Genomic DNA, 115,493 nt, shown 5'->3' with positions numbered 1-115,493 from the left:
GTAAGAAGGATTCTCACACCTTGGCACGATCTGGGAGAAGATCTGTGACCCTGCAGTCACCTGGTTTCACTGCTCCCTTCAGTCCCATGGGCTGAGGGCCCTGCTGTACCCCAGGATATTCCCTGGAGCCACGCAATGCCAGGGCTTACATGACCAGAACTCCCGAATTCCTAAAGTTCAGAGAGGTACGGAGGCAAAAAGATCCATTAATTAGGCATGAAAAGGCTGGAGAGCCAGCAATGGATCCTGGGTGGTTTAAAACTCCTGGCAAATAAACACCAGCAAGGCTAAAGCAACAGTTTAAAAAATACTTAATTATTTTAAAAAGAAAGCACATAAGAGATTTCCATTTCCCACCAGAGCAACAAGTCCAGAACTTTCCAGTGCTGAGCCAGTTTTATTTCCACAACTGCCTGGAGCAACAATGATTCCCAGGCACACTCCTTCCAATTAGGACAAGCAGGGGTAGATTTCGATGGTGTTGATCCTGAGGACGGTCTGGGGGTTTGCAATGACTGAAAAAGAAGGAAAAATGGGGGAAAATGATTAGGTAACAGCATAAACCTGGTGCCTACCTCATGCCAGGGCTCCTGGAGGGCTGTGCTGGCAGGCAGCAGGATTCCATGGGGATGCCATGGACAGCAGGTCCCAGGGAGGCACTGGGGCAGCCTGGTCAAGGCTTTACCATCCATCCCATATAAAACCAGCCACAATTCTTCCCTCTCTCAGGCAAGGAAGAGCCATGTGGCAACCAAAACCTGCGCAGGACCCTGTTCGGGCTTGCTAGGAGCTGTGATGACACATCCAATGTTTAAGGCTTTGGGAAGAGACTGGGATTGCTTTCCTGCTCAGGAAGTTTGGGGAACACTGAGGGAATATTAAATCCTGGTGCTCTGTGGGCACACCTGGAAGAGGGGCTGGCCCCTGAGGGGTTTTGGGGACACAGAGAACGAGCCCCTTCCTCAGGTCCTTATGCTGAGACACCTCCCCTCCCACATCCAGCAGGTAGGAAATGTGTCCTTTGCCTCTTACTTTTCTTCCTCTGGAAGTTGTGCCTCCTCCAGAAGCGCATGTTGACTTTGGGCCACGACTCCGTCTTCTCAATCACTGTGGCCTCCACACGGACCAGGTCCTTCCTTAAAAACGAGCGTTAGAAGCAGCAGGTTTTAGTTATTTACTTCCTACTCTCGGGCAGCAGGGTCTGGGAGGAGAGACAAAGGGTAACACAAGCTGCCTGACAGAGCCAGATGCTGGGAATTACAGATCCTCCGTGGGAGGAGGGCCACCTGCCCAGGCACAGCCAGGAGCCTCCAGGTGCTGTACCTGGATCGGGAGATGTGACAGGTCACAACTTCCCTGTCATGTGAGGGATGAGATCATTCCACCAGAGCAGGCAGGAGAGACAGGGACCTGCAGAAACTTGTAGGACTGCGGCAAGATAAATTCCCCTGGCACCTCCAGGTGATCTCACGTGCCCTGTTTTGGTTTTGGCACAGGATAAGCCCATCCCTGCTCCTGGTCACCAAGAAATCCTTCCTCCTCCCATCCTGCTGCCCACACAAGTCCTTCCTCCTCTAAAGTATCACACGCAGCTGAAAGAAAATCTCACCTTGTTGGAAATGCTGTAACTTTCCCAATAACTTTCCAATTAATTGTTTTAATGAACCATAAGCAATGTTAAGTGCTGCAGCCAGCATTTAGCAAGGCTTGCCAGAAGCTGCTGCTGTGGGAACACGATTTTTGGGGAGATTACAGAAACTAAGTTTTGCTAAAACAACTGTAATCAACCTTGATATGCTTCAAGGATCTCAGAAGGTGAGAACCCCCAGGCAGGACCCAGACTGGAGCTCTGGATAGGGGGGTTTCAGTCAGCAGCCACAGGGGAGGAGGAGGAGCTGCTCTTCCATGCACAGCACTGCAGAATTCCATTAAAAGCTCGTTAAGTTTGCCACAGGAAGACATTTAAAGACCATTTTGCTGACAAACGGCTCTGTCTGCACTTGAGGGGGGCAGAGGGGGAAGCCCATCCAGCTGAAATTGTTCCAGCAAGGTCACTGGGAGGCCAAAGGCTTCAGACAGCCACCATCTCTTAAAATCCACCCTGGGGGTGTGATTGAATCAGAGACTGGATCCTGGAGGAAACTGATTTATCTGCAGTTGGTGACCAGCCCAGAAGAAAAGAGGTATAAAATAATATAGATTTTAAGAGACCACTGTGTGACCCCGACATCCCAGCTCCAGGATTTGCTCCAGATCCAGCACCACTGAACCACACACAAACCCTGCATCCCCGAGGGAGAAACCAGAGAGCAGACTGCACTCCAGCCATGGTTTACCACTAATTTGGGACTAAACTTCCTAGATTCAAGGCCCTGATGAGCTCTCTGTGGGACTCAGCTCTAGGAACTGCTGGCGGGAGGCTGAAGCACACCAGAAACCAACTTTGCTGGAGAAGAGCTCGTGGGCAGGACAAGTTCTCAGCAAAACAGAGCCCAAGGAAAAAATAAAAATCTCTATCAAACGTTTTAGGTATGACTGGAATGTCCATAAAAATAAGAAGAGGGTCACACATTTCCCAGAGCCCGACACAGCTGGGCCTGCTGCCTCCAGCAGCAAAATGTTCCGTGGATTGGATTCTTGCAGGAGGTGAGAAAAACTCAGGCTGCAATCTCATGGATCTGAGCTGGGCTGAAAGGTGCTGTCAAGAGGCAGAGAAAAAGATCCAGGCAAGCTACGATGTCATATGTCATCATAACTCTTGGAGGTCATAACTCCAGCTGCCAAGCTCGCTCCCCACAGGGCTGAATCCCAGCCCAGCTGTCTGGGACAAGAACAGGTCCAAAGACTTTGGCACTTCCACTGCGAAAATGGGCAGGTAGCAGGAGAAACAGCGAAGTTTCCTAGAGGGAAAATTCCCATCAGCTCTATTTTGCCTAGAAATAAGACAAACTTTCCCTGCACTCACCCCTAACGTGGGCTCCAGCCCTTGTGCCAGCCGGGGCTGGCGGTGACTTGGACAAACACGGAGCCCAACAGATTCCAGAGCAGGAGCCAGCCAGAAGCTCCCAGAATAGCCTCCACCATGCAGATGTGGTGTTTTAGGATTTAGAGAAGTGTTGTCCTGGGAGGCATCAGAGGAACAAACCCTGCCCAGCCGTCCCAAACAGGACACATTTGGGAACCGACAGGAAGCGGCTCCAGTGAAGTGTCCCGGGCTGCGAGCGCTCACTGGGTGTTTATTTATACAACAACAGGAATACAGAACTGCCTCTGTTCTCATCCAGCCTCTCCTCTCCTCCCCAAAGTGTCTGTGGGTTAGGGGACTGTGTGAGAGAACTGCAGTGCACTTTGCTGGTGACACCCTTTTCCCTTCTCCTTTTCCTCATCCCATACCAGAGAGCTGGGATTTGGGCGGTTTCCCTGCAGCTCAGAGCGTGATGGCATCTCCCCCTCAGCCTGCACTCTTCCTGGCCAGCCTCTTCCTCCTCCCACTGATTCCTTTCAGCCAAAGATGTGCAGCCTGGTCTGCCTCAAGCAGCTGCCAGCACTTCCCACAGCCTCAAAGCACCTGCAGGAGCCAACAGCTGGTTTTCTTCCTGCCCTGGAGCTCCTGGCTACCCCTGTGCCAAATCCAGTACAAAGAGCTGCAAAGAACCACCCCAGGATCAGCTGGCGAAGAAAATTGCTCCTCACATACCTGACATGGCACATCCCAAAACTAAAAGCCCCTTTCTAGTCCTAAAAATGAAAACCTAAAACCTTCCCCAAGGGCAGTAGCTGGCAGTGACTCACAGAATCCTGATGATCTGCTATTCCAGATCCACCTCCAGTGCTGTTACAAGGACTGGCAGCTCCCAAAATCCTGTCCAACACAGGGACCTGAGGCAGGTGCCACCCAAGCCACGTTATCACTGCACAAATAACTCCTAAATATCACCAGCAGTAACACCTGGTTCACACCCCCTTCCTTTTAGGAAGGAAAAGGCTGAGGAACCAGGAGTTCTGTACAGCAAGTCCTACAGCGTTGGGATAGAGGCAGTGCCAAGGGATAAACTTCTCCCAAGTTCTGTGACTGCTGGATTACGTGATTAAGAGGAAAGGAAAAATTAAGAACACAGAAATTAGGCTTAAGGCCTGCTGGGGTGAGACAATGGCAAAAGGAAATAGGGTTAAAAAACCCAACTCAAGGGATTACAGGAAAAGATTTCTGGCTTCAAGATGACCACCACCAAAATCAGAGTAAGAGGGTAGAGATGTTGAAGAGCAACATGTCCTGCTAGTTCGTGCAAGGAGGAAAAGATCCAGCTGAGGTGAAAACCCAAGAGCTACCTCAGAACTGAGACCTGCTGCTCTCCCAGCACTGGGGTGGGGAAGAGCCACCAGAGGCTGATGAACTGTTTTTTTGGTGATACTTCCAAAAGCTACAGGGCTGGGATCAAAGTTAGTGCTGACAAATCCCAGTTTCAGGGACTGCAGAGCCCTGAAGCCACAATTAAGCACAAAAAAGTCATCTAATTCCTTTATGAAGCAACTTACCCCAGCAACGGCCTTCCAATGAGCGTGAAGTCGTCAGCACCAACCAGCAAAACCTGGGGGAAATAAATCAGGCACAAATCACTGCTCATTGTCCTGGCAGAAATGCAAACAAGACCTTTCACATTCTACAGCCATAAAGGAGTCAAACTGCTTCAAACCAGGCCTTCCCACATTTCAAACCTGACACTAACTGGACGGGTAGTGAGGAAAGCTGCTAACAGGCAGAGACAGAGCCATTGCTCTCCCACAGAGCTCATCCCACTAAAACTGCAGAAGTATCTTCCTCCATGATCAGAACACACTGAAACTCTCTGTCCTGGCTTACCAGCAGCCATAAAAAACATGGAAAGTAATCAGGGAACAAGAATAACCTGCCTCATGTGGGATCTGGACAAATGGCAGCTCCTAAACCGCTGGATTTTTACAGAAATTGCTACAAATCCCAGTGGAGAAACAATTCCCTCATTCTCCTCTGTAGGGGCTCAAGATGGGAAATAAAGAAATGAACATCTGGGGGTTTGCCAGCCCCTGCTGTTTTGGGGCATTTCAGCCACATCTGAAGGAACAGACAGGATAAGAGAGGATACAGTAGGAAGAGGCTGCATTTCACTGAAATCATCGAGTTGGGAAGAGACCTTCAAGGTCATGGAGTCCAACCATCAAACCCTGCACTACCATAATCTTCCCTAAACCATGTCCCCCAGGTGCCACATCTGGAGCCACTTCTCCCAGGGCTGCCTCACAAATACCCTGGCAGTACTTAAAAACCACACAGAAATGGTCATGAGAAGTCCTGGCTTTTGTTTTAGACAGAAAAAAAAAAAAAAAAAAAAAAACAAAAAAAAAAAAAAAAAAAAAAAAAAAAAAACAAAAAAACAAAAAAAAAACCCACACCTAACAGGCTCTGGTGTTCAGGTAAATTTTCTCCTTCACTCCCCTCTAGACCTTTGCACTCCGAGCTGGCTACACCACAGAAATCCCTCCTCTCTGCTGGACACAGGGATGTGGGACACAGCTCAGGACATCTCTAAAAAGCTGCTTCAAAACTGGGCTTCAAAGCAATGGACAAGCACAAAAACTCCACAGCTCTCCTTAATTACTTGCTTAGCTCTACCAACCAACACGAAGGTGAAGCCAACAGAATCCCACTCCATAATACTTCCCTTCAGTCCGGATTAATGAGCCTTTGCAACTCCCTGCTGGTTGTCCAAGGCTGAGGATAAAGATATTAATTGGGTCTTGGCAATTCTCCCCTCCACATCCCTCTGCCTCCACCCGGCCCAGCACGATAAGGATCTTGCAGAGCCCTGAGGAGTTTACAGTCCCTCTGGGAGACCTGCAAGGAATTAAGAGGTTGGACTCGATGATCTTAGAGGTCTTTTCCAGCCTAAATGATTCTGTGATCTGGGGAGCTGGAGTCTCAAGGCAAACACAGGCTTTCGCTGCCGGCTCTGGAAACAACAACTGTCATTTTCTTTTTTTGGAAGGAGTCAGGACAACAAAAATCTGTCTCCCCACAGAGTCTGGCAAGACTCACTCCAGCCCTGTTGAACAGAAATCACAATAATATCTGAAACTGAATCAAAACGAAGGGCACTGGAACAAAGGGAAGGGCTGGAATGAAGGTGGGGGACCCCCAGGAGCTCTCTGGGACGTGGTGTTAACACTGGTGATGGGTTTTGCCTCCAGGAAGGTTTGCAGGGAATCTGCTCTGGTTTTTTCACCTTTTCCATGCGGATTCGGTCTCCACACTCAGCCTCCAGCACATTGTCCATCATGATGAGGTCTTCACTGGTGATTTTCCACTGCTTGCTGGCGAAGTGGACGACGGCGAAGAGGCGCCCGTAGCGCCCCGCGGAGATCAGCCCGTTCACCTTCTGCACCACTTCTGCTGGCAAACAGCGGGCAGGGGTCAGGGCAGCACACCCAGAGGGCTGGGAAGGGCTGGGAAAACTCCCCCAGCCACCCTGCTCTCCCTCCAGCACTCTTATCTCCTGGGAATCTTTAAGCAAGGATCAACAGCAGTGTTGCTTCCCGGACGTGTGAGCTTCCCTTTCTTAAAATTAATGATTTATTTGTATTTTAGGTGCTGGCAAAGCCACACATAAGTAAACATCTTGTATACACTGTGCAGCTTCTCTACACTGCTGACTCTCAGCCCATTCCTCAGGCATCCCAAAATACACTGTACTTGGATATAAAGCATTCCAGAAAAGAGCTCTTGTCCATGCATCCAGTGTTTGGAGGAAATTCCCTCAATTTCCAAGTCATATGCAGACAGCCCAGGACTCTGAGTGGTGCCTAAGGCATGCAGGAACATCGGGAAGAGCTTGGCAAAGTACCAGGGAAGAGGCTTCCAGCACATGGCAAAGCCTGGCCCAAGAACTTGTACCTGCAGCAAGGACAAGAGAGACCCATCTCCCACTCTTTGCCAGAAAAACCTCTTCCCACGTGCATGCAGCGTGGTGCCAGGAGCAGGACAGATCCCAGAGACCAGGTCTTGCACATGGACAAACGCCATTCCCTGTGATCACCTTCCTGGGCAGTGAATCCAGCCCCAGTTTTTATGGGAACACCAAAAGGTGTTGCTCCCTGACACCATCCCACTGCCAAACAGCAGCTTCCCACCCTCCTGAGCTGCTCAGAAAAACACATTTTCCTCGTTGTCCTAAAAAGTGGCTGAATCATTTTTTGTTTTTTTCCTGGAATGCAAACAGAACATCCCTTTGGGACAGACAGGAATCCAGCAGCCAGGCAAACCCAACCCAGTCCTTACAGAAACGTTCGGAAAAGGTCCAAGCTTCAAGCCCCAGGATACAAACTTAAAGGTAGACGTAAGAACACAAAGTATTTGCAGGGCAGGAGCTGTTGGAGTTCCCACCAGGATAAAGAGTTGTTGATAACTCTTCCAACACTTCCAGTGCCAGGAAACATCAAGTGATTGCTGGCTTGGATCTCAGCACCATGTGGAGAGACCCATCCCAAAATATCCGGGGTTGTTTCCACGGCCAGCAGGAGACAGGAGGCAGAACTGAAATGCTCCCACTGCTGTTCCCTTTGGATAGGCACAGCCAGGAGATAAGGATGCACTGCTCAGCAGCAGCAGGAGGCAACAGGATGGGAGCAATCCCTGAGGATGGGACCCTGCTCCCCACAGGGCTCGCACAGAGCAGTTTGTGGTTCAGCGCTGGGTTACTGCACACGCAGGGACAGGCCCCCAGCTGTCACTTGAGCGATCCCAGGAGCAGGGAGAAGATAAAAAGCAGGATCTAAACAGCCCAGGAGGAGACGTGGAGCAGGAGGCTCTCTCCAAAGCACATCCCTCAGCCAGGGACATGCTCCAGCCACGTGATGGGGGAACTCTGCAGGAAGGTGAGCTCAGCTCTTCTTGTCAACCTCGTCACCCAGCCCAGAGCCCTGAGTGCCCCAGGGCTGGGAACTCCAACACCTCCCTGGGCAGCCCCTTCCAGCCCTTTCCAGGAAGAAATCCCTCCTGATGTCCAACTTGACTCTTCCCTGGCACAGCTTAAGGCCGTTTCCTCTCACCCAGCAGTCCTGACAAGCTGAGGGGACAGGGGGACACGACCACCAATGTTCTGTCACGCTGTGTCCCACCTCTGCAGGTCTGTCCTGTGCCCACCATCCAACTGCTCCTGCTGGCTGGCTGTTCTGTTTCGTGCACCAAAATACACCAGCTCTCCATGTGCCCACCATCCAACTGCTCCTGCTGGCTTTGATTTAGCCAGCAAATGGAAAATAACTCGTTCCTCCTGGCCAAAATGCTCCTCTCATGTTTTAATTTTTTTAATATATTGTTTCATGCCACACATCACATTCATATCAGGTAAGGTTCCTCTGGGAGTGTGACGAGCTGCCATAAACTAAGGAGAAATCATATTGTACCCAAATCTCTCAAACCTGGAAAGCAGGTGGAGCACAGTTCCAGTGGTGCCAAAACACGTGAGAAATTAAAAAAAAAAATAAGTGAAGAACAAAAACTTCCCACTGAAGACATTTATGCTCAATCAGGCCTCGAGGCAATGCTAGAAGACCAGATTTGAGAGTTTTACCTGCATGATACTTGGCTTCTTCCACTGGATCTGGAAGTTTCACTTCAGGCCATGGGGGCGAAGTCAGGGAAGTTTTGGCAACAAGTCTGTGAAGGACAAGGTAAAAATTCACTGTAGCAAAAAGATACTGCCATGAGATGGAAAACAGGGAGGGGAAAGAAGGGGAAAAGAAGGGGGAAAGAAGGGGGAAAGAAGGGGGAAAGAAGGGGGAAAGAAGGGGGAAAGAAGGGGGAAAGAAGGGGGAAAGAAGGGGGAAAGAAGGGGGAAAGAAGGGGGAAAGAAGGGGGAAAGAAGGGGGAAAGAAGGGGGAAAGAAGGGGGAAAGAAGGGGGAAAGAAGGGGGAAAGAAGGGGGAAAGAAGGGGGAAAGAAGGGGGAAAGAAGGGGGAAAGAAGGGGGAAAGAAGGGGGAAAGAAGGGGGAAAGAAGGGGGAAAGAAGGGGGAAAGAAGGGGGAAAGAAGGGGGAAAGAAGGGGGAAAGAAGGGGGAAAGAAGGGGGAAAGAAGGGGGAAAGAAGGGGGAAAGAAGGGGGAAAGAAGGGGGAAAGAAGGGGGAAAGAAGGAGATGGAGTAGAAATGGATATTACTCACAAACACCCAACCAAAAGGCATCAGATTACAGTTAAAAATTAGGCAAGAATCTACAATAGCACAAAACCAATCTTAGATGTAAAGAGGAAGATTTGCCTTGGAAAACTCCATGAGATGAACACAGGTCATGGTTTCTGAAATCTGAAAATTTAAATTTTGTAAATACCACCCCAAAATAAAAAGCAAATACCATCCCCCTCGGGAGTGGGCAGCTCAGGTTCTCCTGCATGCAGAAATCCACATTTTTCCTAAGCAATGCAGGATGCACAAAATGCATAAAATATTCAGGAATAAACATGAGCTGTAGTGGAAAAAAGCAAAACTGACTCAGAATCCTTTGCAATGATTGATTTACTCTGTAACCCCAAGCCAAACATCCCAAAGGGCTTTAATTTAACAGGAACTGCAAGTACCTGTGAGTACAAGACCACAGGCTCCAAGGCCTCACGGGGTTTAGTGAGGATTTTGGGTGCTGCATCACCCAGGCAGAGATCCAAGGATCTCTGATCCCTGAGGATGAGCAGGAAGAGGGAACAGTACATCCTGCCATTCTCCCAAGCAGGAATTCTCTGCTCCTGCAGTGTCCCCTCCTGGTCACAGCCAGCAGCAGCTCAGTCCTGCAGGAGATCCCAGCACAGGGAATGCAGTAAAGGCACAAAGGGGTCCCAAAGTGCTGGGAAAAGTGAGGCCTGAAGGTCCCATTGGAAGAGATATCACAGGATTCTGGAATGGTTTGTCTTGGAAGGGATGTTCAAGCTCATCCAGTCACAGCCCAAGGCAGGGACACCTTCCACAGACCAGGTAGCTCCAAGCCCCATTCAACCAGGCCTTGAACATTTCCAGGGATGGGACATAAAAGACAAAAAAAAAAGGGAAGCATCCTTCTGGGAAAGGTGACTGAAGGCAGGCAGAGTCCAAAACATTGGGCAGCGACAGAGTGACCAAGGGGCAGGCAAGAGTTCTTCCCAGAGGGAAAGCAGCTGCCCTCTCCAGCCTATTGAAGCAGGCCAGCATTCCAGGGGGAAGAGGCAAAGTGATGTGATGCGTGACATTACCCTGGCTGTGGGGATGAGCTCTGGGAACTCTGGTGCCGGACCGCAGCCGAAAGCAGGGAGGCTGAAAGGGAGGAAAAAGAGAATTAAATACAGGCAGCAGCTGCTGGGCTTTTGAAGAATTCCAGAATCATTCAGGCTGGAAAAGTCCTTCCAGACCATCGAGTCCAACCTGTGACTGGACATTGTCACCCAGCCCAGAGCACTGAGTGCCATGTCCAGGCATTCCAGGGCCACCTCCAGGAATGGGAACTCCACCACCTCCATGGGCAGCCCCTTCCCAGCCCCGGAAGGAGGAGATTGATCAAGTCCCTACTCCCTCAATCCCATGGATTTTGCTGAAGGGTGCACACCAAGGTGAAAAGAACCGTGTAAAGCTGATTCTCCTTTTTGATAACATTCCCTGGCTTTCAGGCTGCTCCAAAGCTAATGCTGTGGGAAAGACCCGAATCCCTCCTGCCTCTGCCCAGGGAAGACCTCCAGGGCTAAAGGATACAGAGGGGCCAGGACGCAGCAGCGGAGAGCCTGAGCCACTGCCAGCCTCCCTGCTTCCCTCCTTCCATCCCAGCAGCTGCCAGAGCTCCCTGCTTCATTCCTTCCCTCCCTGCTTTTGTCCCAGCAGCAGGCAGAGCACAGCCCTCCCATCCTTCCTTTCTTCCCAGCAGCAGGCAGGGCATCTTTCTTCTCTCCTTCCCAGCAGCGGGGGCAGACATTATTCCTCCCTGTCCCTGTTCCCAGTGCCGGTCCCTGTTCCCGGTCCCTAGTCTCCGTTCCCAGTCCCTGTTCCCATTCCCGGTCCCCAGTCCCTGTTCCCATTCCCGGTCCCCAGTCCCTGTTCCCATTCCCGGTCCCCAGTCCCTGTTCCCATTCCCGGTCCCCAGTCCCTGTTCCCATTCCCGGTCCCCCCTCACCTCCCGCCCGCCGCGCTCGCGCCGCCGCCATCGCGGTGACCTCGCGCCGGACGCGGAACCGCGGGGGCGGGGCCTGGGGTGGGGGCGGGGCCTGAGCGCCCGAGGGGCGGGGCCAGCGCGGGCCATGGCGGCCGAGGCGGCGGAGCGGCAGCTGGAGCTGCTGAGGGACGAGCGGGAGGCCGAGGTGGCACAGAGCAGGTGCGGCACTCACGGGACAGGCACCGGCCGCCGCCGGGGGGTTACGGGGCGGCGACAGCCGGGGACACGTGCAGCCGGGGGGACACGGGAGCGCTGTCACGCGTGGGGAACACAGAGGGACCCTCCGCTGGAAACCCGGAGAGATCCTCCCCTGGGACCCCCTGTCACCTCCAGGAAACCCTCCTGTCGCCTGTGGGAATGCTGCTGGAATCCCACCTTCCTAACCAGCCCACCCCAATAGGAACCCCTCCCCACGGGGCTCTGAATCCTCCTGGACTTGCCCCCGTAGGACCAGCTCACCCTCTCAGATGCGCTTGGTGGAGGGACAGATGCTTACCCAGCCATGAGGACAGAGGTTCCTGGAGGTTCCAGGAGCCAGGATAAAGTCATTCCGCCCTGTCCCCCGGAGCTGTGACCCTCAGGCTCACCCCGTGGTGTCCCCACCTGTGTGTGGTTCCCAGGGCATGGCAGGAGAGCGTCTCCCTGAAGGAATTGCAGCGGAGAGGCGTCTGCTTGCTCAAGCTCCAGGTCACCAGCCAGAGAACCGGCCTCTACGGGCGTCTCCTCGTGACATTCCAGCCCAGGAAGTGGGATTCGGACACCGAGCTGCCCTCCAACAGCTTTGGGCCTGGTCAGTGACACTCCTGTCTTTGCAAGGAAAGGTCATACAGTTCTAGAATGGATTGGGTTGGAAGGGACCTTAAAGCTTATCCAGTCCCACCCCCTGCCATGGGCAGGGATACCTTCCACTAGCCCAGGCCTGGCCTTGGACTCTTCCAGGGATGAGGCAGCCGCAGCTTCTCTGGGCAGCGACACATTTACCCCCCTCACTCTGTCCCTTCAAACCTTTGCAGGGGACATCGTGGGGCTCTACGAGACAGCTGGGCAGGGGGACCCGCTGTGCACGGGCGTGGTGACACGTGTCACCCCCAAGGCAGTGACGGTGGCCCTGGAGGAGCCCCGGGATGGGGAGCTGGCCCTGGACCACGAGCGCTCCTTCCGCCTGCTCAAGCTGGCCAACGACGTCACCTACAACAGGCTCAAAAGGTGAGGGCTCGCTCTGCCCAGCGGGATGAGCAGTGCCAAGTTTTGTCTGGAAAAGCTCTTCCCAGACCCTTCCCAGTTTGGATTTGTCGTTCTAGAGCCTCACAACAGCCTCAGTGTACCCACCTGCTGGCTGGTCCTGCTTTTCCCTTTCCCTCTCCCGGCTGTGTTTTGTTCCTTCTGCGCGACCCCTGGGTTCTGTGTAGGGCCTTTTCCATCCTGACAGGAGGAGTGAACAGCTCCTTGCTGGATAAAAATCATGAAAAAGCACGTTTGGCTGTACCAAGCAGGGACAATGGGAAGCAGGAGCCTGACCAGTACAGGGATTGGGAGATGCAAGGAATTGTGTGTGACTAGTCTTGTGAGATAACATTTGGAAGAGTCCAGTCCTTACTCACACTTGGGAGTCTCCAAAGAATTCCTGCTGTGCCTGTAACCTGGGTATTCCCTTCTTTGGCAGAGCTTTAACTGCACTCAAGCAGTACCGTGGTGGCCCAGCCTCCGACCTGATCGACGTCCTCTTCTTTGCCTCTGCTCCCAGGGCGTTCCCTGAAACAAGTAAGGATCCTTTTTTATCAGGCTTGATGGGCATCCTTGGGCATTGTCCACAAGGACACAAATAGCTCTCTGATCCCTGTTTTTCATCCACACTTTGCTCAAGAAAAGACCCCAGTGTTCAATGCGAGTCATCAGTGGTGCTGCAACTGGTAGCATTGTGTTCATACTGGTTTGTACTGGGCACACTTTCCTCATGGAAGAACCTTGACAAAAACTTGGATATAAGTAGTATCCACTCAGTTGGACTTCTTTGGAGAAAACAAAGGTGGAGTGACACAGAAGCCACAGGGAGAGCAAAGCCTCTGATCAGCAGCTCTGCCAGATATCAACAACTGCTAATGGATATTATTCCCTCGACAGAAGGGAAGGATGCAAAAATCATGGATTGAGAGCTGAGGGTGGGCTGGGCTGCCCAGCAGGGTGGGCTGTATCTAAACCACATACAGAGCTTAGGTCTGCTCTCCCCACTTGTGCCATCCATCTCTGTCAGGGTTCTGCCCCTTTTCCTCCCTTCCACAGCTCCCTGCACTGTTTGTCTTCCTTGGATTCCTGGATTTGGCTGCCCCACCATGGTTTGCCTCTCTCCCATCCCCTCCAGCCAGGCTTGACTTCAGATAGGATGTGCCAGGGACAAGAAATGGGTGTCAATGAGTCCTATCCCCTTTTCTCTAAGCTCTGATCCCACTCTGAGTCAAACCTGTTAGCCCTTTGGCTGCCCGGGGACCTTGGTGCATTCAAGGTTTTAATATTAAATAGAAGATCTAAATTTTGATCAACCAACTATCCTCAACAGTGCTTTTACCCCTGAGGGAGCAGAACTGCCTCTAATGAAGGAAAACTCCTTTTCACCACATCACTCAGCTGAGCCAGGCTGAGCAGAGATGAATTTTCCATCTCCTCAGCATTGGGAATACTGATGGATAGACTGAGCCACGTTAGGCAGACAGAGGAGGTGCAAGAAGAACACAGAGGCCTTGCAGTTACCTCCTCCCTTCAGACCTGCTTTCTCCCCAGCTAGAGAGGTGTTGTACCAGCCAGGAATTAAGGGATAATAACTTGGAATAAGCCTGCCCTGAGCTGAAGGGCTCTGCCAGACAAACCTCACAGCACTCAGGCAGCTCTTCCATGTCACAGCCTCTCCTTCCATGACAAAGCACCCATTAGCCTGATTTCTTTGAGGATCTGTCTCACCCCATCCATTACCTGGTTTCAAACAAACCCATCAGCAGCAGCCTGAGTCAATAAGCCCAGGACAGCTCATGAAATTGGCTGTCTAGACACACATCTGTGTCAACACCGTTCTGGGATCAGAAACCAGGGAGCCACGGCGGGAGAGAGGCCAAAATCCACTCCAGCAGGTGAAATGTGCAGCAGCAGAAGCCTGAACCTGATTGTTTTTAAGTGTGGGGGACAAGATGAGAATCCTAATTTTTCCATCAGGGAATCTTGTAGGTGGGTTGTGACACCACTGTGCATCTCAGTAATTAATTACCAGACAGCAGCAGCCCAACATGGCACATCAAAGCCCAGGTCCATTCAAAACACTTAAATATGCAACAATAAATAACCTTGGCATAACACGAAAACATGGGGCAGGCTGTGGGAAGAATAACCTAAGGAATAGGCAAAAGGAGAGGAAGGGATCTCCAGTGGGTAGCTGGGGTCTGCAGCAAAGATTGGGACTGGCACAAAGCACTTCCACACCTCACCTTGTAACCTCCAGGAGGGCTCCAAGTGGGAGAACACCTTTTCCAAAAAGGGCAGAGTCTGAACTGAGCAGGACTTCTGCCCATATCAGACTCCCTAGGAAGCAGAATCCAGGTGCTCACCCATCAAAAATGCCCTCCTTGTCTCCCTTCCACTTTGACCTGCACCCGTGGCCCTGCTGGAGCTTCCACACCTGGAATCTCCTCCAAACAATCCTCCCCTGCTCCCAGCATCCGTGTGGGATCCCTGCACCCCTACACTTCAGGAATGGGGGAGGAGTGGAGAGGCTTTGCTTGCCAGCAGAGGCCAGCATTGCTCTGCTTGCTGTGGTCCTCCTGGCCCTCCACATGTCCCTTTTCCCTTTGGAAAGCAGGTTCTGCTTTAGGTGTGCAGGTCACTGATAGCTGCCAGCTCTCTCCTGTGCTCCTGGGCTGGAGAAAGTCAGGAATTATCATTTTTGTCCCTGGCTTCGGAAGGCCTGGCTTGTGTCCAACTCTGCCAATGGCTGTCAAAACATTTGAAAAGGGAAAGAAACAATTAAAATCCTGGTGAAAAGGCAGGAATGTCCTCAGAAAAAGCCAACCTGGCTGCAGAGCGCTGGGGAAGCACCAGGGATTTCCAGCAAGACTTGCTTGGCTTTTTGGCACAAATCATTTGCAAAAAAACCTGAGATGCTCCTCATCCCTCTGCCCTGTGACACCTCTTGTCATCACAGGGGCCATGGAGAGACCCCTGAGATTCTTGGGAAAGTCTAAGCTGAGATTCTTGGGAAAGTAAGCAGTCCAGACAACTCAGCTACCAGATATTTCCTCTGGAGAACAGGGAAACTTCTGATCCAGGCTGAATACCCACCTGGATTTTGTCCAGCAGCGTTGGCTGCAGTGAGGTTGTACCAGGGAGGAGCTGTTGTGGGGGTGGGTCTGGATTGCTCTAGGTCAGAAATATACCTTGGAAAGGGCTTCCAGCTCTGCAAAACCTGGGCTCTTCCTCCCAGGAAGGGCTGTTCCCATCCATTTTTGGAGCAAAGACCCCTTTCCCAGGCTTGGATATCACCTCCCTAACCCACTGCCTAATCAGAGCTGCTGGAACTGTGCAGAAAAGCATCTCATTCCTGGGAATGTTGGGGCACCAATGTGGCCAAGGTGATTTGGTTTTTAACACTAATAAATGGAGTTGTGCATCAGGGCACAATTACCTGGCCACAAGCAAGACACATTCCAGGGATTTCTTCACGTGAGGATACCTGGAGCCCAGCTGCTGCAGGGAGAAGAGTTTGGAGGAGCCACAGCATCCCGTAAGAGGCTCTTCCCTCCTCCCCACCACTGTGGCCAGCCCAGGAGAGGCACATTCCCAGCCCTCCCACACAGCAGCTCCTGGCAGCGTGTGGTTAGGAGGGATGAGGGTGGGCACAGGCCTGGAGAAGTTCCTGAGCTCATCCTTGAGCAAGGAAGCATCAATGACTCCCACATCCCAGCTGTTCCTCGCTGTGGGAAAAGCCTCTCAGGTTGGAAGCTATTCTTGCTTTTTCCCCAGCCCATGGGATGCTTCCTGGTCTTGTCTTAGTCATTAACACACTCACCCAAAATTTTCAGATAAACCAAGAGGCAGAGTGACAGCAAAGAGCAGCTTTAGCCCAATTTCTCTCTCCATCATCACCTTCTCAGCGAGTATCTTTTGTTTAAGCTCATTTAGGGGTGCTGCCTCAAAAGCCACAGGCCACACACAGGTTCACCTGTCTAAAACCAGGGGAAACTTCCATGTTTTTAATCCAGCCTTTAATGCAAAGAGAGGGATGAACCACATGATGCCCAGCAGGGAAGGATGCCCAGAGACATGTCTTATGTAAGCTTTTGTGGGAACGTTATTTTCAGGAAACCTCGGTGTAATGAGTCATCATCCCTGCTGTAATTAACTCCCATAATGAACAAGGAGATTAGCATTAGGATTAGGGGGGGATGAGAATAAATTTGGGCCTAAATGAGATAAGTCTGGGAGGTTAAAAGGCAGCTTTTGAGAATTCAGTCTCTGCAGTGAAACCAATTCTCTTCTAATGCCATTTGCATATTCTTTTCTCTTTTTTTTCCTTCCTTGTTAAAGCAGAAACTAATTTTAGTTTTATCATTTAAATTGCTCTTTGTACCTTTTCCTGCCTTCATTCCCAGTCTTGGCTGACCACCACAGGGCTGCTCTGTTCTGCTCACAGACTCTGTAGCTTTTTCTGCTTTTCCACTGGTGCCGCATTGGGTTTTTCACTGGCAGGGATTTGTTTGCCAGATCTGCTGCTTCCTCCCCAATTTTCATTGAAGATTTCACTGAAGATGCTGATTCTCCTGCAAAACAAATCCAGAGCTCCATCCACAGCCAGGAAAACCTACCTGGTTGATGCTGGAGCAGCTAAATGCCTCTTAAATTCTGGGAATTCCACCACTGACTGGCTGAAGGCCAAGTATCAGGGCTGGGGAGGGGATAGGGAAGCATGGATACAGGATGGGGAGGGAGCCTGTTTGTTTTGGAAACATAAAAAGCTTAGTTTTACCTTCTGGGGTCTTCCAGCCCCCTCAGTGCTTTCCTCCCAAGGTTCTCCTCATTATCAAATGGATTTGGGCCGGCTGCACAGAGGCAGCAGGATGGATACAAAGGCATGGATACAAATCCATGCATTTCTGGATTTGTGCTTCTCAGCCTCTTCCCATTTGGGACTGAGGTCCCAGTGACTCTCCTGCTGTCTCCCCAGAGCCTCTGGAGTTCTTCAATGCCTCTCTGGACGAGTCTCAGAGGGAAGCTGTGTCCTTCTCCCTGGCTCAGAGGGAGCTGGCCATCATCCACGGGCCTCCCGGCACAGGGAAAACCACGACCCTGGTGGAGATCATCCTGCAGGCCGTGCAGCAGGGCCTGAAGGTGAGGTGACAGGGACAGGGGCCACCTCAGGTGGCCACCAGTGACCACCTGGCCTTGTGTGGAGACCTCAGTGCAGCCTTCCAGTCATGGGAGAAGCCCAGAGGGAAGCTTTGCAGGGACCCTTGATCAGGAACTGGGGTGATACCACAAGGGGAAATGGCTTCAATGGGAAGAGGGGAAATTTAGGTTGGATATTGGGGAGAAATCCTTCCCTGTGAGGGTGGTGGGGCCTTGGCACAGTTTGCCCAGAGAAGCTGTGACTGCCCCATCCGTGGAAGTGTCCAAGGCCAGGCTGGATGAGGCTTGGAGCAACCTGGGAGAGTGGAAGGTGTCCCTGCCCATGGCAGGGGGGTGCTGGATGGGCTTTAAGGTCCCACACAGAGTATTCCAGGTTTCTGTGATTATTTCCTGGAGCAGCTCCCACTGGATCTGTGCTAATCCAGAGCCTGGCTTGGCTTGCAGGGACCAGGCACTTCCCCAGCAGCTCCAAGGAGGTGCTGACAGAGCTCAGGTGTGATGTTCACTGGGGAGGTGAACACCAAACTTCACAGAAGTGCTACAAAGCAAGGAGGGAATTACCTGCAGTCACGCCAGTGGTTTATTCCCAACAGAAGCAGCAGCTGGTCTCCCTCTCCCTGCTTCTTCTGCTTGCACACCCCTGCTCGGCCTTTGTGCGCCCTGAGAGGTGCCAAGGCCGTGTTTCTGTGTGTCCCCCGGCAGGTGCTGTGCTGCGCCCCGTCCAACGTGGCTGTGGATAACCTGGTGGAGCGGCTGGCGGGCGGGCGGGCGCGGCTGCTGCGCCTGGGACACCCGGCGCGCCTGCTGCAGCCCATCCAGCAGCACTGCCTGGACGCCGTGCTGGCCCGCGGGGACGGCGCCCGCCTCGTGGCCGACATCCGCAGGGACATGGACCAGGCCTGGGTGCGTGGGCAGGGAGGGGTTCTTCTTAGAGGGCCCTGGAAGGGATGCCCCATCCCTGGAAGTGTCCCAGGCTGGGTTGGATGGGGTTTGGAGCAGCCTGGGCTGGTGGAAGGTGTCCCTGCCCACGGCAGGGGATGGAGTGAGATGATCTGTAAGGTCCCTTCTAACCCAAACTGTTCTGGGATTCTCTGATCTTCGTGTGCTGGAGGGCAGAACTCCTCCTGCCTGAATCCCTCATGGAAGTGGGAAAATTCCGGTCCCTGCTGCTGGCCCCCAGACATCACCTGTCTGGCCTGATCCGTGCCCTCCTCTTTACCAGAGAAACGTTCCCATCATTAATTCACTTCCTAACAAGCTGTCTGCCTGTCCTGATACTCCCTCCCACTCTCAGCCACCTCAAGTAGAAAGCAGAGCACATTTAAAAACACATCCTTAATTTCTTCTTTCTCACCCTAATTTTCCTAACATTCTCTTACTACATAGCTTTGGTACTTGGGGTGAGGATTTGACGCAATTAGGTTCTTTTCCTTCCCTTTTCTGGTGGCAGCACTGTCCAAAAGCCTTTTTTTTTAACTTCTTAATTTATTTTCCATCTTTCTCACTGGTGATTAATTTTCCCTTTCATCTCCCTGGGAGGAGTGTGTCACAGAAGCTGCCCTTGTCTGCACAGACCTCATCTCCAAGGTCCTGAGCCATCCTTTCTTCCTCCTGCCTCTGTTTCTCCACTGCCACGTTCCCTACTGTTCCCTGGAACAATTTCTCCCTTTTCAGCTCCACGTTTTGACTCTTCTCTCTCCTTCCTTTCACCCCAGCCCCCAGAAGGAGCAGGAACAGAAATGAAAACCTGTGTCCTCCTGAGGCATTTCCTACCCTTTTGTGCGCCCTTCCCTCACCTGGCTTTGAGATTCCCAGGATCTCAGCTTCTGGATCCTCCTTGCCCCAGCAAGGTTTCAGCCCCACAGTACCTGAGAAAGAAATGCAGCACAGGTCCAGGGCCAGCCCAGCTCCAGGGATGCTGAGCAGGATCAGGGAACAGTCCAAGAGGATGAGGCAGGGAATCCAGGAGAGAAACCAGGCCCGCTCCATGAGCTGTCCTTAAATAGACTCCCAGACCAGTGAGTGGATGAGAGAGCCCATAGGAGGCAGGTGGGGATGATTAGATCTGATATTCCTAATTCCTAATTAGAAATGGGTGACATCCAGACTGACCACATCACATCAGGGCCTGTGATTCCACTCCTGGAGTTCCTGAGCCCATTCTGACCGTGGCTGACAGACACAGGAAGGGGTCACAGTTTTAAATACCTATGAGTTCAGCCAAAACAAGGGCTGAGCTGGTCCATCTTAGACCCTGGAAAATCCATCATCCATCCATCCATCCATCCATCCATCCATCCATCCATCCATCCCATGCATGACTCTAGGAACTGGCAGGTCTTAGTGTTTTGGCTGCATATAAGAGCTTCTGTCTGCAGCCTTTTCATCCTTCTCAAGTAATCAGCCTTACCTCCAGGGAAATAATCCAAATTTCCATCTGGGATCGCTCAGTGAGCTGTAGCTGAGCTGTGGTCCCATGGCTGCTGCTCTGGCAGTGCTGGTGTCCAGTGCTGGTGGGTTGGGTTGGTAGATACATTTAATACCTGCTAAAAAAAGCCCTGGACCTGTCTGGATGCTGCTCTGGATCCTTTCCAGCAGCTCAGAGAGGCCAGTTTGAGGTGGCAGAGCTGCTGCTGGGGCTTGGGGAGCCCTCCTGCTTCCAGAAAGGGTCTGCTTCCTCAGAACAAGCTAGGAAATCCCAGTCCCTCACCCAGCAGAGGAACAAGACCCCTCCTCCCAAACATTCCTCCCTGCTCCATGCCCACATGTTTTGGCTGGTCATAGACAAAGCCAGAACTGAGTAGCAGCAGTTGGCTCTATCCCAATTTTTCTGTTTTCTAGGCAAAAACCAAAAAGGCCCAAGACAAGGGAGAGCGAAGCCATTTTCTGGGCGAGATTAAGACTCTGAGGAAGGAGCTGAAGGAGCGAGAAGAAGCTGCCATGGCTGCAGCCCTCAGCCAGGCCAGCGTTGTCCTTGCCACCAACACAGGTGTGAGATCCTCCTGCTCGGTGTTTTCCCTCCCTTTGCCAGGCAAACCACGTGCTCTGCGAGGCAGCATCCTGCTGGGATGGCTGGGACACTTGCTCCAAGCTCCTGGGAGCTCAGCAAAGTCTTCCCAAACCCCTGCCCAGAGGGATTCTCCCAGCTTCCACTGTGGCACAGGATGCTGTTGAGCACAGAATATGGATCAGGAAGGGCCCCTATTAGCTCTGAGCAGGAGCTGGGAGTGCAGTGAGTAAACAAGTGCTGCTGGAGGTGTGCAGTCTGCTCCTGATTGCATAAATCACATGGCATTGCTTCCCTGCCTGGACCCTTTCCAGGAGTGATGGAATCCAGCACGTGTTTCCAGAGCCTGCTCCCAGGCTGCCTGTGGCTGGTTCTGCACTCATCCAGATGATGTGACACGGGATTTTAGGGAGCATTCCAGGTGTCCATCAGGCAGCTGCAGCTGGGAAGGTTTGGCACGTGTGGAAGGGCTTTACTGGCTCGGGTTTTCCATACTCCAAGGCCCACTTAAAATCTTCAGATCTGGTAGCTCAAGGGTCATTTGCTGAAAGGAAACATCAATAATTTTAGGTCATAAAAAAGCGAGTTACTGGAATGAACGTTAGCAGAAAGATAAATCCTTCTGTGCCTTAGTCCCTGGGAGCTGGCCTCTCACTTCTTCCTACTTACCTGAAAGAAAGGGGGAGATTTCCTTCTCCCAGTAAAACTGGTGTTTTTGTTGATCAGCTGTGATTGTCTGTGGAACTGGAGCTTCCCAGCCAGCTGGGGGTCTGTGCCAGTGGCAGAAGTCGAGTTATAACTGTACAACTCACCAGAGCAGATTCATACAGGCTGGCAAACAGTTTTGGAAGGAAAACAGTGTCTTTGATGGCAAAGTGGAATGTCTGAAGTGATGCAGAGCTGTGGAGGCAGCAGGATTTACAGTGGCAAAGCCAAATCTCTGCTCTCAGAGCTGCAGTAGCACAGGAGCTTTGGAAAAGAAAAAAACATTTCTGTTAATAAAAATCCCCTGGGCTAGGAGACTGGCTTCTTCACCATGCCTTCCTCCTTTTGTATCCTTCTTTGTGAACTGCAGGGACATTTGGATGCCCCTGGAATTCAGATTTCTGATGGATGTTTAGATCAGTATCAGCAGGTCTGGGTTGGAGCAGGATGTCTGTAAGGAGACAAATGTTACAAATGGACTTCTGATATTAAAAGTCAGCCCTTGCTGTGGCTGTCTGGTTCCAGTCTCCTCTCCCTCTCCCCAGTGCCACGAGGAGGAGCAGAGGGTGGGGTCCCAGCCCATCTCCCCCTCTCAGGGTGTCCCTCAGTTACCAGACAGGCGGATGCCCAGTCAGTCCCTCACCCTCTCAGCTGGAGATGAGGAGTTTTGTTGGCACTGGGGGGCAGCAGGAAGGTGGGTGTTCCTTGCTCTGCTCCAGATGAAGCACTGGACCATATTGTTCTCTTTGGCATCTGGGCTTCACTGCTGTTCCCAAAGATACTTGGAAGCTTCTGGGCCCAGATGCCAGGGAAAGGAAAAGGACAAAAAGGAACTGGCAAAAACAATCCCGACTTGCACATATCAATGGATACATGTTTGGCAGGGCTACATTCCTAAATCTCTGCAAAGAAACATTATTTCACTTGCCTCAATCACTATTACAGTTTGTGAGGTTTGTTTCCAGAGCAGGTTCCTCGCTCTTCCTTGCTTCCCTGCTCACTTGGGAACCTTCTCCTCCCACCAGGTGCTTCGTGGGACGGCCCCCTGAAGCTGCTGCCTGAAAGCCACTTTGACCTGGTGGTGATTGATGAGTGTGCCCAGGCTCTGGAAGCCAGCTGCTGGATCCCTCTGCTGAGGGCTCCCAAATGCATCCTGGCTGGGGATCACAAGCAGCTGCCCCCCACCATCATCTCCCAGAGGTAAAAACCCTGGATCCTCCTGTTCTTTGTGCAGCTTCCGAATCCTTGGGATTGGAGGCGTTTCATGGTTGAGATCCGTGCTGCCTGCAGGCTCTGTGCAATGCATTTGGGCTCATCCTCAGGCTAATCCAAGTCTTTCCTTTAATTCTGCTTCTGTGGTTCCCACATTTATTTATTTAATGTATTAATATGTGAATTGGCCCAGGGAGATCCTGCATTATCACACACCTCAGGGATTGTAAAACCTCCCAATCCCTACAATGTAGATAATAAGAACAGTTAGTTTGTGGAAAAGATCAGTGGATAGTGCAAATTGCCTGTGCTTCCAGGGGGATGTTGCAAAGAGTACTGAGGAATCTGAGTAATTTAAAACATAAATGTGCTCATGTTTATCTGGTTTAGGCAGCTCCAGATCTGGAATTACTGAACCAACAGAAGCAGAGAAATAGGGCTGACTTCATAAATATCTTCTCCTCCTTCCAGAAAATAATGAACAAGACACATATCTGCCATCTCACTTGAATTCTGAACACAGGAAATGAAAAATCCAAGGCAGGCAGCAGCTCCCAGCACGTGGCTGAGAGATAGTGAGAACACCATTCAGGGGCTGCAGCATCCTCTCATTTTACCTCTCTCAGATGCCCAAAAGCTTGCTGTTCTGCAGATCTTGGCAGGTGATAAACACATGCTCAACTGCCTGGAAGTGTCTAGGCTGGTGAGCTCCAAAAGCCTCTCCAGAGCCCTCTACTCTTGGTGTCTTGCTCTTTATTCCCTGTGAATTTGCAGGCTGGCTCTCCATGCCTGGATTTTCCAAGCAAGGCACTTTCTGGAGTAGTATCTTGTTGGTACCAAGAAGAAATTTCCCATTTGGTCCTTCTAATTTCAGGATTATCATTATTTTCTGTAAAGTGGTGCATCAAGTTCCTCTTCTCCCCCAGAAAAACTGCATGATAGCTCCATAAGGCTCCATAGCTCTGTAATGCCCATCCAGCTGGATCCACACCTCAGTAGCCTCAGCCTGTTTTTTTCCCTAGACTGTCAGATTAAGGGCAAAACACAGTAAAAATCCCAGCTCTGTTACTCTGGGATGGGGCTGACGTTCAGCTGGTGTCACTTTTGGCTCCCTCTTTGGAGCCAAAAGCAGCTTTTCACTCCAGAAACATTATAGCAGCTGCTTTTTTCTGCTCTGTCACGGTGGCTGCTGCCAGGAGCCTTGGCTGGAGCTGGCAGCAGAAAGCTCCTCATGTCCTGCAGAGCTTCTGGATCTCCTCCTGCTCCTGCTTGAGGAGTTGTGCTTTTCTCTCCATCAGCTTTTGACTCGGTGGCCTTGGCAGTGCTGGGGGCACGTCAGACTCTGTGATCCTAAAGATCTTTTCCAGCCTGAACAGCTGTGATGCAAATAAATGGGATGCTGGAGAGGCCCATTTGGGGCTTTCCACCTTCCCTGCAGGCCCGGGAGGCAGCGCAGAGGCAGATCCCTTCCCCCTCCCTCCATGGGTATTTCCAGAGCTCCCACGAAGGCCCTGAACCACCTGCCACCTCCCCTGTGCTTCAGGGGAAGCAGGGAGCTATTTCCAGGGATGATTCATGCGGAGGACTCCAACCCTTCCACCCACCTTCCCCTTCTCCATTGATGACAGCGAGCCTGGAGTGGGTGGGCTCCTATTTTTGGGGCCACGGAGAAGGGTCCAAAGTTATCGGGATGAATCCAGGCTGGCAGGAGGCTCGGCTGTTACTACAGCAGGGGAAGTCAGCCCTGCTGAGGCAGGAAGCCTCTGTCCAAGCAGGAATGCTGTGGGTCTCTATCCACCTTCCTGTTACCTGCTTTTTCCTCCATGGAATCAGCATTTACCTCTTCCTATCAGCAGTGACCCCGTGAGGCCTCGGGAGTGTTGGACGGAGGGTCTGAAGGCTGCTCCTCTTCCCTGCTTTCTGACACACCTGGAGTGGGCCCAGGGTACAGAGGGCATCCCCACACACACCTTCCAGTCCATTCTAGCAAATTCCAGCCCCCTCTGATTCCCCCTTGGCAGTTCCAGCTGAGGCCCACAGGCAGCAGCTTCTGTCTTGGAGGTCCTCCTGCTCCATTTTGTCCTTGTCCCTGTGGGCATCTCCATGGCAGGGCACTTCCTGCACTCTAACAGGAACATTTGTTTGCCTTGTTGGAGCCCTCATTGCATCCTTTTCCCGATGAATTTGTCCCCACATCAGGGCTCTGATGTATTAATTTGGTTTTACTCCTCTCAGATACCGGCAGATGCCGTTTCCTGGACAACCACAGGGATATTTTGGCATCTTGTTTGTCAGTGGTCACTCTGGATGACTGCACCATCCCAGATCCATGTGCTGGTTCCCATGGCAGGTCTGAATGGGGCTCCTTTCACTTTGTCACTGAAGTGCCAGGCCTCGAGTTTCTCTGGAAGCCTGCACAGCTGGAATGTCCTGGTGCACATCCATGAATTGACTCCATTAATGTGGAGTTCCTGAGGCGGGAAAACACAGTGACCTCCTTCTCCAGGCTTTTCCAGCCAAATCCAGTGTGGACAGCAGGGATCAGTCACACCAGCATCTCCTGTCTCAGGGATGAATAAGAAAAAATATTCCAGGACTGAGGACACAGCTTCAGCCTTCCATGGAAAACAGTTCCTGTTTTTCTCCTAGTACTGATCATTCTGGACACGTACAGAGCAGGCTGGCCAAGCACAGCATTTCCTGCAGGCAAAACAAGGTGAAACCATGTTAGTAACAAATCCTGCTTGCTGTGGGCTGGGTTTGGGAATTCTGCTTTTCCCAGCTGTACTTTAGGTACTTCAAAGTAGGTATTCCCAAGCATCCCATGCGTGGTTCTGTCTGTCCAACCTCTTATCCCAATTTTATTTCTCTAAAGTAATTGATAGGTAAAAAACATCTGCTCAGGGCACTCAGAATTTTGTTGGCAGAGAAATCAACCACCGTAGGAATTAATTGAGTGGTGAAATAACAGAAAATTATTAACAGCTGAAATATTCCCGAGCAGATGAATTCCTCATTATTAATTCAGCATCTAACCTCCTGCGGATCCCTGCAGTGGGAATGGTGCTGGAAGGGTAGGGAAGAGCATCCTTCCTGAGGCTTGCTGTGGGGTTTAATGGCTGTTTCAGGCATGTGCTCGCACCTGAGTGCCGACAGCTCTCCCTGCTGAATTTCCTTCCTGTGCAGGAGATCCAGGCTCCATGGGCAGAGCAGAGCTGGGAGAATGAAGTTAACTCCTGGTGACTGGAATGCATCCCCGACCCCCACATCTTGCTATGTCCCCTCATCCCATCTACCCCAGCCCACCTCTGTAAACTGCTGCCTCCCACGTCCTGCAGCCCTGTCCATCCAGAGGTTATTCCCCTTTTTTTTGGCCTGTGTGCTGCATCCTGTGATTCAGCGAGAAGGAGAGCTAATGAAGCCTGGCTTCTTGGAAAGATTTGTCCTTAATTGTCCCTTCTGCAGGTTTAATGAGTCGGCAGTCTCTTGTCACATTTCCCAAGTGCCTGTGGTGAGCGTGGCAGGGCTGGCTGGTGCCACAACAATCCGCTCGCTGTGGGGCCGTGTAGCGCTGGAATTCCCCCGGCAGGGATCTGGATGCGTGCTGTGCCCCGGAGCTTGATGGAAAACATTTTCCTGAGCTGTTCCCTGTCATCATTCCCTTGTCTTCATGCTGCTTCATTGTGTCTGGCAGGCGCCAGCACCCCTCAGTGTCAGCCTCAGGGTGAAAAATGTCCGTGCGCTCACAAAATCCGAGCGCAACGACTTCCATCCTTCTTCCTCGGGTGATGCCTCCCAACAAACCCTCTGTGAGGCCAGGAGAAATAGGCTCCTGAAAGGCTGAATTTAGTAGGAATTTGATGGATTTGTGCCACGTATATGAGCAAGGGGTGCTGCTGGATGTGATGGGGATTTAATGGGTGGAAAAGCAACGCATGCAGTGCATCCGTGCCTTAGTCCAGGGTGAGTGGCCAGGGAAAGATGGAAATGCTGGAGCAGCAGGGGTCTTGATGAGACCAGCAAGGGCTGGCTGTGTGAGCACTAGGCATGCCAAAATTTGGGGTGGAGCTCTGATCCTAATGCGGTGAGGGATGCCGATGCTGTGGCTGAGCTTGCAGTAACACCAGCGCAGGCTTACACTGATGGATCACAGAATCACTGAGGTTGGGAAAGGCCTCCAAGACCCCTGAGTCCACTCAGTGACCGATCCCCACCTTGTCAACCAGACCAGAGCACTGAGTTCCACATCCAGTTTTTCCTTGAGCACTTCCAGGGGTGGTGACTCCACAGGCTGTACCGTTGGCATTGCTTGAATTACAAGGGCAGGCTTGTCTGATCTCATGGCACAAGTCTGTCCCTGAAGGTCTGACAGACAGCACTGTTGGCACCCAGGTGGAACAGAGGTGACAGTGCCACCCCCGGGGCGCTGAGCAGGGCTGGAGCACCGTTGCTCCCAGAGCATTCCCACTGACACAACGGACACCGCGTGTGTCGGGAAGGGCCGGCCGGGTCCCACCCCGCCCTGGGTCGCTGTCACTGGGGGACGGACACTGCCACTGTGAGGTGCCTCTCCTGCAGGGCAGCGGCCGAGGGGCTGTCCCTGAGCCTGATGGAGCGGCTGGCGGGGCACTACGGGGAGCGGGCGGTGCGGATGCTGACGGTGCAGTACCGCATGCACCGGGACATCATGGAGTGGGCGTCCTCGGAGCTCTACGGCGGCCGGCTCAGTGCACACCCCTCCGTGGCACAGCACCTGCTCAGGTGGGTCACTTGCTCTCCGCTGGTGCAGGGGCTGAGGTGGCCTCTTCATCCCGGATTGTCCCTTCCCTGCGGAGTTTTCCGCTCCTGCTGCGGCTGGGGCCGTGTTTTTGTTTCAGCTATTGTTTCATCAAGGAGACATTTACTGGGCAGGGGGGGTGTTGTCCTTTTTGCTCTGTAACCAGAAGAGGTGCAGAGTTGTCTTCTGTGTCCTCCTTTGCTGTGATAATTGTAGAATCCCGGAATGGTTTGGGTTGGAAGGCTGGAAGCCCACCCAGTGCCGTGGACACCTCCCACTAGAGCAGATTGCTCCATGTCCCATCCAGCCTGGCTCTCCCAGGGATGGGGCAGCCACAGCTCGTGTGGATATTGCTGTAACATCAGCGTTGGTGACTGGCCCTTTCCCAAATACCTTGTGCAGGGACCTGCCAGGCGTCTCCTCCACGGAAGAGACCAGCATTCCCCTGTTGCTCATAGACACCGCTGGCTGTGGCCTGTTTGAGCTGGAAGTGGAGGATGAACAGTCCAAGGGGAATCCAGGTACCACTGGCCAGAATGGATGGACTGAGGTGCTCAGCCCACCACAGGCTTGGCCACATCCCAGAGATGTCTCCCTGGGGAAGGTGGGGTCCCAGAGAGCCCTCCTTAGCTGAGAGATCATTCCCTCCATAAATTCTCAACCTCCAGGGGCTCTGAGCTATGTTGGAGCTCTGGTGACAGTGTCCAGCCTGTATGCGGCCTCTCTGGCTGCCATGTCCCCTTGCAGGGACATTTCTCCATGCTGAGGACTGGGACAGGCTGGGGAATTCCTGTGGCAGGTGCTTTACACAGGCAGAGCACAGGCCTGTTATGGGAAGTCTGTGGATAAAGCTCAGAATTACCTCCCAGTCCTCTGCTCCTTCCATGAAATCTGGCTCTTCTCCATGGATTTTCCTTGGACACTGAGTTCAGCCACTTTTCACCTGAAAAAATAGGTTTCATTACAGAGCTTGAGTGCAAAGTCAGGCCAAAAAACTGGCTAATTTTACCAGTTTAAATATCTTTCACCTTCTGTTTGACCCCCACCATCATTTGAGTGCCTCATTTTTCCATGCACCATTCCCAAGGCCCTGCTGAACACAACAGTCTCTTGTTCCCTCACAGAGAGCCAAAAAGCCTGGTCTGAGAGAACTCAGGGATTTGGAGCAGGGGATTAGAAGCACATCTCCCCAAATTTGGGAGGCAGCCTTTTGGCACAGCTTACTGCAGAGTCTTGGTGTTTATCACTGTGTTTTGCTGCAAAGCAGAAGCCCAGCCAATAAACCATGAAGTAATTCATACAGGATTTAACTTTCCCCCTTAGATCCCTCTGAACCAGGCACCACCTTGGATAACCAGTTCATGGCAGCCTTTCCTGCCGTTTTGGGGGAGGTGGGCACATGTCTCCAGCCTCTATCCCCTGTCACACTCTGTTCCTGTCCCAGGGGAGGTCCAGCTAGTGGGGATGCACGTCCAGGCCTTGGTGGATGCTGGTGTGAAGGCCAAGGACATCGCTGTGGTGGCCCCCTACAACCTCCAGGTGAGCTGTCCTTCTCCTGGCATCCCTGGAGCATCACAAGATCCCAGAGACCTGCAGAGCCAAATTTAACCAGCATTTGAGACCAGCTCCTGCACCTTTGAGCAGCTTGAAGCCAAGGAGGGAAGAGCTGTTAGTAAGGTGTTCCACTCACAGCCTCAGGAGATGCCAGTGCTCATCCTTGTGGGCTTGGGAGGGAGGGATTTTCCCCAAAACTGTGCCATTTTAATCCTTCTCACCCATGTATTTCCTTTAAAAGCTGCCCTTGTTTCTCAGGTGGACATGCTCCGACAGCACCTTGGCCACAGCCACCCCGAGCTAGAAATTAAATCAGTGGATGGTTTCCAGGGAAGGGAGAAGGAGGCAGTGATCCTGTCCTTTGTCAGATCCAACAGGAAAGGTAAGATGGCACTGCTGGGGAACGGGGAGGAAGTCGTGTAGCCAAGGCTGTGGTTTGATTGCAGTGCTCTGACACTTGGCTCTGGGTGGATTTTATGGCAAACCCTCCCTTTTCAGCTGTTTTTTGTTTAATTAATGAATATATCTGCTGGCAGGGGTGCAGAGGAGGCTCCCATGGTACAGCAGGTCCAGGACTGCTCGGTTTGAAGGTTTCCTGGCCCTTGAGGCCTTAGAAATGATTTCAACCAGGGCCCTAAGAATGTCACATCCCATTAGCCCCACGTGTAGGGGAGTTGCAGGGTAACTTCTTGGGTTTTGAGCCCATTTTGGGTCAATTCCCTGCAGAAAGTGAGCAGGAGCTGGCATCCCAAGCCATGCACAGAAAATGCTGCTTTTGGGAGCAAAATCTAGAGCAGAAAATCAAGTTGCTATCAGCAGCTGCAGTGAAAAGTTAATAGCTGGGGAAAAGCTGCTGCCCTGGGGGCACAAGGCTCCTGTGCAGGCAGCTGAAGGGTTTTGTGGAACTGGCTGAGCAGGATGGCTCTGTGATCACCTCTGTTCCATGCTGGGATCAATTCCCTTTCCAAACCCACAGCCCTGCGGCCCTACCTGCACTGCTGGAAGTGAAATGCTGAGTGCTGAGGGCTGGAAGGGGAAAAAATGCGTGGAAGGAGGAGGTGCCACGTTTTCCAAGCCTAGAGGAGAAAAAGCAGCCTTGTGGGGAGAATGGAGGTGGGGACAGCACTAAGAATAGTCCTGATCCAGGAGTGACTCACCCCTGTGCTGGTGGGAGCTGGTGGCCCTGGGAGGGTGAGTGTCCCACAGCCCCTTCTCCCACACAGGGAGAGGCCAAAGCTCAGGTGTGGGGCAGGATTTGTTTTCCTGGGGGCACACAAGGCTTCTCCTTAACCTGTCCCTATGCAGCCATTCCTGATCCAGCAGGAAACCTTCTTCTTTTAAGAGGAAGTTCTTCCCTGTGGGGGTGGTGGGGCCCTGGCACAGGTTGCCCAGAGAAGCTGTGGCTGCCCCATCCCTAGAAGTGTCCAAGACCAAGCTGGAGCAACCTGGGATAATGGAAGGTATCCCTGGAAGGGGGTGGAACTGGATGGGCCTTAAGGTCCTTCCCAACCCAAACCATTCCAGGATTCAAAGGAGTTGGATTTGCCCCTGCAGCTGGGTTAAACCTCATCAGAGAAACTGGGAATTGTTCTCTGAGCTGCAGAGCAGAGAGAGGGGCCCCCCTCACCCTGCCCCTCCCAGGCAGCACCAGTGAGGCTGCTGAGGCAGAGCCAGGCTGGGCACTGCTCCGGCAGAGGCATTAATCTCTTCCCGCCTGGCCTGCTCGCCGTTCCCTGGAGCCGAGAGCTCGGCAGCCACCCACGCCCCGCTCTGGCTGCCTGAGCCTGCCTGAGTCATCCCGCACTGCCGGCTCTTGCTGCTGCCTGTGAGCAGAGCAGAACCTCCCTGAGCTCCCACCAGCTGTTCCTACAGACCCTCAGAGGATTTGGGTGCAGGGGGCAGCTCTGTAGGACAGGGGGGAGTTCTTTACCTGCAGTCCCTCCTCGGTCACAACGTGAGCCTTTTCCACTCTGCTCCATCTTGTGTTTGCTCCCAGCTCCAAGCTGAACTTGTGTCGTGGGCCAGGCAGGGAGGTATCTCCCCTTTCCATGTGCCTTCCGTCCTCTTCCCAACCTCAGGAGCTCAGTGTGGACCCTGTGGAACACAGGCAGGAAGAGGAACAGGTGTGAGCAGGGACCAGAGCCCCATAAATTCCAACTCCCACACTCCAGCCAAGAAATCCTTGGATTGCTTGGACCTACTTGGAGGCAGCCCTGTCCCCTCTGGCACCCCTTCCCTCCTCTCTTCCCAGGTGAGGTGGGCTTCCTGGCCGAGGAGCGGCGGATCAACGTGGCGGTGACGCGGGCGCGGCGCCAGGTGGCCGTGGTGTGCGACAGCCACACCGTGGGCAGCCGCCCCTTCCTGCGCCGCCTCCTGGACCACCTGTCCCAGCACGGCCTTGTGCGCTCCGCCTTCGAGTACCTGGACGACCTCGTGCCCCAAAACTACCCCGGGGAAGGGGGGACCCAGCGTCAGCAGGGCCCCAAACCGCCGGGCCCCAAAGCGCGGCTGGCCCCGGCGGGGAAGCTCAAGGCGGCGGCGGCGGCCGGAGCAGGGAGCCAGAAACCGGGAGCACGGAGCTCCCCGGGCGCTGCCGGAGCTGGGAGAGACGGCTCAGGGTGCAAGGAGGGTGGGGACAGGTTCAGGGCCATGCTGGTGGCCTTCCTGGGCAGCAGCGAGGCGCAGCTGGATTTCCCGGCGTCCCTGAATTCCCACGAGCGGATGCTGGTTCACGTGCTGGCAGAGGAGTTTGGGCTGCAGCACCTGAGCTCCGGGGAGGGCCGGGACAGGTACATCAGTGTCCGCAAGAGACTGCCCAGGCAGCCCCCACGGCCCTCCGAGCCCCTTCCCCAGCCCCTTCCCGAGCCCCTTCCCGAGCCCCAGCATCCCAGCAGGAGCACCCCTGACGCTGCAGAGCTGGGGGAAAGCAGCGAGGGCTCAGGGACGGTGGACCTGAAATCCCTGCACCTGGAGAGAGTCCAGAGAGAGAAAGCCAGGCAGGAGGAGGCGGCGAGGAAGGTTCAGGAGCCCAGCCATGGCAGCAGGAAAAAGGACAAGAGCAAAGCCAAAGGTGGGTTAAGTTGTTTTCTAACCAGCACAATTAATGCTTTTCCTTGATTGGATCTTAATCCCAGTGGGATTTGGGCATGGAGCATGTGGCTCTTGGAAAGCTGCAGGGAGATGGCATCCAGGTAGAAGGGTTTGGGTTTGGATACCTACAGGTACATTGCTTAAGTCAGACGAAAAACACTGGGGACCCTTTCCCAGTAATCACCTGAGCAGGAAGAGGAGATGAGGGGAGTACCTGGCCCACACTGAAGGATGTAGAGGCAGAGGCTGCCCTGTGGCTGCAGGAGGGTGGGTTTGTTCCCAGGCCCCAGCACAGGTGTGTGCTCACCCTTCCTAGGAAAACCAGCGATCGGGAGTGTGGCTGGAGAGGATTTCGATGCTCTGATCTCTGCTGCCATTGAAGCTGACAGGACCTGTGGCTTCCCCCGCTGCAAGGCCTCTGTCACCACCCTGGGCCAGCTCTGCCACCACTGCCGGCAGCTCTTCTGCCTCAGCCACCACATCCCTGAGGTAAGGAGGAGCAGGGCGGGCTTACCCAGGAATTTTTCCCTGTGGAGCTCCCCAGGCAGGGTTTCCTTGCAGGGAGTTTGAGCAGAGCTGTCCTTGTCAGAGCCTGTGCTGAGCTCAGGTACACAGGGCTGGCCGGTGCTGACCCTTGGGCTCTGATCACCTCTTCCTGAGGGCTTTCCTGTTTTCCTCTCATTTTTGTGCCTTTCTTTACCATTGTCTGGCACTTACACTCTGAGGCCATGTGGATAAGGTGAGACAGGTAGCAGGAATGGAGAAGCACAGGTTTCAGCCTCAAGCGAGCCTGGACTCAGTTCCTGGTTCTTTGCACATTCCCTCTGCATTCTGAGGATGATCCAAGACCTTTGCAGATTCTCTCTGCATCCTGGGAACAGGTTGGGCACAGTGCAGTGCTGCCTGGCCAGCAGTTCAGAATTCCCTGTGTCCTTGTTCCTCATCCCACTGCTTCCACGCCCCGTGGAGCCTCCTGGAGCTCAGCAGCCCCATAAATCCTTGGCAAGCTTTTCCCTCTGTCAAGAGCTATCTGTTTCCATGGCAAGGAATCGTATTTATGGTCACTCACCATCCAGGGGGATGGAGATTTATTCCCTTCAGAATGGCCTCTCCCTGCTGAATTGTAACAAGGCTCCAACAGTTGCAGGGATTCAAATCCCTGTCAGCCCCAGGAAGGGCTGTCACAGCTCTGAGGGAACAGAGGACTCTGAGGGGCTGGGACCCCACTCCATGGAAACATAAGTTACTTTGGGATGGGCCAAGAAAAGGGATCAGATTTTAGGATCTCACCTGTGAGAGGTAATTCCAGTGTTGGACTTGCCTCATTAAAGCAGCAGATTCATGGCTTAAAAAAAGTCTCCTATTCCCCAAAACACCTTTCCCAGTTCCCTGGAAAGGAGGTGGAAGGAGCAACTTAACCCATCCCAAAGGATGATTTACCTGCTGTTCAGAGCCTGGGACCTGAATCTTTACATTTCATTCTCCGTGAGAGGAGCTATAAATGATGGTTTAATAAAATACAGAATAATAAATATTAATTCTTAATTTTAAACAGCAAGTATAAGACTAAATCTACAAAAATACAGAATCTAAATACAAAATGAAACTAAATACAAATAAAATGAAAATAAATAGAATGAATCGTAAACAACGATAAATAATAAAATAATGGATTGAAATTATAAAAATATGTAATTATAAAAATATGTCATAAATAAAATGAAAATAAATAGAATAAATAGTAAACAAGAGTAAATAATAAAATAATGGATTGAAATTATAAAAATATGTAAGCATATAACGCAATATAAGAGCACAATAATATGATAATAGATAACATAATGATAATGATAATAATGGCTGTAAGCGACGGGAGATGACTTTAGGGGGATGCAAAGCAGGCAAAAAGGGAATTCCGGGCCCGAGGAGGGAAAGCCCCTGTTCCCCCAGGGGTGATCCCTGCCCCACTTCCCGGTGTCCGCTCTCTCCCGCCAGGCCCACGGCTGTGGGGAGAAGGCCAAGGCGCAGGCACGGCAGCGCATCAGCCGGGAAGGGCTCCTGTATCCTGGGAGCGGCTCCAAGGACAAAGCCCTGGATCCCGCCAAGCGAGCCCACCTCCAGCGGCGCCTGGACAAGAAGCTCAGTGAGCTGACGAGCCAGAGGAAGGGCAAAAAGAAAGACAAGGAGAAATGAGGGACCCAAATCCTGCTTTTTTAACCTCAAAGCTGCAGCTCGTCCCTGCCCCCCAGGGCAAAGCTGCTGTGCTGGGCCTGGGTGGAATATGGGGCTCCATTGTGGGGGAAAACCTGGAGCTGGGAGCCTGCAGGGCGGAGGCAGGGGAGGGAGAGCTACTGTATTGTCCTGGTTGTCCGTATGGACACGGTGATGGATGCACTCGGGGGCCAGAGCACGCTGGCAAAGTGGGCATTAAACACCCAAAGCTGTCACTGTCACATCGAAATGATGGATGCCCAGGAGCAGGAACGTGGGAGGCACTGAGAACCCTGGGTGACCCTGTGCTCCAGGGAAGATGACTGAGGAAATGGATGTGTCCCAGCCCAGCAATCCTCAGCACTGCTCAGAGCTGGAGGGACCCAGCTGTCCACACTGCAGCCATTCCCTCCCCACCTGGGCCAGGGGCTCAGGAGGGGGCCCAGCCCTGCTCCAGGTGTGCCTGGGGATGGGAATAGGGATGGGGAAGGGGAGGCCTTGAGCCCAAACCATGCTGGCACCATGAGGAGCCGCTCCAGCACATGGAATCATTTCCCTGGGAGAGCCATCCTGTGCCAGTGCGAGGTCTCTCCCTCCTCCCTGCTGCCTGTCCCTTCCCTGACGCTTCCTAGACCTGTCCTGCCCTTCCCACAGAGCTCCTTGGAGGCTGATTCCCACTGGAAAATTCCATGACAGTAGGTACAACCATGTGAGCTTTTCAGGTGGCAGGGAACCTCGTGTCCATCCTGGACCTCTTCCTAATCCTTCACGCAGGGTCCCCCAAAATAGCTCCAGCAGCACTTCTGTCCCCAGAATAAGGGAGAAAGTGCAAAGGTGCCTCCAAATAGGAATGGCTGAAAAGGAGCACTATAAAACTGCCTAACACATTCCCATTATTTTAGGGCTAAACATCAGATTGCAGCACCTGTGGAAGTCACTCACCTCATCCCAAGTAAAGCTCAGCAGCTGGCAGGAGCGCTGGACCACCAATGATTTCTGTGTCCGTCTCTTCCCAAATACTTGGCTGGGATGGCTCATAAGCAAATTTTCCCCCAAACCTCATGGTCTGTGAGTACTGGCTGTGAACAGCTTCCCACAAAAACTCCCTTATCCTTCAGAAAACCTCATTCTTCAATCCCCTCCATCCTTGGCTCGTGCCTTGGTGCTGTGCATGGAGGGGATGGCACTGGCTCCCCTGCCAGCAGGGGGGCTCCTAGAGGGAGAGGTGGGGAGGAGGAGGTGTGGGAGAAGGGAATTTGGGCATCAATGAGTGGAGACAGAGAAGCCAGAGCAGAGGGGGATGATGAATAGGGACATCACAGCCATGTCCCCAAGGGAAGGTCAGGGAGGACACATGGCAAAAGCGCCACCAGCTCAGGGGATAACTCGCCTTGGAGTTAGTTTTTAGTCAGGGAAAACCAAATAAATGGCTCATTCACCTTTTTCCCTGCTCAGATCATCCAAGCAGCCCCATCCCAGCCCATGCTCATCCCGTGGTGCCAGTTTGATGGCACAGGGCCCCAGACACCCCCAGATTTCCCAGCCTGGCTTCCCTCCCAGCAGCATCCCTGCTGGCAGGGAAAGGCCAAGGCTCCAGGCAAGGATGGATGTGGCCCCAGTGCACCCTCTGCTCTCCAGCCTGTGCCGTGAGGGGCTCCATCACCCTCCACAAAACAGAGTGGGAATTAGCTCCCCAAAAATCCAATACCCAGCTTGGGCCAGAGCCCAGCAGCAGACAGGATCCACACAGACTTTTCCTCTCCCTTCTTCCTGAAACAGGAGTTGGGCCTAAAAATTATGAAATTAGGGACCTTTCCCACCTGCCTTGGGTCACAAGGCCAAGATGTTCCTCTTTGTGCCCAGATCTTGGATAAAATGAGTTACAGGGTAAGTCACAGCCCAAGTCCGGGATTAAGGGCTGGAAAAGCTGGAATTTGCAGTGCTGTCCTGAGCACTCTGAGGGGGAGTTTGGGTTGGAAAAGTGCCTGCAGTGGGAAAAGCTGCCCCTGATCCTACTGGATCATTAGGGGGTGATTCCCAGCGTGGATCTGACCTCAAACCAAAGAGGTTGTAAACCAATCCCTGCCTGTGCAGCCAGCGGAGATGGGCAGGGATTTACTGTGTGGGGAGGAACAGACGGGAGGAGAAGCCGTATGTAACAATCGATTTTCTGCTGTTATTGCTCCCTTTTTCCATTCTCACTGGAAACCTTCCAACCCTGGCACAGCACACCAAAGTCGGTACAAAAGATCCCCTGAGGATCACCACCCACGCCAGGCTGGCTTTTACCACCCCCCTCACGATTCCCCCCAAAAACCACCTTCCAAAGGAATCCCCCCTCTCCCTTGCTCAGAGTCCACGTTTGAGGATTCCATGGATTTCGAGGCCGCTGGGAGCACATGTAGTGCTCAGGAGCCGCGCTTTGGGGAGGTTCCTGCTGGTTTTGGTCCGCTGGGGCTCCTTTCCCGCAGGTCTGGCCCAACGCATGCGGGGCTGACCCGGAATGTGCCCACGGAGCCGCTCTGTCCGTGCTCCGGCCATTTCGGGCCCCTCAGTGCCAGCAGCTCGGCCCTGTGGGCGCCACCAAGTCCCTTCTCCGGGCCCGCTGTCCCCGGGTCCCAGCCTAATTCCTGCGGAGCGGGTGCCACATGGAGACGGGCTTGCGCAGCGTGGCCAGCATCTGGTTCCAGTGCGTGGTGCCCATCCCGCTGGCCGCCGGCCCGATGAGCACGTGGCCCGTGTTGTCACCGCGCCCGTCCTCGCCGCTCTCGGCCACTGTCACACGCAGGGACAGCTCCTGGGGGACAGCACGGGGTTGTCGCCACACGCAGACACACGTCCCTGTGCCCTCTCCATGGGGACATGCACCAACACATCCGTGCATCACCACCCAACCTGCCATTTCCCACATAGCACGGCCCTCTGTGCTCCCGCCCTGTTCAAACCCCCTCAAATCCCTCTATACCCAGCCTCATGTACCCCCCACATTCACACATCCCCCTCTTTCCCCCACATCCCCTAAATCCATTCTTGCCCCAGTCCACATACCAAACCATCCCTGGGCACCTGCTATATCCCAAGCCACACATCCATATCCTCCCCAGGAGTCCTCCACACGCATCCCCCCTCCAGCAGCCATTTCCACACATCCACACCTCTCCAAACAGCCCCCACACACCCACAACCCCCACAGCTCCCAGGATCACCCCCCACAGCTCCCAGGATCACCCCCCACAGCTCCCAGGATCAACCCCCACAGCTCCCAGGATCAACCCCCACAGCTCCCAGGATCACCCCCCACAGCTCCCAGGATCAACCCCCACAGCTCCCAGGATCAACCCCCCAGCTCCCCACTGGTGGGTTTGGGGAGCTTGAGGAGCACTGGGATGTGTTCCCCCTCCCCAGCCCCGGGCTGGGCCAGACCTGGAGCACGATGGCCGGCACGGAGAAGATCATGGCCTCGTTGAACACGGGGTTGGTGTCTCCCCTCTTCACTGCTGTCTTCTTCTTGCTGATTTTCCTCCCGTCCTGCAGCAGGTACACCTTGACGAAGGGATCTGCTTGGAGGGCGGGAGAGGGATCAGCTACACGTGTCACCAGCGATGTGGAGAAAGCTGGGGGGCCCTTTTGGTGGCCCTTCCCAGCAGGTCTGTCCTCACAGGGAGCCACCCCTGTGCAGCAAATGGGATAAATCAGGACAAACCCCACCAGGGAGCCCCCCTCACCTGCAGTCACCTTCCCACCGCTCCACATGAGGTTCTTGGCTTTGACCACCACCACCGTGAGCCGCTCGGCCGTGGGCAGGTAACTCAGGGAGAGCAGGATCTCCCCTACCGTGTCCACCGCCTGTGGGACACAACCACGTCCAGGACAAAACAACATCCAGGACAAAACAACATCCAGGACACAACCACGTCCAGGATACAACAACATCCAGGACACGACATCCAGGACACAACCCTGTCCCCAAACCCAGCAGCGAGACTGGGCGCTCCTGGCTCACCTTGTTGGTGTCCTGCAGGTAGAGCCAGGCGTTGAAGGGGCGCGCAGCCAGGTCCAGGTCGGAGAGCTTGATCTCGGCCACGCCAGTGCTGACGCTGCGCTCGTCCTCGTCGACGCCGAAGACGGAGAAGCGCAGGCTGTTCTCCTCCAGCGCCGCCGGGTCCAGCGGCACCGAGAAGCGCTCGTCGAAGGCCACGGAGTAGGCGCTCCTCTGGATCTGCCATGGGAAGGAGGGATCGCCCTGGCATCCACGGGGCTTGGGGCTGCATCCCCGCTCCACCCCATGTCATGGGAATTGCGAGGACTGCCGGGAGGGCAGCCCAAGGGCACGCCCCTTGCAATTGGGATGATTTGTTCCCGACCTGACCACAGCAACTGCTCGGTTGTTGAGGTCAAAATCAGGGCTGTGACCTGCCCCAGTGCCTGTTAATTCTCTTAGTTAGAGAATCAGTGTTGGCCCAGTGCTCTCAGATACATCCCAACCCCCTGGGAGTGGGGATACAAATCCAGATTGGCCATATCAGGTAACAAGATTTATGGCTATGAGGTGCAACCCCCAGCCCTTCTCCAAGCAGAACCAACTCCTGAATGCCCAGAGGGAATGGTGCTGTTTGGCTGATGTTGTCCCTGTGTCAGGTCATTCCCTGGGAGCAGAGGTGGCAGCAGCACCTCCCACAGCTCAGCCTGTGGGTGCTGATCCCAAAGAACTGGCCAAGGGGAAATGCTCTGAAATCAAGGATTTAGGGATGCTTTCTCTCCTGCTCCACCCTTGTTTCAGCGTCCAAGATGTCACAGGCAAATCAGGGGTTTGTCCTATGGGATGGAAACTGCAGCCTTGGATAGCACGGAGCAAAGTGGAACCATCAGCTCCCCAAAGTCCCCCAAAACCTGGCTGGAGAAGAGACCTCTCTGTGGGGCTGTGTGGCCCCCAAAGCCCCCCAGGAGAGGGTTCATCTCTCCCAAGGACTCTATCCTGTCTCACTCTGCTCCTAACTCTGCTCCATCCTCGGGATGAAGGACACAAAGACAGCACCCTGCCACTCCTGCCTTCTTAGTCCATGCTCTCCCACTGGATACCACCAGCCTCCAGAGTCTCTGGGGGATTGAAGTTCCTCTGTGTGAAGAGCAGATTTTAAAGCCCTACAGATTTTACAGACTGTCTGTCTGCATCCCACGCTGTATTTTGGGAGCTCTGGATCAAGCACAACCAAACAGGAGCTGCTATTTAAAATCCCTCCATAAGCACTGGGGAAAAAAGCGGCTGGGCCTTTATCCATGGCCTTGGGGCAGCCGAGGAGGTAAATTGTGCTGGTGAATTATAAATAATGACACTAAATAATAAATATCTCCAGAGCATAAATAAAGAGCCAGACATTTAGATGGAAAAATGGTCTAAAAGGGCACTGTGGAAATATTTTGGAGGCGGCAGTCAGTTTGTGTGGATGGAGCAGCACCTCCACCCCAGTGGAGAGGTGCCTTAATGGGATGCAAATTCCCACTCCTTGCTCGAATATCCTGATTAAATCAAACTGACTCTGCAATAAAGGAGCTGCTGGGAGGAAATGGAGGCTCCTGCTTTCCAAAAGCAGTTTCTGAGGCTCTTAAAAAGGGAGTTTTTGCCCCAGATCCAACCCTGGTTGTGGCTGCCAGTGCTGCCACATGGATTTTCCACTGCCCTGTCCTTTGTGGGGAGGGAAAAGCATTGGAGCTGCTGTGGGAAGGAGAGGGACTGTGGGGCCATGGCAAGACACCAATCCAAAGTGCCACTGCCACCCAAATCCCACCCCAGGCTGCTTTCTCCATGTGCCAGTGTCTTTTCCAGAGCAGGGACAGTGAAGCAGGAAAACCTGCCACCAGCCATGCTCAGAGATGACAAAGTCAGCCCAAATCCCAGCCAAGGGGGAAACATTCCTGCCTCTGCTGGGTTCCTGATGTGGAAACCCCTCAAAATCCTGTGCCAATTCAGAGCTCTCTGCTCCCAAATCCCATCACTGTTTGTGGGGAGCTGACATCCCCCAAATCCTGTGCCAACCATTGCTTGATCGTGGCATGCCTGGAGCTCCCTGCTCCCGAACCCCACCACTGCCTTGGGGAACGTGGCCAAGGGGACGCTGCCCCCCAAAACCCCGGGGCGAGCCACGCGTGCACAGGGCTCTGTGCGAGGAGCTCCGGGTGGGAAGGAGGGGCTCACCCGGGAGATGCCGACGATCTGCTCGGCGGGGAGGAGGCTGACCCGCATGAAGCAGGACTCGAAGCGTGCGTCCTCCTTCTCCAGCAGGTCCTTGCCCTGCAGCAGCGTCACGTGCAGGGCGGCCGCCCTCCCGTCGTACTCCATGGACACCTCCACCTGCCCCACCGTGAAATCCTGCCCGAAGTTGTTCCCGATGGACGAGATGGAGTTGAGGGAGTCGGCCGAGATGGATTTCCGCAGGGGGCCGTAGTGGGCCAGGCCCAGGTCTCTGCCCATCAGCTCCAGGCTGCCCAGCTCCTGGATGCTCTCCAAGGTGTCCTCTGCCCTCAGGCTGCTCTTGCGGGACGAAGAGCTCCGACCCGGCGCCCGCTGCGAGCCCGGGGCCAGCCCTCGCTGCCAGGGAAAGGAAAGCAGGCGCTGCCATCCATCCTATCCCATCCCCTCCGAGCCGATCCGGACAGCTGGGCTTCCCCGGTGCCTCCTTGGATGCATCCCGGCCCCTGCCTGGCCTCAAGCTGCCGCGGCAGCGAGCCCGGAGCTTCCCGCAGCTCCCAGCTCCAGCGATCCCCCCAAAAGCTCCAGCAGCACCAGGTTGCCGCTTGTGGCTGTTCCCCAAGCGAGGGGATCCAGGAGATATTCCCATCCCTCCAGCACCCCGCGTACCGCAAAGGGAAGAGACAAACGCAGTTTCTCCCCTTACCTTGCTCCTGATGTCCGGGCACGCCGCTCCGTACTTCTGCTCCAGGTAGCGGTAGTCATAGTTGGGGAAGGGGGAAGGGGCCGGGTAGCTCCCGGAGCGCCAGAGCTTCCACAGGTTGATGGCTGCGATTCCCAGCAGCGCCAAGGCGCCGGCGGCGTAGAGCCCGATCTCCCACCGCGGCGGGCTGGAGGCCACTGCAGGGGACAGGGGGCTCCGTGAGTCCCGGGAAGGAGCCCTCAGCCCCGGCTGCTGCCGCGCCGGGAGCTCGGCTCCGAGCTCCGAGAAGGGGATGAGCCTCAGCTCCCACCGGGGCGGCTGCAAACGGGTCAGGCAGAGGCTCTGCTCGCCAAAAAATGACAGCCCCGGCTTGTCTTTCCCGGGAGATGAAGTTGTGTGTCCCAGCCCCGCTTCCCAGCGGGTGCTTGTGTCACTCCCGGGGGTCCCTTCGCTAGCTGCGGCTCTGTCCCGCTGGCAGATGTGCCCGGCGCACATCTGCACCGCCCTTGGCCCCGCTGCTGCCTGGGGATGCCAGGAAAAGCTGGGAGACGGGAAAAACCAAAGGAAAAGCTGCTGGAAACAGGCAGAGCCCCGCAGGTGCCGCCGGAGCGAGCGGGGAGGGAGCGCCGGGCTCGGCTGCGAGCGGTTCCTGCTGCATTGCACCAGCCTCCATCACTCCGGCACCGAGCGCCCCGTGCGACACAGGAAAGGGGCAAAGAGAGGATTCCTCATCCCGGAGCGCTGCCGGGGACTCCTTCGGCAGCATCACGCCGCAGCGCTCCCTCCTTCGGAGCCGGAAAAAGCCCAAAGCCAGGCTGAACTCCCACATCGCATCCGAGCGCAGGGACAACCTGCTGCTGCCCGCAGCCCTCCTCCAGCGGGAACAGCAGAAGGAACTGAGTATTCGCATCCAAAGCACCTGCTTTGGATCCCGGGAGCAGCCCACAGGGATCTCCGAGGTTAAACATTGGGACGGGACCCGGGTCCTGCCTCATCCACGCCGACCCAAACCCCTGAAGGGCTCTGCTTTATCCCTGCATCCTGGATAAGGATGCTGTGGGAAGCAGTGGGAGGTTTCCTGTGCCAGAGCTCCCAGGCTCCTGCTGTGGTGGAGGGGCGAAACTGGGAATGAAATCGGGAATAAAAATAAAAATAGCAGAATAGTCTTTTACTGGCTCCTACCTCTGAGGAACTCCAAGTGCAATTCCCAGCTGAACTGGAACCCAGCTTCCCCCTCATTCCTGTCTGTTTCCAAGGGCTAAGCACTCACGTTGGAAAACTTAGGTGTTTTAAGGGGTTTATCCTTGTTTTAGGAAACAAAACACAGCGGGCACATGGAGCAGAGGGTTCTCTCCATGGAAAGCAGCGAGGACCAGCCAAACCTTCCCCAAAAAACCCTCAGTGTGAGCACCAGCAGCTCTGCCCCAAACCCTTCCCGGGCTCCCTGAGGAGGACTCACCGCTGAAGCGGGATCTGCTCACGTGCCCAGTGTCCATGGCAAACGCTCCCTGCCAGCGGGACAGCCTGGAATGCGCAAGACACAGTGTTAGCATGAAGGGGAAGAACTCAAAAATTGAATGCCTTGTGATTTTCCAGCAGGGATGCTCCATTACTGCTCCCCCTCCATCGCTCCCGGCCTTGGCTCCTCTTCCAGGCGCTGAGCAAACGCGCTGAAGCCTCTCAGCCACCGGCAGGCGCTGAAGGAGGGACAGGAACTCTCGGGAAGGGGCAGAGCCACTGGATTTACCTCGGGAGCCTTTAAACAGGCGACATTCCCGACCCCTCTGTGTGTGGACATCCCCCCTCCAGGAGCTCTCAAGGCCCTTTGCTGCTTTTCCAGCTGAAATCTTCCTCTGTCTCCTGCAGTTTCCCAGCCTCTCACGAGGTTTCCCTTGGCCCCAGCCGAGGGGGGGGGCAGCCTCATTCCCCCATTTTGGGGTCACTGCAGGGTTTAAGGGATGTTGTTCCCCAGGAATCAGCTCCTGCAGCAGGAAAGCTCCATTGCCTTCCCCCCAAAGAAAGGTTTTTCCCAGTCAAGTCAGAAGGAAGCTGCTCTCCCAGGCAGATCCTAGCACAGGCACCATGGATGCTGAGGGGGATTTATCCAGGCCAGCTATTCCTGAAAAGGGGGGGCTGGGATCCCTAAAAACAGCAAACAAGCAAATCCCATGGGAACTGAGCAGCAGCCCCTGTTCCTAGCATCTGTGCCGGGGTACCACAGACCATGGAGAGCTGCTGGGATCCCCCAGAAACCCAGGGGACACAACCTCAGCACTGCACCTAACACCTCCCTCAGAGCCCTCCAGCCCTTCTCCAGAATTCCCAAAGCCCACTCATGGAGCTGGACTGGCCTCAGACAGTTGGTTCTGCAATATTTGGACCCCACCTTCCAGGTCCTCTTGGGTATTCACAGCCTCAGGCACTGGGTGATCAGCTCCCCCCAAAACCATCAAGACATGGATTTTAACATGCAAAAGTGGGAATTTCATGGCATGGAATATCAGCTCTGCTGGCCTAGCTCCCTCTGCAGGGGCACACGGCCCACCCTTGGGATAACAGGAGGAAGGGAAGCCCTGAATGTAACCCAAAGTGGCAGCAATGCTGGGATGCGGCTGGGAGATGCACAATCCCCCCCAGCCTCCTCCCTCTGGCACAAATCCCCCTGTGCAATGGATAAAACAGCCCTAGCCTGGCTGAGAATGCTGAGCTCAGGTTATGGGCTGAGCTCAGCTCAGGTCCCACTTTGCTGTTCAGTGCTGGAAACTGACGTCTTAACAGAGCAATGTGATGGAGATTTACCCTAAAATGCCTCTTTTTATGCCCTGAAAAGCCCCCGTGCTTTTCAAGCAAGGCGCTGTGTTCCTCTCCCTGCTTCCCAATTATTTTTAATATGAAAACAGCAAAGTTTTCAGGACTGACTTTCCCTGCAGGAGGACAAACATCCCCTTTAAACCCCCTCCTTCTCTTCTGGAAACTAGAAGGAATTTCTGATTTTCCTTTCAGAGTTTCTCTCCCCAAAACCTCCCTCTCTAATGAGCTGTAAGCAGCAAGTTAAGTAGATTTCTAAGGCATCACCTGGAAAGAGACTGCAGTGCTCAGCACTGGGATGAAACCCAGAGGTGTTTTCCTATTAGGAAAACAGCATCAATCTCTCCTGAGCGAGGAAATGGGGGCGGAGGTGCTCAGGGAAGGATTTATGGCTTCTTTTTGTTAACTAAGCTCTTCCCTGGAGCATTGCACCGAGCTGCTCTGACATCCCCCTGACCTGCCCCTCAAATCCCTGGGAAATCAAGCCTGGGGCATTGGGAAGGGAAGAGGCACCACTCTCCCACTGCTGGCAGCCCAGGGATTGATGGATTTTTCACCCACAGACCTCAAGATCAGGCTGCAGAGCCCTGGTTTGGGATGCAGAGACCCAAAAAGGTGTGCAGAGTCCCAGGTTTGGGGTGCAGAGCCCTCTCCACTCATCCCAACACACCAATGCCAGGGCCAGGGTCAGCTTCATTTTCCTTGGGAGCTGCTGCAGAGCTTAGGTCCCTTTTCCTGCTTGGAGGGACAATAAAAGAGCTCAAAGATGGAGAGAAAAACAGCATCAAAGCCACCTGTCCCCCCTGGAAAATGGGGTCCCCCTAACCTTCATAGGGTTATCACCTCACTGCTGCCAAGGCCACAGGCACAGCAACCCCAACTGCTGGTCCCAAAGCAGCCTGGCTCTGAGCCCCCCGAGCACGTTGCAGTCCACAAACGTCCCAGTCCAGGTTCCAGCGATCTCCCTGCTCATTCTCCATCCCTGTCCTGTCCCAGACACCCGTGGCCGATGTGCTGAGCCCGAGCTAACCTCAGTTCAGCGGTGCTGCCGCTCCTGCAGCGCTGCTCTGCCAGCCCCTTCCACCCCTCTCCTGCCCCCTCCAGCCCTGCCTGGCCTCCATCCACAGGGCACAGAAGCGGGATGGAGTTTGCTCTTGGCACGAATAAAGACGCATCCCAAACTTGCCAAAACAGAAGGATTTGGGCTCTGCTCGCACCCATCGCCCTCCCCCAGCCCCACAGGGGACACATCCCACCCAAACCGGTGCCCGCAGGCTTTACCTGGATAGGTACAAATCCTCGGGGATCCGCGGGGAGCGCAGGGAGCCCCGGGCGGCCCCGGCATCCGCCGAGCTGTGTCCGCTCCCACGGGGGGACCCTGCGACCCCCGGGGCCCGCCTGGCCGGCGGTGGGGACCGGGCAGAGCCCCCCCGCCGCTGCCCGGGGGTCCCTGCGGGTCCAGAGCGCAGCCCGGGATCCGGGATGTCCCCCCAGAGCCGGGATGCTTCCCGGCGGTGCGGGACCGGGAGCGGCTCCGCTCCCTCGCCCAGCCCAGCCCGGGGCGGAGCCGCCGCTCACCCGTGCCATGAGCTGGGCGGTCTCTGCGCTGGCCAGACCCTCCCCGGGGCTCGGCTCAGCCCAGCCCAAACCCCCGGCATAGCCTGGGGACCCCGCGGGTCTCCCACTCTGGTTTGCCTGCCAGGCTCCCAGCTTTCCTGAGGAAGTTACCATTTAAAAAATCTCCCCAAAAAACCCCATCAAAATTCACCCCAAGCCCCTGCAAACGCACCTCAAATGCCAGCCAGGAGTGAGGAGGGACAATGCCAGATCCCTCATCCCACACCAGCGACCTTCTGCTTAGCCATACCAGGCACCCTCAAATCCCACTTCCCAGGGACTCCCTGGTCCATCCTACAACATCTCTGCATCTCCAGCTGCTCCTCCCCATGGATCCTGATGAGTGTTTCCCTCCACGGGTCCCATGTCCCCTCCTCTTGCCCCTCAAAGGGTGCAGAGCCCCTCGGGGTCTCTGGATCACCACCCCAAAGCTGAATCCTTGGGTTCTCCCTCATCCCAAACAGCTTCCAGCTGTGTGTCCCTCCTGGCCATGGGGACACCTGGGGCTGTCCAGCAAGATCTTGGCATTGGATGTTCCTATGAAAAACCATTAGATCCTCTCCCTCTGCAGCAGGAAGTGAAAGCTTTTGGGATCTGGACCCAAAAGCCCCTCAGACAGTTTGGCTCCATGCCCACCACATCACGACAACTGGAAAGCCTGTGCCTCCACACCCTCCTGTGAGATCTTCCCTTTCCCTGCTCTCATATCCATGGCTTCAGCCACCTCACCTTAATGTCAGATGACCTCCAGCACAGCAAGGAGCAATTTCAGACAGCAGGAGAAGCACTTTGCTCGAAGAAAATGGAATAATTGCTATTTCGTGGGGAATAAACGCCCACACAACCTGGGAAAAGGTGGGGTCAGAGGCCATGGAGCAGCATGACATTCCAGAGGCAGAGGACCTGCAATTCCCAGGAACACCCACATCCAGCACAGGGCCAGTTCAACGCTGGCTGTAGGCTCCCTGCTCTGGCAAGATCCAGGGAGGCCAGCACTGGGAGATGCTCCCATGATCTTCCTGGCAGGAACATAATTTTCAGGGAGAAAACACAGCAAGTTTTGACTGTACCAAAAACGCTGCCTGTGTGGGAGAGCTGGCTCCTCCTGCAGCCAAGGCTCCTTTCCATGAAGCTTCCTGGCTCTTCCTCTGGGTATAGCCAGATTAAGAGCAGGCCATGGTCCTTCCCCACTTCCCAAAGCTCCTCTGCATCCCCAGGGACGTGGCAGGATGTCCCTCTACAGGACAGTCCGGGACCAGCACCCTCCTACAGGGCACCTCAGGGCTCACCCCTCCAGACTCTGGAAAAGTGGCCCCCAGAGCTTCTCCAGATGGGATTGGATCAGGCTGTTTGGATATCTTCAAGCTAAGCATCTGGATTCATCCAGCCTCACACAGACACCAACTCACCCATTAAAAACCCCTCCCTTCTAAAGCCAACACTTACCTCTGGCCGAACTCTCCATGAAATCCGTGTGGCCGCAGGTGGGAGACCTGCTCCAGGTGAGCTGGACACTCCTATGTGTGGAAGCAGGAGTCGGCCACCTCTGCCCTCTCCACAGTGAGGGTCCCATTCCAGGCCACACCAAATGTTATTCCCATGAGGACTCTTCCATCTCCTCCCTACGAGGCTGCTTTGAGCACCACTCCAAGATGATCACAAAAGGATTTCTAGATCCAGGCAAGTTTGCAATGACCAGAGCCCACCCTTCTCCCTGAAAACCTGACACATTCCTTACCTCAAGACCCAGCACCCATCCACCCATCCTGTGTGCTGGAGGAGACAGCCCAAGCCCACTCAGACCCCCTGGCTCCGTGTGTGAGGTGTCAAGAGAGGACCCACAGACACTCGCTGTCCCAAAGGACAAAGCAGCACCCAGAACCACATGGACAGGATCCAGACTATTCCTGGGATCCCCTGGATGCAGACAGATGAGTCAGTAGCTCACATATGAGGTCAAAGCTCTCAGATCTTTCTGGATATTCCTCACCAGGTGTTCCAGTGCAGGTAAGTGGCCCTTTGGTGGGAGGGGGTGCAGTGACAAGTCTCCCCAGGTCCCCTCCCTAACTGAGGGTTCCCCAATTCCAGACTGCCCATTGCCAACTTTTTATAGGTGGAAAGTATTTGAGGCACTAAAGCTGGGAATGTTGGCTGTCATTCCCATACAAGACCAAACGGGATTAAAAACCCAGATCTGTGCTGGGCAGCAGCTCTGCAAGCTCCTGCCACTCCAAAAGTTAGGGCTGAACTCTTGAAATTGTACTGTGGTGTTTGTGTAATTTTCTCCTGGATAAACACTTCCCTAAAGAACAGGCAGATTGGATTAAGCAGTGACAGGGTGATGTCAGTGCCCCAAGCAGAGGGTACAGAATCCACGTGCATTAGTGGAGCTCCCACATTTTGGAATAATGACCCAGAGGGAAACAAAGCAGCCCAGGCTTCCAATTCCCCTTCCAGGATGCTGAGTCACCAGCAGAAACACTGCCTGGCTCAGGATGCTCCCTGGCTGTGCTGTGCCAGGGACATGCTTGGCCTGGGCCTGCTGCTGGCAGGGGGTACAGGGATGGGGGTGTGACACTGCAGGCATCAGCTTTCCCAGAAATCCCTTACTCTGGAGCTGTCCTGGAAGGAACAGGGCAGTGACAAAGGGTGGCAGAGCCCTGTCAGACCCCAGAGCAAAACCCCTGTGGTGAGCACACAAGCCTAGCTGAAGATAAAACAAAGAACTCCAGGCTGATGAGACGCTCCCAGTTTCTGCTTGTGACACATTTTACTCCGCAGAGCAAAGGCAGGTTGACCTTTCTCACTTCACCTTCCCTTACATTTAAGAGATGACCGAGACTAAAAGAGAAATTAAAAGTAAGAGCTAAGGAGAAGTCGTCTGTCTCCCCAGAGCTGGGACACACCACCCACACGCCACAGGCCGCTCCAGGACGTTGGAAATCAGTGGGATGCCCTGTGGAAGGGCTGGAACAGCAGCATAGTGTGGTACATCCTGTGCAAGGAACGCAGCCTGGCCACACATCCCTGTGTCCCCACGGTCACCTCGCTGAACACTTCACCCAATCCTCCTCCACGGCTCCAGGTAGTTCCAGCAGCAAGAACAGAATTCATTTCCCGTGCCTGGTCTCTGTACACTCCAGAACAAGTGTTCCTAATGCCCAAAGGCCCCACGGAGCTCTCAGCTCCCTGGGAATGGAGCAGCAGATCCCTGTGTACCGCGCTCTGAGCCCCCTGTCTCCACACCTGGTTCCCAGGAAGTCACACAGCACCCGGTGAAGGCCCCGCCCCGTGTGTGGGGTCAGCACTGACCTCCCTCCCCCGGTGACGCGAGGAGAGAGGGGGGCTGTGTCAGCGCCACGCTCCCCCGAGAGGATTCCCACACGCTGGAACGCTAACAATGACAATTAGGAGTTAGGTAGGATAAGGGTGGGACTGTGCACCAGGCCCGCTCGGGCACCACGAGTTCCCGCCAGCCCCGTGTCCGCGCTCAGAGCTTCCTCTCCCGGAGTTTGCTCCCGTTGGGCTCATCCAGCAGGGCAGAGTGTCCATCCCCGTTGCTCAGGCACTTGTCCTTCTCGTGCCTGTGCTCCTGCTTCTGCCGCCGGATCTCCTTGTACCGCAGGGTGATGTCCCTGCAACACACACAGCACACAGTTCCAGCCTGAAGGAAGAACGGCGAGGGAACCTCTCCGCACGGAGCATCCTGGGGATAACAACTCACTGCAGCCTCTGGCTGGGCATTTCTACTGTTGCTGATGGCACTGATCCAATGGCAGTTAGTGTTTCTGGCTGGTGGCCTGGCTCTTCCCACCTCTGCTAGAGCACAACAACCAATCCTGCAGGAGCAGCCACTGCTGACCCCTCCACACAGCGCTGCACTTCAAACGGTTGGGGAACAGTCTGGGTTGAAAGGGATCCTAAAGCCCATCCCATTCCAATCCCTGCCATGGGCAGGGACACCTTCCACTATCCCAGGCTGCTCCATCCAACCTGGCCTTGGACTCTTCCAGGGATGGGACAGCCACAGCTTCTCCAGGCACCCTGTGCTAGGGCCTCAGCACCCTCACTGCTCCCCATGCCACATCCAACCCTGCTCTCTGGCAGTGCAGTGCCATTCCCCCTCGTCCTGCCCCTCCAGACTCTGATATGCAGAGTCCCTCTCCAGCTTCCTTGTGGGTCCCTTCCAATACTGGAAGGCTGCTAATTCCTTAGGCCCTGTGCAGTTGCTTTCCATGATCTGGACAGGAAACTGTCAGGATCAGGGCAACTCCCTTTTATTTCAGAACTTGCACACACCCATTAGAGCTGTGCTCTCTCCCCAGGCAGTCCCAGGGAGGACGTTTGAGGACAGGGGTTGAACAAATCCTCCTAAAACCCTGGCCAGCCCCAAATGCAGCCCCACTCACCGAATGAAGAAGCGCCAGGCTGTCCAGGTGAGCACCAGGATAATCCCCAGGATCCAGCACTGGGTGATGTAGAAGGGAAGGGAGAGGGTGAGCGTGTAGGGATCGTACTTGACGACGATCAGGAACTCCGTGGCAGTAATAGCAGCAACCAGCCAGGCCTGCTGGCCCAGCTTCTTATGGAACTTCCTGCAGGAGAAACACAGACAAGAACATTTTGTTGCTGTAAAACTAGGGATGTGGAGAGATCTGCACAAAAAGACAGCCGGGGCAGTGATTTCACTCAGCTTTGCACAGCACTACAAGCCTAGTTCAGAACACACATGCACTAAGGCTCTGCAGGATGACACTTTCACTTCGTGTTACTTCAGTTGCCTCTCAGAGGCTCTGAAAGTGAGGAAAGTTAAACTTCATCACCACACAACGCAGGGAAGTGTCCCCATCCCCAGGTAAATCCACATGAAACGATTCTCTGACCAGTCTGAGACCAGCTGATGTTCAGGGTATGGTTCCAAACAAGAGCTTCTCACATACGAGGCCCAGAGCCATATCTGACACCAATGTGTAGCTCAAGCTACACCAAACCATCCAAATACACTGCGAAAAAATACGGAATAAATCAAGTGTAGGTGACTGCTGATGCAGAGGGGATGAGTGCATTCCTTCTTAAAAGGTATCCTGCCTGGATCAGCTCGGATGAAAGGGCTGCAGAAACTGCTCCAGGTGGTGACAGATGAAATGGGCAGAGATCAGCCCTAACCCACAGGCACAGAGATGAAAGGAAGCAGCAGATCTCTCACAGGGAATTCCAGTTGCTGGGATGACGAGGGCAGCTTTCTGCTCTGCTGGGCTGCTTCCTCCTCTGCTATCCTTTCCCTGACAACAGAATCAAAGATAACCCCAACACAAGTGCTGGGCAGCCCCTGAGGTTGCCGAGGAAGAGAGCTGGTTTCCAGCCCTAATACTCAGGCAAGATGCGGAAGATTTTTCTTGTGATAAAGGAGACAAAAATTCATGGCCTTGATGCAGACTCGTCAGAGGTGACAGGAAGACTCCAGTCAGGAATGTGTGACTGGGTCAGATGCTACAAATGCATCAAGATGCTCCTGGTCAGGAACATTTCACACATCCAGTCCTCCGGAACTCGGAGGCAGCGTGTGAGGGCTGGAGAAAGCTTCACCCCTCTTCTGGGACTATTGCAATTCCAGGCACTACACTGTCACCATACTTAGACCAAGGTCCTGCAAGCAAAGCCCAGAACTGCCTGTGGATACTCAGAATGCTGAATGGGAAAAAGAATTCCTCACATTGGAATTTCACTGCTTTCTAGACCCAACACTGCAGGGCTGGCTGAAGAGACCTCATCAGTTCATCCCAGACAATCCCATCACCATCAGACAAGGCAGTGAGCCATGTTTTTGTCAAGGAAGGGCAATGGAATATTCCAATCTTTGGGAATTAAGAGTTTCCAAAAGGAAAAGGTCAGCAAGGTTTCCCATGTGATGTGAGCTGGGAGCCTCCGGTACAGCCTGCTCTGCCCAGCAGGAATACTGCACTGACTTTTGTAAATACAACCATGGAGCAGACCATGTTTCCCCTGCTCTTCCCCTACACCACCATGGAAAGAATCCTGAAGAATCCTTGGCTTGAAATGATGTGCAAGTGAAGCTGGTAAATGGGGGCAGATCCTCTCTGCCTGGATGGCCTGGAATGTGGGAAGGAATTACAAAACCCTCCGCAGAGAAGGTACCAGGTAAGAGCGGGTGCTCAGCTCTGCCCTTCTGCAGGAGAGCCCTGATGTCAGCTCTGGGGGGCATCAAGCAGAGCCAGGAACCCCAGGATGTGGGGGCAGTCACCTCTCCCAGCAGGGAACACGGCACGAGGTGGTGGCAGTGACAGGGACGTGCAGCTCACGGAAAGAACGGCAACAATCGGAACCAGGGATGAGGCACTGGCGAGGGATGGCTCTCCCAAATCCCAGAGGATTATGCCACGTGGTTGGACAGAGGGCAAAAGAGCTTTTCCAACCCCAACACAGGAAGATGAATGGTGCTAAGGAGAGGAGCTCAGCAGCGACTCTTCTTACCTGTGAGTTGGAGGCACGTCCCAAACCAGTAGGTCCAACACCAAGGGCAGGGCATCCTGCCCCTGCGGAATGTCCTGAATTCCGACTAAGCAATGTGGGCTGGCCCTTCTTCCCACTTCTAGGAGTCAAAGCCTTTCAAGGGAAACTGATCTTCAGACAATGTTGGAACCCTAAATTCTGAACACAGACACTTTTTTGTGTTGGTCAGCGACAGACAATGAACACCGCTGGGAGCCAGGCGGTGCCTTAGGCTGAGGATGTGGGCTCAGGCAAGTTGTGACATTAAAAGAAAAGGTGATTTTGAGAACAAAGCTTTCTCAGTTCTAACATGGTCTGCAGAAACAAAAGCAGCGAGGACAGATATGATGCTGAGGTGGGAACAGTCTCAAGTACATGCACTGCTGTGTGTGGTGCCTCACCTGCAGCACATCCTCCTACCGAGGGCCTCTGACCTGCAAGAGGATGCCAGGAGAGCTCATAAGGGCCAGGGGAAAACAGCTCAAGGAAAGAAGTGCTTTTAAGAATCACATTGTTTTGTTAGCCTGGGCCCTGATGTCCCCAGAGGGCACATCCAAGGACTGCAGTTCCTGGCTCTGGGTCTGGAACTGGAGCACAGCGCTCCTCTGCCCACGAGCCAGGGGCACTCCAGCTCATTTCCACATTCCCTTCTGCACAGAGAGATCATTTACCAGACACTGAGGTTAACACAGTGCACACACAGTGCCCTTAACAACAGCTGCTGTCCGACCGGGGGAGTGAGAGTGGTACCTCCAAACAAAGGAACACCAAGCGGATGCTTTGGGATTAGGCCCTTTTTGTCCCTGACAAGCTGAACTGGTGCCCGAGATGGATGCCAGCAAGCTGGAGCAAGTTCAAAACAAAGCCAGTGGAGCTCGACATGGGAAGTACAGAGAGGTGGGGCTTACGGGTCATCCATGAAGTCGTAGATCTCCCTCATGGCCACTCCTCCCACGTTGACAAAAAACACGAGGCGTAGCAGCACCAAGTAGTGTTCAGGGGGCATCCACAGCACAAACTTCAGGTAAAACGTGTTCAGCTCTGCCAGTAAAAACTGGGAGAAGGGACACCGGGATTACATTTGGAAAATACCACTGGATGAAGCCTGGAATGCCCCTCTCTCTCTGAATGGCTCCCCCTGCGCATTTCTCAGTATCACCGAGTGAACCATCAGCACCAACCCAAACCCAAATGGGTTTTTAAACGTTTCCTCTATGTTGGAAGAGGCACTAAAAATCACACCAAAAAGCTGGATAAGCAGTACCCTCAAACTTCAAGCAAGCTCTTGAACTTCAAACGAAGAGCCCGAAGAACCTGCACAAATACTGAGGACAAAATCGCAAAAGCACAGCTTTTCCTCTCCCTGTCCTTTAAAACCCAGCTGAGGGAGCCCCACCGTAACAAGAGCTGCACATCCTGGGGGGCTGGGCTGGGTTGTTTTTCCTCAGTTATGCAAACTCACCCTCAAAGCCAGCTTGAGAAAGTTGATTATAAATTAAGAGCAAAATGTTCTCTCGAGCAGCTGCCCTGGCAATGTGCTTAAGGGGGCAGAGAGACATCAGACTGTCACTTCAAAAGAAGTGATAACAAAGGGCATTAAGCACTGCTGAAGCCCAAGGAGTGAGCCAGAACCTGAAGCTACTTAGAAACTGTCAGCTGAAGCTGGGATGTGCGAAAAGAAACATAATCCCACAGCCCAGTGCAAATTTGCTGGGATCTCTGTTGCAGCAGCACCTAAACCCCAATTTCTTCAGGGTTACAACCAGCAATCTTTTGGGGAAACATCTATTTTATTTATACTCTTTTAGTCCTTCCACTAAGAAGGCCTGGTGTGCCACATGAGCTTGGGCAATGTGTCCCGGGAGCTTGTTCTGGCAAAACAGAGTTCTGTCCTGTGCCACTGAACCTGGCTCATGCCCAGTGCCTCTGGGGATGGATTTAGTTAAATTTCACAGCTGCTGGCTTGAGAAAAGTTGGAGTTGCTCAGAGCAGAGCCAAGTGACATCCCATGGAAGGCACAAAGGCCAAAGTCCCCCCGCTGGAAAAGGGACAGAAGTGGGAAAAAGGCATTTGAACTGCCTGGTTTGCCCTCCCTATCAGTGTCACGTGCATGACAAGTTCAGTTTCACAGGCACAGGTATGAATTTCAGATGTTGCATTCCCAGCACAAAACAATTCCACCCACTCAGGTGCTGTGTGTGCAGTGAAATGTAAAAAAAAAAAAAAAAGAAAAATCTAGGAGAACTGAATTATTTAAGCAGATCTGTGCTTCAGGAGTGAGCTCAGAGGAGCTCGAGGCCTAGGATACAACCTTTCCAGCTGTAATGTGACCTGTACCTGCATAAAACCGAGGGATTTGAGCTACTTTTACCCACAGCTAGTGCTTTGGGGTGCAGGAACTTGCTGAAAACCCGAAAATCCCAGTTTATATTGCTCCCATTGCCAGCAACAGTGGTCAGCAAGCAAGGACAACCCTTTCTGCAGTGCATCTGTCACCCATCCCAGAGACACAGCCACAGCGCCCTGTTCTGCAGAATTGGGAAGAGATCCCTTCGGCCTCAGCTTCAGGAACACCCCCAGAGCTGCAGCCTGAGTCACAGGACCTGGGAGCAGGGGACAGAAGGGCCAGAGAGGTGTCCTCACCACGAAGATGATGCCACAGACCGCGAGCCACCTGCGCAGGCTGGAGGCCGGCTTCCACTCGAACTTCACCCAGCTGTATGGGGTGAACTGGAACACGATCCTCTTCATCTTGCCTCTGGAAAAGGAGCAAAATAACCACTGCAGCTTGAAGGAAAAGGAGGCAAGAGGCATCTGCCAGTGTTTCCATTTGGGACACCAGTTCAGTTATGCAAAATGCCTCAGTTTACTGCATTAAAATCATAACTTAACAAGATTAGCTCCGAGCTTGTTATTTTAATTATCGATTTAAGCTTTCATATACTACACCCACTGTTGTAAGCAGTTTTCCTCCTTTTAGTGTAGCAAAGACACTACAGAGCGTGATGGGTCATGTACACGACTACAAGGGATTTATTAAATTTTAATTCCCAGTGTCCCAGTTCCTGTGAAGTTCTGGTTACTAGGGAATGCAAAAAAGACCAAAGAGATCCTCGCTGTGAATGGGAACATGGTGCCAACTTGGATTCTGCACCTCCTTAAACCATTTCATTAAACAAGCTCACTTCCACCGCATGCCCTCACTGCCAGCCATCAGGGAATGTTTGGGACACGCAGGTGTCTTTCCAACAATCCCATTCACAAGGTGAATCAAACTCTCCAACAAACCTCCCCGCAGCAGCAAGTCACTGGATCCTGGAGTCACCCGAACACCCAGGAATTCTTGAATCCATATTAACCCAAACAGAACAACCAAGCTCTTGAACAAGGGTTCAACCTTTGTGCTGTGCCTGTGGAGTTCCCCTCCTCCCCAACTTACTTGTAGGTTGGAATGTTCCAGAGTCCTTGCCACTTGTAGGTTTTCAAGGAAAGCCAGGACAGGGTCTTCATCCCGCAGTAAATTCCTAACCCGTTACATAAGATCACATCCATTATCCACTGGAAGGAGAAACACAGGAATGATGCTGGGGAAGGAACACTAGAGCTCGGGAAAGGGAATCACTACAGGCAGACGTCTGCATTCTAACGAGTGGGACATTTCAAGAGTGTTAATTCCATAGATTTTCTGAAGGCTAAATAGCTCAGCTTGATGTCTCTAATAATGCAATGAATTTTGGAAATACAATCATGGAGCAGATCATTCCAAGCTTGGGTCTTTCACAAATCCATCCAAACACAGACCCAGAGCTGCGTGCCCTGACTGCAGGGAATTCTGATCGCTCTGGCACCAGCTCACACCTCACAGGAAAACAAAACACTACTTTAAAAGGGTGTCCCTTTAAGCTCACAGTAAGTTTTGCCTTTCTCTGAATTTCAGACTTTATTTCTTTGCACCATCAGCAAATATTTTAAAAAGTTCAGGTACAGCTTTAGATCCTCCCTCCAGTGTGAAATTAACCCAAATAAATATTTAACCATGTCTAAGTGTTCGTAACACACAAAATTACAGAAACAGTGACAATCATGTTATAAACTCAACAGGGAGCACTCACACACGTGATCCAACTCAGCTCTCCTCACTTCCTAGCTCTCCCTGTAAAATCTGTATTCCCAAATAAAGCCTGATCCCTGCAGTACATACGTGATCCCACCAGCATTCACTGAAGTTTGGGAGCTGGTGCTCCAGGCTGTACTCCAGGAACTCAAACATGACACTGATGATCATGCACATCCACCAGTCCCGAATCATCAGAGTCTGAAGGGAGAACAAAAAAAGTCTTTTAAACAGCTGCTAAAAAACATCTACAGTTGTAGATCTTGTCTCCAGTAACCAGAGAAGGATCAGGAAACATAGGACAATTTTATTTTCATGATGTGATGGTCCAAATGCTCACAGGCCTCTCAACTGATCAACATTACCAGCACAAGAGACAAGAATGACACTGAAGAACATCACCTCCACCCCAGCCAAAACCAGCACAGGAATACAGATTATGATAAATTCTGGTAAAATGGGACTCAGCAGGAGGAAAACGAGTTAAATTCGTGGAATTACTGGGTGCTCAACCACCACAGGCAGCATCTTTCTAACAGTGCTCAGAAAAGGCTTTTCAGAGCCTTTTATGGGCTGTAAATGACTCCAAAGCCACAATAATTTCTGATGAATGAGGTCCATTCATTCTCAATATTGCCATCCTGGTGCTTTGAGATTTGGGGAAAAAATCCAAACACAAGCCCATCTCTGTTTATTAAGACAACACCCTCAACCTCCAGCTTTTAATAGAGAAATAGGTTTATATTTAACATATTTAAGAGAAAAATATGCTGTTGCCCAGAGGAAATCCAGCAGCCAGATTCCTTCCAGCTGGGCAGCCCAGTTTCTAATGCAATTCTCTTGGAAGAAAAAGATCCAAGTTTTCCAAACTTAGAATTCAGTTAATTAACAGAACAAGCTGAAGTCCAGGCCTCCTCACACCCAGCAAATCCACCTCTGGTTTTGAGGGATCCCCCAAACCACTCATAGAACACATCTGCACTTTTAAATGAAAATACAAACTAACAGTTCCAATTTGTTTTTAAAACAGCCGAGCTCTGTCAGTTTGTTATTCAAACAGCAAACCCAAACAAGGTCTGCAGGGGGCAAAATCTCCTGATTGGTTAAAAAAGTTAATATTTAGACCAAAGTAATCAGCAAAACACTGCTGAATGTCCTGCCAGAGACAGGCACAGCTGGAATTCCATCCACAGTTGGTTGACACCAACTAAAAAGTAACAAGAATTAAACCAATGCCCATTAAATGGTTTAAAATCCTGATCTGATGCCACTGGGAAAGCAGCAGCAGCAACATTTGTGTTTGGGGATATCACTGTCACTGCCAGCCCCACACTCCACTTGCAAAGGTTGTTCCAGCATTTCTGTTGCTACAGTAATTAAGTTGTTTATTGATCTGACCCCAGGATAAATCCCTGTGGAGGAAGGAAGGAGCTTGTTGATGTAACAAAGCTTTGGGAAGAAATGAGGTGGCCTAACATGGACAGGAGACAGAAAAAAAACGGGGGAAAAGGCTTTTCACATATTGACATGTATTTTCATGTATTGCCAACAGCTTGGTTTAAATGACCACGCCCTGGCACCACAAGGGAGGTGGGAGGCTTTGGGAACAGAGGAGCAGAGTCCCCAAGGTGAAATGAGCCATTCTTACCTTCAGGTACCACCCAAAAAAGTGAGCAGGAACAAATCCATCCAGCTTGTCCTGAAAACCAAGAACAGAGTGAAGTTCACAGCCTTTTTTTTTTTCTCCAAGAAAAAATGCAGCAATAAGCTTCTTTTTTTTTTTCCACACATGAATACTTGCATTCCTTCATCAGGATGGAATTTAGCAGAGCTTCTTAAATCTCACCAGATCTGCCAGTCCCTGGGCACAGTGCCTTTCCCTCTACTTTTATAAGATCCCAGTTATTCCAGTTTTTGATGCACTGAAGATTTACAGGGCAGACCCAAAGGATTCGGGTGCTCCTCACCCCATGCAATCAGGGAGTTGTAAATCACCATCATTCCTTTGCCCTGGAATTTCTGCCAGTGAGGAACCTGACCGTTTTCAGGACTCAGAAAAGTGCTGCTGGAGCAACCTGCACTAGCGGAAGGTGTCCTTGCCTATGGCAGGGGGTGGGGCTATGTCATCTTTCCAACCCAAACCATTCTGGGACTCTGCGGTGCAGCTTTAGGGCTTTGTGCCTCAGAGTGACTGAGGAGAAGACTCCTCAAGCTCAGGAAGAAATCCAGACCCTGAGGAGAAAATGACACCAATGACCTGAGAAAGAAGAGCTGTTGAACAGCTCAGCCCTGGGCAATCAGGTAATTGGGATCCAGAGAGACACACCCCCATCTGATGGACAGGAACGGTCAGGAGAAGAGAAATAGAGGCTGAAGAGTCACTCACAGGCTGTGCTCTGATTCAGCACTCAGACACACTCACAAATGCACTTTGAAGAGGTCAATTACGCAGCTTTTTACCCCAAAACAGCCTCATTAGTGAGCCTGCTCCTTACCCAGATGTTGTGGAAGGGATCAGTTCCATTGCCAGGGTCATAAATCAGGCAGTTGCCCCCGTAGTCTCTCTCTGGCAGAGGAACCCCTAAATGGGGGTCGATGTACTTCATGAACTGCCTCCCGTCCTGCACGGTCTGCAAGGGAACAGAAACCCAGCACCCCCTGAAGGGTTCACACACAGAATTCAAAACCAACATTCATCTTCGACCTTTTTTCAAATTCATTGCAGAACAAGTCTTGAAATAAAGCCAGGCCTTGAAGCAACCCCTACACTCACACCTGACTTGGAGCCTCTAATCCTAAATATTAAGGGGGAAAATGGCTACAGAATGACCTTAAAGATGACAAATCAGTGATCTTTAACCCTTTACCCCAACCCACTCCTCTGTGCTCCCCATCTTTCCCAGAAGCTTCACACAGCTCATTTCCATCCCAACACCCATTTCCAGTAAGGTCCCATAAAAACAGCAAAAAAAAAATTATCAAAACGACCGAAATGTGAACTCTTCTGTCACCAAATCAGCCACACATTTGCTGAGCATTTATTTCCCAAGGGAATCACTGAGTGTTATGGTCAAGGCTTGACCCTGGAACATCTGTGACAGGCAGCAAAGCTAGACAAAGCCAAAATTAATTAGCAGAGTAATAATAAAATTATAGAATAAACTGCTGAAGTCACATGAACTCTGGGACAAGTTTCAGCCACGAGCAAGCTTGGATTTGCTGTCAGGAAATTCAGCCACCTGCAGACTCAGCAGAATTTAACCTTATTTAAACCTGGGCAAGACAATGATGTATTTTTAGTAAAAAGCTGAGCAACACCAGGGAGTTCCTTAACCACTAAATCTCTGCTGACACCACACGCTGCCACAGGGAAGCAAAGCCATTCCAGGCTTTTCTGTTGGAATTCAGAACCACACCAGTACAACCAATAAAAATCACTCAGTCTGACTGCAACTAGTCAGGGATATCATGCTCAAGGATGGCTGGAAAAACCCAGGGTGACCAGCCCTACTTCTTCAAGCCCACACGGCCTCTAGAAGCAAAACTTTAAACACAAAAAGCATTCCTCATCCTTCTCTGCGGCAAAATGATTTTTAGAGCTGCCTGATGAGTATATTGTCTCAAAAAGAATTAAGTTTAGTTTCTGAGAATTGTAAAAGTCAGGGGCAAGTTCTCAGTTTACTAAAGGACAAGATATGATAAAGTGTGGTCAAAAAAGAACACAGTAAAAACTGTTTAATTTGGAAGCACCAAGGGCATGTGTTTCTGTGAAAAACCTGCTCCTCAGCTCCTGCCACCACACAAAGCTGGGTGTGAAGTTTTAGTTTACTGCAGAACCCCCACACCTACAAAGAACCTGTCACTCCAGGTAAAAGGTATTTCCAAAGATGAAACCAGGTGAATTCTCCCTGAGCCACACACGGCCCAGCAGGGAGAGACTGGACTGTGAAACACCAGCTCCTGAACATGAACTGCTCCACCAGCTCATCCAAACCCACTACAACACCGTGTCTGCCCTGGGCTGCGGGTGACTGGAGGTCAGAGCAGGTGAAATATTTTTATATTACCACTTCCCTCAGCCTCAGAGTCTCATTAAACAGACTCACAAAAATTAGCATCTCCTGGAGTCAGCAGGGAAAAAAAAAAAAAACCAAAAAAAACCACACCACAAAGGAGTTGATCTCCACAAGAAAATGACATTTAGGACCTGGAGGTGTCAGTCACTTACCTGGAAGAGGATGAAGATGAGGAAGAGCTCATAGACCACGCTGACACACAGCCAAAATCTCCAGTAAGCTGCAGAGAGACACAGGGGATGTCAGCAGCCTTGGAGCAAACCATAAGTCAATTATTCATTTATTTCAATTTCATGGAATCCTGAAATGCTTCGTGTTAGGAGGGACCTGAAAGTCCATCTCACTCCACCCCTGCCATGGGCAGGAACACTTTCCACTGTCCCAGGCTGCTCCATGCCCAACCTGACCTGGAACACTTCCAGGGATGAGGCAGCCACAGCTTCTCAGGAAAGCAATTCCATTTCAAGAGATGCTCCCACCACAGAATTATAATTCCCAGCTCCCAAGTACAGAGCTCCCCACCCTCCCTCAGGGAAACAACCAGAAAGGATCTTCAACTCCCACACAGGCTGCTGTGTAACTTTGCTGGAACTGCTTAGCACTGACCTGGATCTGGGAGAAGGGACTCAGATCCAGAACACTTCAACCCAACCAACTCAGCAGTTAAGAAGTGCAAGGAAAGGAATGTGCCACCTGCAATGCTTTCCAGCAGTCCTTGGAGGAGAACCTGATCCTTCCTGAACTTTCTCTCCCTGGTCTCAGGTGACCTGACCTGTCCAACCTTGGCTACACCAGACACACCCAAGGCAGGCCACAGTCAGGTTTGGCAGCCCAGCTTTCAGCCTGAGGACAAGGTCGTGTCCCCACGGGGCAGAAAGCATTTCAAAACCCCAAAGGTAATTTCACTTGTACCTGGAATGAAATTAAAAACAAGTGGACCAAAGGTTCAGCAGGTGCTGGATGCAAGGCCTCAGAGACCACCTGGGATTCTCCATAAGAAATGCCACGCAAAGCTCAGCTGCTTCCGAGCCCTCCCCAGATGTGTGATTACAGAGCTGGGCACACCCCAGTGACACCTGAATCCAAAGGGTGCCCAAATTACAGGGGCTGCACACTTCCAGCTTTCCTGATAGGCTCAGCCCTTGGGTCACAGGCCATCCTGGATAGAGGTTTTGTTCTCCACGGGCTCATCCATGCCCCTGATCTCTCCCAGAGCCTGGCTGTTGTTCCATGCAGTGACTTCTGGGCTCTGACCTCCCTCAGGGTTCTGTTTCCTGTCCTGAGAGGGTGATGGAGAGCCAGGGGGGGTACACACACAGCTCCAGCAGTTTTCCCTCCCCAGATCCAAAGATTCCACACAAGGGAATTCAGGAAAACTTGACACATTCTGGGTGGATACTGAAATTCCAAAAATGTCACACACCACTCCTGGGATGAGACCTGCCTTCAGGTGCTTCCTGGTTATAAACTGAGTTTTCCTTCCTCAGGTCCATGGGGATGATGGGGAGGAATCCCAACAGGGTTTGCCAAGAAACCAAGACCCTCAGGCCTGACTTGGGAATCTCTCTCTGTTAATTCCAAGGCAATGTAGGCACTTTGATGTTCAAAGCAGGGCCAGGCATAAATTACACAAGAATGAAACAGAGTTATCAGCTCAGAACCCCAGATCAACTCCCCGTGGAGCTCCTCAGGAGATGTTTTCTCCCAAAACATGTCTTTAACCAGTTCAGCCTCAAGGAGAAAATAAATTAAAAAAAAAAAAAAAAAAAAAAAAAAAAAAAAAAAAAACAAACCCCACACCAAAAAAACACACCGAACAGCAAAGAAACAAAAAGAATCAAAACCAAAAATACCAACAAACTCCATGAATTTTTAAAAGCATTATCTGACACCATCATTAAAAGAGGCCACAATGTGGAAGGAGGGACCTTTCTGCAGCAAAGCTGCTAAATTAATTTCATCACCTATTTTACACTTCTGGGAAATAAAAAAGAAAAAGGGAAAATAAAAAAGGCAGGTATGGCCTGGAGACCAGCAGTTCAGAGCTCTGTCACAGCTTTCACTCCCTTGTCTTTCCAGAATGCAGCTTAGGAAAAACAAAACAGAAAAAATAAAAACCCAAAAGCTCCATTGGTTACAGGATTATCTAAAAGAGAGGAGCCTCTTCCCAAACTGGCACCACGTTCAAGCCCGCAGGGAGAAAAATTAACCTTTCACCACCAGACTTCTCCCACCTTTAAATGTCATTGCCAGACACCTAAAAATGCTGTTTTTTCTATCCCATAAACCTCCTACCAGAGATTTTACACTGCTCACAGTCAGTAATGTGACAGACTGGTCCTGAAATTGATGCAGACACAGAAAGCAGAGAAATCTAAATCCTTGTCTGAGCTTTTATTCCCCTCTATACACAGGGCTGTGGCAGCAGGCTCAGTGAAAGCTTATTAAAAATTGAGATCTGATTCTGATTTAGTGCTGTGGTTTCCCCCCAGCTCACAGAGGTCCCGAACACACTCAGTACTTGCACCCCAAACATTTTCAAGGCTGTACAAACACTGTTCTCGCTCCTCCTGGGGCAGGCTCAGCTTTAGCTGCAAGGTTGTTTTTGGCAAATCTCCAATACTTGTTTTCCTTTAATTCACTTGCCATTTTGCCTCCCTCCAATCAGGGCTTTCCTCCTGAGTAAGGAGGTCTCTACTAATCATTGACACACCTGATAACACAGTGATTCCTGTGATCAAACATTAAACCGCTGCCTTGCAGGGATTTGGGAACAGGGCACGAACATCCCAGAAAGCTAAATCCAACCAATCTCTTCCCCTACTTCTGCCCAGAGTTTGGTCTACCCTGCCTGAGGGGCTAAACGAGTAAAAAATACAAAAATCTGTGTTGTTTGCTCAAGGAAAACACTTGTCCTGCAGCTGCTCCTTCCAGTGTCACCAGTGGTGCCCTTGCCTGGTCCCTGCCTGAACATTCCCAGCTATCCCAGCCCTCAATCCCACAGGTTACTCCAGACCCTCACAAGTTACTCCCTGAACAGCCTGTCCTGTCACACACCATGTATTAAATCAAAATAACTCCTGGCAAAGGCTGGGAATATTAAAAGCTGCTTCTCAAGGCATTAGTAACTGTCATGGAAAATTTCTTTGGAATGACAGTGTGGATGTGTTATCTTGACAGAGGCAATAAAGCATCCCTGGGCTCCTACAACACCAGGCTCCAGTAAAGGAGCTGGCAGGGAGAAGGAAGAGTCTCTCTGATCTGCAAATCCTAAGGAGACAGACTACTGATGCTGACCATATCCAGGATTAATTCTACCAGGAAATGCCCCCCAAATTTGGCTGTTCACCCACCAATAAATATATAGACCCTCAGAGTTTAAGATCTCCTGCACTGTACTGGTCCCTGGGGCTAAAGCAGTGCTTGCCCTTTGCCTGAAGGTTTGGTTGGAACCAAAGCCAGTGGAAAATGGGATAAAAGCAGGGCAAGTTGGTGAAGTCTTGCCTGAAAGTCACACCTACTTATTTCCAGGACAATCCTACATTTTTGCATTATAGGGAGGCAGCTGGTGTCTGTCCATGCAGCAGATTATTAAGCTGGAGAAAACAGGGGCTTGTGTGGAATCAGTAGAGAAATGGCAAAGCTGGATGAGCCCCTGGCTAAAGCTGGGAATGCTCAGAAGGTGGCCAAAAAAAGAAATAAAGCCACCAGTCTGGACAGGTGCCACTAAGGTGGTGGCTGGGATCAGTTTCCTTAATGGCCTTAAGGAAAAGTAGGTTAATGACACACAGCAGGAGCAGCAGGGAAGGCAGGGACAGCAGAGATGATCCCAAGGGACTGGAGTGACAGAGGAGCTCCTAACACAGCTCCACACTCTGGAACCAGGAATTTGGGAAGTATCACATTATCACAAAAATCCCCAAAATAAGCCTGCAGCTCTGGAGAGGACTTTCTGAAAGCAGAAAGTTCAAAACAAGGCCAAAATGTTACGGGGAAATGTTAAATTGAGGGCAAGACTGAAACTTCCCTGCTTTGTTCTAGGGAATAAAACCAGCCCAGACAAACCCCCAAAACCTGGGGTCACCCAAGTGTCACTGGTGTCCTCAAAAAAAGCAACTGATTTTACAGAAAGAATCACAATTAACTGGAACAGAAGGAAGGATTAACACCTTCTATTTAATAAGAAAGGCAAATTTACTAAACCCCCAGGTTGGCAGAGGTTTGCTGAGGGCACTGCTCTGGAACCACGCCTGCTTTGGCTGAGGGTTGTGGGGTGGCTGCTGGGTTAAATTTCTGGCATAAACCCCAGCTTTATTTGGCTATAGGAGAGTTAAATGCATTCATGAATATTATTTAAGCCTATATGAATTCCCGTGATTCTTTCTCTTTCAATGATTCACATCTAAAAATAGGCAAAAGATCAAAACCATTCAAATATTTTCGTGTTTCTCCTGCTATTACATTACCTGGAAGAGGTTTATGTTGTGCTTTCAAATGCTTTCAAGACTTCCAGTCTTACAAGAAACCTTTAAAATCATAATCAAGGGCCTCTATCTGCTGTGGAAAATGGACATGAAGCTAAGGAAGTGCTCCAGCACTGGATATATGGTCACAAAGAGAAGAAAAAACTGAGGATAATCAGGGGAAGTTCAGGTTTAAGAACCTGGCAGTTCTCACAGAGCTTTTTACCAACAACAGGAAGCCAAACCAGGGAGATCCAAACAGATCTCCAGGCTCCATGGAAGCCCAGCAGGATGGTTTATGGAGGAGCCTCCACGACAAGTGTGCAGTGCTGAGGCACCTGTGATTACTGAAATTACAACTTACCTGCTCTCCGGGCAACACAAACATTTACCTTCCTCACACACCAGGCAGCTCCTCAGGACTATTTGGGTGAACCCAGCAAGGTGAATTACCTGGGTGAGGTCTTGAGAATGGTCCATCTTTAGCTTGTGTCACCCCGAAACACAAGAAAACCAAAATACTGGCGACGATTCCTCTGGAAGGAAAAACAGAACACCCTGGTTTATTGCCTCATCCTCCTCCTGAGACTGCAAATTAGGTTCTTTGATGTGAGAAATGTCTGGCCAATGTTTTTCAACTGATGAATGTGTCCATCTTAAATGGATCCAGACACCATCCAGAAAAAACAACCAAAAAAAAAGGCTGAGGATCACAGCAAGTCAAACATTTCCCTGTGTCTGGGAGCAGCTTTTATTCCCTGGCTCACAAAGAACACAGGATTTAGCAGTGAGACAGCCCTCACTGCTCCACTAGATTTCCATGGAATTCAAAAAGGAGTTGTCAGACTTGTCACCACTCCAAAACAGCTTCTTAACCAACTAAAGACAAGCAGGAGCTTTCCAGACCACACCAGCACTGCTGCTATTTCAAGAGCTGGAACCATAACACAGAGCCTAAGGAAAATAACAGAGATTTTAAATAAAAATAAATTATCAGACCAGAAGCCCAAATATACCAAAGACCTACGACCCTGGGCATGTTCTTTTAGTTTTAATGGATTTAAATGGCATAAAGCAATCCAAAAATGCTCTTTTTACTGCACCTCAACTCCCACGGGATCCTGCTTGCTGTCTCATATCACCTGCTTAAGAGCTGGCTGAAAGGATGGACAAGCTGGGAAAGAGCTCATTTCATGTTTGCAGAAAATGATGCAACCCCTGACTGCAAATAAAATGGCTCAGTCTGCAGAAGTCACACAAAATACCCAGTAATTTTGCTGCCAGAGAGAAAATGTTACAAACCAGAAGCAACAGGAGACTGTTCGTGCTTTAAACATGTCAAAAATGCTTTCAAAATAGAAGAATAAAGAATTTACAAAAATAATTTTGTAACATTCACCTCTGAATATAAATGTTTGTGCTTCCTGAAAATAAAAATGGGGTTTAGTTAACAGATATAACTCAGTAATTTTGCTGGCTTTAAACACTGGGAAGCACACCAGAATTAGGTGCTGAATGGATCTGTGAACAGACGGTTCCATGGGGATTTCCAAAGATCTGGAGGACAAAACCCTTTCAGCTGACCTCCAATAATGAGAATATTCCACATTTTGAGGCCTGGTTGCATCTGGAAGCTCCAGTCCTGTGTGGTGTGACAACCCCACCCCAGCTCAGCCATGAACTGAGGGGTCCAGACCACTGCAATGGGCTTGGGAGGGTTGTCTTCCCAAAGCTGGAATTCAAATCCTGGACCCAAATCATTACAGGAGCTCAGCTGTGCTCCTTCCTCTAAAACCTACTCTCTGCCCAAGAGCAGCTGTGCTGAAATATGCTGGGGATCCAGATACATTCATTTACTTCAATTTCACCACAGGAAGTTTGGAAGCAAATCACAAATTTGCATAAATAACCACACCAGCTCATTTTTTTTCCCTCAGTGGTAATGAAATTCTCCCTTTTATCATCATTAATCTACCTCCTTAGGAAGCTTCCAATGCCTAAGCAGTCTGGCCTGAGGTAGGAATGCTCCAGCACCTGAGAGGGGTTCTCCTCTCCTCACCTGGCTGGACACAGATTTTGGATGGAAGCCAATGGATCTTCCTGAGCAGCAAATCAGGAAGGCATAAAATAGCAAAATGTGCCCACAGAAATCATTTTAGCACTTAACCAAATAAAAAAAAAAAGAGGGGGGAGAGCCTGGCAGCAGCTCCACCAGCACAAACAAACTCTTGTTTGTGCTGAGAGTCGTTTCACACAGGACAATGAGGAGCTGTGTATAGCCCTTTGTCCTGGGACTCAAGGAGCCAGCTCCCACTCCCTGTCCCTTAGCGGCCTGGATCCATGCTGGTACAACCCCCTCGGGGTGCCACAAGCCCTGGCAGAGGGCTCTGGCCTCCTGTTGCCTCCATTTCCCTGTGGCTGCTCAGCCACAGCAGCACGAGATCAGCATGCAAACCCACACATCCCTGGATCTGTCCCCACGGAAAGCAGGGATTGCCAAGAGCTGTGTGAAAAAGCACCTCAGGAGAGACATTTCCCAGCTGGAAATTGAATGCACAATCCTGAAACACACCGGTGTTTTTAAACCGTATGTGTTTTCATGGAAAAAAAAACCACCTTTTTTTCCCTAAGACACCCTCCTCAGCATTCCAAATATTTGGCAGCGGTGGATTTCTTGCATGGCATGCAGTGGAGATGCTCAGGGTTTGTTTGGCTACACTGAGAGCTGGAGTTCAGTCCAGGCTGAACAGAGGAGAATGTCACAGCTGTCAGTCAGGATGAGCTATTCCATGCCTGGAAGAACTGTGGGAATAAAGTTCCCATGGATCAGACAGGTTCACAGCACAGTCTCTCCTTCCCTAACAAAGGAAATGTTCCACTGTTCTTACACCGGGGGCACGTTGATCCCAATGAACTCTTACTACATTTACATGTAAAAGGCTTCTGCAACCCTATCTTTAACAAAAAAACCCCAAACAACCCTCCTTTAACTGTTTCATTGCCCTGCCCTGTTGCAGGACAGAAAAAGTCCTGCAATAGATGCAAACACCCATCTCAACCACAGAGACCACACCCCGTGAGCTCAGAGGTTCCTGCTCTCACTCGGGTCTTGTCCATCACTTCTCCTGTGAGTGATTCCACGAATCCACTTCTGAATACACTCAGTACCTGCACCCCAAATGTTTTCAAGGCTGTACAAACACTGTCCTCTCTTCTCCTGGGTCAGGCTCGTCTTTAGCTGTAAGGTTATTTTTGCTCCTGCCAGTGACCAGATGGAGCATTTTTACAGGGTGACATAATCCTGATTTTATATGGGGGCATCCCATGACTCCAGTCCGGGAAACACAGAGCCAGCAAATTGGGGAAGTTCACCTCAATTTACTGCTCTGAGTACCTACTGCAGCTCACAAGGGCACCTCAGCCAAGACACAGAAACAAAGGAGGCTGGAGCCTTGGGAAGTGTGTATTTAGGCTTTGCACCTAGCCCAGACACTGGTCCACTGTCAGTGTGCAGAAGGTGGAAATAAAACCCCATGACAGCTCCAGACTGTGCTCCCTGGTGACAAAACCCCTCCTGGTCATTAGGCACCAAGTGTTCCCGAGGAATACCGGCACACAGGGACAGCCTCGTGCTGGATGGGCTTGGAATCACATTACAACACAGCTCCACACTCTAGGACTGACAAAGGTCTCCGGGCAGGACAAGGGATTTGAAATTATGGAAGCAAAAATACAAAACCTGGGATGATTTGGCCTATGGATAGACTGATGCACACTGCGCCTATCTCATCCTGCTCTGAAATGCCTCCTTTTGTTCAGAGATACATGAAACCTGGAAAAATTGGAAGATCCTGTCCAAGCCTCAGGATGCTGCTGTTCAAGGATTTTTTTTTTGTGCCAAGACCTTGCAGAGCTGCAGGAGTGAGCAAAGCCCATTTGCTGCCCCTTCCCTGGCATGATGCTGTAAATTGATTTTAACAACTGGGGACTGGATAAGCAGACAACAACTCGTGTTTCCTGAGAGAAAGATCCACCTGCTGACTAATCTTCCCTGGGTTTGTTTTGATTAAGGCAGTCGAGGCTCTAAGCTCAATAATAAGATATTCCACTGAGTCACCTTAGCTCTGTATTACTCCCTAAGGATGTGTCACCACTTCTCTTTCAGCTTTTCCCCTTCCCAATTCTGAGTGGCCATTCCAGGCCACACCACGCCTCCAGCCTGGCCTGCTTCATTATGACTGGGAATAAAACAGCATTTGTTCACACAGGAACCTGCCAGAACCTTTCCCAGCTCCAGACACCTTCCAGCTTGTCCCATGTCACCGCCACGTGTGAAATCCCAGCTCTCAGTGGGGCACAGTGTGAATTCCATTATCCCCAGGCACTGTGTAGCTGCCAGAACAACAGCCAAGATTATCTCAGGAAATACCCCAATTCCTGTATCTCCAGGACAATGGATACTACATCCTGAGTCACCTCAGAAATGTACAAAAACAGGAAAAAAAAAACCCTCAACAGCAAGGAGAAAAATTTCATTAAAGAAATCAGACTGGTAGAAAAAAATATTTTCTTGCTTCTAGCAATGATGCTTTGCAGCATATTTTTAAAACATACTTAGGTTTTTAAAACACTGCTTTCCTACCTCCTTTTTCTTCCCTGTTGTATTTTAGAAAGAAAGAAATTCAACCATATTGAATCAGTTTAAATTACAGTAGGAATTGACCAGACATATAAGATTCATTCTTATTTCCCCAGAGCTTTCCTCTGGGCTACACGTTCTCACAGCAATTTTCAACAACAAACAAGGATTTGTACTGAAATCTCGAACAGAATTTTACAGAAAACACTTGAGCCAGAAAAATTTAGACACAGCTCCCAGCATTTTGAAGTGATGGTTATTTTAAGGAAAGGTTATTTTTAAGAAAAGGCTGTTTTAAGAAACAGAGGCAGAACCCTTGCCAAAGAAACCCAGCCAGGAGGCTTTAGCAAGCTTTTTCTGTTTTGCTTTAAATCACAGCACAGAGCAGCCACAAGCCTGACAGTGACACTAAACTGATTAGAAATTGCATTCAGTGATCAGCATGAGAGAAGCTTACAGACTTATGACTGGTTTTGTAACTTCCTAAGGGAACAGGCACTTCCACAGGGGAGTGCAGGGGTCACTGGAGGTCCCTTCTCCAAAACACACCTGGGAATATTCAGGTATTCCTCAGATATTCACCTCTTTGTGTTGTAGGCTGTGTCCTGGGGAGTCTCTTCCAGCAGGGTTACGTAGCCCAGCGCACATGTGAGGATGAACAGGACTGTCAGGGTATGAGCTCTCCTGAAATTCAGAACAGAGAAAACTGACATGAAAAAGCAGCAAAACTCACATCTCCCCCCGACACTGCAGCCTCAGGAGGCCAAAGCCACAGCCAGCAGTCAGGAATATTGAGGTTTTCTGGATTGCAGAGCACAGAGAGCAGAGAACAGAAGAGAGGCACTGCATGTGATCAGCAGCAGCTCGGAAAAAACCAGCAGCCAGTGCAAACAGCCGGATCTAAACAGCTCCAGGTCTCCCCCCAGGTTTGGCAGGTCCACACCTGACAGTGCTGCTCCATTTCACAGCCTACTAATCCAAATTGCAGCTGAGGGAACAGGCCCTCAAGAGCAACCAAAGAGAATTCACTCCAGACACAGGAATTACACAAGAAAAACTAGTCATTAATTTTTATTTTTCTTTAATCTCTAAAGGACAACAGCTGCTGTTGTAAGAACTCTGATGCCATCTCAAGATGCTGGATTTCCAGGAATATTCCTACAGCTCCAGTGCACTTAGCACAAGGGGTTTCTGTGAGAACAGCCATGTCAGCAAAGCTGGGTGGCTGTTCCATAGCAGCAAAACATCCCCAGAGGTTTATATGGATTTTGGTGAAGCACTCAGGGAGAAATTCTTCTGGCACAGGTTGCCCAGAGAGACTGTGGCTGCCTTATCCCTGGAAGTGTCCAAGGACTGAGTTTAGAGCAACCTGGGCCAATGGAAGGAGTCCCTGCCCTTGGGACTGGATGAATTTCCAGGTCCCTCCAGTCCAAACCATTCCAGGATTCTGTGATTCTGTGCAAGGAGAGTGAACAGAGCACACCCAGCCATTGGTGACACCCACACCCTACACCCACTGATCACCACACAGAGAATATTCTTACAATGGCTGCATCTTTTCTTACTTCAAGTTGAAAATTCCTTTCCTAATGAGAAGCCACTTATTGTTTTCATTGGAAAACTCCTCTGGCCCCAGCTGGGAAGCACAGGAACTCTGTCCATGTAAGGCCAAAGGACACGCCATGAGTTTTGGTTTAGAGGACAAAATCCCTTAACACAAACTAGTAAAACAAACCACGTATAAAGAGGAAGATTAGGGAGGAGAAAACTTGTAAAAGAAAGTGTCTGTATGTGACACATTTGGCTCTATTTCCATTTTCTTTATATATTCTTTTGTAACAGCAGCTCATACTCCATCTCCATGTGATGCCAAGGTTTGTAAATTCAGGTTGCCTGTGCATAATAAACCTCAGAATTTCCAAACCATCCACTGACTCACCTTGAAACAATCCTGCAGTAACCCACCTGAAACTGCTCTGAAAGTCAAAGAAGGGGCACTACTGAATGAAAATCCCATCCTACTCCAAACCCCACATACTCCACAGCATCCCTGCAATCCACTGAGAACACATGCAATACCTCATAAGCAGACACAATCCTCTTCTGTCCCTGCCAGAACAGAGTTTGGCATTGAGGGCTCTCCTTCCTCGTGGTCCCGAGGACAGGGACCACCAGCTCCAGGAGAAGAACACGAGGAGCCACAAGTACTTCCACAATTAGCCAGGAATCGGTGCGCCAAAACCCAGGGAAAAGCTTGGGAGCCACGAGCTCCTGCTCGGCAGCTGCATCTTCCCAGGTGCCAGGAAAGGTGATTCAGCCATCAGTGCTCACGTGGGGCCTGCCCTGGATCCTGCAGGAGCTGGAGAGCTAAACCCCAGCCTCTCCCAGCAGGGAGGACAGCAGACACAGAACCCCTGCTCCAACCACACCACGCTCCCGCTCGCTGCATTTACACGTGGATATGATGAACGGATACGATGGTGAACATCAAAAAAGGTTACAGGAACTCCAGGCTAATTTGGTATCTCATGCCTTGTTTTGTTGTTTGGCTTTGAAACTTATTATTGTATTGTTATATGGTTGTAGAGTTACAGATGTTACGTATTATATATAATTGTTACAACATTGTTGATTTTTGAAGAGGCTACCAAAACAAATCTAGGAATCCCACCTCACCCTTTCACCACCTGAACACCCACACCAAGTCAGCTGCTTTTTCAATGTACTCAGATCCTATAAACTGCCAAAAAATCAGTTATTACACATAACTCCCTTGGACAAACACCTTGAGAAACCCCTCTACCAGCACAAGGATGACTCAGATGAGCTCCTCCCTGTGAGGATCTTGTCGGACAGTGAAGGGTTTCCCCATTCATCCCATTTCCCATTTATTTTTGGTGCCATAGCCACCAGCCTGAAACCCAACCAGCTGCCCTGTTTAAGGAGAAACAAGAGGCTGCCCTCTCATCACTTCCCCTGTGGCTCAGCTTTCATCTCCACATGCTGCCAGATTCCCTCCCAACAGGTTTTCAAGGTAAAGGTGCTTCCAGCACAGCGTGGATTCCAGGAGCTGGATTGAATGACTCTGGAGATGGGCTTGACTTCTTGAAAGAGCAAGCTGGCAGCTGTGAGCAATGACACAGCAATGAGAGAGAGCATAGCATCACACAAATCCACTTCAGAGAAGAAAAAAAGCCAGGAAATATGGATGTACACCATGTCTTCTTACAGCTCAGGAGTTTAAAAATAAAATAAAATTCCACAAAAAAGAGCAGCTCTCCTTAAAGAAGGGCTTGTCTGAGAAACCAGGATGAATTTAACGGCACAAGGGGATTGTTTTCATCTCCACACACACTTTAAAATAACACACCAGGGTAAGGCGAGCTAAGAACAAGCCAGCAAGGTAAGCAAGGCAGGAATTATATGGGAAGGCTTATGTTCTCCTGGCCTGCAGCCTGGGAGGCTGGAAAGAGCTAAGCTGGGAATCTTCCCCTTAAAATTACACACAGGAGTTTGGGCAACACACCCGAAGCAAAGGGGGTACAAACTGCAGCCAGATCTGGGAGGTTTCACATCAAAAACTCTGCAAAGCAGTGCCTGATGTACCTGAGCACAAAAATATCTAAAGCCAGGGAGAGAATTCACAACAAATCCCAAACTATTAAAAAGCTGGAATATTAAGTGGCTTATTTTTCTGCCTTTCTGCATCACACATTTGGCTCGTTCCCCACTTAAGCCCTGGGAGATTGACATGAAATAAATCAGGTTTGTTTTCACACAAGCCCTTGCCCTGCTAATTAAAACACCAAGTGAGAGCAAGTGAAGCTCTTCTGCACTGCAGATCACAGAAAAGTGGGATTTTTTCCTAGCTAATGGGATTAAGTTTGATCCCAACTTCTCTTTTTCATGCTAGGTCATTCTCCTGTCACATTGAGACGCTGCAGGTCTGTCAAGGAAATGACTACGAGCACTTTTATTTGCCAACTGAAGTCTATGACAGAAGTTATGTAAGGAAATAGTTTAAACATGTCATTTTTCGGGAGATTCTGGCAGATCCTTGGGTGATAAGGAGGGAGTAACACCCAGGAGCAGGCGGCCCATGGCCTCATTCAATCTCCCACAAATTAAAGTCAGCTTAAGCAGGGACCGCACCCTTGTTATCCATGCCTTGTTTGTCACCAGTGATGCAACAAACCCATTAAACATAATAACAATCACTGGAACACAATGCAAAGAATTTATTTATTAATATTTTGGCCATTCCTCTTAAGTGGAACAAAATTCCAAAGCAGAGCCAGTCCAGTTTGCCCCTTGGGTTAAAAAAAGTTGCATTAATTGTGGCTGCTGGTGAAAGGATCTGTCAGCAAACCCAATTAGTCCCATCAGTGACTTTTTCGTGATTTAATTCTTTATTCCAAATAATGGCAAATTAATTAAACCATTCCTGAAAGAGACTTTTAAATAGATGTCAAAGCTCTGTACCCTCCATAAATCAACACATTACCTGGGAATTCTATGAAAATATGGCAAATAGTACAACAAACCCTTTCCTCCAAAAGCAGCAGAGGGTTTCTATAAAGAATAAGATACAAGAAAATACAGCAAAAATTAATATTAACTTAAAACCAACCCCATCTGAAATAATAACTGTAATTAACAGGAAAAACGTTGGGGATAGATGGAGGGTTTGGAAAACTTCAAGTCGAACCCAACCACACAAATATCCCCATCAATTTTAAGTTGTAAGTTATGTTTTAAAATCTCTCTAAACTCTCAGAGTTAACAAAACAGTCCCTATTCTTAGAGCAGCTGCACATCTTCGGCAGCTCATCCCTGAAGTCACCCAACGCCGATTAAATTTCCGTACAGACTTGTGACACTCCAAAATAGCAACGTGCCTTTTCCTTGCCATCTCCTCAAAGAAGCCTAGGAACAGACCTCCAGAGACCCAGAACCACAGGTCAAGAGCAAAGCTTTGGCAAATGTGGGGTTTTCCTTCCAATCTGGGGGAAAGACCGAGTTCCCAAAGTTTCTGAAATTTCCATCAGTTCTGCAGAGCTCCCAAGCTCCACAAATGCCCTGTTTTGATTATTAAACATTTTTCTGCTTAAACCTATGGAAATGTGAGTCTCAGGAGTCAGTTTAGGGCAGCTCTACTGAGACAGGTGACAGGGAATTACAGGTAACACTCTGAGCACATTTTTCCCTATTGTCCTTAAAGCTTCAGGAATGCATTTACAAGAACAAAAGCAATATAGAGAACTGATACCAAGATGGGGCACTGAACTCTGACAGGCCTTCTCCACAAGGATATTCCTTCTGCACTTCCAGCTTACTTGGCAGAACGATGCAACCCCTTCCTTTAAGGAAAGGGCAATGCCATTCCCATAGCACAATTCTCAAGGCACGGGCCCTCTCATCCATGACCGGCTGGCAAACGTGGCTTAGTGAGATTGCACAAGGCCTAGATGTCCCTGCTCCCTGCCCTGCCCAGGGCATTCCCACAGGCTGGAAAACCATGGCAGGGTGACCCAGGACTGTGGAGCAATGTTCCTTTTCTCCAGCGCCGTGAATCCTGAGTGGGCAGCGTGGCTTGGCATGGCCCCATTAAAGCAGGGGAAAATCCCATGTTCAGCTCCCAGCAAATTCAAGGAACGCTGCCTTGGAAGTGCCACAGCCATCCCTCAGGAGAAGGCACAGAGAGCAGCTCCTGCCAACCTGCAGATACTCCATCTTCCTAATCTCTTCTCTGGATAAATCCCCTCTCTTCCTCCAGACCGCCCTTATCAAATCCCAGGTATTTCAGAGGTAAGAGCAATCTCCACAACGAATGGGTAAGGAATGTTTTGGGTTGAGCACCAATCCCTTCTTTCCAACACCAGCTGGTCTGCCCACACATATCCTCACTTCCCAGGCCATCTGGGAAGAGTCACAACACCGAGAGGAACACACCAGCAGGGACTGCCTCTTCCTCAGCTGCAAATTCCACACTTTTTTGCACAAAAAGGTGCAAGTAATTCCTACAAATGCTACCATTAGCCTATAGAGTCATTGCAATTCCCTTGTTTTTAGTTCTTTTCTTATTAATTTTAATGTCCTGAGCTCCACAGATCTCTGCTGGCACACCATGACCTCAGGAATTAATATCACATCCATGTGCTGGCAACATGAGATGATTAGTGTGAGAGATAAAACACACTAATAATCAAAAGGTGACATTAAAGCTAATGAAATCCAAATTAAAGTAAGGCTTTGAGAAAGCAATTAACCCAGAGAGTCACAATGTGGTGGCAAGAGCACATCTGGCACCTCCCAACACCCTCAAATCTAGACTGGATGGAAGTTTTCCTGGAAAATCTTCTTTGGTTAAAGACAGGATGTGAAATACCTACAGAAATTTTAGGAGAACATCATACACAATATCCGACTAAATGACCCCAGAACGAGCAGGGCTTTGTGTGAAAGCTCCTGCTGGAGGCACACAGACAAGAACAATCCAAGGTGCTGGAAAAAACAGGGAGCATGTTCCAGTGGCTTGCCAGGCAGGCCTAGCATTCCCAGCTTTCCGCTAGAAAATTAGTTCAGGGATGAATGATACAGAAACCACAGACCTGCCTCAGAAAGCTTCCTCCTGTTCCCTTTCCTTGGCATTTCCTAATGGCAAAGGGAGCTGCCAGGCTATGCTGATTGAGCAGGTTCCCACAAGGGAGTATTTTCCAGTTCCAAGTCATTTATATGGAGTAAGACCAGAGATATTAGCACAGAAGTGGTTTCCCGGAGCTCCTAACAGATTTTAAAGAGCCAGGAAGCCAGCTAGGAAGTTTCACCTTTCCCAAGGACCACATTTATAGCAGGAAAATCATCTCTGCAAATTAAACTACTCTTGGAATGATTTCTGTGTCCACAGATCCCAAGTCGTCTCATTTTCCCAAAAGGAGCGAGCCACATGAGTATCCCTATCCCAAACTCCTGAACTCCAAGGATAAGGTGCATTCCGTGTTTTTCCAAAGCCAGCCACTCTTAAAAGTTTCCCTTTCCTGTGGCCACCTCCACAGCACGAGAGGAGTCCCAAGGGTCACAGGAAGGAAACCATTCCTCTGGATAATCTTTATTCTTGGACGTGATAGGAACTGAGTCACTGCCAAAGGATACTCTAACGCATACAGGGCAAAAGTAACACCAGGAAAAACCTTGGGACTTTTCCAGATGTTTAAACTCCTGGCTGCTTGCACAAGCTACTAGGGAAAAGAAAATGGAATAAATAGGAAAGTTAAGGAACACACTTGTCCCCAGTGCCCTCCTGGAAGGGACCAGCTGACACAGAAAAGCTCCTGAGAGAACAAGGCACATCCAGATTTCCAAAGGAACAATCCACATGGCCACACTAACTAAATTACAGCGTTTATCCTGGGGTGACAGCCCCACCACAAAAAGTTGCCATGAGGCAAGATTCTACAGCAAAAATAGGTATTTTAAGGCTTCACAAAACAGCTGGCAAGAGCCACCTTAGAGAGGGCGTAAGGAAAGGACAGCTTTACCCATTTTCCATTTAAAGGTTGGCACCGGGATCCCGCGATTCGCTCAGCCTACATGTGCTGTGCCCGCCAGGAAAGGTCCTTTTGTCCCCGAGACCACAGCGTCCCTCGGCTACACCCTCAGGGCTCCGCAGGGATCCCGCCGGGATCCAGCTGCATCCCTGGGCTCCTCTGCAGCTTGCACCGGCAGGAATGTCACCTCCTTCGCCGGGATCAACACCCTCGGCTCCGCTGCTGCCCAGATTGGCAGGGTGAGAGCCAAGTGCCCTCCCCTCCCACTCCTCCACGCCAGGCTCCAGCCAAATCCCATCGCCCTCGGCTCGTATTCCAAGCGCGCGTCTTCAGCGCCAGCCTGGTTTTCTTCGTGCAAAGGAACGTGTGTTTAACGCGCAGAAAACACCTCTACCTACACACACGCGTGCTGCTGAGGGATTTATGGAACGACTCAGGCAAGGGCGGGATTTAGGAGCACTTTTACAGGTACGAACACAGCTCCTGCTGCAAGCACTGAATTTAACAGAAAGCTGATTTTCTCCGCTGGCCCAACACCTCCAGCCGTGGGTTTCTGCACCCGTTTTATGGACTGAGACACAAAAAAACACACAACACCTGCCCAGCAGGAGTGGGGCACATCTTCAGCTTTCTGCCATCATCACTGGCAAGAACATGCATGGAAGAAGCCTCCTCCAAGATTAAGGGAGAGAAGGAGGTGGAGTCCACATAAACAGTTCTGATAACTGGAATCAGGCAAGAATGCTTGCCCCAACACAGTGGGCTCCCAAGGTACTGGAAAACACCTCCAAAGCACCCACCAGGCAGGACAAGCCGTCGGGCTCAGCCCTAAGGTGGGGAATGGTGGGGGCCAGGACTGGGAACAGAGGTGCCACCGCCAAAAGCCAGCCCTGAATTCCCGTTACCCTGCCAGGAAAAAATCAGCGGTAGGAAAACACTTGCAGCACCGGTATCAGCGACAGAAGAGGCACGTGAAGAGCAGATAACGGGGAGCAGATAACTCGGATATGCCCCTCCTTGGGGCCCTCTCCATATCTCATTCCTTAGGGGCCTCCACATCCCACTCCTCAGCCCCTCCACACCCCATTCCTTACGTCCCCCCCTGCCCCACGCGGAGCCCCGAGGGGGGTGGGGGCCATGCCCGGCGCCTCTCACCAGAAGAACGTGTTGGTGCCGTCGTCGTACACCTCGGACTCGGTGCTGCGGCGGGGCCCGGCGCCGTCCCGCTCGGCCCCGGGGGCGCCGCCGTTGGGCTGCGCGGGGGGCGGCGGCGGCGGCGGCTGCTCCTCCAGCGCGGCCTTGCCCACGTTCCCGCCGTGCGCCCGCCGCTCGCCGCGCCTCATGGCGGCGGGGGAACCGGCGGCGGGGACGCACCGGGGCCGGGGAGGGCACAGCCCGCGGGGGACACGGGCCGGGGCCGCGGCGGGAGGGGCGGGCGGGGACACGGGGCGGGAGGCGTGACGCGGCGTGCGCGCGACCCCGCGTCGGCGCGTGCGCGGGGCGGCCGGTCCCTGGGGGGCGGGGCCGGGCGGGGCGTGTCCCCCCGTTGCCGTGGCAACCGCGTGGCCTCCGGCCCCCTCCCGGCCCGCGCGACCGCCAGGGGGCGCCCTGAGGAGCCGCCGCCTCCCCTCAGGGTGAGGCCGCCGAGCCTCTGAGGGCAACCGAAGTGCGCTAATTAAATCAAATATCTTCATCCTGCACACTCTCACCGGAACTGTGCAGGGAAAAGTGTTCTTTGCCGGGCTGCCGGGCGGCTCTCGAGTACCCCGCGTTGGGTACCCCATCCCTGATGCCGCGGCTGTCTTGATTCCCGCGTCTTTGTGCGATGAATGTTAAATATATGCGTTTTGCTGGCATAATGAAAATGTGTTTTGCTCGGCAAAAGTTTCTGTTCCCACCCGGAGGGTTTGGCCAGGGCTGGGGGTGCTTGCAGGGTGCCCCTGTGCCCTTGGATTTGAAGAATTCTAGAATTCCTCAGTCCTCCCCAAATTACCTTGGTCAGGCTCCTCATCCAGAATGTGCCATGCTGATCCCGGATGGCAGGCAGGGAGCTCCGGCCTCCTAGAAAGATCTTGGCACAGCAGCAAGCTCCAGGAATTCTGTGTGGAGGGAAGGCAAAGTCCTGTGGGAGCAGAGAAATGAAAGAGGGAAAGAAATCAGAGAAAACATTTAAAGGACGGCAAATAATCAAGATGGCCTTTAAAGGTCCCTTCCCACCCAAAGTTATTCCATGGTTCTGTGAAATAGTGAAAGGGAGAGGGGTTAGATGGGATATTGGGAAGAAATCCTTCCCTGTGAGGGTGCTGAGGGCCTGGCACAGGTTTCCCAGAGAAGCTGTGGCTGTTCCAGCCCTGGAAGTGTCCAGCGCCAGGCTGGACAGGGCTTGGAGCAACCTGGGACAGTGGAAGGTGTCAGGGCGCATGGCAGGGGGTGGCACTGGACAGGCTTTAATGTCCCTTCCAATCCCAACCACTTCAGAATTCTGGGATTCTGTGGAATAACGGAGCTGGCCACAGGAGGGCAGGAGCGAGCTGGGCGAGGAGCGGGCGAACCCCAGCAAAACACAGTTCTGGGATGGATAAAGAACATTCCTGTATGCTGCACAATTCCTCCCTCCAGCCTAAAGCAATCTCCTGCACATCCCACGATGAGAGCTGGAGGCACTCACCTTGCTCCAAGAGATCACAGAATATGCCGAGTTGGAAGGGATCCGTAAGGATCAGCCAGTCCAACTCCTGCCCTGCACAGACACTCCAACAATCCCACTCCATGCCTGAGAGCATGGCCAAATGTTCCTCGAACTCCGGCAACCTTGGGGCTGTGACCATTCCGTGGGGAGCCTGTTCCAGTGCCCGACCACCCTCTGGGGGAAGAACTTTCTCCTAATATCCTGTCTAAGCCTTCCCTGCTTGAAATGAGCCCCCAGTACTTTAATTACAAGCAGGACTTCATCCCAAACCACATCCTCTGCCCTAATGTATTTACTGTAGCTCCAGGGATACCCACAGATCCAAACAGACCCAAGATCTGGATAAAAACACCCCAAATTTTATGAGAGAACACAGACACCTGCTGCCATTTTAGCACCATCCTGAATCAGTGCCTTTGCACCCTCGAAAGGGGAGCTCCCTGTCCAAAAGCATTGCTGCCAGGCGGGGGGTGGACAGGCAGCCTGCATCCAGCCGCAGTGGTTTCACACACAAAACCCTTCAGCAGTCTCCTCAGGTGGGAATTACCATCTCCACAGCCAGCCAGGACTAACAGGTCAGGGAGTGCTCCTGGAGCTTCCCTGCCAGCGCTCAGCACAGGTCAAATCACTGCCCAAGGCAGCTGGAGTCCAGTGGGCTCAGGTGTGTGACCAACCGAGCAGCCACAGAGCTGATCATATCCTAAAAATCTCCTCTGCTCACACAGGGTTCGTGTAGCTCCCTCCCCAATTTCAGTTTTTCCTGCTGCCGTCCTCAGCCCCAGTTACCTGAAAGCAGCAAATGCAGGAGGGGAGGGAAGCACTGGAAGAGGGACAGCATCAACTAGCTCACCCGCCTTGCTGCAAATGCAGCTAAATCCTGCCCAGGCAAAACCTAATTCCTTCTAAAAAAGAGCAGCAGCAGCATGGTCCCCTGCAAGCACCACGAAAGATGCTGCAAGGACTGGATATACCTTACTCAAAGCCAACCTGCAGGCACAGACTCACCTTCCCCACTGGCTGGTGACATCCATGGGCTTTGGGAACTGCTGCTGGGTGCATGACCTCCTGGGCTGTCCGGAGAGCCGAGCCCTTCTCAGGAAGGAGAAGCAGGAGTGTGGGAGGAGTGCCACAGCTGCTCCTCCCACAGGTAACCCCATTTCCCTGGAACACGGCAGTCTTCCCATTGCAAAGGCCTTTGCCCTGCTGTCGGGTGGGAAGCACCTCCTGACAGGGCTTCACTCTCTCTGGGTAAACACACACACGCTGCCAGAGATAAAGCCTGTTCTCCACTCCCAAGCCTGTGGATCACCCCTGGAAGGTTAAAGGTCTGCCCACACCTTGGTTTCCATACACAGCGGAACATTGGGAAGACAATTCTTTTTTTCCCCCTGATAAAATCACCAGGTCTGGTTTGGCACTTGTTCAAGGCACTTGGCAAAGCCACAGGGTGATGGTGGCTTAACTGGGAGCACCACTCTGAAAATGCCGCCTGCCTTTCCTAGCAGGACACAGCTGGATTACCACTCCCAGGACTTGGTTTATTTTATAGCAGCCCACAGGAATGCTGTTGGAGGGCACAAGGGAATCCAGAGCAGTTATTGACCCTCCTGTTATTCCCAGGAAATGCTCTTCTTATTTATAAATAAAAGCAACAATTCCCACCCCCCAAAAAAACCCCAAGTGTAAGGCAAGATCTGGCTTACACATAACATTTTCACTCAGTTTTTATAATAAGATTATTCCCTGTTCCAAGCCATAGATCCAGATTGGAGTTGATTCTTTCCCTCTGTTCTGCTCAGGCTAAACCCTACCTGAACTTCTGCATCCAGCTCCAGGATCCCCAGCACAGGAAGGACATCAACCTGTTGGAGAGAGTCCAGAGGAGGGATACCAAGTTCATCAGAGGGATGCAGCAGCTCTGCCATGAGGAAAGGCTGAGAGGATTAGAATTGTTCTGCCTGGAGAAGAGAAGGCTTCAGGGTAACCTGACTGCTCCTTCCAGTACCTGAAGGGAGCCTGCAAGGAAGCTGGAGAGGGGCTTTCAGCAAGGGCCTGGAGCGACAGGATAACAGGGAATGGCTTCCCACTGCCAGAGGGCAGGGTTAGATGGGATATTGGGAAGAAATCATTCCCTGTGAGGGTGCTGAGGCACTGGCATATGTTGCCCAGAGAAGCTGTGGAAGTGTTCAAGGTCAGGTTGACAGCACAATTACACATAGGGAGAAAACAGCACACGACTCCCACAGCTGTTTTACCAACCAGTGAGGCGTCAAGAGATTTCCAGAGCTTTCCAGAGCTTCTGTTAATGGCTCCTTTTGGCCAGTTTATGGCACCTCTTGGGGATGTCACAGGGCACAGCACATGGCCCTGGCACCACGAGGGGCAGAGGGGAAAGCAGTGCCCTGGAGCTGGCAGGAGGAACTCGGCACTGTTACCTGCGCTGGGCGGTTCTGAGCTTGCCACTCCTCTGGGCGAGGGTGAAGGGCAGCTCCCTCACCTCCTCCAGATATCTGCCCGCTGCCAGGCAGAGGCAGCTCCCTCCCAAGGCAGGTGTGAGTGCCACACGGAAGTCACGGCACCACTCGGCTCACATGAGACCTCTGAGACCTCGGGCAAAGGAGCTGGGGGAGGAAACCACAGCGTGAGAGAGCCCAGGAGCCTCCAGCCCGTCCTGCCCACCAACCCCCTCTTCAGGGATCTGCCCCGAGGGGCTCTGGGAGAGAGGGGCACCGAGGAAGGCTCTCCGCTTCACCATGCAGGTAGGAACAAAACTGCCCTGATATTCCCAGGATGCTGCTTTTCAGCACCTCTGAGCACCTCTGGCTTGGAAACACGGGATATACTAGCCTCCAATCTCTACCACTCATATGCTTTCAGCCTTTAAGGCACACAAGTGTGTGACAGGGAAAGCTGGATATGCTGCCAATCCCATGCACCATCTCAGGGTGCAGTGGGGTCACACTGGCCCCACATGTTGGTCCAGAGTTCAGAGCAGAGATCAGAGAAGGATGGTATGGATGGAGCTTATGTAAACCCAGGAATGAGCACTGCAGCGGTAACAGCTTCATGTGTTCCAGGAGTACCTGGAATACAGCAAGGGCAGGGGGGGAGCTGTGATCTTTTTCTTCTCTAACTTAGAAGAAAAGATGTGGGGTTTTTTTTTCCTGGGAAAAGCCAGGCAAACTCTCCAAAGTTAGGGCAGGTAGTAAAGGTACAGCTCTGCCTGTCTAAGCAAAGGCTGTCCCACTTCTCAGGAAGCCATGGACTAAGGTGGAAGTGCTCCAAGGGAAGCTGTGTAAGAAACATCCTAGAGATAAGACCAATTTGATCATCTCAGTGTGGGTGACAGGAACCACCCAACCCCACACCAATCCATGACTGGAAAGGAAAACAAGCATGCCAGACCCTATCCAGGTCCTTGTCCTGAGTTACTCACACAGGTGACTCTGCACACAGCCCAAGGGTGCCTATGGCCATTTCCCAGAATAAACACTCAGGGCAGTGGGGTACCTGGCCAGGGACAAGGACCAATGATAGACCCTGGAGGCACAGAAACCCTTTTTAACATGGAAATTCCTGCTTCTCATTGTGCTGGTCACTTTTACATCTTTGCACAGCGGCACCTCCACATTCTGTTCCAACCACAGGGCAGGAAGGAGAGAAACCAAAACTGTTCTTCCTGAGAGCAGGGACAGAGCCCAGGGTTCATACAACCACTGCAGAGCCCACGTGGCCTTACCTGCACCTGATCCCACTGCCCTGTGAGGCCAGAGCACAGCAGCCACTGTCAGACAGAATCCCTAATTCCCAGGAAAAAACAATTATATGTGAGAGTAGCCATGATCCCAAGTCCCTGCCCACTGAAGTTATCTCTTCCTTCCCATCAGGAACTGCAGTGGCAGGACAAGGAGGATGGCTTCAAACTGCCAGAGGGCAGGGTTAGATGGGATATTGGGCAGAAATCCTTCCCTGTGAGGGTGCTGAGGCCTCAGCATGGCTTGCTCAGAGAAGCTGTGGCTGTTCCATCCCTGTAAGTGTCCAAGGCCAGGCTGAAAAGGCTTGGAGCAACCTGAGCCAGTGGAAAGTGTCTACACTCATGGCAGAAGGTGGAACTGGACAGGCTTTAAGGTCCCTTCCCCCAAGCCACTCTGGGATTCTGGGATTCTATACACACCCCATATGGTCCCAAAAGCAAGCTGGGCACCTGAATGGCAGCCTGACTCCCAGGAGCCACTGGGATGAATCCAACATCCCATTTATGAACCCACCTTGGTAACCTCTCAGCCTCTTCCCAAGGAAGTGGGTGTTTTGGCTGGGGTGCTCAGATGCCCAAGCAGGACTATGCCTGGAGGTGTTGGAGTTGGGACCCACCTGGGAATAGAAGGTGTGGTAGCAGCAGGTCCCTTCACCTCATCTTAAGCTTTACTGGGGACAGCAGCAACAGGAAAAGTGTGCCAAGGTGGCATTAGGAATACCCCAAAATGTTCCTATACCCAAAGGATGGCGTCCCCTCCACATCCATCCACAAGATCAGAGGTGGCACTGGCAGGGAATTGCTGCAGGATGAGGCTGGTGCACATGGAGGCTGAGGGAAACCAGCCAGGCAGGAATGAGCCAACACAACAGCAGAGTGTGCCAAGCCAGATCCATACCAGCATCAGAGCACTGGCAGTGGGCAGATCCCTGGGAGGCTCCCACTCCCTCCCCTGTGCCCAGAGAGGGGCTCAGACTGGGATACAGGGAACTGCTGCACCCAATCCTGCCCCTAAACCTGGTTAGAGCAGATGACACCAGAACCCTCCCTCTGCCTCTTGCCATAAACTGGGGTACCTTTTATGCAAGACAAGTTTTGGCTCCTGTTACAACAGCACCTCTAGGGCAGAGCATCCCTCTTCTCAAGCCTTCCCGCCTCTCCGTCATGTCACTCAGTCTCCTCATGGCTCTTGTGCTTTGGCTGATCCACGTGAGCGAGCATCTGGCAGAAAATTTCAGCCCTTTCATCATCCCGGCCTCTCTGCTCCCATGGCCTCATTCTCCAGTGAAAGCTCGCGATGCAGATCTTACATCAGGGCACAGTTGCACCACCATGGCTGTGCTGCCAAGATTGTAGCTGGAGGAACTCGTCTGGCTGGCAGCTCTTTTAGGTCACAATGTCTCCGGTGACACCGAGTGACAATATTCCCATCCCTGGCAGCTCCTTCCCGCTGCTGTGCTGTGTCACCTTCCCTCGGGAACAGTAGCATAACTGTTTGTGGGGACACACCACAAGTCACATCAAAGGGAGGAAAAAAACCCCACAGGGGCAGCTGATGGCTTAAACTGAAGGAGAGCAGGGTTCGATGGGATACTGGGAGGAAATTCCTCCCTGTGGAGGTGCTGAGGCCCTGGCACAGGGTGCACAGGGAAGTTGTGGCTGCCCCATCCCTGGAAGTGTCCGAGACCAGATTGGAGCAACCTGGTGTAGTGGAAGAAGTCCCTGGGGGACTCCTTTCCAACACAAACAATTCCGTGGTGCTTCCCACATCTGCACCCTTGGACGTCTGAGTGTAACTACCTGTAACCAGGAAGGTGGGAGCTGCACAGCCATTCTCTCCAGAGCCACCGACACACAGGAGAGGAACAGGGAAAAGCCAGAGTTCAAGCAGTGTTTGGACAACACTCTTGGGCACATGAATGCTTGGGGTGGTCCTGTGCAGGGCCAGGAGCCAGATTCAATTATCCTTGTGAGTCCTTTCCAGCTTGGGATATTCTATGATTTTACAATCAGCAGCTCATCCTCTCCCTCTCTGTCCCTTGGCTGCAGCCAGAGGCATCCAACATGTTTTCCAAGGACTTTTTTCACCTGCTTTCCTGCAAGGTTTTGCCAGCCTCCAACTGTCCATGCTCCACTCTCCCTTTACTGGAATTTAAAACTATCTTCCCCACCCTCCCCAAAAAGCCAACAGTGCCCTATCTGATAGGAACAACTGACGAATGGAAAAGGCTGATTAAAGCCTGTAAAATCCACTGTAGCATGGAGAGAGAGGGTGAAAGGTGAACACTTCCCCAGTACAAAATGTCAGGGCATGGGGTGAAAGAGCTGAGGGAGGTTTTTGCTCCTGGTCCAGATCCCTCACAGCCCCAGGGCATGATGAGTTGCACATAATAAGGTCTAGGGGAGGCTGCACACCCTCCCAGGGTAGCAGTCCCTGCAGCATTCCTAAACACAAATCCCTGGCTGGCTTGGGAAGACCCCAAACTGGTGATCAGTAGCATGTGGGAAAAGGTTTCACCCAAACGTCCTCTTACCGTCCTCCCTGGGCATCTCTTCAAGGCTGCTGGAAGAGGAAAACACGGGATCTCCCAAGGGAGCCTGCTAAAGCCTTCTCTTCACTGGTTTTCTTTTCACCAGGATGAAATTCTGCTGACTCCCCGCAGGGAATCTCCTGTTGAGGACACGGACTCCTTGGCCTCCCCGGTAAGCTCTGCTCCTTCTCCATCTGCAGCAAGTCCAGCCCAACTCAGAGAGGGGACAAATCCTCACTTCCCTTGCTCATTGCCAGTTTCCCTCTACACAGCCACAATGAGGGTCCAAACCTCCAAGAGGCTGGAGCCGAGAAGGAGAGCTCTCAGCTTTCCATCCCTAACAATTTCCTGCTGGTTTTGTGGGCAGAATGAAGAGAAGTGGGATTTTGTCCTGGTGAGTGACATTCACGAAATGGGCAGTGAGAAGGAGATCAAGAGGAAGAAGTTCCTGGATGAGCTGAGCAAGAAGGGCTTCACCATCAAGGTGAGGGGCTGTGGGAGGAGAAGGCAGCAGATACTTGGCCTGGCTTGGGCTCCTGTATTCTAGGAAATGGGAGAGGCCTGAAGCATTGAGCTGTTCACAACATCACTGCTCAACCAGTGGAGAGAGACCCCAGCCCCAGGACTCACACAGCCCCCAGCCCTTCCAGCTCTGGCCCTCCCTTGTCCCTCTGGCTCTGTTTTAACAGCCCTTCTCTTCCCCTCACCAGAAAATTGAGGACACAAAGCTCTTTTATGGAGTCCGTGCCCCACAGCACATCTTCTGGAACTACCAGCGTCTCCTGACGAATCACGACAGCAGGCAGCAAAACTCCAGTGCCTACCAGGACGTCCCAGTGACCACCAGGTGGGTGCTGAACTGATTTCCAGCCTCCTGCACTCACTGTTCTCCACACCAGCATCCATTTTCCAGCTCAGTTCCCAGCTGTGCCAGGCTTTTCATTTTCCACAGAACCTTCTTTCACCTCTCACGTGCAAAGCTGATGCCTTCTTACTGCCCACATTTCTCCCTCCCTTGCTTCCTTGGATTTTAGTGCACACCTTCTTCCTTCTCTGCTCTGTTTTCCTGAGCCACACAACACAACTGTATCCCAGAGCAGCCTTTAAGCAGAGTTTCTCCTTGTTCAGGATACGGGTCGTGCACTTCATCCTGCAGAACACTGTGACATCCGACTTTGGTAAGAGAATGGAGATCACATTTGTGATTATCAGCCTGGAACTGCAGGAAGAATCCTGCCCAAGAATCCTGGGCACTGGCATGCCAGCTGCCTTGCCATCCTGGGGAGAATAGAAAAGGGGGGAGCTCAGACAGGTCAATCTGCTGCTGCATCCAGAGGCTGGGAGGTTTGGACTGCAGGAACCAGCAGTTCCTCTGCTCCATCTCCCCAAATCCCTAAGCCTAACTCTGTCCCTTCTGCTCTGCTCCCAGAGAAGCTACATGACCTGATGAAGAAGAAGGTGTTTGAGGCAGCCTTTCCCCTGCACAAGGTGAGGCCGAGCACACAGTGCCTGGGAGGAAAATCCAGGAGAGATGGACGAGCAGGATGGGGGCAGGGGGGCCTGTGGGTGACTGGGGCTGCACCAAGAGCTCGCTGGGTGAAGGGCACAGCAAAGCTCCTGGCAGCTGCCCTGGAGCTGGGCAGGGCATTAAGGGTGCCCTGATGTTTCTGCATTCAAGCAACTCCTCTGCTCTCCAGAAAGAAGAGATAACAGAAATACTAAAGAAGAAGTGGGCTCGCTGGAGAGTTCTATTTAAGGAACAGCCAATTGAGGAGATCAGGTAACACAGGCACAAGAGGCAGAGCTTTCTAACCAAGAGGTTCCACCTGAAGTCTAGAGAGCTCAATGCCCTTTGCCAGGCTTCTCCATTGTCCTAAAAATCATTGGTTAGAATCTGGCTCTTCTCACAAGCACTGGGCTGCCTCTGCAGCTTCCAAAGCTCTTAGCCTGAGGGTTATCCCTGTGGCTCTGAGCTCCATCTGCTAATCCTGCAGCATGAAACAACCCCATGCCTGTGCAGACTTTAATGAACCCGTTTGATTTCAGCCACATTCAGAAGGCAGGAGAGGTGGTAATGGAGCATCAGTGCTGCACAGCCAGCCCGAGGCTGACCTCGGGGCAGTAAAGGCAACATGGGACCCCTACAACCACATGAAATCCCAGGAAAGAGCATGGCTCTTGTTTTTGAAAACTAACTCCGCGGGCAGGGGCAGGATGGCAAAAAGAACACGTTACTTCATAAACCTGCCAGGGTGTTCTGATAGAGAGGATCTTAGAATAGAGGTGCACCTCTGACAGCTGGCACAAACTTCATTCCTCTGGGATACAGGGCTCCCAGTCCCTCAGTCAGAAGGTCATTTCTTATTCATGACTCCAACGTGCTCCCCACACCATAAAAACTGAGATACTGCCACCATGGGCATTTTCTAGTGACTCCAAAAATCTGATCTCCTTTCTGGCTGCCTCTCCCATCTCACCTTTCCTCCTAGGTGCTATTTTGGAGAGAAGGTGGCCTTGTACTTCGCCTGGCTGGGCTGGTACACCTACCTGCTGGTTTTCGCTGCCCTGGCTGGGGTGGCAACTGTCGCAGCTGGGGCTACTGTTTTCAGTTCCAGCCAGGTGAGGTAAGGCCCACGGGAATGCCAAATGCACATCCCATTCAGCTCTGCAGGTGGCTCTGAGGCAACCTTGTCCCCCTTGGCTTCTCTCCTCCTTTCTTCCAGCAAGGAGATCTGTGACGCTAACGACACCATCATGTGCCCACTCTGCGACCAGAATTGCTCGTTCTGGGTCCTCTCCGACACCTGCACCTATGCCAAGGTAGGGAACCCCCTTTCCACAGCAGACTCAAGATAAAGGATAGGAAAACACTCCCAGCTCATGCTGCTCCCACAGCACTAAAAAGAAAACTCCACCCCAGATCACAGTCGCCATCATCAACGTGGAATATTTTACCAGTAACAGTCCCAGTGTCCATCACCTTCCTGCATTTTGCCCTCCTGTAGCACCTTTACCTGTCTTGGGGGAGACGAGCTTGGCAAGACTCCAAGATGCCACAGCCCCTGCCCCTCAGTGCCCCATCACACTCTCCTTTCATCTCTTCCAGGTCACTCACATGATTGACAATGAGGCCACGGTTGTGTTTGCCATGTTCATGGCCATCTGGGGTAGGTGTCCATGCCTGGGTGTCCAGCACACGTGGTTGGGAGAGGGAGCTGAAGGTAGAAAATGGGACACCAAGATAGCTTCACCCTTTTTGGGAGGGGGTTTGTATCTCCTCTACTTCCAGAGCCTTCTGCTCCCCTTCCAGATACAGCAAGAGACAAAACCATCCTGGTGATATCCTCCAGCTCCCCAAATATTCCTTACATGAAGCTTGTCCTACCTGAAGCCTCTGCTCAGCATACCCTCCCCAAACGCACCCACCAATCTTCCAGCAGCTGCCTATAAATGGCCACAACCACAGGAAGGAGGAGCCTCCAGACTCCTCCTCCACCTTCCCAAATCACTGCAGGTCTCTTATTTGCTGTGGCATGATGGGATCCTATCACTGCCTTAGTTACACACTCATTTCCATGGCTCTTTCCTTGACCAGCCACCTCAGGAATGGGCCGGGTGTCCCACCTGCAAAGCCATGGTGCAGTCCTGTGTCTGTGGGCTGGGCCACATGGGGACACGACCACAGAGTCCATCCACTTAACATAAGGGGTGGCTGGAATTGGAGAGGTGCCAGGGTGCAGTGCAGGACACCCATTCCACCTGAAAAGTAACTTATCCCAAATTCCCTACAGACACTAGACCAGGCCAGTGAAAGCTCACCTGCACCATCCCCATTCCCTCACTGCTGCCTGTCCAGGGCCCTTGCAGGTCACCCAGGTGCAGAGGAGATTGCCTGTCCTTCATGGGCCAAGGGCAGTCCAGGGTGGTTTGCCATCAGGTTGGATGTGATGTGAGTCTCTGGGAGACAGAGAGGTGGCTTTCAGAGCCATTCCTAAGTGTCACTGCACTTTCTCCTTCCCAATCCAGCCACTGTATTCCTGGAGCTGTGGAAGAGGGAGAGAGCCACTGTGGTCACCAACTGGGACCTATACGGGTGGGATGAGGAAGAGGTGAGGACATCATCTTTCCTGGTTGGTGCTTTTCTTTTTAGGGCAAGAGTCACCTGGACCTAGAAATGACACATCAGAGGGGTCCCTTGCCCAGATTGAATTCAATCAGCCTTGGCCATGCTCTTGTGGGTTGGATGCTCACCTCTGTCCTTCTCCAGCACTGCTCATTCCATATGCCCGCTAACACAAGGGGCACAAAGCACTGCTGGGTCCTTTCTTTCCCATTTTTAATTTTTTCTTTTTTTTTTTTTTTTAAGGAGGAGCTGGCTCTGAAGCTGATCAATAATTCACAGCAGGAACTCCAGCTGTACGAGCACTCCTACTTCTGCAGCACAATTGTCCTCATCTTGGCTGTGCTGATGGTACGTGCCACGTGACAATGGGAACACTTAGTTTAAGGGCACATGGACCAAAGAAGCAAAGGCACAGACCAGGCTTTTAGGGCAGTTCCATGCCCATCACAAGGATCCTGGGACTTCCTCATAATCACACCTCACTGTGCTGATGGCAGGGGCCACCTACCCTTCAGGGACATGGGCTGAAGGCTCTGCCTTTGCATGAGGATCAAGGCAATGACACAGAGGGCAGGAAGAGGCAAATCTCAATGCACTTGTCCCCAAGTCAGTGGAGACTGGTTCAGGTGGAGACATAGAATCCTGGAATCATAGAAAGGTTGGAAGGGACCTTATCTAGTCCCAAGCACCATGCCATGGGCAGGGACACCTGCCACTACCCCTGGTTGTCCCAGCTGGCCTTGAACACTGCCAGGGTTGGGGCATTCGCAATATCCCTGGGGAGTCTGTTCCAGTATCTCCCCACCCTCACAGGGAAAAATTTCTTCCTAACATCCAGCCTAAATTTACCGTCTTTCAGATTGCACTCCTTACTCCTTGTCCTATCACTACACCCACCTCACAAACTTGTTGGCCCCCACCGAAGGGCGCTGGTTTGCCTTTGTAGCCACATCCAAGGCCCTGCTGAGGGGACCACCAGGTGCGATGGAGGGCCCTCAGTGGCTCGTCAGCCCTCCTCTCCCCCTCCACAGATCATGGTGCTGATCGGCATCGCCCACGCACTCGTCATCTACCGGGCGGTGGCCATGGCGCTGTTCACGCAGAGCGAAGTGAGCCTGCTGAGCAAGCACGCCGACATCATCGCCGTGATGACAGGGGCTGTGCTGCACTACGTCACCATCGTCATCATGAGCAAGGTGAGGAGCCACCAGTGGTGTCTGGCAGGATTGCTCGGTGGCCAGCCCCCCCTGCTCATCGTACCCCTCTGTCCTGCAGGTCAACTGGCACGTGGCCCTCTTCCTCTGCAAACTGGGTAAGGGAAATGGGGTGCGTCGCACCTGCAGCACCCTTTTGTCCCCGAGCACAGCCAGCCTCCCATCACCTTCCCTACCTCCACCAGCACGAGGCAGCTCCCAGGCACCTCCAAACAGGAGGCCAGCAGCCCCCCAGCACACACTCACCTGTGGCCCACGTGCTGCTGTCCCACAGCCGGATTTGCAGGGACAGTCACCCTACAGGGCTGCAACCTGGCATGAGCAGGAAGCCACCTCACCTCCAGGAGAGGTCACAATGTGGATTTCCTCCCAGCTCTAAGGCCCCTTCTCCCCCAGCTCATGGCTCTGAGGGACATCCCTGCTTGGCTGAACTCACGTCCATCAGACAGCTCAGGTGGAGGGCAGGGAAGGCTTCACCAGGGACAAAGATGCCCTTTGGACCTTCAGAGCTGTGGTGGCACCCATGGGGGAGCAGGGCAAGGTCCCACTGATCTATGACCAAGCCCTTGGGCATTGCTCCCATTCCTAGAGAAACCACGGACCTTCTCCCAGCGGGAAAACAACTTCACCGTGAAGATTGTCATCTTCCAGTTCTTCACAAACTTCTCCTCGCTCATCTACATCGCCTTCTTCCTGGGACGGTGAGTGGAGAACATTGGGGCAGCCAGGGTTTGGGATGGATGTTCCTGGCTCTCCCCAGGGTGTATGGACAGCTCAGCCCCTCTGCCCTTCCCACCAGGCACAGGGACCCCATTTGAGACTCAGGAGGGCCATGACCCCATGGGTATCACTGTTGCTTCCTTGCTCAGGATCAATGGTCACCCAGGGCACTACGTGCGCATCGCTGGCCACTGGAGGCTGGAGGAGGTAGGTGGAGGCACCCACCCTCTGACCCCACCAACAACTCCTCCTCTTCCTTTCCCTACTGCCCAGGGAGCCTCTGGGAAGCTCAGCTTTCTCCCACAGCACCTGCCAAAGGGTTCCCGGGGCCTACCCACCCTGCTTGCAGGGCACAACCCCTGTCTTCTTGTCCCCTGCAGTGCCACCCCAGTGGCTGCATCACCGACCTCTTCATCCAGATGGCTGTCATCATGGTGCTTAAGCAGACCATCAGCAACATCATGGAGTATCTCATCCCGTAAGCTTCCCACACTGACTCTTTTCAGAGAGGAACCCTGGTCTTGTTCCTTTTCCCCTTCCTCCAGTGATGTGCTGGCAGCAGCCTAGCCCTGCTGTCCTCCACAGGCAGCCACACATATCCCTTTCTCCCACTGCAGCTGGATATCCCACCAGCTACGGAAGAAGCGGAAGCCCCCCAGGAGGAGAAATGTGATGTTAGGAGAGGAGGAGGAGGCAGAGGACCCCTGCAAAAGGCAGTGGCTGAAAAACTATGAACTCAACGAGGTCAATGTCTTCAGCTTGTTCAACGAGTACTTGGAGATAGGTATGTGGGGCAGATCCATGTGCACGCCTTGGCTGGGGACTGACGGATGCTAGAGAGTCCATACACAGGCAAGGAACCATAACTCCCACCCAGCCTTGCTCTGAGAGCCCTGGGACACCAAGATCATTCCCAAAACAGAGAGCAGGCAACTGTGCTAACCTTTGTCCCTGCCTCAGACGTTCCTCTCCTTCCAGGGCCACAGCTCTAACCCTGGGGTGTGCCTGTGCCTAACTGGCTCAACTATCCCCACAGATCCCACTCTCTGACGGCCCTGTGAGAGCTGGGCATCCCCAAGACATGGCTATCTCCCCCTTCCACCCGTGCAAACTCCTCTGACCCAAGCCACAAAGCAGGACAAACCCAGGCAGAGGAGGACGTCCTCTCTGCGGTGGCTTCACACCAGCACGTGGCATTTCCCCCTCCACAGTGATCCAGTACGGCTTCACCACCATCTTCGTGGCAGCCTTTCCCCTGGCCCCGCTGCTGGCCCTCATCAACAACGTCATCGAGATCCACATGGATGCCATCAAGATGATGCGGCTGCGCCGGCGCATGGTGCCCAGGAAGGCCAAGGACATCGGTGAGAGGGGTCCTGCCAGCACCAGGCTGAGCCCCTGAGCACCCCACAGCCGTGGGACAGCACAGGGACAGCCGTGAGTCGGAGAAGGGCAAGCTGCTTCAGACTCTGCCAGAGGCTGAAGGGCAGCTTGGAGGCTCCTTCCTTGACCTGGCCATGCTAAATCTGTCCCTGAGCTGGAATGGTGGCAGTGAGCTGGCAGAAGGACCTCACCGGCTGCTCCTCTCCCACAGGGATCTGGCTGCAAGTCCTAGAGGCCATCGGCACCCTGGCTGTCATCGGGAATGGGCTGGTGATCGCCATCACCTCCGACTTCATCCCTGTGCAGGTCTACAAGTACATGTACAGCCCTTGCGTGAGGGACAACCACACTGGCATGGAGTGAGTTCAGTTCTGAGACGTCCCTGCCCGCAGCATACCCATGGCACTGTCCCCACAGCCATGTCCCCTCCTGCCTCACTGCCACCACTGCAGGAGCACGAGACAGCTGAGCTGTCCCCCAAAGGGAGGTGGGGGGAAAGGGGAGCAGGGGAACATTCCCACATGGTATCATCACATCATCCCTGTGGTGGGTAAACTGACTGGAAAGGGCAGTGTGTAGCATTGGTGAGCTGCAGGATTCCCAGGATGCAGGCACATGCTCTCTCCTACCCTCCCCATTTCTCCAAGCCTTGGCTGACTGACCCAGTTCACTCAAACTGGACAGTAGCCTCTGAGCCCTCCATTTCCACCAGGCTTTGTGGAAGTGGGCAGTGAGAGCCCACTTTCAGTGAGAGGTGGGTTCTGCTTCCCCAGAACAGGAGGGTACAATCCGTGCTCAACCCTGTGCTTCCCCACAGCTGCTCCACCGGGTACATCAACAACAGCCTCTCCGTATTCCACATCCAGGACTTCGAGCCCCACACCAAGGTGCTGCCAGAATTTAGAGGGGTCCAGATCAAGGAGTGCAGGTAAGAGCAGCCCCACTGCCCCCGACCATGACATCCAGGCCAGAATGGAATGGCCTGGGCTGGCTCTGACAGAGCTGTGCTGCAGGTACCGGGATTACCGGAACTCTGACGACTACACCTACACCGTCCAGTTCTGGCACATCTTCGCAGCCCGGCTCGCCTTCCTCATCCTCTTCGAGGTGAGCACCCAGGGAGGCAGGAGAGTGCTGGGAAAAGGGTTGGACCTGTGCCTCGTGCCCGGGCTGGGAGCCCCTGACTGCCTTTGCTTCCCGCAGCACGTGGCTCTGTGCGTGAAGCTGATCGCAGCCTGGTACATCCCCGATGTCCCCCAGAAGGTCAAGAATCAAATTCTGAAGGACAAACACATGAATCTCTATAATGAACTGAGGTGGGTGATGCCCTGGAAGGTGCCAGGAGCTGCCAGGTTTCAGGATCTGTCTGCTCTGGAGCCCCTTTTCCTTCAGAAAAAGAAAAACTCCAAGTTAAAACAAGTGATTTTGCCCAGGGAAGGTCTTTGCCCAGGTTTTCCAACTGAACTTCATTTAAAGAGAAAGGATTAAGTATTTCAGTGGGAAACAGATCCACTGTAGTTGTCCCAGTGCTGCTGTTCCATACTAAGCCCTGATCTGGGAAGGGCTCAGCCTGACACCCCTCCACAGCCACCCTCTCCCAGCTGCCTGCCACCCATAATCCCAATGGGAACAGATAGGGGAGTTCAGGAAACACCTGTCATGGTTTGACACTGGCCAAACTCCAGGCACCCACGAAAGCCACTCACCCGCCCCTGCCACAGCTGGACAGAGGAGAGAAAAAGTTAACAAAGGGTTCATGAGTTGAGATAAGGATCAGGAGAAAACACTCCAAGGGCAAAACAGGCTCAGCTTAGAAGTACAAAGTGAATTTATTACTAACAAAATCAGAGGAGCATAATGAGAAGTAAAACAAGCCCTTAAAAACACCTTTGCTTCCCCCAACCCTTCCCTCCTTCCAACCAACAGCACAGGGAGACAGGGCATGGGGATTTGGGTCGGTTCGTCATCCGAGGTTTTCTTCCGCTGCTCAGGGAGACGAGTCCTTCCCCTGCTACACCACGGGGTTCCTTCCCACAGGAGAGAGTTCTCCACGACCCTCTCCACCGTGGCTCCAATATCACAAGCAGGAGTCCTCCCAAAAGTGCTGCAATGTGAGTCCCTCCCATGGGCACGCAGTCCTCCCAAAACTGCTGCGGTGTGGGTCACAGTTCCATGGGGTCAGTCCTTCAAGGACAGGCTGCTCCAGCCTGGCAGCAGGGCCCCTCTCTCCACTAGGTCTCCCACTGGATCACAGCCTCCTACAGGCATCCCGCTGCTCCAGCCTGGGCACCTTCCCCATGGGCTGTGGGTGGATCTCTGCATCCCCCGTGGATGCCCATGGGCTGCAGGGCCACAGCTGCTGTACCATCACCACAGCCTGCAGAGGAATCTCAGCTCCAGTGCCTGGAGCACCTCCTCTCCCTTCTTCTTCACTGACCTTGGTGTTGCCATGTTGTTTCCCTCACATGTTCTCACCTCCTCCTCTGGCTGACAAAAAAAACTGTGCCCCTTTTTTATTTTCTTCTTTAATACTTTATCACAGAGGCGTTATCAACATCTCTAATTGGCCCGGCCTTGGCCAGCAGCATGTCCATCTTCCAGACCCATCAGGGATGGGCTCTGCCAGACATGGTGGAAGCTTCCAGCAGCTTCTCACGGAAACCACCTCTGTGCCCCCACTACCAAAACCCAGGCCATGCAAAACCAACACAACACCACGTTATCACAGCTTTCCATCTCCATCTTCCATCTCAGCTTTCCTATTGACTGCAGGAGTTCCCACAAACAGGGGTTTCCCACAAACAGCCTGTCATTCTTTCTCCATCTGTTTTGGGGAAGAGGCCCTATTCCTACTCAGAATGTTTTTCCACACCTCCCAACCCAGACAGTTCCCTTCCCAACGCCTCTCTCCTCTCTCCCCAGCATGACGGAATACTGCACTGAGGTGTAGCCACCCCTCACCAAGGAGAAGGAGAGCATGGACTCGAGCCCCTTTCCCAGCCTGGCAGTGCCAGGGGTGCCGGATGAACCCCAGGACATGGCATCACGTGTCCCATCTGGGACCGAGCTGGACTTGTGCTGGGAAGTGATGACAAGACAGTGGCTTTCACAGGAGCAGGCTGCTTTCCGACTTGGGAAGGAAGGATGCTGTGGCAGAGCCGGGATGTGCCTCCCCAGCACGGGGAGTGGCTGGGACAGAGCTGTGGTGCAGGGGACAAACCCAAGGGCAGTACCCAGCTGCTGGGCTGCAGGAGATGACCTGGGTCCCTGTCACTCACTTCCTTAAGCACAGGAACCACCACTTACCTCACTCCAGGCTCTCTCTCCAGCCCTTTTTTTTGCACTTGGGCCTCTTTTTCCACTTCCTTTTGGGACCTCCTCACTCTTGAACCACTAGGGAACTTGGGTCCCCCTTTCACCAAACTCCTCCTCGGCACGACTCCCACATGGCTGCAGCTCTACCCTGCTGTCTCCATGGACACAGCTCCACCCTGGTGTCTCCATGGACATTGGAAAAACGCTGCTGTTATCTCGTGTTTAACTCCGGGCTCAGCCAGGTCCTGAGAGTTGTTCCTGGCTCAGCTGCCACCAGCCATCGATAAATAAACACAACAGCCAAGACTGTCACCTGCTGCCTGGTATTGCTCCTGCCTTCCATCTCTGCCATCCCAAATCATCCCCCAAAATCTTTCCTTGTCTTAGTGGAGACAATCCCAGCAGGTGGTAGCTGCAGTGCCCACTCCAAGGGCTGGTGGGACACCAGGATCTGGTCATGCACAGTGGGAACACAGCCTGGTAAATGTGCCAGGACACCTGAGGGAAATGAGGAAAATGGGAAAAGCACACCAAATCCCAAATGATGGGGTTATCCCACCTTTTCCTTTAGAGACACTACTGGCTGGCCCCCCAACTCCAGACAGAACATGTTTGTCTGCAGCAGGAATGGGATGACACCCCAGGACTGGACAGGTGCCACAGCTCAGGGGGTTCTGACAGGGGACCCCAGAGGCAGAACTGGGGGGCAGCCCCCTCCTTTCCCACCAGTAGTGACCCCAGCCTGGCTGGGCACCACCCTGACCCTGCCCCTGTCCCATGAGGGTCCTGCCACAGACACCTCCCAAGATGTCAGTCCTGGGGGCTGTGCCTGGAGGTGACACACCCCAGTCAGGACTGCAGGGAAAGGCACCAAGGTTTACTCAGCCTCAAAACTTCACTCCCAAGAGCATGGAAAGCTGCTAACAATCCCATAGGGAACAGAAGGGAGCATGCTGAGCCCTCAGGCTTGTCCTATTTTTGAATCACTATGACCAAAACCGCCTCTGCTCCTCCATTTAACTTACCTACCATGGAGATAACCCTGATGGACAAGAAGGGTCTTACCAGCTCCTGATTTGCTCCCCAGACTCCCCACACCCCTGCCATCCCCAGGACATGGGGCTTGTTCCCTGCAATCATTCACCATCCCACAAATTCAACAGATTTACACTGAATTTTACAGCTGATACATCACAGTGTCTATGACAAGTGGTCAGCCCTCAAAAAAGGGCTGCTCCAACACCCGCTGCCCCAAACACACACACACAGCCAGTGGCTGTGGGGCCCAGGAGTAGGGGATTCTCCCCAGAGATCCAACAGGATTCCCTCTGTCCCTTTCCCTCCCACAACAAGCCAACAGCACTGGTAGTTTATATCCTAAACAAGGAGGAGTTAGAGTTGGGGTGTTTCTCCATGGGAACAGGCCCACAGACCTACCTGTGACCTCTACCTGTTTATTTATATACACATAGTTATTCAATATCCATCTACGTAAATTTGTATGTTATTAAATATAATACTATGTTATTATTAAGTATATATACATATAAAAATATATAAATACATACACTGCACCCATGGGCCTCTTTGTCCTTTTCTGGCCTCAAATCACATGCTGGTTGATGCTTTTGCTGCTCAGGCTGGTGTTTGTCCAGAGGCTGCTCGTGACCACAGCCATGCCCGGGGCACGCCGAGGCTCTAATCACCTCCATGGTAATTAGCTCAGGGGATACCTGCTGTCCACCAGTGGCCATGGCCGGATCCAGCCGGAACAACCACCTCCAGCACCAGCTTCATCTGGCAAAAAGGCTCTAAAGGCACAGAGAGAAGGAAAGGGAGGAGAAGGAACCAAAGAGGAGACCCCACGATGCCCACAGGCACAGCTGACAGCAGGTTTCTTCTTGCCCTGACACCTCCGTGGGCTCTTCCAGGCAAGGAAAAAGAGGAGGCTCCTCCTTGGCCCCCAAGCCTTGTGACACCTGCTGGGTGTGCTGCTGTCCCCCTCCTCTTTCCTCTTTTTTCCTCTCTTTTCCCCTCCCCTGAAGCCGGAGTTGTTGACTTTTCCCCCGGCAGATTCAGGTGGAGGTGGAGCAGTGGGAGGGAGGGACAGCCAGCCCTTCCCACGGGCCTGGCGCCCCGGGATTGGGGCAGCGGGAGCGCCCGGCCGAGGGCAGGGGCTGGACTGGGAGGAGAAATAGATAAACTATTAAAACAGAAAGGAAAAAAAAAGAGAGAGAGAAATTCCAAGCACTGATCTGGCCGGTCGGGTCGGCTCAAGCAGGAGGCGACAAGCAGGAAGCCTGCGGCTGGGGAAGCTCCAAAGGTAAATGCAGCTCTGTTCTGCTTCCCTTTCCATGCTGAAGCCAACTCAGATGAGGTCAGCAGGCTTTCATCCTCACCCCATTCCCTGTGCATTCCCATTCTGGCTCTCCTTTGCTCTCCATTCCGCTTGCTCCCTCGGCACACCCACCTCACAACTCCCCGGCCATGGTGCCTCCCTGCCCTGCTCGCTTTCCCCGTGGCCGTGCTCTCGGGAATGCCATGCCCAGCCATCACTCACCACCCCACGACGTCCACAAGGTCCTCTGCCCCAAATCCGGGGTGTCCTCACGACAGGATGTGGGAAATGGGAGCCACTGCTGCCCGTTAGCCAGTGCTCCTCTCTCCCTGTCATCCAACACTGTTGTTCCCTGGAGCAAAGGGCTCCGGGGGTTTTGGGGCCTCCCCACACCCCCTGGCCAGGCTGCAGCTTGTCGGAGCTTCCTTATTCTGACCAGCAGAGGAAATGGTCGTGGAGTGATCTGTCCAGGAGCAGAGCCAGGCAGAGGCAGCCCCATGCCACCCTCATGAGTGTCTCCCACCCTTTCTCCATGTGAAATCCAGGTGGGCTGGCTCATCTCCATCCAGTCCTCTTCCTTCTCTGGCCATGGAGAAACTCAGTTAATCCTTTAGGTATAAATCACTTCCAGCTGGTCAAGCTGAACACTTACTGGGTGTCTCTCGTGTACCTTGATCCCTGGCACAGGGCTGTTCCAGAGGGAAGCACTGTGCCTGCATCCCTGCTCCAAGCCAGGCAGCACCACAGACCTCCCCTTCCCATTCCACACCAAGAAACACGGAGGGACCAACCCTGCTCCCACCCAAAATCAGGGTGCATCCAGGAGTGCTAAAGCTCCAGAGCAAAGAGGAGCCCTGGGAGAGGCTTTCATCCCTCCTGACTCCCAGAGTTAGGCCGGGTGTTTACCATGGAAACACTGGCACCCTGACGTCCCTGAGACTCCCACCTGAGCCCCAGCACCCGCATCCCCCGCATCAGTGGGTGGGGACAGAGGAGCCCAACCTTGCCGGGCTCTGCTCCGCTGTCTGCTCCCAGAATCCGCCTCTTCCCACGGGGCCATCGCAGTGACACCGCTGGTGATGCCAGCTGGGGGGGGTCCCTGTGTGCCATCCCTGTGCTCCCCGCTTACCTGGAATGCTGTGCAGCTGTGCCAATGCCTGGGCACAGCCACGGGGTAGCAACACGCCGAGGCTCCCGACACGCCGGGAACACCGCACCCGCCGGGGAGCTCTCCAGGCGGGAGGCTGCGTTTCCATAAACAAACCAGACCGCTGGTAATGAGCAGGTTCAAGGGCATGTCAGGCTGGAGGCAGCTCTGCAGCCCGGGCAGGGGGTTGGCAGGTGAAGGACATACCACTGAGACCCCCAAAGCTGGTTTTCCATGAGCTCATTTCCCCACTTTGGTTTTTGATTTGGGCTGAAGCCATGCTTTTTTTAAATCCTGCAACCCCAAATTAAAGTCATTAATCATCTCCCACGCATAAATTCACGGTTGGGAAAGCCAGGCTGGGAGTCAGTGCAGGGAGGGCAGGTGACACAGTGGCCACCAGACTGTGCGTGGGACACGGCTGTGGCTTTACCACAGAGCAGCACCCACCACACGCAGACGGAATGGCTGCGAGGGCCGATGGGGCTGGCCGGGCCCTCCTTGTGCCAGCACTCACGGAGCCATTCCCGGTCTGTCCCAGGCCCACCCCACCCTGCGTGGACTTTGCCTCCCCCGGAAGACGCCGTGTGAGATGCTGGCAGCACCCGCGCCTGTTACCTGAACACGCCATGGCAGGTAGGTGAAATCCCAATGCTCCCCTGTTCTCAGCTGGGAAGGATCCCTGTGCGAGCTCAGCTGCGGGTCCTGCTCTGGTGTCACCTCTTAGGGGGCCAAGGATCCTTCCCAGCCCCACAAACCGGCTCAGCCTGTTGCTAAACAGCCACGAGCACCACTTGCTGCCAGACCCCCAAGGCAGAGCTTGTTTTTCTGGGATGGCTACAGCAGTGCCCTGGGGGGAGCTGGATCAGCTTTCCCATCCTGTCCCCTCTGTGCCCCCAGACCTTTGCAGTGTGCCCCCCGAAATCCTGGTGCCAGCTGCCAACGAGACACTGGACCTGGTGCTGGGGAGCCAGGTCGAGCTGAACTGCACTGTACGCTGGGTGGGCACCGAGCACTGCCAGCCCATTCCTGCCTGGAGCAAGGATGGGCAGTGGCTGGGCAACAGGAGCAGCCGGGACACCGTCTGGTAAGGAGCCTGCCCTGGGGACATCCATCCATCTGCTTCTGGGGGGTGTCACCACATGGCCCGACCCACAGCATCCCCGTGTCCCGTCAGGTCTGGCCAAAACTCCTCGGAGCATCTCCTGGCCAGCGTCCTGCAGCTCAACCTCACCCATGATGCCGATTTCGGGGTGTTTGCCTGCTGGTTCAGCAATGCCACAGCCACCTTCACCCTGCAGCGAGCAGGTAGGGACCTGCTGGGGACAGGAAGGGGGCATCCCACAGAGAGCCCAGGTGCATTTGAGGGATTGAGGAGAGTGATAGGGGCCCTGCTGCCTCTCCCACACCGGGGTGCAAACCTGCACCAAACCCAGGTATACTGCTCACCGTGCCCTTCCCTGTCCTGGCAGAGGCGGCAGGGCACGTGCCAGCAGTGCTGGCAGCCCTCCTGGTCCTGGTGTTCCTGGTGCTGCTGGCTGTGCTCTATGTCCAGTGCCGCCTGAATGTGCTCCTCTGGTACCGGGACCGCTACGGAGAGCTGGAGATGAACGGTGAGCCAGAGGGGACACCCCACTGGAAACAGCCTCCTGCGGTCCGGGGGCTCACACAGCCCTTCCCACATTATCCCTGCTCCGTGGATCTCCCCAGATGGGAAGCTGTACGATGCCTACATCTCCCACGCCACCGCCCCTGATGACCGTAAGTTCGTCCACTTCATCATGAAGCCGCAGCTGGAAAACCGCCACGGCTACAAACTCTTCCTGGACGAGCAGAACATCCTGCCCAACTCAGGTGGGCACCACACCGGGCTGGGCAGATGGTGACACAGGGACCTGGGGGCTTGACACCCTTTTTGCCCACAGAGCCATCAGCTGACCTCATCATGAACGTCAGCCGGTGCCGGCGCCTCATCGTGGTGCTCTCAGTCGCGTACCTGGAGCAGGACTGGTGCAGCAGCAGCTTCAGGTAGGAACGGAGCAGCTCCCACAGGAGAGGAGAGGGGCTGGCGCCTCCCTCATCCTCCTGTCTTGCAGGGAAGGGCTCTGGAGGCTGCTGGAGCTTTCCAGGAAACCCATCTTCATCATCTTCGAGAGCCAGTACCGGGAGATCACTCACCCTGCCATCACCCTGCTGAAGCAGCACCGAAGCGCCGTCACCCTGCTGGTGTGGAGAGCCAGCTCCATGGTGTGTGCCGAGCAGGATCCTGACCCTCGCCCAGAAGCCCCTTTTCCTCCCCAGCACCCCACTTGCCGGCTTCCCTGCTGCCCTTTGGTGATGCCCCATGGTGGGAGAGCTGAGCAGGACCCATCCCACCAGCACTCCCCTTCCATTCCCAGCTCCCCATTTTGGGTCAACCTCCCTGCTGCCCTCTGGGGCTGTGCCCCAGGCTCCAGTGCTAAAGACCAGGTTGGGGCACTCACCTTTTGGAGGACATTTAAAAACCCAACCAGAAGAGCCCCAGATCTGGGAGCTTACCCCCCAAACCTGAATGGTCAGGAGCCCGTGACACTCCAGGGCTTCCCCAGCCTCAGCTCCCAGAGCGGAGCTTTGGCCCAGGGCCACTCCGGCCATTTTGGGGCCAGGCTGGGAGCCGGAGCCCTGGCGAGCGTTCCGGCAGGTCGGGCCGGTTTCTCCGCCGGCGCATGGGCACGGTGCCATGCCGGAGCACAGCCTCACACCTTGGCCGGGCTCCCAGCACTGGGGAGAGCGAGCCGAGCCCGTGAAACCGTGCAGGGTTGTGCTCTGGTGCTTCCGGCCCAGCTCATCCCCTCCTGGCCCATGCAGACCCCATCGTCGGACTTCTGGAAGGAGCTGTGCCTGGCCCTGCCGCGCAAGGTGTCCTTCCCGGGGAGCGTGGGGGACCCGCAGACCCAGCTGCAGGAGGACAAGGACCCCATGCTGATCCTGCACAGCAGCTACCTGGACAGCGCAGGAGACCTGGACCCGGACGGGGACCTCGGCACAGGTCTGTGTCCCTGCTGCTTCTCCCATGGGGACGAATGCACGCTGAGGGGCACTCCTGGGCTTTGCCTCCTGCACCCATGGCGGCAGGGTGGGTCCAGCCCCTTCCCCCTATACCTAAACCCATCTCCCTGCTCCTGCCAGGCCTCCGCGGGCGTGTCTTCGGAAGCCCCCTGCCGCCCCGCCTGGGTGAGCGCAGTGCTCCCAGGGCTCCAGCATCCAGTGGGATGGAGGATGCGCAGCTGCAGGACAGGCAGCGCTCCGAGCTCGACGTCTCCGATCTGGGATCGCGCAACTATGGCGCCCGCACAGACTTCTACTGCCTGGTGACAGAGGATGACGTCTGAGCAGGACCTCAGGTGTCCCCCATCCCTGTGGGGACACATGGACCAGATCGGGCCGAGGAGCCTGGGAGTTACGGGATCAGAGCCATGGCCATGCTGGGAAAGCAGGAGCTGGCTCCAAAGTGGAAAACTGGAAAACCATCGCCAGGAGCACCCTGCCCGTAATACCTCAGTGCCATCTCTGGGTGCCACCCAGCTGGCTGGGCCCTGTCCCTTGCAGTGGGTGGCAGGGGCGTGCTTCCTGCGTGATGGACAAGTGCTGGCATGGGTGATGCTCTCCAAGGAAAAACATGCCCCAGCCCCAGGGAGTGCCTGACAGGAGTGGAGTTAGCACCTTTGTCCCATATGGAAACCCCTGTGATAATAAAAGGCTGCTGCACCCACTGGGTCTTTTCATGATGGGGACACAGGTGACACGGAGAGGGTCTCCCCACCGCAGGCAGTGCTTTGGTCTGTCCTTCCCACACCAGTGTCCCACTAACTCAGAGCCATGCCAGGCACACCGTGTGTGGCACTGTGAGGTAACCTCACCCTGTGCTGGTGTCCCCGTGGCACTGGTGTCACCGGGGCATTGTCCCCCCTCCCAGGTGCCATCCAAACGCAGGTGCAGGTGGGCATCACTCAAGGCCTTTATTTCAGGGGTACACAGGGCCAGGGAGGTTGTACACAGAGAGCTGCAGAGCCAAACACCCCGTGACCCCAAGCTGTGACTGCACCCGTGCCACTCACTGTGGGGGCCGCTCCAGCCCCTCCGCCTGCTCCCCCCATCCTCCCACCCCTCTACCTACTCTACATCGTGCCCCCCAGCATGGGGGCTCCCCCAAAGCCACCCCCAGCCCAAAGCCACCCCCAGCCCATGTGTCCCTTCCCAGGCACCACTGTGGCGCAGAGAGCTTTGGACCCGTTTGCACCCAGCCCGGGGGCACTGGGGGCATCTCCCCGCCCATGGGCGACGCTGCTCAGCAAACACGACCCGGACAGCCCTGCCCGGATCCTGCTCCTGCTGTGCCAGCAGGGCCCAGCCCTGGCAGCAGCTGGTGGGGAGCGACAGCAGTGGCTCTGCCACACTGGGAGAGTCCCCACAGGGTGGCAGATGGGGCCCTGAGGCCCTCCCAGGCTTCCTGCAGTGAGGGCCTCATCAGACGCAACCCCCTGCCCACCCTCCCTGGCAAAGGGGGAACGCAGCGCTGTCACAGCGTCACTTCCTAGCTCCCTGCAGGTGCTGTGCCACCCCATAAACCGTGGGAAGCCACCTCAGAGCCCTCCCAGCCCCCAAGCCATGCAAAGCCCCATCCCCACCCAGCCAGGGCAGAACAAAAGTGCAACCCACAGCACATCCCACACTGGCACAGGGCACGGACACCACCCCTGGCCCTGCAGCTCAGGGAGCTGGGATGAAGCACCCCCAGAAGCCCCCTTGCCCTAGAATTGCTCTACAGGAGCCTTCCCAACCCCCTGCAGCTCCTGCCCCCCTGTCAGGCTGCAGGACAAGCCAAGTTTTGCAGACAACTGCCTGAAAGAGAGGAGGGCCCCCAAGGGGTGCCATGGGGCAGCCCCCCCTAACTGGTGTCCCAGTGGGATCCCACAGCAGAGCCAAAAGCAGCCACTGGGTTAAGGCTGGGCAGGAGGGAGGACAAGTGTCCCCCGGTCAGGGAAGGAGACCCAGTGGAGCAGGGAGGCGCATGGGGTGCAGGGATTAGGCTACAGAGCAGGGGTCCGGCGGCGAGCAGCCTTCCTACGGCATGGCCGGCAGCACGGAGCATCCCAGCGAGGCATTCCAGCTCCCAGGGTGTCCTCACAGGCTGAGGAAGTCCTCCTTCCGGTACCCCTTCTGCAAGGAGACAGCCCCATCAGGCACACGGAGCCCCTCTGCTCCCGCACTGGTGGCCACGCTGTCCCCTGCCACCTGCTCTGGGATGTCCCCACCCCTGAGGAAAAGCAGGCGTGGAGTGGGGCCCCACCATGTCCTGGGAAGCATTTGGGTGGTGTGGCTCTCCAGGATGAATCCTCTGGCCTTGATTCCCTAGGGATCCTCCCACTGGCTGCGGGAGGCTCTGGAATGGGTACGTACCATCTTGAAGTCCCGGTGGAGCTTGGTGTACTGCCACATGTTTCCCAGGAGGCTGGCGGCGGCTCGGGAGGACTTCTCGTTGTCCGAGCTGGGAAAGGGACAGGACGCAATGAGGTTCTGGAGACCACTGAGCATGAGACAGCACCCACCAGCCCAAGGCGACCACCCCAGAGGGATTAGTAGTTTTGTGTAGGTGGGGAGAGGCAGGAGGTGAACATCTGTATCCCACCACAACAGGCAGGAGCAGGGAGAGGTTCTTGATAGGAAACGGCAGCTGTGGCTATGGGGTGTCCTTATGGGGTGACAAAGAGCTGACAGGTGGCCATGAGGCTACTCTTAGCCAGTCTCCCAACACCAAGGCTTGGGAAGGGAAACTTGTGACCCTCTTCCACTGAGCTGGAGCAGGGATGGAGAGGAAAGCAGGACAGGAGCCCAGGTGTTAGCTGGGACACAGCAGCTCCCACCTGTCCCGTCGCTTCTTGATGAAGAAAAGCTTCCTGAGGCCGTCAAAGTAGACGATGTCGCGGGCAGCCATGGGGCTCTCCACCACCAGGTTGTTGAGCACCGCGATGATGTTCACGATGACGTCGGCAGGCGGGGCCTTGTCCCCGACACTCCCCGGCAGCTTCTCGATGAGGTGGCTGACCACCTTGGTGGCTGTGGGCAAAGGGACCGTCAGGGCTGGTGGCCAGAGCCAGAGGGGACAGAGCCACGTCTGGGAACAGGGGACAAAGCAGCCCACAGGCTAAGCTGCAAGTAGGGATGCAGCAGGCAGGACAGGGTTGGGAGAGAACGGGAGGCAAAGGAAAAAGTTGGGAAGCACCCCCCAGGTGTGGTTCACCCCCGGCACTCACACATCTCGTCCTTATTGCGGGCATGGCGGGACAGGTTGCGGATGAGGCCAGTGAGGGAGCGCAGCTGGTGGTGGTCGGCGGTGCGGACACGGTCCAGCACGGGATTCAGGATGCGCTCCTGCTCCAGCGCCAGCCGGCTCAGCACACCCGCCCACTGCAAGGCAAACACCCTCTTGGAGACTCTGCCAGCTCCTTCCTCCTCCTCCTCACTCAGCATGGCTGTGCTGGGCAGGTGGTGGGTCCCCCCCGGCTCTCACCCTGCGGTCCCCGGCTGTGATGTTCTGCAGGGCGCCCGAGGCCGCCTCTGTCGTGTGCTTGTTGAGCTCGCAGCGCTGCAGCAGCCGGTTGTAGATGCCCACGATCTGCGGGTTCCAGAGCCACTCCATGCCCTTGGGGTCCTTGGAGACCTCCGTGAAGGTGACGATGTCTGCGTTCAGGTAGTGCTGAGGGACAGGGGCATCGTTAGACTCAGAGGGTGTCCCTCCACAGTGTCCCTTTTTCCCTGCCTGCCTGGCCTGAACTGCTGGGCAGGGAGCTGGCAGGTCACCCTGGCTGCATCATGCCCCACAGCATGGAAAACCGGGGATTCAGCACCCTGATTCACCCCAAATACCTGATTCACCTTCCGCTGAGCTCACCCCTGCGTCCCACCCACCAGCCGAGGCTGGCGTCCACCTCCGCCCTGGCATCACCTCTGCTGCCAGCACTTCCCAGTGCCAGCTCCATCCCGGTGACACGGCCAGGACATGTCCTCACTGACCTCCCGGGCTTTCTTGCTCTGGGGGCTGAAGCAGCCCACCAGCTCCCCCGTCACCGTGCCGCCGGCATTCCTCCGGTGGCCCTCGAGGCGCTGGAGCGAGGACGGGGGCATCTCGTCGTACAGCCGGTAGGAGAGGTTGCGCAGGACACAGACAGCATTCTCCACGCTCTGGGGGGGCACAGGGGACACGAGGGTGTCACCCCTGGGCCACCTGCAGGGTGTGTCCAGCTGGCAGAGTCATGACACTGGCTGTGCCAGCTGAGTCTGGACAGAGCCGGGCCGGTTCTTCCAGCGTCACATCAAGATGTGCCTTTGCACAGCAGGACAAGGGAGCAGCACCTCAGCTCCCACAACACCAGCTCGGGGGCTCACCTTGTCCTCCGACTTCCCCACCTCCAGGGAGCTGTTCACATAGTGGATCATGGAGTCCACCAGCCCGTGGCACTCGCGCATCTTCTGCCGGGTCTGCTGGCTGGCAGAGCTCAGGTTCCTGCATGGGAAAGGGGCTCTGTCAATGGAGAGAAGGGGATTCCCCACAGCCACCCCTTCCCAAGCCCAAAAAAGAGCCCTGCAGACAGTGCTCCTGTCTCTTCCTCCCTCCAAAACTTGACTCCCAGTGGGAGGACCTGGAGTAGATACCTGAGGAAGCCTGTGGAGTTATAGAAGATCTCTGCCTCTGACGGGTTCTGCTGGATGACACCCGAGCCCCCCAGCCCAGAGAGAGGCACCAGGACCAGGTCTGTGAGCTGCTCCAGCGTGTCCCGGGCCAGGCGATCCTTCAGGTTATCACTGGAGGACAGATTCCACAGGATCCCTGCACAGAGGGGGACCCTCAGTACCAGAATGGCTGGAGAGCACATCCACCCCAACTCCCCTCCCCGGGGGGCTCATGCTGGTGACAACCAAGCGAAGGGCTTCCTGCAGGTGCTGTGCCACCCCATAAACCATGGGAAGCCACCTCAGAGCCCTCCAAGCCCCAAGCCATGCAAAGCCCCATCTCCACCCAGCCAGGGCAGAACAGAAGTGTAACCCACAGCACATCCCACACTGGCACAGGGCATCATCCCATCACAGGAGGGGAGTAGAGGACCACCCCCGGGGGACCCCTGCCCACCCCGCCGTTGTCCCCAACCTGTGACATTCTTGCGGAGCTCGTCATCGGGCTCCCGCAGGGTGCGCATGAGCTCGTAGATGCCGTTCTCCTCCACCAGCGCCAGCTTGTTCTCGGCGTTGTCGTAGATGAGGTTGCGCATGGCGCCGGTGGCGTGGCGCTGCACCTCCTGGTTTGGGCTGTTGAACAGCTTCACCAGCTTGGGCATGGCCTGCAGGCTGCGGGCCTGGGGGACAGCCCGGGGCGTCAGACACGCTGTGCTCTCAGGGCTCCCTCCAGCCCCAGCACCTGCCCGCAGTGTTGGAGAGGCTGGGAAACCCCCTGCTCCCACTGGGAAACCCCCTGCTCCCACCCTTCTGGGGGCTCACCTGCTTCTTGGCGCTGCTGTCGCTGTAGCACTTGTGCTGCAGGTAGGCAGCGCCCAGCACCTGCAGGTTGGGGTCACTGGCGATCAGGTACTTCACTGCTGAAGGCAGGTCGATGTCGTCAAACCTGGAACCACAGCCAGGTGAGTCCCAGCAGAGCGTCCCACAGGATGCTCCACCTCTGCACCCCACCATGACCCCATCTCCAAAGAGCCCCACCAACCCATCTCCCTCCCACTGGGCCCTAGGCATGGGACTCCATTCCCAGTAGGATGAGCATCATACTCCTGCCATGTCTCAGAATGTGTCCGTGGAGGAGCCAGGGTCAGAGGCAAGACACACTCGGGGTCAGCCTGTGCTGTGGTCCATCACCACAGGACCAAGCTGCACTCACCATCCCACCCCTCTCCCCAATATCCCTTGTTCCCAAGGGATACTGGAGGGGTTCACCCTCCCCCAGCAGGTGACCACAGTGGGGACACTGACCCAGACACCCTGGAACAGCCCCTGTCCCTCACCCGCCGACGTGGTGTCCGAGCAGCGTGCCGTGGCCATTGTACATCTCCATGGCACGCGGCTCCGCGAGGTGGTGGCCGGACTCGGCCAGGCTGCGCACGGAGGGGGCGCGGGAGCTGTGCTCCCCCAGCCCCAGGAAGGCGCCGCCGCCTCCGGCCGGCACCGTGCCAAAGGAGCCGGCGCTCAGCCGCGAGCGGTTGTTGCTCTGGAAGCGCTGGAGCGTGCGCATGGCGGGGGCGCGGATGGTGCGGCTCGGCGGCCCCTCGGCGCCGTCCAGCCAGTCGCAGGCAGCCTTGGAGGCCGTGCCGGAGCTCAGCTGCCGCTCGAAGGCGAAGGAGCGGCCGAAGCCGCCGGCAGCCTGGCTCTTATAGAGCTGCCGGTGCCCCGGCACATCCAGCTGCTCCGACAGGACGCTGTAGCGGTCGTCGGCGAGCGGCAGGGGCCCGTCGACCAGGCGGAGGGAGCGCAGCGACAGCGTGTCCAGGTTCTGGCGGCAGCGGAAGTTGCGCTCATGGAAGGAGCTGGGCCGCGGCGAGGCCTGCGAGGCCGCGTAGCCGGCGGCGTAGGCACGGCCCTTGGCCAGGCCCCCGTTGCTGATGGTGGCCACGCGCTTGTGCGGGGTGAGGTCCACGGCCGAGCGCGAGGACCAGCCGCTGCCCCGCAGCGTGCCGAAATCCTTCTTGGCCAGCGGCTGGTACAGCTGCAGGGGGAACGCGGGAGGTTGGAGTCCATCCCTCCGTCCCCACCAGGGGCTGTCCTCAGCGCAGCCGAAGCGGTGGGGAGCAGACAGAGCCCCGGTACGTACCGAGGCTTTGGGATCCACGCCATTGCTCTGGGAACGGGAGCTGAAGGAGGAGCGCAGCGTCGAGCTGTACTGAGCGCCTGCGGGACAGGCACAGAGGAGGAGGCAGCGTGAGCACGGGCAGGGCAGGAAGGGATCCGGAGATCAAAGATCGCCCCAGCTCATCCCAGGGGGATCTGCTGCGGGAACCGCGGCAGTGCAAGCAGAGCTCGGGGGACAAGGGGGTGGGAAGAGGCCGCCTTCACTCGCCCGCTGGCCACGGGGAGCCGAAGTGGCCTCCCCGCCCTGCCCCGTGCCCCGACGGCGAGGGCAATAATTGCCACCTCGGCGGGGACGCCGCGGCTCAACCCGGTCCCCCCTGCCACAGCTGGATCAGCAGCCCAGGCATCCCCCACAGCATTCCCAGCTCGCCCGCCGTGGGAACGGGATCCTGGCAGGGACCTGGACACGCCACTGCCCCCCATGGCACCTCACGCTGCCCATCTGCCCTGCCACCGCCCCAGGGCCACCGGCGGGACGGCACAAGGACGGGACAGGGACGCCGCCAGGGCTGGTGGTGCCAAGTACGTGACTCATGCCCAGGGCAGCCCTCGGGGTGTCGGGGGGGTCTGTCCCCACCCCTGGGGTCCCCAGCACGGGGGTCGGGGCTCGGGGGATCCCGGCGGTGCCGGGCGGGGCGGCAGGGCGGAGGCCGCCGGCGCAGACGTTAAATGGAGGAGCTGGAGCCCGGCCAGCGCTGCCGCTCAGGGCTGGGGGGGCTCTGCCAGGGCGGGAAAATCCTCCCCCCTGCCAGCCCAACGCAGGCTGTGGGACCCCAGCAGCGCAAAGCCCTCCAAGGGCACGTGGGGAAACTGAGGCAGGACCCCGAGAGGGGTGAAACGAGCCCACTCTGGGGCTGAGCTACCCCTGGTGCCAGCGCTGGGGACGCTCGGGGGCGTTCGGGGAACTCGGTCAGGGTGGGGGGCACCCTCCAATCCTCAGCCAGGGTGCGCCCAGAGCTCAGTGTCGGCCAAGGGGCTCCCGCTACCCCTCCCACTGCGTTTTCCCAGGGGGGTCCCGGGGGGCTCTCCCACCTCTGGTGCCGTCGGCGAGATCCTCGGGGCGGGCGGGCGCTTGCCCCCGCAGCATCATGCGGAGGCGGACCTGCTCCTGGACACGGGCGCTGCGCAGCCGCTGGGCCTCGGCCGCCTCCCGGCCACGCTCGTCCAGCTGCCGGTCCGAGGGCAAGGCCAGCGAGCAGACGCCGGCCTCGGGCTGCAGGGCCGACAGCAGGAACGCGTTAGTCTCCTGCATGGCGACGAGGGGCCGCGGCCAGCCCGGCCGCCCTGCGCAGGTGAGCGGCGGCAGTGGCGGCGTTCTGGCGTTCCCCAGCCGTAGGGAGGCTCCGTCCCGGCCCGTCCGTCCCGCCCCGCCGCCACGCCTCGCCGGGAAAAGGAGGGGGCCCCACCGGGGCCACTGTCACCGGTGACACCATCGCCACTGCCACAGGTGGAGGTGCCCCAGGGTGACCTCACGGGGACGAGGGAGATGGGTGGTCCGGGGGTCTGGGGGTCCTACCTTGGGAGAAGCCAGGATTCCCTCAGACAGTCACCTCTGACTCCTGGGTAGCCACTCCAGTGAGCCCCAGACCCCCACACTGTCCCATCGATGAGCCCAAGACCCCCCTAGGCAACCTCCCAGAAGAGCCCTGGGCTGCCCAGATGCCTGCTCATTGATCCTGCCATTGAACTCTGGACACCCCCACATTGTTCCTCCAGTGCGCCCTGGCGTCTCACGTGGTCTCTCTCCTAGGAGAGCCCCAGACCCTTGGAGGACCTTCCCGTCGACCTCCAGAGACTCACATGGCCCTGCCACTGAGCCCCAGACCCCTATGATATCCCTCCAAGGAGCTCAAGACCCCCAGGAAGCCTCCTAGGAGAGTGCTGTGGACCCCTGTATGATCTCTCTGTACAGCTCTGGAGCCCCGTATTGTCACTCCAGTGAGCCCTGGACCCCAACCTGGGCTCCCAGGAGTTTCCCAGACCAGCAGGGAGACCCCTCAACCAGACCTGACCACCAAGCCCCAGGCTGCCTCCACAGGCACTCCCAGATCACTGAAGCCACTTTCCAGGAGCACTCTGGACCCCCATCTGGCACAGGGGTCCGGCCTGGAGTGGGGTCTCCCTGCACTAATTTCTGGCCGGGCCCTCCCTGCTTTGCTTTTCAAATCAGCCGGGGAACAAGAAAAAAATAACAATAATAAAAAAGGGGCGGCTGAGCGCCGCGGGCCCGCGGTGACGAACGCGGTGACTCAGGCCCCGCTGCCACCACAGGTACTAATTAGCCTCGCCCCACCTGCCGAGCCGCCCCATCGCAGCCAGACTGGGGACACCACGGCCCCCCCAGCCCGCTGTGCTCGGGATCAGCTCGCCAAATCCCCTGCCTGTCCCGCAGCCCTGCCCCGCTGACCGAGCAGCTCATTCCTGACCAGAGCTGTGGCCGTTCTCAGCCCCAGCTCGGGGACACAGTGGCTCTGTGTCACCGGCCAGGTGGTTTGGGGTGAGCGTGGCCACGCGGGCCTGGCTCTGTGGCCAGCCCTGGCTCTGTGGCCAGCCCTGGCTCTGTGGCCAGCCCTGGCTCTGTGGCCAGCCCTGGCTCTGTGGCCAGCCCTGGCTCTGTGGCCAGCCCTGGCTCAGCGCTTGGCGTCACCGCTCCGGCAGCGGCAGCGTTCCGGGCTGGGCCGGGTTTACAACACCCGGCGGTGACACCGTGTGCGCTTCGGTCGGGGGTGAAAAGGGCGGCTGTCCCCGAGGAATGTGCCGCCGTCAGCAGGAGCCAGGGCAGGGGCGGGGTGGCAAGAGCTGCGGGCCAGCAGTTTGGGGTGGCATTCCCCTGATGGAACCCCCCAAATCCCCTTTGGTGGCACCATCCCGATGTGCCGAGGACCGACACGGGTGTAAACCCACCCCCCCCACCCCACCCCCCCAGCTCTGGGGTTTGTGGGAGGACCCTTTTACCCACCCCAGAGGCTTTTGGGGTACAGCAGCCAGGAAAACCCCCCAAGGGCCCCCCTCTTCTCCCACCGCGGCACCACCCCAAGGGCGCACCGAGTTTGGCAGAGCTCGGCGGGCGCTCCCAACACTCCGAGCCCGGATGAATCACGGGTTCCCCCCGCAACGGGCGGAGGGGGTGGATCGCTCCCTCTGCAAGCCAACACTTGCCCGCCGTCCCCGTGCCAGGATCCCGAGGGATCGGGGCCATCCCAGGAGGCCCCCAGCCCCAGCGACAGAGGGGCTCCGGGGACAAGCCTGAGCCCACTGGCACCCCACACCTTCCCACAGCTCTGTCTCCCTCCCAAACCCCCATTCCCCAGCATAACACCGCCCTGCAGCTGACAAATGGAAATCTGGGGGTCCCAGAGGATTCAAGGAATGCTTGGAGCATTCCCTGAGTGGGAATGGGCAGTGCTGGCCTCATCAAGGAGCTCGTTAATTGGGGAAGGATAGGAGGGGGATACATACACCAGGGGGCTTAAAAACAGCACATCAGCACAAAGAAAACATTTGAAGCAAAATTGAGGGATTCCCGAGGGGATCCGACCACAGCTGGAATGACACAGAGTTAAAAAACCCCAATCCGGGGTCCCTAAAGCAGCCGCTGACCGCCCCCCAGCCTGGAGGCACCTCTGTCACTCCCTGGCGGGGTGACAGAGCCACATTCCCGGGGAGTCCCGGCTCGTGGGAGCGCCGCGTCCCCTCCCAGCCCCCGAGCAGCCCCGAGGGCCCGTCCCCAGGGCCGGCCGTGCCCGCTGGGGCCATCGGTGTGGGGCAGGGAGCGGCCGCCGGGGCTCCGCGCAGCCCGGACACCGCGCACACGTGCCAGGAGCCACGCCGGGGACAGCGAGGCACAGGGACGAGGGACAGAGCTCGGGGCAGGAGCTGGCCGGTGCTGGGCAGGAGCTGGCCAGTGCTGGGCAGCCGCCAGACGCACACGGTGGAGCCTCAGACCCACGGCACCACCCTGGCCAGTGGATGGGCACGGGGTGCGTGGCAGGGCGAGTGACACCGGCCCTCCCCGGGGACCCGCGGTGGGGACAGCAGTGGCGATGGCCGCGGAAGTGGCGGGCACGTACCTGGGTGGGTGGCCCCGGAGGGCCGTTGTCCTGCAGCATCCTCGGGCGGGCAGGTGCACCCCTGGGTGCTGCGGGGTGCGGGTGGGCGCCGGCGTCTGCAGCGGGCGTGGGGCGCACGGGCCCGCCCCGCACCTCGCCCAACCAGTCTCCTCGCCGGGGTTTTGCATGGAACCCGCTCGCCTCCCCGCCGAGCCTGGGATCCCGGGGCTCTCCGGGACTCCTCAACATCTTCAGCACGGCCGGGGGTCCACGGGGGCCAGCCCTCACAGCGGAGCCACGCCTCAGCCACTTTCATCATGCTGCAGATTCCCCAGGGATCCCCACCGCCACCATGGCCATGATCCAAGGTGTCCTTCCCCCCACATCTGCCTGAACACCCAGCTCGGGGCACCCATGGGTGCAACAGGGAGGGTTTGGGGGTGCCAGAAGGAGGAGAGGCAGAGCTTGGGGGGCACACACATTTTTTGGGATGCAAGGGGCTCCCCCTGGCTCGCAGGGAGCGTGTTTGTGTGCGTGGGATGGAGCAGGAGCCCTTTGAAGCCAGATAAGCTAAGAGGGAGCGTTTGAAACGGGCCAAACCAGTTTGGGGGGTCACCACTTCGCTCCTACCACCACTAACCCAGGCCCCCCACCACACCCCACACTCACCAGGGGACACCAGGAGGGAGCCCCCCAGCAAAGCCCAGTGCAGGGCAGGAGGTGACCCTCCACATGGCCACTGCTGTCACATGTGGCCCTTTCTCATCCCAGGGGTGTCAGGAGGTTCCTGTCCCCCCTCAAGGCTCCACAACCTCCCCTCTCAGGCCCATGTCTGGGGCAGCCCCTCAGTGAGGGAACTCCAGGCTGGAGTTTGCCTCCACCACCCCAGACAAGCCCCAACACCTTCACAGTGTCCCCGCGGGGCAGGGAGAGCCAGGGCTGATCCTCCAGGAGTGGGGACCTGCCCGCACTCTGCTGTCACCTGGGGCTCCAACACCTGGGAGAGGCTCCCCGTGGCTCCTGCCATCCCCGTGATCCCTGTGTCATCCCGTGGCCACAGCTCAGCCACCACCGGAGAAACAAACCCTCTGGCGTTGTGCTGCTGGCCCTGTCCCAAGCAGACACCGTCAGCTGGCCCCAAACTGTCCCCAGCACCAGTGGGGATGGCACTGCTGGCACCAGTCTTTCCCAGCGGCAGCTCTGGATTTGGCTGGGCCCAGTGCCTGCTCTGATGGTGGTGGCTTTTGGACCTCTCCCGGCTGGGAAGCTGCTGGAAAAGCTGTGCCTAAGGGTAGGCTGGTTTTGGGATAGGACTGGTGGCCCGGGGGCCGTGGGGCCACCCGCTCTGCCCAGCCACAGACCAGCTCCCGGTGCAGCGGGCACAGCCCTCACCCACAACAAAGCATTTCCAAAGTGCTGCAAAACAACAGGGAGCAGGGCAAGGAGAGGGGAGAAACAACTCCTGCCTGCCAGGATGGTCCCCTCCCAGCAGAGCCTGGGGCCACGGGTGCCAAATTTGGGACAAAACGCCCCCAGCTGTGGC

The 115,493-nt window shown here is 54.1% G+C and overlaps 7 protein-coding genes across 11 annotated transcripts; 3 read left to right on the top strand and 4 right to left on the bottom strand.

The window, feature by feature from the left end:
- Positions 1-294: 294 nt before the first annotated feature.
- On the bottom strand, positions 295-11,254 carry MRPL21 (mitochondrial ribosomal protein L21). Of its 2 annotated transcripts, none has more exons than XM_063397871.1 (7): positions 11,157-11,254; positions 10,249-10,309; positions 8,607-8,692; positions 6,261-6,427; positions 4,537-4,589; positions 1,033-1,136; positions 295-515 (listed from the first exon to the last, which is right to left on the bottom strand). In XM_063397871.1, the coding sequence occupies exons 1-7, from the start codon at positions 11,185-11,187 to the stop codon at positions 451-453; spliced, it is 567 nt and encodes a 188-aa protein (XP_063253941.1). In that variant the 5' UTR covers positions 11,188-11,254; the 3' UTR covers positions 295-450. The 2 variants fall into 2 exon arrangements, with proteins under 2 accessions (XP_063253941.1, XP_063253942.1); XM_063397872.1 differs by having other exon boundaries at positions 6,261-6,424; positions 11,157-11,253.
- Positions 11,226-34,371, top strand: IGHMBP2 (immunoglobulin mu DNA binding protein 2). The gene is made up of 15 exons (XM_063397861.1): positions 11,226-11,354; positions 11,816-11,985; positions 12,209-12,401; positions 12,859-12,956; positions 17,398-17,561; positions 18,282-18,482; positions 20,421-20,568; positions 22,317-22,491; positions 27,082-27,264; positions 27,683-27,801; positions 28,725-28,819; positions 29,093-29,216; positions 31,086-31,904; positions 32,241-32,413; positions 33,920-34,371. The coding sequence occupies exons 1-15, from the start codon at positions 11,281-11,283 to the stop codon at positions 34,115-34,117; spliced, it is 2,934 nt and encodes a 977-aa protein (XP_063253931.1). The 5' UTR covers positions 11,226-11,280; the 3' UTR covers positions 34,118-34,371.
- Positions 34,372-34,518: 147 nt separating this feature from the next.
- Positions 34,519-48,061, bottom strand: SYT12 (synaptotagmin 12). Of its 3 annotated transcripts, XM_063397867.1 has the most exons (8): positions 45,115-48,061; positions 42,485-42,549; positions 41,029-41,222; positions 40,329-40,721; positions 38,139-38,354; positions 37,861-37,981; positions 37,559-37,692; positions 34,519-36,932 (listed from the first exon to the last, which is right to left on the bottom strand). In XM_063397867.1, the coding sequence occupies exons 2-8, from the start codon at positions 42,519-42,521 to the stop codon at positions 36,759-36,761; spliced, it is 1,269 nt and encodes a 422-aa protein (XP_063253937.1). In that variant the 5' UTR covers positions 42,522-42,549; positions 45,115-48,061; the 3' UTR covers positions 34,519-36,758. The 3 variants fall into 3 exon arrangements, with proteins under 3 accessions (XP_063253937.1, XP_063253936.1, XP_063253935.1); XM_063397866.1 differs by lacking the exon at positions 45,115-48,061 and having other exon boundaries at positions 42,485-45,072; XM_063397865.1 differs by lacking the exons at positions 42,485-42,549; positions 45,115-48,061 and having other exon boundaries at positions 41,029-42,462.
- Positions 48,062-48,197: 136 nt separating this feature from the next.
- Positions 48,198-78,250, bottom strand: PTDSS2 (phosphatidylserine synthase 2). Of its 2 annotated transcripts, none has more exons than XM_063397863.1 (12): positions 77,955-78,250; positions 69,835-69,936; positions 65,067-65,149; positions 60,303-60,370; positions 58,570-58,704; positions 57,723-57,773; positions 56,162-56,275; positions 55,400-55,518; positions 54,604-54,718; positions 52,869-53,014; positions 49,860-50,045; positions 48,198-49,085 (listed from the first exon to the last, which is right to left on the bottom strand). In XM_063397863.1, the coding sequence occupies exons 1-12, from the start codon at positions 78,140-78,142 to the stop codon at positions 48,941-48,943; spliced, it is 1,452 nt and encodes a 483-aa protein (XP_063253933.1). In that variant the 5' UTR covers positions 78,143-78,250; the 3' UTR covers positions 48,198-48,940. The 2 variants fall into 2 exon arrangements, with proteins under 2 accessions (XP_063253933.1, XP_063253934.1); XM_063397864.1 differs by lacking the exon at positions 77,955-78,250 and adding an exon at positions 76,791-76,988.
- Positions 78,251-81,322: 3,072 nt separating this feature from the next.
- ANO9 (anoctamin 9) lies at positions 81,323-96,270 on the top strand. Its single transcript, XM_063397862.1, has 25 exons — positions 81,323-82,247; positions 85,880-85,945; positions 86,141-86,257; positions 86,484-86,620; positions 86,902-86,951; positions 87,203-87,261; positions 87,471-87,553; positions 88,263-88,397; positions 88,497-88,593; positions 88,880-88,940; positions 89,800-89,882; positions 90,140-90,244; positions 90,928-91,092; positions 91,172-91,208; positions 91,700-91,811; positions 91,980-92,037; positions 92,211-92,308; positions 92,448-92,614; positions 93,042-93,194; positions 93,425-93,572; positions 94,031-94,141; positions 94,227-94,320; positions 94,417-94,529; positions 95,205-95,324; positions 96,136-96,270. The coding sequence occupies exons 1-25, from the start codon at positions 82,242-82,244 to the stop codon at positions 96,161-96,163; spliced, it is 2,403 nt and encodes an 800-aa protein (XP_063253932.1). The 5' UTR covers positions 81,323-82,241; the 3' UTR covers positions 96,164-96,270.
- Positions 96,271-98,698: 2,428 nt separating this feature from the next.
- SIGIRR (single Ig and TIR domain containing) lies at positions 98,699-103,764 on the top strand. The gene is made up of 10 exons (XM_063397868.1): positions 98,699-98,851; positions 100,555-100,649; positions 100,914-101,100; positions 101,191-101,321; positions 101,486-101,626; positions 101,724-101,867; positions 101,939-102,041; positions 102,110-102,260; positions 102,861-103,041; positions 103,182-103,764. The coding sequence occupies exons 2-10, from the start codon at positions 100,643-100,645 to the stop codon at positions 103,382-103,384; spliced, it is 1,248 nt and encodes a 415-aa protein (XP_063253938.1). The 5' UTR covers positions 98,699-98,851; positions 100,555-100,642; the 3' UTR covers positions 103,385-103,764.
- A 373-nt stretch (positions 103,765-104,137) lies between these two features.
- Positions 104,138-111,272, bottom strand: PKP3 (plakophilin 3). The gene is made up of 13 exons (XM_063397860.1): positions 110,934-111,272; positions 109,864-109,940; positions 109,061-109,758; positions 108,546-108,669; positions 108,199-108,403; positions 107,706-107,880; positions 107,439-107,556; positions 107,067-107,234; positions 106,564-106,749; positions 106,307-106,460; positions 105,917-106,109; positions 105,453-105,540; positions 104,138-105,212 (listed from the first exon to the last, which is right to left on the bottom strand). Exons 1-13 carry the CDS (start codon positions 111,151-111,153, stop codon positions 105,177-105,179), a joined length of 2,442 nt encoding a protein of 813 aa, XP_063253930.1. The 5' UTR covers positions 111,154-111,272; the 3' UTR covers positions 104,138-105,176.
- Between the last annotated feature and the right edge of the window lie 4,221 nt (positions 111,273-115,493).

This window comes from Prinia subflava, chromosome 5, assembly GCF_021018805.1.
Source record: "Prinia subflava isolate CZ2003 ecotype Zambia chromosome 5, Cam_Psub_1.2, whole genome shotgun sequence".
Lineage (NCBI taxonomy): Eukaryota > Metazoa > Chordata > Aves > Passeriformes > Cisticolidae > Prinia > Prinia subflava.
This window is presented reverse-complemented; position numbering and strand designations above follow the sequence as displayed.

Bases quoted from the DNA above. Each gene is read 5' to 3' on its own strand.
- SYT12 (XM_063397865.1), bottom strand. From the start codon at position 41,520: ATGTGCGCCGGGCACATCTGCCAGCGGGACAGAGCCGCAGCTAGCGAA. The intron at 40,722-41,028 runs GTAAGGGGAGAA...TTTCCCTGGCAG, and splicing joins GCCCGGACATCAGGAGCAAG to CGAGGGCTGGCCCCGGGCTC. The intron at 37,693-37,860 runs GTGAGGGGGGCT...CCCTCCAAGCAG, and splicing joins CGGTGGGAAGGTGACTGCAG to ATCCCTTCGTCAAGGTGTAC.
- MRPL21 (XM_063397871.1), bottom strand. From the start codon at position 11,187: ATGGCGGCGGCGCGAGCGCGGCGGGCGGGAG. The intron at 8,693-10,248 runs GTAATGTCACGC...TGTCCTTCACAG, and splicing joins AGCTCATCCCCACAGCCAGG to ACTTGTTGCCAAAACTTCCC. The intron at 6,428-8,606 runs GTAAAACTCTCA...GCTGTTTGCCAG, and splicing joins AGAAGCCAAGTATCATGCAG to CAGAAGTGGTGCAGAAGGTG.
- PTDSS2 (XM_063397863.1), bottom strand. From the start codon at position 78,142: ATGAGGCGCGGCGAGCGGCGGGCGCACGGCGGGAACGTGGGCAAGGCC. The intron at 57,774-58,569 runs GTAAGGAGCAGG...CTTGGTTTTCAG, and splicing joins ATCCCTTCCACAACATCTGG to GACAAGCTGGATGGATTTGT. The intron at 54,719-55,399 runs GTAAGTTGGGGA...CTCCTTTTCCAG, and splicing joins TGGAACATTCCAACCTACAA to AGGCAAGATGAAGAGGATCG.
- ANO9 (XM_063397862.1), top strand. The intron at 90,245-90,927 runs GTACGTGCCACG...CCCCCTCCACAG, and splicing joins TCATCTTGGCTGTGCTGATG to ATCATGGTGCTGATCGGCAT. The intron at 91,093-91,171 runs GTGAGGAGCCAC...TCTGTCCTGCAG, and splicing joins CCATCGTCATCATGAGCAAG to GTCAACTGGCACGTGGCCCT.
- SIGIRR (XM_063397868.1), top strand. The intron at 101,322-101,485 runs GTAGGGACCTGC...CTGTCCTGGCAG, and splicing joins CTTCACCCTGCAGCGAGCAG to AGGCGGCAGGGCACGTGCCA. The intron at 103,042-103,181 runs GTCTGTGTCCCT...TGCTCCTGCCAG, and splicing joins GGACGGGGACCTCGGCACAG to GCCTCCGCGGGCGTGTCTTC.
- PKP3 (XM_063397860.1), bottom strand. From the start codon at position 111,153: ATGCAGGAGACTAACGCGTTCCTGCTGTCGGCCCTGCAGCCCGAGGCC. The intron at 107,881-108,198 runs GTTGGGGACAAC...CCCTCTGTGCAG, and splicing joins GCTCCGCAAGAATGTCACAG to GGATCCTGTGGAATCTGTCC. The intron at 106,461-106,563 runs GTGAGAGCCGGG...TTTGCCTTGCAG, and splicing joins TCACAGCCGGGGACCGCAGG to TGGGCGGGTGTGCTGAGCCG.
- IGHMBP2 (XM_063397861.1), top strand. From the start codon at position 11,281: ATGGCGGCCGAGGCGGCGGAGCGGCAGCTGGAGCTGCTGAGGGACGAG. The intron at 12,402-12,858 runs GTGAGGGCTCGC...CTTCTTTGGCAG, and splicing joins ACCTACAACAGGCTCAAAAG to AGCTTTAACTGCACTCAAGC. The intron at 29,217-31,085 runs GTAAGATGGCAC...CTCTCTTCCCAG, and splicing joins TGTCAGATCCAACAGGAAAG to GTGAGGTGGGCTTCCTGGCC.